The sequence below is a fragment of the Drosophila eugracilis genome, unplaced genomic scaffold (assembly GCF_018153835.1).
Source record: "Drosophila eugracilis isolate 14026-0451.02 unplaced genomic scaffold, ASM1815383v1 contig_423, whole genome shotgun sequence".
Taxonomy (NCBI): domain Eukaryota; kingdom Metazoa; phylum Arthropoda; class Insecta; order Diptera; family Drosophilidae; genus Drosophila; species Drosophila eugracilis.
This window is the reverse complement of record NW_024573287.1, coordinates 418404-538397: the sequence shown is the minus strand read 5'-3', so window position 1 is coordinate 538397 and position 119994 is coordinate 418404. Positions and strand designations below refer to the sequence as shown.

Sequence of the window (119994 nt, the reverse complement as noted above, 5' to 3'; positions counted from 1 at the left end):
TTTTGGTCGTTAGGAGAACAAAATAGTCATTCTTTTGGCTGTGCGTCTTGTTTTGACCAAACTAGAGCTTAAAAACCGCAAATAATATTCCAATTTTCTGTGAAAAATAGTTATTCTGATTTTACAGACATAAATCAGAGCTCGCACCAAAAAAACAGGGCAACGAATTTAAAGCCGAAAAGTATGCTTTTCATTTTTTTCTTAATTTGTCTCGTTTCGTTTGAATTCGCCATGTCACTTTGTATGTAAACTTGGTGTAATATACAGCAAAGTTAAGTATTATGTAGTTATTTATAATTCCGATAGATGGATAACATTTGACGCGGTATTTTATTTCTGGCGCAACCTACCGGTCAATAGCTGTACTTAAGTCACTCTACTTTTACACTAACAAATAAACCCGCAGTGGGCGCTAGTGTATCGTTTACCAGCTCAGCCAAATATATATAGATAACCACAAGCGAAACAACGATACCAAATCAAAATGCATGGGGAGCATCATTAATGACGTCCTGCACTTCCGGTGCGCAATTACGCATGGCAAACACAAATCAAATGCCGAAATTGGGATATGGAAGTCTGCTCTCGCTTGGCACGTGATCCTTCCCCAAGGATAAGCCCAAATTATAAATTACGTAATCAAATAAATTTGACAAAACTATTTAACTTATTTATAAGGCCAATACACACACACACACACACAAAAAACTTTTTAGCCAAACAAAGCGGGCCTGCAACTGAGTAGAATATTTGCTCTTTATGTACTGTCAACAAAATTCAAATCAAATAAACTATAAATGTCCGTGGGACTGGGACTTGAATTTCGGCTTGAGCTGGATGCCGTTGTGTTTGAGTTCGTGCTGAAATCGTTATCCTGTTACTTGTCATTAATTCGGCCCTTCGTGCATATTGTTATTCCTGTCATTATTGCCCAGTATTGTTGTTATTCCAGCTCTGTGCGTCGAGCCGTTAAATTAGCCGCTTATCAATTATGTATTTGAATTTAATTGGCCAACTAGAAGGCTCCCGGGACTCGTTGGCATGCCAGAACTATACCTGTATTGAGCTTCACACTGATTTGCCAATGAAAAAATAAATATAGGAGTATATATATACTTGTAAATTAGCAAAGTTTGATTGCATGCATATATGCACAATGATATGTAAATAAATGAATCATGTGTTATGATTGAAGGTTTAATTTTTGGTTAGGAATTTTTGGCTTATAACTAGTACTAGTAAATCAGCAGAAATATACATAGTTTTGGTCTTCTATTTTTATTATTTAAAAATATATTTCGTTTTATTATAAATGCCATAATACAAGTCAGAAAGGAATGCTAAAAATGCAATACATATAGGAATATAATATGATATATATATTAACCATCATATTAAAAGATAAGACAGTTTTTAAGTTCCCGACTTGACATGTAAAATTAAATAAATCAAAATTCCAGCTAAAAAGTCAGCAGCTCGAATTTGATTGGAAAACGATTTGAAGAACGACTAAAAATGATTGTTGGCTTTTTTGTGTGTGCGGCAGCAATTGAATTTTGTGTGATTTTGGTTATTTGTCGTGGTTATTTGCTGGACACAGGGCCAGGCAGTCTGATTTATTCATTAAATAATGTGTATGGGAATGTATGCCCCTTTTTCCCCTGTTGTTCATCCTTTTGGGTGCTTCGAACATGCGTCATGATTTTCTACAAATAAATTGATTTCAGTTTTCAACATTAATTTAATAGTTGTTGTTATGGGTTTGCCCAGTGGTTTGGCCACTGTTTTCATTGTTATTGCAATTGGCCTGGTTGGGCCTGGGATCTGTTGCTGCTGATGGTTACATTTTGTAATTTCATTTCGCATGGCTCCGCGGATTCCGGCAATTGAGCATTATGCAATGCATTTACATATATGCATGAAATCGTTTAATTGCAATTCAGGAGATTTTATTTTTTCGATTTTGGTTTTAACTGTTTGCATTGTTTGCGACCAATTTGCAACAGCATTCCGCCATTCTGCCATTTTGCATTCGGGATTCCTTACCGCTGGCCAACCAAAGTTGGTTGATATTTCTGACGACCCTTCACATAATCGTAAACCAAGTTGGAATTTCCATTTGCAATTTTTACGATGCTCGTCGTTAATAAAGCATAATATGTTGACCTGAGAGCTCTCAGTGCTACAATGCTACAGTGCCAGCCATAATTCTGCCCTCAGTTTTGCTGTGGCTTCTGCGGAGTGCGGTCGCTTTTGTTGCTCCGACCGCTAATTTGCATTTCCACTTGTTTATGGTTGAGTCCCTGCTCCTGGCGTTAATTTGACGTATTTGGCATAGCAAATGGAGCTAATACGATTACTTAGCCGTATCTGCTAAAGACATACGGAAAATAATTTTTGTACTATTATTGCCGTTTATTTATAGAAATACTTTTAAGATTTTTCTTAAATTCTTTTTAAATATATTTAAACTGTATAAAGCCTAAAACGTTGTTAGAAATTCCCAGTTTACCGATAAGTAAAGTTAGTGCGGCTCTTCATCAAAAGCCAGTTAAGTTCTTTGTGGTTTCAGAAATCCTGAGATGGCTCTCGGGTAATTTCAATCAAGGATCAAACTTATTACTTAACTCCTTTAGCCGCCAACCTTTGAGCTTTCTGAACTTTTTGCCCTGCCATCTTGGCATGTATATACCTTCAGGGGCCTGGAAACAATTTAATCAATCACCCCGCAACTATATAATAAGGCACAAATCTGGCGGAAGAATAACCTGTTTGACTTCCGAAAGTTCCATTGCGTAAATTGATAAATCCTTTAATGTTTCGCCCACACACAAGAAGGACCTAGAAAATGGAGAATGGTAAAGGGTATAACCGTATGTACAGCTGTACAGTGGGGCGTGACACAATGACACAAACACGGCCATTGGGATATGGGTGAAATCAACTTTCGATTTCGTCGAAATAAATCCACTTTACAGATTGAGACGACTGTGGGACGTGAGGACATGGGGGAATTTCAATTCCTTCTAAGCACGACGACGGGGACAAACTCATTGAATGAGGGCGAAGACAAAATACGTGCACTGCGACACAGCTGCGTTCAAAAGAATAGCCTACAAATATCTAAACACGGATAATAAAAGATTAGTTTTATAAAAAAAAATGTAAATATTATAAAATGAATAAAAAATGTGTAAGAGTTGTTTATTTCATAAAACAGGTAGGGTAATATTACATTCAAAAATCTATTTTACCAACTAAAAGTATATGTAGACTTTGGTTAATAAAAAAACAATCGAAAACAATAGGAAATAGCTAATTAAATGACAAAAGCTGTATTCAAATAGAGGGGGCAGGATGTTGTGCACAAATAATTGAATTCATCAAAGTTAACTCGCACAATTGCGAAAATACTTGAGCCACAGCTACCGCCACCGCCAATGCCTGAAGCTCTTAAGGCTTGCTGCCAACATTTGTTCGGGCTTAGTTCTGAAAACTTTGCTTTGCTCTGTGTGTGTGATTGTGTGTGTTCGTTTCCTTTGATGACGGAGACAGCGGCTAAATTCGGCTAAAAGAATGGCGTACAAAAAGATTTGCGAATTGACAAAGTGCAAGTAGGTCCTGGGGCACGAACATGCCAAATGAACGGGTAGGCAGAGGACAGCACCTCATAAGCGAGCACGTGTGTGTGCGAGTGCCTTTAAGGACATCCCCAGGCGGGCAACGAAAGGCGCACAGGCGCTCGCACACAGCTACAAACAACTCGAAAATCCATGTCAGTGTCACGTAGCAGAGTGTGCCCAAAACAGGAACAATAACAACATCACCACCACCGGCAGCCAAAAGCAGCAACAAAGCCATATAAAACAACAAGAGGGTGCTCGAGACGATAAAGAAACGGATACTGTCAATATGACTAAACCTAGATACACTAATAGATTTTCTTTTTGGAATAAGGACAAAGCCTAGATTTACTAATAGATTTTGTGGGAGTTCGGAATAAGCCCAGATAAAGAAATCAAGGTCTGGTGTGAAGGAATCCTGGAAGGTAAATATAGAAGGTTAATATTTATAGGAAAAGTGTTTTAAGTTGTTGAGTGATACCTAAAAAATGTTAAATAAATACCTTACGGAACACCTTCTAAGAAATTGACTAATATCCCTAATCTAACGCATACCCTACTTATAATCCATGTACCTGAAACCGTACCCATCTGCTCCATCTATTAAGTCCCTCACTTCATCTGCGGCCCCTTCCATTATCAATTTCATTCCCTTCATTGTTTTTCCTGCTGATTGGTGTCTTTGTGTTCTTCTTTTGCCTGTTCTGAATCTGTATTCGTTTCTATATCTGACTTTCTTGTTCATCACAGCATCTCAAGCTTCATCGGTATGCCTGCAGTCTCAAGGATATTTTCCGCTCGCATTGCGTATACGCCACGTTGCTCGCTCCGTTGATTAAGTCGCTCGTTCTTCGTGTTTAATCAATTATGCGACGTTTGCAAATTCACGTAGCTGCTCGAGTTATTTTTGCTAATCACTGGAATACAATAAACATAAGCCTTAGAGCCCCACGAGAGATGCCGCACTTCATTGAACGAGTCCCGAATGGCTTAAGGCTGCTTCAAGTGGTTTTATGGATGCTGGACAATTTCCCCAATCCCCTACCTCTCTTTTTGTCCGGGTCATTTTTCATTCTGATGAAAATATTGATTTCGATTCTCTTGCTCCCGCCTTCATCCGCGGTCGACGTGATGTTGATGTCTGTTTGTCAGTCTAACGATTGCTCCTTCAGTGGTTGCCTAGCCCTCAATGAAATCGGGAAACTTTCCCCCCATTACATTCGTTTGCCCATCGACCCATCAGTCCTCGTCCTCGAGCCGGTGCCCCCTTCAAAGATTTATGAGTTGTCCGCCTCGGAGTTGGGGAGGCAAATGAAATATCGCCAGTGGGCAAATATTTGCGATGCGGAAGGCGCGTGATTCGATTCAGAAGCCAAACGCAACGAGGTGAGCTCAGCTCCATGTTCCATGCTCCATGCTTCCACTCAAAGAAAGCCAAATCAATGGCCAAGCAACGATGCACCTGTGAAGCACAGTTGGCTGAAAGAGATTGGTAAGTGACATAAACAGAACGTGTTCTTTATCCATTAATTGATTTTAAAATTTAAACAGTCTGGGGAAATATCAATTACTAAACAGAATATAAATAATATTGGGCAATTCATCTTTTATTTATTATTAATAGTAAAACTTCTACTGGAGTATGTATAATATACAATATTATTTGAAAAATATGTAAAAAAATATTACACATTTTATGCTATTTAATTATGATATAATAAAATACCACAGTGCATCGTTTAAATATTTAACATTGCTTAGCTTCTGGAATTGCGACTCCTGGCTGACAGGTAATAAGGTCATCAAAACGCCAGCGCTCGATGCGGTTTTGTGGACTGATTTATGAAGTTGTGTGGTCAGCATGCACCAAGCCAAACAAGGAGCAAGACGCCGAAGGGGGTGGTGGCTCACAAGGGCGGCCGGAGAGTGCAGCCAGCCAGCCGTGACAACTCAATCGAGGACAGCGCGCATACGCCACGTTGTTCGCAGTCACCTAAGGGGCATGGGGATTCCAGGGATGGCAAGGATGTGTCGCTTGGTCAGTCACCGATTTCGCCTTGTGCTCTCCTTCTTCCGGTTACGTTTTTTGTGTGTTTTTATTTTTTCGGAAAGCGATTTATAAACGTTGCAAGCATAAATAAACAAACAGATGCTGGAAATAACAAAAAGAGAAGGACACCGCATAAAGAACTGACTGGCAACATGTGCCTGGCCTTCGTTTTTCGCGCTGTATTTATTTACTTTTGCTCTTTTATAAAATATTTTTTAATGCAGCCACAGGGCTGCCAATTTGTGCAGATTTATAGAGGCTGCCAACGTCATGCCCCCGAGAATAAAACCGACAACAAAAAAAATGAACAAAAAAAATGCATAACCAACGTTCTCTGTTGACAATCGCCACAGGAAGTGGGCAAGCAAGTTGCCAAGGATGCCAGAAATGTGCATGGTTGTTGCTCCTGCAACTGCTGCTGCTGTTACAAAAGGGTCATAACTGATTGCTGCAAACACTTACGAGGGGGAGTGGGGGGTTTCAGGACACTCGCCGGTTGACTGGACAGCAGGCGGTGGCCAGCAGACAACATCGCCCGACCAGGATAAAGAACGAGGGAGGAGGCCAATGCAGCGCATTGAATGACCATTTGATGGCTGTTTTTGCAACGACTCTTGGGCATTCGGGTTACTCGTGACACATGAGGCGGGAAAGTTGTGGATCTCAGACAACAATTGAACGATTTCTAGAGGTTCTTAACAAATATGTATTAGGTTCTTGAACTTTATAAGTAGATTTAATGTTTATTTATTTTCTTCTCTTCATGTTAACTAATATACAAAATTTTATTATCTTTTTAATTAGAATGAAAAATATCTTTAAATCCATTAAATTAAATAAAATGTTAAGCTATTGTTTCTATATATTTTATAGCATATTTTATTGTGTATTTTAAACCTTCCCTAAATTCCTTTAGAGCCCCCAGGGTATTTTTGTTAGTAAACATTGAAAGGGAAACAAAAGTGCATGCGTTTGGTAAGTTCGTATAACGAATCGAGGGTTGCCCCCTCTTTGAGGGGATAATAGATTTAGTATGTTATGCCTGACAGTTACAAGGCTGTCAGCCACTGGCTGTTGTTTCCCTTGGTTTATTGTTGTTTGTATTTTTGCACCGTGGAGACTGCAATTGAATTGCTCATGGCTCGTCGTCTGGTCATCGCATCGTCATGGTCATCATTAACATTGACCAACGTCATCCACATCGTCGCAGGATGTGGTGCAATTTGTTGCTGCTGCTTCTGCTGTCGCTGTGTAAGTGGGCGTGACTGTCTGCCAAATATGAGCACCGGAAATTAGCACACAACTGCCACGCCTCCCGCCTCGAAATGAGGGCGAAAATTGAATGGACATCGGCCAACCCTCTGGCCGTATAATTACTTTTGTCCCTGAACAGGGAACAAGGGCTTTTAGTGGGCAATTGGCAGCTATATCCATCTCCAATGACCCGGCGGGATCACCGGATCTTAATTAACAAAGGGCCTCAAATTAAAGGCTAATCAGCCACTTGACCACTTTGTCCACTTGACCCGGCCCAAAGAGCTTTACTGCGGCTGCAGGGCTTGCGGTCACAAAATGGATTTATGATGCATGGCAAACAAACCAGGAACTACTTCAGAAACTTCTCACACATTTCAGCAAAAGCAGCAGCTTTCCACTTTTCCATTTCCACCAAACCAAACCTCTTTGCCAACTCTACTGTAAATCAGGCGTGTTCGACTTCAACTCTGCCTCAAACTTAGGCAATGATTATAATTTTAAATGTATGGCCAGGAAAATGGCATGGATATTTTACAATATATTTTAGGAAATGATTTTAGTATTTTTGAGTGAAAGTTGTTATATTCGTTTATAACTCAAAATCTTTTTGACACAATGATTTAAATAAATAATAAGTACTTTTATTGTGTTCTTATAAAATTTTCAGGAAATAATCGAAAAGTCTTTAACTTTATTGAAAATAGAATTTGGAATTGGAGTCTTTTCGATACCAACTTGACTTTCATTTGGCAATCTACATTCGTGTTCCTTTTCGTTCGGAAAAAAGAAAGACAAAAAAATCGTAGAGCTTGGAAAACTTTCTCCACATATCCACAAGCCCAAGGAAAGTAAAGGAAAAATGCTAAACCGAGCACAGAAGCAACTTTGCGGGCCTTTGTGCAGCGTGCTTTTGTGAGCGGCAACTTCGTTTACGTCCATTTTGAAAATCAGAAATATGCGAGAGCATGTGGGTGAGCATGTGTGCGTGTGGCATACATTAGCATCTCTTGTGTGTGCTGCATACATTTAGGCGCAGTGCAAGGCAATGCAATGCACAATTGCTTATGAAATTGAGCAAACAAAATTGTGGAATGCTGTAAAATGGCAGCTAATGAGCCGGGTTGCACTCAGAGGTTAATGCGGAAAAAAGCTAAACTTCCTTGCGATTCATTTTACACTTAAAAAAAAGAGCTATTTATATATTGGTAGCTGCATATTCATCTATTATTTGTAAAATACGATAATTATTTTAAATTTCTTCGTGTGTATCAGTAACCCTTGCTGCGTGAAGTTTTTATGATTTGCTGGAAAAATATTGATGAAGCCATGAATAATAAAAGACAGCCCCCACACTGTTCAGCATTCTGGAAGGAAACAAACTCATTAAAAGGTTGCTGGCCAGTCAACCAGTCAACAACTTTGGGGCCACAAAACAAGCCATTAAAAAATGTTTAGTACATCGACTATGGCAGAGACAGCCGCAGAAAAAGCAACAGAAACGACAGCCAACTGCCAAACAAGTTCATGGGAGAGAAAAAAAATAGAAGCACAAAATTGAAGGCAAATGTTTAGTGGAAGTTTAGCAGAGTGGTGAAAAAGTTGTAGCAAAAGCGAAAAAACACGAGTGTCCCCAGGGGCGCATTTGAGGGGTGTTTCACCCCACCTTCCATTCACCACCCACCTGTCACCTGTATAAAATGCCGCCAACGGCCGAAAGTCCTTCATCCCTGCTTCCTCTGCGAGTATGTCCTTTTGTGCCCTGTTCATGTAAATTGAAAACAGTCGCCAAACGGCATTAAGAAAGCGAATGAGGCAATGAACTGGGCTTTGTGCCCTTGTGTGTAAATTAAAAATTAACTGTCGCCAGGGATAAATTTTCAAATTGTATGAACGGTAATGGAAAAAGTGGCAGCAATTGTTGGTTAAATGATTTCATTTTGAGTTGAGCAAATAAAAAACGTTATCCAGATTAAAGTGATCTTTGGAATACTTTATGAAAATTAAAGTATTTAATTAAGAACTTAAAATATGTAACAAAATCTAATCCCAATGGAATAAGGTTTATACTTAGCACCCCGTACCGAGAATAATCCTAATTTGCTAATAGTAACTGTTTTCTAGATGTGGTATCCGCCCACTTTTAGAAGTACAGTTCCATTCATATACATTCACAGATCCACAGAGGGCAGTCGTGCAAATCTAGAAATAAACTTCAAAGCATTTAACATCTGCCCATTGACCAGGAACGCCCCCGACTCGCCGGCGATGTAATCTACACAATGGCATGGCAGAGTTTTAATTGCTATGACACGACCAAGACACGGCTGACTGGATAAGGGATACCGAGCAGTGGCGAAGGCATCGGGATCGGGATTGGGAATGGGACTGGGACTGGGATTGGGATCCGGATCGGCTGGGCCCGCTTGCTGTTGTCGTTTTCTAATTTGATAAAGATAAAAATCATTTTGTATACGCCCACGACGATGTCGCCATCAAGTGTGCATGCCCCTGACAGACGGATAGACGGGCAGGGGGACGGACACCCAAAACAGGACACTCCCATTCCAGGACACGCTCTCGCAGCTCGTTGGCTGCCGCTTAATTGAATGCTCATTTCAACAAGCGGGAACCAGCTTCAGCTCTTCAGCTCTGCAGTGTCGCCGGCTTTAATTGCATTTTTATTTCATTTCCCAGCAATTATCGCAAGTTCGTGTGCAAATTCTATAAACCAAAGGAGAAATGAGAGAAACACAGGGAGAAATTTATTTTATCTCGCTGTTTAACACAAACAAATTTGCTAGGTATGAGACAATCTAAATATTTTGTAAAAACCTGTTCTTAAAAATAAAAGAGAACACAATTTCTAACAATCCTTAATGACATCATGTTCATTAACCTGGTATTGTTATGGGGTGAAATTAATATCCTTTGAAAATTGTTGTTATTTTCCCCAGTGCTAAGGACATTGGCTGGCAGCGTTGAGGATGTGGCACCTGCAACATCCCGAAGGCAAGAGGTCAATCGTGTCATGAGTGTATCTGTGCCATGTGCAACTAGTTAGCAGCTTGTGTGAGTGTGCGAAAGTGTGGTCTGATGTCCTGCGAAACCGTAATTAAAGGTAGCCCGGTCTTTTAGCCAGCACCTTGCCAGTTCCTGCCGAAATTTATTGTCCTAGCTGCGCTTTCTGCCCTCTTATTGTCAGTGCAACTCCAAGTTGCTGCCGTTGCCGTTCCTGTTCCTGCGAGTTGTTAGCAAAGCAATTAGCATGAGTTTGTTATTGCAACACACGACCAGTAGTCGGCAGAGGGCTGGTAGAAAGTCACAGGCGACACGGCGACCATGTCCGGCACCTCCTGAAAGTTTTACACCGAAACCCAGAGGCTACAGACGCCCCTTCGAATGCCAGCAAATAAGAATTTAATTTATTTACTCTGCAGCGGGCAAAGTGCTGGCAATTGGCCATGTAGCGTTTAACACTCCACAAACAAATCACTGGTAACTGAAACTTATGAAATAGAGATGTATAGATTAGGGATTTATTAAATACATTCAAAAAATAAAAATACCTTTTTATAATCCTAAATATAAGTTTCACTAGGAAGTTATCAAAGCTTTGATGTGAACAACTGAATAAATAAAAGATAACCCACTTACAGGCGCCACACCCTTCTATATAAGTCTACTTATTCGATCAAACAAAGAGGGCCATTGTCGATTTGGGATTATAAAAGGACAACATTTCATATCGCTTTTTTTTCGCATAATATAAACAAGAATGTTCCAAAGGCCTGTCTACTGAAAATATTGGAAATGGAATTCAGTTCGTTTCGATCATTCGCTTCAAAATGTTGATGTTCGGAAAGTACTTTTTGATCACATTTTTCGTGGGCCTTTTGCATGGCAATACCAAATCGCAGGATAATAGTTTTCTGTGTGTATTACAAGATGCCCCCAATCAGTGTGGTGCATTTTGTCTTTCGGCAATGTTTCCACTATTTGATCATAATAAGCAGCACCGACAAAAGTTGGACACTCTCGCTGGTACTCTAAACAGAATAGAAGGTCAAATAAAGGTCCTTCAGGATACGATCACAGCTCTAAACGTATCTATTGAGGAATCCTTGATCAAGAAGGTGTCGGAGAGGAATGAAGGTCAGTTGGGAGCGATGCTGACCGAAATGGAAAACCAACTAAAAACACAAAAGAAAACCCCTTCTGGAATAAATAATAATTTCATTCTACCTGGTTTCAAAAAGATCGGTACAAGATTTTTCTATATCGAAACAAAAAATTTGAAAGATTGGGTTTCTGCTGAAACCTATTGCCAGAAAAAGGGAGGCCACCTTGCGTCTATAAAAGATCAAGAAGAGTATAACGCTATCATAGGAAAAATCGATGAAAGCTTCTGGTTGGGCATCAACGACCGGGTAAAAGAGGGGAAGTTGGTGTCGATTGCATCCGGAAAGCCAGCACAGTTTTTAAAATGGTTTTGGAATCAAAATAAAGCTGAAAACCGTCACTGCGTTACGTTATCAAGATTTGGAATGTTCAGTGTAGATTGTAATAAAAAACTGCCTTTCATTTGCCAGGGAGACTCTGAAATATAACGGAAATTGCCTTGAAATTATAAAATTTAATAACAATTAAGTCTGTTATTTTAGTATACGACAAAAATAAAATAAGTATTGAATGCACCCCCATGAAGTGAAAATGAATGAAATGCTTTGCAGTATGTCCCATCGGGGCGTACAGGTTCACTGTCAAAGGACAATCCACCCTTTTGAGCCATTCTCAACCATTTTCCAATCAGTTTTCCTTACACCAATTCCTTTTCAAATCGAACGCCACAGTTTTTCAATCCATGTCTTAGATTTAGTACAACTTTTGCCACCCCCACCCCGATATCTTAGTCATCTCATCACTTACTTCTTTCTTAGAGGTAACCTTCAGCACCTTTTAAGCCGCTTGGCGTGTCCTTCAATGCCTCAAAAATCCCATTCTGCTTTCTCCTCCCAGTGGAATCTGTTGCTTTGTTATCCTGACGCTCTTCTATTGCATTTTATACGCTCGATGGGGAGTTCCTACACCGGTTGGTTGCATCTCCTTTGGGGAGGCAGAGGGTTTGATTTCGGTTTGCTGCCTTTGCCGCCATCTTCATCGTGGATTATGCAAAAAGTTTTTCATTAATGTTGGATTTAGATATTTTTTCACGCTTTGCAACTGTGTTTCCTCTGCCCTCCTGGTGAGAACATTTTTTCGCCAAGCTTCCTCGACTCGTTTTCACCATTTCCCCACAGTTCTTTTTCCCAGATCCGATTTTTTTGCTGCATTTTGGTTGTTGACAACGCAACTTTGGTCCCAGGATACGTTAACTTTTGTGCGCCGCAGCGCCAAGCTCAGTGCAATGAAAGTTGGCACCACAAAACACAGATACGTTTGGATAGATAGATAGACAGCTAGACAAACACTTAACAACAGAACCCATAAGAATCCACACAGCAAATTTGCTTTACAAGAGAGCTGGTAAATTAAGGATGAATTAACGGACCTTGAGTGGTGCTTAAACTCAAGTAAATGCAGTGAAATGATTAAAAAACAAATTTTTTAAATATAAAAATAGATCAAAGGTTTTAAAGACAAATATTAATAAACTGAAATAAAAGGCAATGCATTTTATGAAATGCATATTAGTTGTGTTTAAGGGTTTGTAATATTTGAAATAAACTTCTTTTAAAATAAATCTTAACAATTCTTGGAATATAATAATAATGTGATTCTAAAATGTAAGTAAAATTACTTTCTTTATCTTTAAGTAAATTTATTTAATACCCAAACTTGAACCCTTTTGCTCAGTGCATGGCCACATACAGCTTTTGATAAAAAAATGTGCTTTCTTTTTTTGCGTTGCAACATAACTTGGACCTGCTTTCTTTCCCTATATATATATTTATTCTTTTTCCGTATCTGGTCGGGTTTTGGTGGTTGTTTCTTTGGAGACACTTTTGCCGCTTTGCAGTGCAAATTGTTGGGTTTGCCGTGCTTTTTTTTTAGTTTTTTTTCTTATGGCATTTTTTGTGCGGTTTTTATTTTCCTTTGTGGTGTTTTCGATTTGTCTGCCGTAGAGGATTGGGGAGAGAGGGCCTAAAAGGACCACCCATCTTCTTCCGCGTTTCAGCATTTATTTGAGTGTGTAAACTTTTGCTACTTGAATTTTTCGGGGATTTTCCTGTGGCAATTTCACAGTTGGCCCTGCTCCGGCGCCTGCTTCTGCTTCATCCCTATATCGCCCTATACCATGCCAACTTTGATAGTTTTGTCAAAAGTTTTTATTGCGATTTGTTGCAGCTGCAAGTCCAAGTCTTGTAAAAGTAATGCTCATCCAAATAAAAGGAAGCAAAAATGTTGGAATTCCCCAATTGATATTTTTGTGTGCACGATGAGAAACATTGAAGTTTTCAAGGATACTTTGAACACCATGTTGTGGGCTCACTAAAAGACCTTCGGAGGCTAAGTAGAAAACATGGTCTACTGGAAGTGGTAAATGGTAGGTTGTTATACTTAAAAACTATTTTTAAAGGAAAGTATTGAAGTAAGTGAATTTAAGTTTTTCGGTCATAAAATAATTGATTATAGTTGGCTAGAATGGATAGCCCGGCTTTTAATTGATTAATATATATTGTGATTATCTTAACAAAGATTTTATATAATAAATGAGTTAATGACGAGAAAAGTGATATCTAAGAATATTTATTATCTAAAACGAATCAAATTCCTTCACTTGTTATCACAATTCTCGATGACCACCACATCACCATAGTTGGGAGGCGGTGTTTCCGGTCGTGCCGCACCACTTTCGACTACATCCGTATAAAATCTGGCTGTAGGAGTTGGCGGCGTGGTGGGAGAACTCGGCTCCCGATCTCGACTGGTAAAGAGGTTACTGCGACTAAGGCGACGGATGAGGGTGGCTGTGTTCTGATTGATGGTCCGGTAGTACTGACTGCGGGCCGGACGACCAAAAAGTCGGGACACGAAATTGTCTTGCGGTCCGTAAGGCTGGCGGACCACGGCACGCGAAGTAGTGCTGCGTGGACGCTGAGGATTGGAGCGTCTGGGATTGCGAGTACGCTGTGGTGCCCAGGTGTGGATAGTGGGCAGGCTTTCCTGGGATGGATCCAAAGGAGCTGGTGGAGAAGAACAAAAAAGAAACTCTTTAAAATACTGGATTGTACTCGAAATGAGCTGACCTACCTGAATCACTATCGACTACCTCGGGGTTGGTTTTCTTTTTGCGCATCTCACAACAACTCTTGAGGCACAAGGCAAAGGTGATGATGAAGATGACCATGCAGACGCCTGTGGCTCCGCCCACGACAAAGGCCAGCTTGAGGTCATCCTCGTCGTAGGAGTGAGTCCGTATGATTTCATCGTCCAGCTGCGAGTTTCCTCCAGCTAGGAGCTCATGACTTATGCGCTCTAAGCAAGTGCGGTATCGCAGGCAAAGTTTTTCCCGACTTCCTTCGCACACATCGCTGAGGGATGACATCTGGTCGTCCTCGCCGCCCTGCTCTTCGCTAGAGTCCAACTCTCGCCAGACAGACAGTACTGATTGGGGTCCCTGGGTGCTGGGTTCCACGCTCTCCATTCGTTCAATGGGGTCGTTTATGGATCCAAAGATTCCATTACCAATTGCTTCCACTATCTCCTCTGGATCCTGAGCCTCCTCCTCCACACAGTCACTCATGAAAATGGCCACTCCACGCTGTCGTAATCCAGTGGTCACTTTTGTCAAGGCTCGATCGCAATTGAAAGGATTTTCCTCCACATTCAGGGACGCCAAATATCGCGGAGCGTGGAAATCACCCGGACTTAGGGTCACCAGTAAATTCTGTGCCAAATCCAACTGGCGCAGTTGGGGCAGAGCACTAAGTAGTTGGTTTCCCAGCTGATTTACCTGTGAATTGCGCAGATTAAGAGAGCGAAGCGATGGACTTCTTAAAATGGGTCCTTTTCCAAGAGTGGATAGTTTATTGCCCTCCAGATTGAGGTGTATCAGTTCATTATTAGACTCTAGAATATGTTCGTCGATCTGCTCAAGGCGATTGTACGAAAGATCCAGGTATCGAAGTCTGGCCAATTCCGAAAAGGCATCCCCATAAAGGGTGTGGATGGCATTGTGAGCCAACGTGAGGTTTAGCAGGTGGATGGTACCCTGAGAATTAATAAATTATTATAAAAAAATTATTAAAAAAAAGTTACGCTAATAACTTACCTTGAAGGAGTCATCGTCAATGGTGGTTATATCATTGTAGCTCAGGTCTAATAACTCAACAGTTTTTGGCATTTCTATATTGGCGCTTATCAATCGCTTGGCGCTACACAAATAGAATATATATATAATAAAATATGAAAGGAAAGCCAATGCAATAGTTACTCACCTGCATATCGCTCGATTTCGCTGGGCATGCAGATCACAGTGGCAAACGGAGGGGCAAAACATCTGTACCTGGGTCTTACTCCTGCAAACCTGAAGAACGACACAGAGCAGTAGGCCCACGTAGAGCAAAATCTGCTTAAGACCCAACCACATTTTGGGCTTTATGACACATTGCAGAGCCATAAGCTGAATACAAATATTGTTTTCATCGACTGGAAGAAAGTTCCTCAATTAATGATTCGTCATTTTCGAGCTGCTTGGTTTGGGAGTGCTTGGTTGTTCTCGACTGACTAAACGTTGAAAACTTGTCTCTCCATTCACTTTATGACTAACTAATGACCTGCATTCCAGTAGATGTATACCTCAGTTTACTTGGGATTATTATGCATTAATAAAGAACGAAACTCATTTATTTGGTAATATGCCTGGAAAGTGCTCTACACTTCCACTGAAGATAAGATAAGCGTCTTTGTTATTATCTAATCAGCTGATGCGGCTACGTTTGTGTTGCGATGAAAGAGCGCGAGTTTTTGTGGTTTCGATTGTTTGGAAAATGCAGAGCCATAAAAAGGCAGGAGAAATTTATTTCTGATTAGTTAGTTCGATAATTTGCTTATCTATAAGGACTTGAACACACTTTTACTCGTAGTAAAATAATAAAAATAATCTTCTTGTAACCCAAGTGATGTAAGAGATGCCATGTTTCAGTCAAGGCAGTTCAGTATTAAATAATCTTTAAACATCGATTAGATGTTTCTTTAAAGTACTTTTAATTTCTAATAATAGGGGTAGAGATAAACAAAGATTAGGGCAAAGGTCAATGACTTTGAATTTTATTGTTTAAATTTGGACAATTCTATGAGTTCTTTTACAGAAAACCAAATCTCTTTCTTTGAGGTATCAAAAAGTTTTACAATTGAATTGGACACTTGTACATTGTATTGAATCGTTTGATATCGGTATCGCTCATCTTCAAACGCTGACCCATTAAATCCTGGCCCTCTGGTTTCAGAGCGACAATTGTGGCCTCGCCGTTGATGGAAAATGCCAAGGAACTGTAGTGCAAAATGCTTCCATAGTCATAGGGCTGATCGAAATCCCCAACTACGTCTTCTTCGTACTTGACAAAGTTTTTTTCGTGACCCTCGGAGATGTTTTCATCCACAATCTTTACGAACTCATCTCTATCCGGAGAGCATTGCTGGTGGTGAAAGCCCAAGGTATGAAGCAGCTCATGCTGGATCGTTCCCAGTTTGAAGCATCCAGAATCCAGAGGTCCAGGTTTTAGTTTGACGGTTCTTTGACCTGGTTGGTAGCCCACGTTGGAGCTACATCCCGATGTGGATGGAAGCACAAAGACATAGTTTTCCTCGTCTTCAGTTGCTGGCACAAAGCGAATACAAGAGTAATACTCGATGAATTGCATGCCAATCTTAATGTATTCCACGTAAGGAGCATCTAAAAAAAGCAATAAAAAAGTTATTTTGTTAGTTTAATTGAAGTAGTTTTATTTTTTTCTTAACTTACCGAACTCCTCAGAGATCCTGTACGGAACTGTGGCGTTTGGCCAGCGACGAGTCTCAGAAAGGTGTCCATTCCGGGTGAAGTCCACATCCATATCACCTTGGAAGTACCCTGCAGTCAGCTCTGGATCCGTTTCCTCATAATGAGTACTAAAGGGAGCTGGGAAAACCCCACAGAAGAAACTGCTTAGCAGGAACAACTGAATCCAAGCGTAAATCATTTTCGACTGATTTAAAGAGAATTAACAGCTAATATATTGGTAATTATCGCAAAATGTGGGGCCTCAAAAACTACTTATGATTGATTAGCGATAATAGACCGTAAAATAAGAATAAATGGGCAGAATTCCCACAAGTTAAAGGGTGCTAAAGCACTTCCATCCGTTGTTGCTGAGTTTTTACCTCAGAAAATGTATGTCCGGACGTAGCTACGAAAAGAAAATATATATGTATATTTTTCGGGAATCGTCATGCATTTTTTTATAAAGACAAAATTCTTTTCTTACTGGACAAGTTGATCGTTAGCCGGAGAAGCTCGGGGCTTCTTAGCAGCCCAGCTTGCGCTTCCGTTTGGTCACAGTTCCAGGCTCAGTCCCATTCCCATGGCCAAGATGTAATGGCTGAAAATCCACTTGTCCGCTTTCCCATAGCTTTCACATCTCCACACTTTGCTTCCGGACTCGGTTTGTTGGCTTTAATTTATGGCCATGGCCAGACGACTGAGATTTCTACTGAGACTTCTACTGCGACTGCAACGGCGCCTTCTGTCAGTGACTGTGGGCGTGGCCGGTGGTAGTCGTCACATCCGCTGTTTGCCAGGATTTGGATATGTCCACCCTTTTTGGCCCACTAGACTCTAACCACCCATCGAATGATCACTGCAATGGCCAGCAAAAATGGAAACTTTTATCCACACATTCTCAGCTTTTGCCGCTCGGGGTTTTTCAGTTTTGTAGATATAGCTCGGACTGGACCGTCGGAAATAGTTAACTTTTATGCGCATTTCAAATCGGAAAGTTTTGCATTCAAACTTTATTAAAATTACGCTCGATGCTCGTCCAATTGTGCCTGCCAGCCAACTCCTGGACGAATCCACTCCGAACCGCTGGTCGTTCGTTGGGCATCTTCATGGCCATTGTCGCGGAGGTTTGCAGAGGTTCCGTTTCTTTGTTTCAATGCCGTTTGGAGTTCCGTTGGGATTAGGGCATCGAGCCGAAGTAGGACACATTGGATAAGTTTAAGCCATTTAAATTATGATTCTGTATAATAGGATACTCTTATCTATCTACTATAAATTAAACTAATTAAGGGGATTCAAATAAATATTTAAAAAATATGATAAACGATTTAAGTTTTACACTATATTTTGAGATATAATATATATTAAACCAAGCATAGAATTATTAATCAGTATATAAATAATACTACTATAGAACTGATCGTGTAAATTTTCCTGCGAAATAGTTAGCGCTACTATTTTAGTTCCTCTGAAATTTAGTAATTATCTCGCTGCTAAATTTTTCCACCGAATTTGGAAGCGCATTCCATCTTCTTCCATGTGGAAGAGAAACTCGAGAGTTTTTCCCCGCTGCACATTTGCATTGTTGTTTTGACTGCTGACGCCTTTTTGTGGCCATTCCCTTGCCCCGTGTCCCTCCTCAATCCTGCCCCTGGCCAACAGTTCCCGCACTAATGACCGACATTGCTTCCTAATTACAAAAGTTTTGCATGCACTCGCTGCAAAAGGGTGGTGGGCCGAATTGCTAGCCGAAAATGGCTAAAAAAAACTTTGCAGTTTATTTTATTTCCTTTATTTAATGTTGGAGCTCTTAAAGTTGAGCTTTTCATTTGGTTTTTAGCGGCCTTAACAAACGACTCCATTAACCCAAGGCGTCCGCAATACACATGTTTGGCCATTAAAAAAGAGGGTAAGCCAAAACAAAAAAAGAAATTGTTGTATCCAGGCCGTGGACGAGGAGCACTAGTACTCAGTACATTCCAGTTGCACATATGTCATGTGACACATGCTGACCCAGGAACTGGTCCAATCCCGATCCTTGGGCCCACTCTTTCTGGCCATGGGCCGCACTTAATGATAAACAATGCTTGCGGTCAGTTTAACATGCCGCGCTATTACCATGCCACTCAGTCGTCCTTCGTCCTCCGTTCTTCACCCCTTTCCACCGTTCCTTGTGGCAGAACCGCCACTACCACCAACCACCCTTCCCATCCGTTTCCCGCATAACGAGTGGACAATTTACACGCTGAAACTGAACGACAGCGGACACTGGGCGTCAGTGGGTGGACTAATTGATACCTCTGCTGTTTGGGGAAATAACCTATTGACCTGGAATTGATTGAAGCTGAAGTTCAACTTTAGTTAGGGAACTGTTTACAAATTAATTTCATTTTGGGTCACTTTTTAAGTACAGATAATAACCTTGACTAACCTAGTTGACTAAACAATCAATTAAATAGTCATGATTGGTATACAGTACAGAATATATAGATCTTATACTTATAGGTGCTATAGAGTGATAGTATAAATAATCTGCACAACGTACAACCAAGTCCAAGTCTAAGATTCCCCACTGATTTTGCACCAAGTATAACTAGCTAGCCGAGGATAAGAAGAAGCGACAAAAACAGCATGCTTAAAAGAGCAGTAAATGAGAATTTATCCACTTGCTGACCAACGAGTAGCCCCAAACTCTTACGCGCCCCTTCTGACCACGCCCCTCTCCATTCGCAGGCAGAGACACAAAAACCGGGGGCGGAGATATACGAGGGGGTGTACGGGTAAAACTGGCGGACACACGCACATCGTAAAGTTTTAATCGGATGTTGTCCAGCTTTACATGACGCCATCTACTGGCTTAGAGTGCAATATCCTGTGGCACGCGATAACATCGAGCAAAAGAGTTGGGTGGCCAAGGGAAAAACGGCGGACAAAGGACGAGGTATAGGATATGGCTATGGGGGCGTGTCCGGGGTGCGAGAGGCACCACCCATGTTTATGTGAAACACCCGGCCGAAACGCTTCTGGCCCTTTGCTTTTTGACGGCATTTGGCATTGCCACTGCCACGGCACAACAACTACAAGGATTCGCCAGGATGCCCAGCAATTCCATCTATGGGCTACAAAGCCGGCACAGTTTCAGGCACGGCTACAGATACAGATACAGATGCCAAGGCTAAAGCCAAAGCAACAGCAACAGCCGCTACAAAGGCTTAAAAAGCGCTCAGCACGAAAAAAATGAGCGGAACATAGGGAGGGAGAAAGACAAAAGGAAGGACTTTAGAAAGCCGAATTTATGTGGCTCTACAAATCGTTCTATCAAAACCAAAATATTTATGTAAGCTTAAAAATATAAGTATTAATAGAATTACATTTTCCATTAAATTTTTTCTTTAATTTAAGTTTTATATATAAAACATTTCATGTCTTTGACAGTCTTGACCTTCTACCAGGAGAACTTTCAGACAATGGCAGCTACTAATTTAAATTTATAAGATAAATTCCCATGATGCCTTTTATGATGCATGACTCTCAGCTAAGGTGATACGAAAACTTTGACTTCAAGTCAGCAGGCCGGCCAAACCTCATAAACAATACATTGTATCCTTGCAGGCAAAGTGCATACAAAATGGCAGTGAAATGTGTGGCTCTTGTTGTTTTCTGGGCTTCGGTCAGCCGCTTGGCTAGACGCACACTTGGCTGGATGGCCAGGATTTTCCCGGACGGAGTGGACTAGCTCAACCACTGCCCACGAAAGCAGCCCACTGAACTACCAAGCCAACGAACCTCGTTGTCATTGTCGTGACAGGAAATTAAGATGAATGTGGCGAGCAAACTGCAGTTTCTACGCCGGGCTTACGGATCCTCGACGCTCGGTGTCCTTTATGTTTCGTCCTCGCCCCGGTATTGTGGCCCTGCTGCCTTATTGTCGTTTTTCTATTCGGTTAGACAAGGGAGAGACAGACAGGCTGCCTCTTAAAATATTCATAACACAAACTGTTGCCACTATCTCCAGTGCAGACCGCAGCGGATGCAGGCGGACCGGGACAAATGGCATCGCTGGGAGTAATCTGGAAAAGCTGGGAAAGCGTGCGAAAGTTGCGCGTTTGAATTAATTGATTTTTATGAATTTGTTAAGTGGGTTTTTTCATGCCCCAGATACCAGATGGGAGTTCATGACTGCGAAAATGTTGGCTTTACAGAAAGTGCAAAAATATGTCACACATTAACAATGTTTTCAATGACAGATATTTACGCAATGTCAGTAATTTATACGGTTATGTATTCTGATAGTTTTTTATTTCAATTTAAATCATAAAGTCAACAGTGCCTATTCAAATAATAAAAGCTATCACTTTTAATCAATGTTTTATGCTAATTAAAGAACGGTTAATAAATAAAATTTGATTCGTAATAATAAAATGTGTTCACAAAGGAAAATAAAGACTAGTTTTTTGTTGTTCTTGAATATGTAAAAAAGAATTGGGTAAATAAAATAATTTGTTACCATGTTACAACTCAAAACTTTGTTCATTATTGTTAGATTTTTGCCTTTACATTTTTTACGGTAAAAGTGTTTAAATTACCTTAGACCTTTGAAATTAAACTTTCATAAAAATGGCAACCCCCGTATTCGTGTTTACCAATTTTAGGAAGTACATATATTATAAATGCTTTCATATATTTAAATGCATTGTTTGCCCTTGTTTACATCATTACCTGCGTTTAATAACCCCTAGTAAAGGCCGATTCCCCTGTCGTAGTCCTGAAAAAGTTGTCTCAATTATTTGAGGACAAGCCCATTACATCGTAAATGAGGCAATATTAATGTGAAACTTTCAAATGCTTTCGTTTGGCTTGGAACTGGAGGATAATAACTTAATTGAGCCATTGCACGCATGGGAGAGCTCATTTAAAAGTTGAGAAACTGTCATCGTCTGTGCTCCCGGCTAATCCCTGGTGCATATATAAGTCGGATGAGAGTAGACATTATTCAACAGTCTTTGCTTTAATATGGTTCGTTACGTGCCCCGTTTTGCTGACGGTCAGAAGGTGAAGTTGGCCTGGCCCTTGGCTGTTTTTCGATTAAATCATATATTCTGGCCTCTGGATCCTAGTACTGGAAAGTGGGCCAGATATCTGGACAAAGTTATGGCGGTTATGGGATGTTTGATTTTTATGCAGCACAATGATGCGGAATCAAGATATTTGCGCTATGAGGCTGCTAATCGAAATCTGGATGCCTTTCTTACTGGCATGCCAACCTATTTGATCCTTGTGGAAGCTCAATTCCGGAGTCTTCACATTCTACTGCACATCGAGAAACTTCAGAAGTTTCTTCAGAAATTTTACGCCAACATATACATAGATCCGCGAAAAGAACCGGAAATGTTTAAAAAAGTTGATGGTCAAATGCTACTAAATAGATGTGTTTCCGCAATGTATGGAGCAGTTATCTCCGGCTATCTAATCGCCCCCGTATTTTCGATTATTAACCAAAGTAAGGACTTTTTATACTCTATGGTCTTTCCATTTGACTCGGACCCCTTGTATTTATTTGTACCTCTGCTCTTGAGTAACGTATGGGTTGGCATAATCATTGATTCCATGATGTTTGGGGAGACTAGTTTGTTGTGTGAATTAATTGTCCATTTAAATGGTAACTATCTGTTGCTTAAACGGGACTTGGAGTTGGCAATTGAAAAAATTGTGGCTGCTAGGGATCGTCCCTATATGGCTAGCCAATTAAAGCAACTAATTATTAAAACTCTTCGAAAAAATGTGGCTCTTAATCAGTTTGGTCAGAAAATGGAGGCTCAGTATACTGTACGTGTTTTCATTATGTTCGCCTTTGCTGCCGGTCTTTTATGCGCTCTTTCATTTAAGGCTTATACGGTGAGCATTCAATAAAAACTAAAAGTCCTTTTCTAAGTGCTATATCGGTTTTAAAAAAAAATTTAAATACTTATCCAACAGAATCCCATGGCAAATTATATTTATGCTATTTGGTTCGGAGCCAAAACCGTGGAGATACTTTCCCTCGGACAGCTTGGTTCTAATTTGGCATTTACAGTAAGTAAAGCTATATATTATTTAAGCTTACATTATTTTTTATTACCACACAGACGGATTCTCTTAGCTCGATGTACTACCTAACCCACTGGGAGCAAATTCTACAGTACTCAACGGATCCCCAGGAAAACCTGCGATTACTGAAGCTCGTTAATTTGGCCATTGAAATGAACAGCAAACCCTTTTATGTGACTGGGCTGAACTATTTTCGCGTTAGTCTGCAGGCTGGTTTAAAAGTAAGTAAAAAGCGAGTTCGAAATCAATCCATTATCAGCTCTTTCACAGATTCTGCAGGCGTCCTTCTCATATTTCACATTTCTCACCTCGATGCAGCGTCGACAAATGAGCAATTAAATAATTCACATTTTTTTAATGCCACACTGATGCCTCCTTCTGCGACTCTAGTCCGCTGATACAAATGATTGCATATTAAAAGTCAATTATTGGTGAATTAATTTTAATTAAATTAAATTGATAAAAGGCGCTGGCTCACACGCATCATTGACTTTCGCTTCTTTTGCTCTTTTTCATGTCTGTGTGTGTTTGTGTGTGAGAAAGTGCGTGCATGTGGCAGAATGTGTGTGTGAGTGTGAGCCTGAAAATATGCAATAAAATATTCATGATTTCTGTGCAGCAAAAACTTGCAAAAAGTTAATAAAACTTTTGCCACTGCTGGTGGGTAATGAAATTAGAATATCGCAAGCATACCGAACGCAAAGAGTCTGAAAAAAATATATAAATTTTCAGCTTTTCATGTTTTGCCATCTCTGGAAATGATCAGCGGCCATTAAGCCTGGGTTTGGATGGCGTCTCTGGCGTAAGCCATAAATCTTGAACTTCGAGTAGTAGACTCTGGCACCCGCTGCCCTGCTCTTCCACCCACTATGTTTCAATTTCCTCTGGCACGAACATTTTGGTAAATTAATCCATTAAAGTTTCGCCATGAAAATGCACGAAAGTTTTCACATAAAAAGCCCATGCATCTCGGTCGCTCTGCTCTTACCGAGATTAGGCTGTCTCTATCTTCCGCCCATAACTCCCTCATAAGAGGAAGTCGAACTTCGACAGGCGTCGCGCTCATTGATAATTAGACCCTGTCGACGTCTCCATGGCCCTCGATTTCTGTCTTCGACCCGCCCCATTAGCCAATTTGTACTTCATTAGCGCCATGTTGTTCGACTTGGCTTGTGTGCCGGCCCTTTAACTGAACTGTTTGCAATGCCTCGGTTGACGACTAATGAGTTTTATTTACCCTGACCATTGGGTGAGAAAAGGGGTTTTAATGGCCTCTGTACAATATAATGGCCTTAAGTAACAAAGGGAGGCCTCCTAAAAATTATTGAAATAATTCAACATTTGTGTTAATTTTTATTCTGTTATTTTAATTATAGAAAATATCTCAGTTTTTTTTTGTAAGTAAGTTTAGATTCTAAATGGAAATATTTCTTGTTGGAAATAATAAAATTTAGAGAATGAAATTTTTCGCATAGATTCTACCCGGTTCTTAGTTGCAAAATACAGGACGTCAGATATCTTAATATGCACTGACTGAAACTTGCAATAATAGCGCTTAATTAGAACCGACAGTCTGGGAGAAACGAGTATTTGGGGGGTTAGAATATCCCAGTTATGCACTCACAATCCCTTATCGTTCCCACTGGCTTTGGTGAACTTTTGTGCTAACCACTGAAAATTTTATATTTATGCTTGTGTTGCCAAGTGAAGCCAAAGGCAAATGCACAAATGTACAGAGGGGCCAAAGTAAATGCAGGAAAAGTTTTTAGCTTGTAATTATCATTAGCGATATTGTGTCTAAACTTTTCAAGCCCCGCGCATGAAGCAACAGCATGCGAATAAAGTAAGAAAGGGATTTTACTACTTTTGCAGGGGTTCAACTTTGATTCGAAGACCTTAAATCAATTACAGCGAAAAAGGAAGGAACTTGTTAATTGCAAGATAAAGCAGCAAGGATTCTCTTTTATTTCAGTACCTGTCATGCAATACTTTCTCAACTGGCAACACGTCGTATGCTTAATTAATTTTAAATGCACTTTAAAAGTTTGCCCTGTTGAGAAATGTCGTCCTGAGAAAATAGGTGGCAGCATGGTATTTTCACCTTTAAGTCAACTTTCCCCTGGTCACGTTAAAACTAAAAATAACCTAGAAAAGGTCCTGAAGAAAGCCCATTCATGTGTGACTGCATTTGTCAGTCTCCGGCCCAGAGCCAGAATCAGGTTCCGAGTCCTGGCATTCGCATTCCTTTGCCCAGGTCCTGTGAGTTGTGTGTGTAATTATGTCTGAGATTATGCCCACAGCCACGACGGTGCTCCTACTACAGCTGTCTGTCTTTAATATGCCACCGCAGCCCTCCGTTCCTCATCACCCTCCTTTTTATTCCGCCTTATTTCTCAGCAGTGTTGCCAGCCAATGAAAAAGATCTTTCTAAAAATGTTAAGTTATAATATTATGCTTGTTAATATGTTTTTATTTTTAATAATTTACGATTTAAAAACAAGCAATACTTATTTTGTAATAGGACATATTTTTAAAGTTATTTTAAAGTTCATACTTTATATTTCCATACTTTATTTTAAGTATTCAGATTTAGCTTGGAATTCCAGCTAGCTTAGCAGGAGTATCTCTTAGGTTTTTTGCCTGTCGACAGCGTCAAAAGTTTCTGCGGTCTGCCAGCTCATCTCCCCTTGGCACCGCTGATGTGTTGGCATTTGCTTTTGCTTTTACTCGCTGGCTGCTTTAAGTGGAGGTCTTGAGATATTTTCAGGGCTTGCCTTCGCCACGCTGTTCATATGCAGTTCCTCTGACACACTGCAAGAAAATCGTGATATGCCTTGCTATATTTCTAATTTAGAAACTAGCTTAATATACGTGTTAATATAATATTAGGTATTAGGTATTATATTTTAATAGGTAACTTTATAATATTAATTATATTAATGTTTAATAAAATTACATTTACCTAGAAGGAAATATCTCAGAGGGACAAAAGATTCTTTAGCTGAATGTTGGTCAAATGGCTCTCATTAAAAGCCGGTAATCTTAATTGCAGTGTACTCTGCTTAAGTATTCTCATTTCCCTTTAGTTGCCGCTGCTGCTGGTGGGTTTTTGGCTTTTGCCTTGGCTCGTAAAGTCGCAGGAAGTTATTATCCTAAAAACTTTACCCCTGAGGGCAATACAAACAAAGGCGTAGCAGGGCAACAAAGCGCAGCATTCATGTCTGACTATGAAATGGCTATGGCTGCACTCGTCCGCCCACTGTACCACCCACATTCACCCACACATGCGTCTCTTTTGCTATGCATGAAAATAGAATGTCATAAAATTAGAACGATCATAAGAAGAAGAGCGAGGGGCCAAACACAACACAAAGAGCCCGGGAAGAGAAAGCGAAAGAAAGCGCTGCTCCTCCAGCCAGCTGACTTTTTTACTGCTCTTGGCGAAAAGTTGATGGCCAGGCGTCCTAGTGGCCGCCTTAACCCATTAAATTCTCTTTATTATGCCAGCAATATTTTCTCAAAATAAAAAGCAGGAAATTCTCAAGACATTATGACTTGAGAGCGTGATAATCGCATTGGGAAGCTGTACCAAGATGAAATTTTATAAAAAACTGATTTAATTGAGTTGTGGCTTAGAGGGCAGTGGAAAGTTTTGATTTAACAAGATTATAGGCACGGAACTTTAGGTAGTATAATATATATTTAAGATTAAGCACTTTCCATTCTTGGAGCTCAATCATTAAACTTCTAATTATTTAACGTGGTTGCTAAGTCCACAGTCTTCTTAAATTTAAACACACACATAAAATTATCTCCTGAGGTAAGTATACATATTAAAAGCCTTGTCACTAAAGCAACCCACTTAGAAAGCTGATAAAACCGGGAGGAACACAAGAGCTGAACCAGCTATTTCGTACTGGATGACGTTAGCCCATCTTTAGTTGCAACTAAAAAAGCGAATGCACTGCTTGCATAAATTAAATGTTTACGACTTCCGTTTTGTGGGCAGGTAGCTCTGGAGAAGCTTTGGCTTTAGTACAATTTGTGCCATTAAAAAACCAAATATATGTATATTCGAGCCCTTGTGTGAGAGAGATAGAGAGCCGAGGACGTTCTACGCAGATAGTTGGTCCTGGGATTATACGGAAGGACTCAACCGGTTGGCTCTCGGTGCGGGCTGCTCGGTGGCATGGTTAGTTGCCTGGCGCGCTAATTTTTAATTACGACCACTAAATATTCAATTTTTAGTTGCCGGCAAAGGCAAACACTTCCTCTACGCTGGCCGGGGCTTTTTGTTTTGCAGATTAACCGGTCTGTTGAGGAGGTTTTTCGGTGAGGGAGACTCTAGTTTCCTGTCAAGTGCAACAACTCGTTAGAATTGCAAATGCTGCGATTACTTTGAGAGGGGATGTAGTCTGGCTGTGTATATAAAATTAACACAATTTGAAAGGCTTTTTTACCTTCACGCTAAAGTTCATATGGCTAAAAAGCAAGCCCGTTTTGGTAAAGGGACATGTTTTTTGAAGGTAAGAAAATAGAAACAAAACTTCCAATATGTTGACATTGTAACTAGTTTTTTTTTTACTAAACCCAACCTTTATTATGCCTATTAAGATTTTAGAATTAGCAGTACATCCGCTTAAGAGTTTCCACGTCTTTTGGGCTCATTTGTGTTGCTTGGCCAATTTTCACATCTTTCCTTAAAGGAACAATGGTAGGCTTTCCGTTCTTTGAGAAAGCAAATGACTCATAGTGCATGATGCTGTCGTAGTCGTAGCCAAGTCCAAAATCTGTGATTCCATGGACCCAGAGTTTCTTGAAGTTGTGCTCATGACCGGACTTGATGTTTTCTGTAAGGATCTTTACATAGCTATCCCGTTGCGGATCATTTTGTGCGTGATAGAAGCCAAGTGAGTGAAGGAGTTCATGCTGTATGGTTCCACTAGACATACAACCTCTGGCCAGATTAAGAGCCTGATCAGATCTACCCAAGTAGCCAACATTGGACCAGCAACCCAAGCCCTTTCTTTGAATCAGCACTTGTGGTTCTCGTTGGTTTTCTGTCCGTCGAAATCTTACACACGTCTGTGATGATATTTCTAACATAGCACTTTCAATTCGAGCTTTGTCCCAGGAAGCTATGGTGAAGGTAAAATAAAATTAATTCTAACCTTAATACTATTATAGTTAAATCTTTTCTGCTTACATAATTCCTCGCGAAAGCTGTAAACTAAGGTACTCTTCTTCCAATAATACTCTGACCACGACTTTACCACTCGTGTTGCTGCGATTCCTTCAAAAAATTCCATCTGCTCTGGGATTAGTATTATGTCGTCCTCCTGGACTGGAGTAGAAGGACGAGCATTTGCCGAAAAACGTATAATGAAAAGCACAGCGAGTGCGAGGAATTGCATTTTGAAACTGATATAAAATGATCAAGAGTGAAAGGTTTTTATACATTTTCAGCACATATAAACGAAGAGAATTTCTCTAGATTACATCAGGAAAAATTTTCTACATTGCCAAATTTATTGATATATTTATTTCTACTTGGTAAAAACTTCACTTGCAGCTGGATTGTAAAGCATTATTTACACTAAGGGCCTACAAACATCTTAACATTCTGAAATTTCCTTGCAAATTAGTCGTAGATAAGGGCCCTTAGCTAGCTACCGACCATTCTGTCTAACCCAACGATTAGATATCACCTAGCATCGGCACCTCTAATTTAGAAATCGTAAATTTTAAAGATTAACCATTATAATAGACCAGGCTATTGCTCGTGTATTAAATTGGCTAGACAGTATTGAATGGGGTGTTAAACAGCCAACATGTATTATTACACGGTCTTATCTTTGATTTTGGTTGTGATTAGCGGCGCCTTGGCGGCTCCATCTGAACGGATTGAAACGGATCCAGAGCTGACAGCTGGATATATCGAGGGGGATATGGTTCCCAGTGGATCGACCAGGAATATTTGGCGCAACGAGACCTACCGTTGGCCCAATCGCATTGTCTACTATCACATTAACAGCTATATAGGTGAGAGTTGAGAAGTAATTGTTATAGAATATAAACTTATTTTTGATTTTGGATTCCAATAGATGAAGAGCATCGAAACCATATTATTAACGGTATTCGCAAAATCGAATCCATTTCGTGCTTGACCTTCAAAGAGGCCACCACGGATCAGAAATATTATGTGAATGTAACGTCCGAAGAGGGCGGTTGCTTCTCCTACATAGGTTACCTAAACCGAGTTCAGCAACTGAATCTTCAGAATAATGAGATAGGAGTTGGATGCTTTCGTCTCTATACGATTGTTCATGAGTTCCTACATGCTCTGGGATTTTTCCACCAGCAGAGTGCAGCTAATCGGGATGAATATGTGCAAATTGTGGAGGAGAACATTACCGAAGGCATGGAGTTCAATTTCGATAAATATACCGAGGAAACAGTCAATGACTTCGGCGAGACATATGACTATGGCAGCGTTATGCATTATGGTCCGTATGCCTTTTCCAAGAACGGTGAGAGAACAATAGTGGCTTTGGAGGAGGGCAAGGAAGATGTCATTGGCCAACGACTGGAGCTGAGTGAAACTGATATCAAGAAGTTAAACGCCATGTACAAATGCCCAACTGTTTAACAACCTTTATACTGCGTTTACCAGCGTCTTTTGCAACGTAATGATGATAAATTTCATTTATCATCACATTTTCGCCAAAAATATAATCTGTTTATTGTGTTGACAAATGCAATTAGGCGAATGTTCATCGCTGTCACTCGCTTTTAGATTAATTTTGACTTGGATTTTCTTTATTTTTGGGAGTGGGAGGGCATTGTAACTCTGATTGAGATTGAGGCGGTAGCCAGCGTCGCAATGGTAGAGGTCATGGTCGGTAGACCTTTGTTATGTTAAGATAAAAAGGAAAGGTAAGCGATGGCTGAAAAAATTTAATGAAGATAAATATGGCATGAATCCGGAAGTATGTTGAAAATTCTATATTGGTAAATATTTCTGCAATGCACCATCTAAAAATGGATGAAGATCTTATCTCGCTGGAAGTGGGAATTTCTAAAAGGCAGAAACTACCCTGAATTAAGATTACGTATACGAGCGCACATTTCGCAAGCAACATCCAACGATTAGATAACATCTTAGCGGTGACCATTGGTCAATTTAGCTGGCCATAAAAGCTTAACTGTGGCAAATACCATAAATTATCCATTGGCAAACTATACCGCTTTGTCACCTTTAAATTGCCGCTCTAAACAGTAATTTGACGACCGCGGACCCATCAACATGAAGACCTGTGCCTTGACTTTAGTGGTTTTATTCCTGGCCAGCTGCTGCTGGGCTGCTCCTGCTACTCAGCAGAGGATTGAAACCGATCCAGAGCTGACCGCTGGTTATATTGAGGGTGATATGGTTCCTAGTCTTGAGGGAAGGAATGGGCTACGAAATGAAACCTATAGATGGCCCAATCGAGTTGTTTTCTACTACATCAATCCGAATATTGGTAAGGTCATTGCTTTTAAAAGGTGTCTTATTATTACAAATCTCTATTTAATAAAATATTATTATTATTCATCAATCTAGATACCGAGCATCGCAACCACATTCTCCGGGGTATCCGCATCATTGAGCAAAGTTCTTGCTTAGTTTTCAAGGAGGCAACCACTGATCAGGAATATTACGTGAATGTGACATCGGAGGCAGGTGGATGCTTCTCATATGTGGGCTATCGCAACAGGGTACAACAACTGAATCTGCAGAACTATGCCCTGGATACGGGATGCTTCCGGTTGGGGACAATTGTCCATGAGTTCCTGCACGCCCTGGGCTTCTATCACCAGCAAAGCACATGGAATCGCGATGACTACGTCCGAATTGCTGAGGAGAATATAACGGAGGGAACCGAGGGCAATTTCAACAAATACGATAATGAAACCGTCGAGGATTATGGCGAACCCTATGACTACTCCAGCGTGCTGCACTACACGGCGTATGCGTTCTCTAAGAACGGCGAGATGACTATTGTGCCGCTGCAAGAAGGTGCCGAGGAGCTGATGGGTCAGCGTTTGCAAATGACCCAGTCTGATATTAACAAACTAAATGTCATGTACAAGTGTCCCAGACAGGTGTAATAAGTACAAAGAGTTATTAAATCAATCACAGATGATTTATACCAATTGTTTTAAATCTTTCGTTTAGATTTTACACTGAGGCAAGTGCTCTCTGATTAAACCTAAAAGAAATGAGTGAGGGTCAAGTCATGAAAAACCTAAGCCTAAGCAACCATTAAATTGAAGAACCATTTGGAAAGTCCTAAATATGTTTTATTCTCAACAACTAAAAGTATGCAACCATTATTGTTACGTTTCACTTTACGTTGAACTTTTAGGTATTAAGTAAAATGGGAAACTAACTTTCCAAAACGGTTTAGCTGGCAACTAAGACCTTTTTAAACCATTTGCTATGCATGGATGGTAAAAGCTCTCTATAAATTTTCATTTTAATTTTATGTTGGCTAGTGTTATTGCTCCGAGAATTATAGGCATGTCGTTTTAAATTTAAAAAACAGAGTATATTGCTTTAGTAATAGAATACAAAAGGCATGGATTAATAGCCGTTCAGTTTAGTTCTGTTATTGGCTTCAGAATGTATTCACTGACATGTACTCTTCTTCTCCTGTTCGCTCGACAAGTTTTCAATAAGCCCTTGGAGGATCCGGAACTTCGTCAAGATTATTATCAAGGGGACATCCTATATCAGCCGGTTCGAACGCGGAATGGGATTGTCAATAAGATTCTTCACTGGCCAAATGGAACCGTTCCATATATAATTGAAAAAAATGCCTTTGGTATGTATGTAATACAAATTAGAAGCACACTCACCTGACCAGAATATCGAAGACGACAGTCATCATCGGGAAATTCTTAGAGCCATATCCATCATAGAAGAAAACTCTTGCGTTGTTTTCGCGCCAGTCACAGAAGAAGAACATTCCAATGCCGTCGTCATAAGGTCAAACGGCTTCGGCTGTAATTCCGCTTATTTGGGCTACAGACAAATACAGCAAATCGTGAACCTTCAGATTTTCCCCATTGGCATGGGTTGCTTTCGTATCGGTTCCATAATCCACGAGCTTCTCCATATCCTTGGCTTTGAGCATCAGCATGTGGCAAATAATCGGGACGAATACATCAGCATCCAATGGGATAATATTCAACCGAAGTTCAACATAAACTTTGTAAACACAGACAATTCTACTCTGTGGCACGACTTTGGCGAGGGCTACGACTATGAAAGCGTTATGCATTATGTTCCCAAAGCGTTTTCCAAGAACGGCCAACCCACGATTATACCCTTAAGGGATGGGGCCGAGAATATGGGGCAGCGACTTTACATGAGCGAAAAGGATATTCGCAAGCTTAACAAAATGTACAACTGCCCTGGATATGTCTGAGAAAAAATATAATTTATTAAACGGCACAAATTTTATTCAATAAACGGTTGGAATTATAAAATTATTTTAGTCATAGATACATTGGATATTTTTCACCTCAGTGTAGAAACTACAAATCTAAGAGCCAGTTAGCAAAGAATTCTCTTTATTCGACTCTCTCTTAAATTATTTTGTTTACTACTCAATTAAGAGCTCATTGAGTGCTATTAATATTACTTTGGACTTATCACGTAGTCCCCGGTTGAGGAAATCGGAGATAACTCCTTCAGACGATAACGCCCAGAATTTGAACACCTTATAGAACACCGAACGATGGCCTGTATTTAGCACAACGATTACCAGTGTCGTGGTTGTTGGACAGATATCCGTTATCAACTGACAATTTTGGAGGAATTACTCATACATATTTAAGGAGCAGAGGTTTTAATTATATATTTGTTTTTGCTATTTTGCTGGGCACTTGAGAATCCAATCACTACTCCACTTCAATTTTGGGATTCTACATATGAAAGGCTATCAGTCACAGTTAATTGCGGCAATCCACATGACGTATGTTATAGATATTTATCGTTACCTTACATGACTAATGGAAGTTTTTCACCTGGGCGCCTCTTTCACAGGTGACATGACTATAAACCTTGATCTAATTGGACGTTCCGATTGTCATTATCAATTTGCGAAATAAGTTTTTGCCCGTTTATATCTAATCGTGTTTGTATGGCCAGCCATCAAGCGTATTTTATATTTAGTTGGTAGATTTTACGGGCTATTTTGTTAGTCTAGTTCGAGGAACCCAACTGGAAAGATGTCGAGGCTTGGAATAATATACCTGCTCCTGCTAAATGTGGTGCTTAACTCTGGCAAACCCATTCCAGGGGGTGTCTATGATCCCGAGGAGGGTGCAGGTTATGTGGAGGGAGATATGATCCTGACGGAGGAGCAGCAAAGGAATTTGGAACAAGGTGGTCCCAAGGCCCGCAATGGCCTTATCAACACGGAAAAGCGATGGCCCGGCAATGTGGTGATCTACAAGATATCAGATGACTTTGACACGGTGCACAAGAATGCCATCCATACTGGAATCGAAACCTTGGAACAGAATACTTGTTTACGGTTTAGGGAAGCCACTGATGATGATGCGGCCTACTTGACAGTTACAGCCAAAACTGGAGGTTGCTATACATCAGTGGGATATCAAGGAGCTCCTCAGGAAATGAACCTGGAAATTTACCCCTTAGGCGAAGGCTGTTTCCGGCCAGGAACAATCCTGCATGAGTTCATGCACGCCCTGGGATTCTATCACCAACAAAGCTCGGCCATTCGAGATGGTTACATAAACGTGGTCTATGATAACATAGTGCCTGGTAAGGAGTTCAATTTTGAGAAGTATGCCGACACAGTTGTGACTGATTTTGAAATGGGCTATGACTACGACAGCTGTCTGCATTATCGGCCTGGAGCCTTCTCTATAAATGGAGAAGATACCATAGTACCCTTGGATCCAACTGCAGAAATTGGACAACGAGTTGGCCTTAGTTCCAAGGATATAGATAAGATCAACATAATGTACAAGTGCCCCATTCAGGTGTGATTCAGAATCGGGAAGACTGTGTACCTAGTCAAATGTGATATATATACATATATATTTATACTTTTCAGCCACCGACTGAAGCGATTAGATCGGTTTTATTGATCTAAGCTATCATTGTCATTGCGGTCTGTACTAATATTAAACCATCGTAAATTAAAGCAATACCCCTTTATGACATCTCCTCTGATAACTTCTTATCGGTCGGGTGCAAAATGAAGGAGGGGGCAAAACCTATCAGTGTTTCGGGTTTCAACGCTCCGGAAATTCTGGCCCAAACCGCATTTCGTGTGCTCATGTGTCGAGGTCTAGTAATTGCGTGCTGCTAATGCGATTTATATGCGAGATGCAAATGTCTGGGGGAGCATCTGGGCACCATGGGAATGGAGACCAGCACCTAGGAGTGCCAGGACCTCGGCGCAGGCACTCAATTCTCGCATTTTGACAGCGCTTGTTAGACCATAAATTCGATTCTCGTTCGTTTCGTCGACACGCTTTGCTCTCTGCCCCTGCCCTTCGTGCATCCTTCCACCCCGAGTATCCTGCGATGTCTTCCTTTGCGCATTGTTTCATCCGAAATTAAGAACGGACCTCAGGAGTGGTGTGCGAGCATGTTTGGGGAAAATTACCATACACCAAGGAGCAGCGACAAATTTTCCAAAAGCATTTTACATGGCAAAATAAGATTGCACAAGATGGGTGATCGATGCAGTTTTAGGCCAGATGGTTCCCAAAATAAAATTACTATAATTTTTCTAGTTGGGTTTCCCGAAAAGGCCATTCTTGGAATTGCTTTGAAAGCTTATTGTGGTAAAGGAAATTTTAAGAAAATATTATAGGTATAATAAAAAAGAGTATATGGTGTAATTCATTGATGGTTTTAAAGAAACCAACCTTTTCAACCCACAACTAAAAATAGAGAAAGACTTCAAGATAAGCTTTTTTAATTAGTTCTTAACTGATGGTATCAAAATTAATAATGAGCTAATACTCATTATCAAGTATTGCCCATAAACGCCGCTGGCTTTAATTTCAATTGGCGATTAAAAGCCATTGAGATTGTATTAAGAAGGGCGATTTGCGAATTTTGAATGGCTGTTTACCCAAAAAATAGATTGCATTATATAATAAATATATAAGCAGTTCGACACTTTTTAAAACCATTCAGGCATGAGGTAATAAATCAAGTTGTTTTTGCTATCACTATCTAAAGTACTAGTCAAACAATATATACAGGTTTTAATTACTTTGAGAGATAAATAAAGGAAGTCTATTATGAATGAGGTAGTATGTTGACATAAGTTATTCATAGTTCTAAGACCGTTTTAATATATGTAACAAGATTTTGGTTAAAGAACATTTTGCATTATATATCTGTTGTTTAGACTAGCAAATCCGAAAGCTGAGTAATTCTAGACTTTGTCCATCTATAAAATAATCTTTATTAATTTTATTGGAGTGGAGATCGTAAATCACTTGAAGAGGGGGAATACCTTTTTCAAAGCTGACTATGAGTGCCTTACCGAATTTCGCAAGTTATCTAAATTGACTTCATCTGACTCTCCTGCAGAAGTATGCTTCATTTGTATGGCCTAATTGCCCTCAGCCTCAAAAAGGAGCCATAAATAAGGCTGCGTTTTCTATTGCATTCAATATGCAAATCAGCTGCAGGCAATACCAATTCCGCTGGCTCTTCGGGGGATCCGCGTTGGCCAATAATAACTCATGGAGAACAGTGCGCGTCCACAAACAGAAGCCAAACGGAAGTCAAACCCCCAAAAACCGAAGCCACATGAAATATGAAACGAATTGTAGCAATTTCCCCAAAGGCGCCAAAGCGCATATGTGACCGTACCGGAAAGCACAAGAGATCCTGGCTTCAAGATGGGCCACTGAACTACAGGAGCCGTGTCCTTTGGCCCCTGCGATTTATTGCTGACGAATGCGTATTCAATTTTAAAGCATCGTCGTCGTAATGATTTATACATTTAATTTTATTTTTCTCACCCAGCCGCTTAGCGGAAATGCGAAATCACTTGCAAGGACCTGCATCCTTCCCTCCACTCACCCTCGCCATTTTACGATTCATGTTTGGGCACAATTTCTCATCGTTCATATTTATGACTATGACGTCGTAAAAAATTATGCTTTAATTTGATTATGGTGCTGCGAAAGTGTGAGTGGTTGACGTAGCGTGATACGCAATGTGCCCGGCTATAAATTCGCAAAAGATTATTGGGTCAACGCGTGAGGGATTCTTATTTTGCAATAAGCCACAAGCATTGAGATTAAACTACTATTTTACTTTGTCAGTATACTGAAAATGATATTTTTAGTTTCAATTTCTAACAGTAGATTTAGCTTAAGTTAACACTACTTTATGAAATCTTTAACGAAACTTTAAGGACCTTATAGGCTATTTAGATACCTGATTTAATTATCCAACAACGAACTGGGTTTTATACCCAATTAAACAGAGTCAAAGGTTATCCTTATCCCGAATAAATTCAAATTTAAGCCTGTGGCTTTTCCATTTCGATGGTACGACAGCTTGAAATCAATTTTCTCTGCCCATGTTATGTATGTATGTCCCATAATAGGGATTGAGCTGGGAATTATCTAACCATTGCTATTATTGTGTGTCTATGCCATTAACAGAGCCATTATCCATTCCAAAAACCTTATCAGGGACAAACGATTTCGGTAAGCTACTTAACTGTAACTCAATCAAACGGCGAACTAATTAATTTGCATTTGCATTTCTTTGGCATCCTTTAAAGCGAACTCACTCCCTCTATACAGATACTCACACACACTCACTCATTTGCCAGGACCCTCCCACAGATGTATACATTTAAAATGGTTATTTTGGTATGGCCGCCTTTTGTGTGAACATTAAAATCTTAATTTGAATATGTAACCGCTTGTCTATTCCACTTTTAATCCCCCTTTAGCCCACTGCCCACCTGTGTGTCCCTGTTCGTCCTGTGGGGCTATCCATTTGTGTGTGTGAGTGTGTATTAGTGTTCGTGTGGGTGTTAGATTGTTTTCCACACACCTAAAACTAGACTGCTTTGGATGGGAGGCAGACTGCCGGCATTCATTTAAAAAGGTAATTTCGGCGTTGAGCTTATTATGCTCATTAAGTCATCAGGCGGCGGACGAAACGAAATGGGCCAGTACCGCGTCCTGGTCCTGCTTCTGCTCCTGGTCTGCGATAGGATCCTCGACCAGGACAACATTATAAAGTGCACGGCGACCGCAAAACGTGTGCACTCGTTTGCTGCTGTTGTTTAGCTCATTTCCTCTTTCATCCACTGCAAAGTTACCAGACTGTCTAGTAAATGAAAAGTATTATTTTTATTATTATTTAAATAAAAAGATGTTATAAAAATGTACATAACATAAGACATTTTTTATATAAACAAAATATTATATGAACTCAAATTTTGATAAACCATTATATTTATTTCCGTGTACTTACTGTCGGACTCCACTTCACTTTGCTCCTCTTGCTCTCCCTTTATTTTTTAGCAGGCACAGGACATCGAGCGTGAATTAATTTTTAATGATGTTGTGTGCGGTGCTGTGAAAACAGGTCCCATTTTGTTGCTATCTGTGTGCGTGTGGTGTGTCCTGCCCAGGATGTAGGTCATTTCAAAAAATTGTTTGCATTAAATTGCATTTGCGTTGGCCGTGCGATGACATGATGCACTATCCGCTATCCAGCAGCCGCCCATCAGCCACAAGTGTTTTTATATGCATCAACTGAAGGGGGCGGGTGGTACAGGTTTTGGTCCTGTGGGGTCAAAGGAAGGCGACAGGAGCAGGTGGCACCTCAACCGCCAAAGAGTGTGCGCCACGCAACCACGCACAACCATGTCACTGGTTTAGAGGTCCTGGGATGGGTACCAGATGGCGCTTGTTTAGCCATTAGCGAAGAGAACTGGTTGGAAACAGTGTTGCAGACACTTTATAAATAAGTTATTTAAAAATATATATAAAAAAAAATAAATTACAAAAACATGTCATTAAAAAATTCACAAACAATGCTTTTATGTGGGGTTAATATATTATTAAATAAAAAGGTATTAAAATAATATGTAGAACAAAATATATATTAGAAATTAAATTTTGATATACTTAGTTGCTTTTTATTGTTACCAAAATCTGAAGAAAAAAATCTGAAAAAAGGAGTTATTTTTAAATATTCTGAATTGCCAGCACTGACAGTGGTAGTGGGTCAACTGCCTAATTAAAAATATTATGTTGTGAAATACGTTATGACACCTCATGCACGGCAGAGGATTAAGTTACTCCACCTGCCGTGGTTTTCACTTTTAAAAATGTACCTTCTTTATGAATATCTTGATCTGGGAGCAAGCACTTAATTTACGTGATCAACTGCCGTGTTTAAAATTCCTTTAGTCCCGCTGGCAAAGCAATTAAGCGATTAATTCGCATTCATGCCACTCGATCTTCGGCCATATGACAGTCAGCGAATAAATCAAAAAGGGATTTTTATTGTGGCAGCCGCTGGCTATTGCCAACAGTTTGGTGGCCATTTTATTGCCAGGATACCGGCTTTGTTGCTGCTGTCGGCTGGTCCTCGTCGTTCTTTATTTTCTCAACTTTTTGTTCTTTGGCTACTTTGCTGCTTGGTGTTGATTCAATTGCAGGCAAACGCACGCACACGTTTACAGGGTTTATGCAAATGCAATAAATTACATTTTATTATGAAAATTTAAATGCCAAACCCCCCAAAGGGAGAGGTGACAATAACGAAAGGGTAGTAAAAATCCAATTAATTGTTATTTTATTTGTTTATTGTTTTCTGATTACGGTTCAGGCGAGACTGCATGTGAATATTTTTCGGCTCCGCTCCACATTTGATTTATTGTGCTGCATTTATTCTTATAATTTAATTAAAACATTTATGGTCATGGTATTAAAATGTATAATGTTGTTATAAATTTTCATAACAATTTCATCCGAATGCTTAAATATATCTACTCTCATAATTCTTGAGGGAAAGTAAAAACTACCCTAGAAAATAATAATATTATAGTCATGGCATATACTTTATAGCCATTGGTATTGGTAAACAAAACCTTTTAAAGTAATCCCTTTCTTTTGTTTAACGAGACAGCTTTTCAGCTAATGGCGAAATGCATTTAAAACAAATGATGTGGTTTCTGTTCTCACTCCCTAACAACTCACTTAAAAATTCCAGTAGCACCTTTTTTTATACCTTCATTTGAGTTGTCAGTTTCAACTCATTTATCACCGCCAAATGTCTCGCGTTGGTATTTATTTATACCTTTCCGTGGGGACGGCTTAGGTGGGTATACCGTGTGTGATCCTCCCACGTTCAACATTGCTCAGGTTGACAAGTCGCTCGGAGCAAGATAAATTATTATTTTAATTGCATTTAAATTACACGTTGCGTTGCACGGGGCGTATACGAAATAACCTACAAAAAGTCAAGGCTGCTACGCTTCAAGTGACATTACAAGGGGAGGGTACTGACCCCCCGTAGCTAGATTAACAGCAACCCATGGCAAGGGGACTTGACCAGCACCGTTTAGGGGATTTATTGAGACTTTTTATGCTCAGGCTTCATATTCTACTCTTTTCAAAGAGCTACATGAAATGAATGTATAACTTAAGGATTAGTTATTAATAAAAATGTTTAAGAATATATATGAAAAATCAATTATTGTTATTAAATTTTATCTTTCAATTTAATTTTACTATATAAAGACTTACTTATTCTCTCCACAAATACTTTCAGGGCATCTGAACTCCAACGAAGCGAATTTCCATCCAGTTTATTTGATATATGAGAGCCCCTGGGATCTCACCGCAGCCTTGAGCTACATTAATAAATGCTGGCATTGCTGGGGTCCTTAAATCCCGATTCACCTGCTCCGTCTGCTTTCTTTTTTATGCAGATATATATTTAATATACATTTTTCTGTGTGTTATAATTGCCAACCACCCGCGGCGACTTCAACTTTTGTGAACAATCTCGGGGAACAGTTGGCGGCTCCTTTCGGCCAGAAAGTGAGGCGGCAATTTATATTCATGAGTTGTTGTAATGCATGTACAAGTTGTTGGTGCTGCTTTCCCCAAGAGCATGCTTATTGTTATCCGTGAATTAACTTCTCTTATCGCGACGCCTGGGCCCCTTGTTCGCCGCTTTGATTTGCGTGCCCTGACTTGTGGTTTATATCGCATATTAAGCTTATTATGGGCCAAACACAAAATGTACCACTCGTTTCCCTTCACTTTTGTGTTCCTAAAACTCTGTCCTCACGCAGGAAATAATTGCCAAAATATAAACTAGTTATAAATTATTAGCCCAGCTCTGGCAAACGCATCTAAAGCTCCGAGTGACAACGGCAGCAGCAACGACAACTCCATATCCTGGCCAACAGGCAAAATGGCAAAGACAAGCTCAAGATGTAAGGGATAAGCACGGACACACATAGAGCTGTTGACTGCCATATTTTATAAGCCTGTGCTGTGTGTGGTTGAAATTTTAAACAAAAACCCAACTTACAAAATCACAGAGGGAGGGGATATTCTACTTAAGTTATTTCTGAAAAGGGAAGTCGGCAGGAAGCCAAGGAACGAAGCATCAATACGCTTCCTTATGGTTCAAATTGAAGTATTAGGGAAGTTCTTGGATGTTGTAACGTTAATCAAGTCAATGAGTTTATAGCCTTGGGGTTGGATAAAATAATAATTATAGTAGTGAATATCAGTTTTGATATAAGTATTTAAACGGTAAGTTGAAGAAGTAAAACGATTTTTTATATATTCTATATTTTCCAAGGACGTAGGACATTTAATTCACATACATTAAGCATATGCTGTAAAATCTAGTGTGGTGAAAGATTGATCCGTTAGAGCCCGGCAAGCTCCTTGTCAAAGTTCTAATGCCCTGGAAAATGTGTTTAGGAATCAAACAAAACAGGGAAGCGCATCCGCACAGAATTGCCCCGCTCCTCCGCTGACTACCAAGCCATGTCGTCAGCAACACATTAAAGCATCTTCATTGTCCTTGGATGCTGCTGTGCGAATATGAGTGCCAGGACGGGGATATGGGTATATCAGTGAATGTTGGCGCTTGTGTGTTGGAGGCCTTGTAAGCAGATAAAGTCATTTGCTTTGATATCTTTTACTAATTATTGCCAAAGCGTAGTCTAAGCCGGGCTCATGCGGCAACAACAAGAATAATAAATGACAACAATTCCAGCTAACTGCTGCTGCTCGAATCCTTTTTTCACTTCCAGCCCAGCAGACCACAACATCCTGGCCGGAGCGGGGGAGAGAATAACATTAACAGCATATTATCCTGCCAAGGATCCACATACAAAACAAAAGCCAACGAAGCGTAGACCCAAACAAGGATACGACTTCCTAGGGCTGGCGATTGAGTTTTCCTGCCGACGCTTTTGTTGTTTTTAAGAAAGTGAAAAATATGATGGAATTAATTTTTGTGTGTTTGGATTTAAGCACTCGCTGCTGAAAGGTTGAAAACTGAAATGCCGTCGTCAGATTAAATTAAAGCCTGCTGAAATGTTGTCATTTATAATTTTGGCACAATTGCCGCTAATCAAATTGCTGCCAGAAAGGAGAAAAGGGTAAACCAAGTTCCCAGAACCGGGACTCGAGAGCTTTTTGCACGCTTTTGCTTTTTAATATCCCATAAAATTCAATGGGGAGACTCACTGATGCCGCAGCTTCTTCGTTTTCCAGACAATCCCGAAAACAGCATGCTACCATCCTGCCCAAACCCCTTGGCCAAGCATTTATTGTAACGAATCTATTAAGTGGAAATTTATTTAAGCCAACGAAAAAAGTTGAAGCCATAAAGTGTAGCTTGTTTGTGTTGTTGCTGCGGCTGCTCGAGTACATAAAAATATTAAAAAATAGCAAAAAGGCCGAAGTGGCAGCCAATAATAGGAAGGCGTTGCCATTTTCTGGCATATCTTCGCTTTTCCGCTGCTGTTGATATTTTTATTGCAATGCCGGCTTAGGTTCGGCAATTTTCCTCAACCATTTTCAGTCGACCGAGTCGCATGGAAATTTGCACAGGGTTTTGCCTACAGCTTGGTTAAGCTTATGGATTTTCGAGCGAAAGAGAGAGTGCTGCCTTACCATGAATAGCCCATGAATCCTGGGCGTATGCGTAATATTTTAGTACCTCTCACAGCTAAATGATGCTCGGAGAAGTTAAGCTGGAAATATGGTTGAAACGAAAAACTAGTCTTGATATACAAAATCAAATTACTTTTGAGAATTTGTGTTTTCAGCATTTCTTCACCATTTTTTTAGTGCTTATTTATAAAAAAATATTATTAAAGAAGATGAATGCTGTATTAACCAAAGAGGATACTGCACGTTAATCCGTTTTGTTGTCTTACCAATTCATGATTATCCCATTATGGCGACCATTTTCTTGCATTATGTAGACCCATTTTAATATTAAGCCTGCTTAAAAAGTTCCTCCCTTGCGGGGGAAATACGCATTGTACATTTTACTTTCCATGGCCTTAAAGCAGGTTCGAGAAAAAAGGGATTTTCCATACCGCACGATTTTCCCTTTTTTTCCCCAGCCATTGGGGTAATTTGCCTGGGACACAAAAGGGAAAAACAAAAGGGACTCCCGTCTGAAGCCTGTAAGTGAGAAAGAGACAATTAAAAATCCATTAATTTGAGTAGCGGCAACCCATGTAAAGCTACTTATATCGCCTACCGCCCAACCACGCCCTCTCCCTGGCGAACCGAATGGAAATTTACATTACATTATACTCGCATTTAAATAATTTTTGCAAAATTAAAACGTAATGCATGGGACCGTTTCTCGTCGGTGTCCAAGGCGAAACTTTATGCCACTGAAGTTTGTGTGTGTTTTTTTGTAGAGAGATGGGTGAGTGTGTATAAGTGTTCGCGTGAGTGTGAGTGCATCCTTGATGCATTGACCGTGTGCTCAGGCCCGGCAGCCCATGGCAGTGAAATTATTTATGTGTCGCACATTTAACTTGCACATGGCAAAATATATATTTTGCATTTACCGAGTGCACTTCCATCATTATCCACCCGGACCACCAGCTCAGCCACCGAGGATCACCACCGAACTGAAGCCTGACCGGATGCAGACGCTGGACTCCGGCGCAACTCTTTGGGCCGCACTTGCATTGTTTTTGGCCAGGCCAAAAGAGCCCGGACTGCCCGCCTGCGGATTAAAATGCATGGGTTCATGAAGTGGTCATCTGTCATCTTTGCGGTAGGAAGAACTTCGCATGTTGACATTGTCGCAACAGTTTATATATGTACAAACATAAGAGAGAGTATAAAAGGGAGATACTATGTACTGGGAGAGGCACTCGAGGCAGATCCAGCTATTCAAGTCCAACTGGAATGACCGCTGACCCAGCTTGTTATTGTTTTTATTTTGGGAATGGCAATAGTTAGAATGGCAACTATTCTAAATAAGATTTGGGTAAATTGAAACAAATTGAGTAAAACAAGGAATTTGAGTAGCTCCTTATATTCAATTAAGGCTCTTATAGAATGAGATTCAAATTGCACGTATAGCTTCTGTTTCTATTTTTATAAAATAACTTGACAATCTCAACTGTTTTTATATATTTGGTAGCTGAGTATCTTCCAGTCTCTTCATTGCTAGCCTTGGCACTCACTCTTAGTTATTTATACTTTTGCTGTTTTGTTGCCTGTGGAGAATCGTTGGGCCAGGGTAACTGGTGCGCATTTCCCTTACAAGTCGGATTAAATATGGCTTAAAAGTCAGTTGACACGAGTTGGCCATTTCTCGCCGACTGCTGTTCACTCATCCTACGGCGGCCCTGGCTCCTCGTCCTTGTCTCCGGGCGAAATGCTGTTGCTTGGCGGTGTGAGATGATAAAACATTTATGCAGATAGCCCAGGCCCAGAGTGCACCAGCAATCATTGACATTAAGTGGAAAAGCAATGGGGTGGGGCTCAGGGATTGGGCAGAAATGTCTTTTAGATGTCGTTTAAATTAATTGCAATGGAGAGATTATTTAAAAGTGGAAAATGATTTAATGCACATGGCTTAAGTGTATGATCAGAAAATAGAAGCTTAAGGCTCAGATTGCATTATTAAAAGTCTAATCTCTCACCGTTTTCTACCGACAATTTCATCCCATCTTACTTTTCAATTACCAGCAGCTCTATGCCAATTAAATCACCTGCAAAATACCCAAAAGGGAAAGCTGAAACCATTTCGGACAACCCTTATCTGGCCAATTATGAGTGGCCATTTTACAGGAAATATGTTGTGATATATTTTCCTTTTGCCCTGTTGCCTCGTTTAATTGCTTGGGTAGACATTGATTTTTCCTCAAAAACGAAAACTCAATTCAAAATTGAAATTGGAAAAATATATCTCGGCTAGTCCTCGAAGGAAATTGCCAAATTTTCACAAACGATTCCCTTCTGTAAAAATTTTTGCTTTATGACACGTTTCTGAAAGGCTTTCGAAGACCGAGCTCTGATGTGTAAACGGAAATTAGCTTGATTAGATTGTCTGGTGAGTTCAGACTGTTGAAGTGTGAGAGAAAGTGATTCCCATTGCTTAATTCTCAATAAAATGAGTTATTTCTGACTTACCTTTAAAAGATTGCACATTTTAATCAAAGCCTGAAATCAAGGCAAGATTTTAATTAAAAAACATCCTCTTATATTTTTATAAAATAGGGTTCTTAAATATTTCTTACCTATACAGCGAAATCAAAGCTTTTGCAGATTTCCCTTGATTTACAGCCTAATTTGGCTTATGTTTCTCTGCTACTCAAAGTCCACTCTGTGACCAGCTGCCTGTTTCTAGTTCTGGTACTGGTGCTTGGTCCTGCTCCTTGTGCCTTGTTCATCCTGCATGTCGCACAAATGTTGTATTACGTCCTGACATGCAACATGAATATTCACTTTGCACTTTGCGGGCGCATTGGCCGGGGCCCGGATTGGGGATACAGGTGTTTTCCGAGACTGTCCTCGGGGCGAAGCGGGGATTGTAGGACGAGGTGGATGTTGATGTTGATGTTGTCCTGCTACCGGAATTTGCATCTTAATCTCTGCCGTCAGCGCCGCTGTTGACAAGCAGCAGCGGTAGCAGAAGCAGAAGCCGGACCAAATCGCTTGCTTACGCACTCGAGAGTCCTGCATGGTCTCCCTGTTGATTGCTGTTTAGTTTTGCAATTTAAATCAGAATTTCAGGTGCAATGCTCGGACATTCCCGACTTAAATTGGCAGGACATCTTCGTCCTGGCATACTTATCATCCGTCCATCCATCCAACCATCCCCCCAAGGACCAGTCTCTGTATCGAAAAACCCTTTTGGACCCTCATAACGCCTACGGGTGCGGCTGGCTAGTTGGCTTTTATTTTTCGGCTGTGCTTTTTGCTGCGAAATGAAATCAAATGAAATGAAATGTAGATGCATATCCTTTTTTTCGGCTGCTATCCTTGTATCGCCGCTGTGTGTGCACATGTAAATTGTATAAATGTGCGCATAAATTTTCGTAGGCAAAATTTGAAATTCCGATTTTCGACCAGATTGGTAAACAATTTATGTAAGCAACCGAACTGAGCCGAACACATTGAAAATCTGGTCAGAAGTGTCCTCTGGCTTTGTTATGTTAGCTCTTCAGCCACCCTCCCTCTTCTCGTGTTCCGGATGGTGCTGGAAATCATGTAATTGCGTAACCCTTTCGATAATAGGGCCCTTGAGTACTCGTATGTGTGTTGGGTCCTTGCTTATGGTTATGACCACACAGAGAGACAAACAGACTCGCCCCATCACTTTTGCTTATCTTAAGTATTTTACTTATGTCCTGTCGGAATGCCCCTGCCCTCAACAGTCTGTCCCCAAAATGTTCCATGTTTGTATTTGTACATTTCCCATTTTCCAGGCCATTTTGGTCCGAGATTCACAGGCCGATTCTGTAAAGTTTTTCTACGGAATTCCATGCACAGGAAAAAGGAAAGTCGGTTTCAGTTTAAACTTTACCAAATAATAATGCATAAAATAATATATAAACTTGACCTTACCATCAGCTTCGACTTGCTCTTAAAAATATATTTTTCATACAACATTTTATATAAAATGTGTAATTAATTCACATATTATTTTTTTGTGTAGAAATCTTGAGTTCGGAATTTTTGAAAAAGGTTTCTGAAATTAGCCAGCAACTGATTTATGGCCGTTTTGAGGTGACTTAACCTTTTATGCTGGGATCTTGACTGGCATTTCCTGCTTTCTACTTTCTCCATGGAAACTGACTTATGCAAACGATAGTTAACAAATGTTTTTGTAAAAACTCTTTTTCAAGCGTTTACTTTTTGTTTTATACATGACAATTTTTGGAAATATTCGACGTTGAGCTCTCAATTCTGTTACCGAACTTGGATGGCTGAGCAGCTTTACGTTCTCGACAATTTGCCATTAATTGAAAACAGATTTGCCGCCGAGATTGCATTGTCGACAGGCATCTGATTTCCGCACAAATTAATTATAACTGCCATTGACATGGCCCAGACCTCGACTGGCGATTGCCAATGGCCGATGGACGATGGCCCAGCATGGGAGCCAAAAACTGCTGGGACCTCGGCGATAAGGCGACTGCCGAGTTTAATTCAATTTTATTGAGATTTATTCTGCCAGAAGCGGAGACTAGCGAAATGGCAGTGAAAGTGCTTTGCCCGTCCATTAAGCTGAATATTAAATTGCGTGTGCGAAATAACTTAGCCTGCAACTAAATAAAAACTGTTATTATTGCAGCGACGAAGCGTTGGACGGAAACGGAAATGCCAACGTGCCAGCGGAAATGCAATGGCGACGGGGTAGTGAAATAGAGATTTGCAGGGAAAGGAAAGGGAAAGTGTCATGTCAATGGAGTGTATTTATTTTCCAGTCTCTGTTTTGTAAGATGAATGTTCCGCATATGTTTAATATAATGGCGCAATATTTTTACAGCTAATTAATTTTAATAATTGGGGCATTTTATAGCCTTTGGCCTTACAACTTTATTAATTGCAATACACAGGAAAAGCGAGAAAAGGTAAATATTAATATACCCTTGTTTTATATGGTTTAAACCATATCTTATTGTTTCTTAATTTTTATATTATTTCTTGATAATAAATCACTTGAAAGAAATAAGCTTATTTAATTAATACAACTATTATCCATCACAATCTGTTAGCGCTTTTGATCTATCGCCAGATTCATGGGTAATGAATACTTATTTAAATCTGCTTGGGATCAAAGGTGAAACGACGAACGGTTTTTGGAAGGTGCAATTATGAATGCAGTTTACATTAAGATAATGCACTTTAATTGAGATTAATTACCAGTTGACCTGTCAGCTGTCCAATTTGGTTAGCAGTGCACTGTGACCCGAGCCGTCTGGCAATTGAAAACCAAATCCGTAAATTTATACAGATGTTTGGGCGGGTGCTTTGTGTTTGCCATTCGAGGCATTTAAATCGAGACAAACAAATTAGTTTTATGTTTAGTGTTATGCAAATAAAATTATCGTTTAGTCCGACACTTTGGGCCCGTTGAATGAGATGGCCAAAATGCTTGAATAGACAGTTGGAGAGATTGATGGCTCTACATATTGATTTGTTTGCCAGCCATATATATTCCCCTCGGTGCAGCCAGCCGTTTCAATTATTTTGTTTTGGCAAGGCAGCTGCATATACTCGTACTGGTGTGTGTGTGTGGATATCTGTGTGCACTTGTGCCGGGGAGTATCTATGTCGGATTTTAATTAAAAATTGATTTAGCGAAATTTGCATAAATTATGCATAACTCGACGGTAAGCCAGCAAAACATACAAATCCAGGCTGTGTCAATAAATTAGAAAAGATTAATTGCAAATTATACAACTATTTCCAGTGAGAGCTGTCCAAAAGCCCGAATTGGCCACATTACGATTTGTCTTATTAAAGATTTATAATAAACTACCCCATATTAAAGCAACTGGCTGAGGTCCAATTATGCTAAATGCATATTATACGTTATTGCCAAGGTATAATTAAAAATCATTTAAACGAAGTGACTCCACCGAGAGCTTCTTTGAGTCTTAAAAGTCAACCAAAAAATATGCAAAGTTCGTGAAATGGAGTTTCCGCAGTGGGGCAGCGGGTGCAACAATTTATTGTGGCAGCGTGAAATATGGCAAAAGTTTTGAAATGAACTTGGACGAGAGGAACCTCAGAGATATTAACAAATAAATGGGTAACTGAATGAATGAAGGACAGAGTGATGAAGTTCAGTTCTTATTTCCGACGGATTATTCCGATTGGTTATGATATAATTTGGTAATTAGTTTACTTAACCATAATAGCCATTTATAAATTCAGTTTTAATATTACAAAAAGATATCCCTATTAATTATCCTGCATTTTATTATATGTATTAATTTGCTTTCCCTTTAATTTTCACCGACCTGAATCGACACTTTTATGGTTGATGGAATTCAATTTACATGAAAATTGTATTACAGAGAAGGCAAATAAAAATCCATTCGTTTAATTTAATTCATTTAATGTTGTTTGGTTTAATTTTCCCTCAATTTCATTTACCCCGAGCAAATATTTATCGACACTCCTACCCGAAATGTTATTTATATGCAGTGCTGGTGGCTTGTTGTGATTATTTTTCTGGTTTTTCGTACTGAAGAAAACATAACCTGTGGCTCTTTATGACCAAACACTCGAACACTTTGGTTCACGCCTGAAAGTGGCTTGCTGGCAGCATGGAAATGGACTTTGTTAGTTTCTCGAACTTTATTTTTTTTATTTTCCACCCGGCACAAACAAACTCCCACGTTCATCGACGGCAAATCCAATTTAAAATCAAATTTTCCCCATCGGCCAGGCGGAGGAAAGCTCTCGACATGGCTTCGAGTGCAAATTAAATAAAATCGTAAAGTGGCAAGAAAAATGCAATCCCCTCTCTAGTTGCCCGGCGATGATTGTCTGTGATTGATTTTAATCGCCTCAAGTGATTTCACTAAACGATTCAACTCCGAAATTGGTTACTTTGCATTGTGTCTGTATGGCCCTGCATATATATGTAAACTTCTATATATGTTTTTTGACATGAGGGGTGGTGGTGCCTTACATTTGGCGCAGAGTGTTGCGCTTCCGGCAATTCTGGCTGCTACAGCAAACTACTAGTATATTTGCGAACTGTCCGCAACACATTTGGTTACCTCAAAAGCGGGCAGCTCTCAGCTTTCACTTGGTTTTCAACTCATATATTAGTCTTGCATACATGAAGGCAGCAAAGATGAGAAGTTGGAAATCAAGGCAGATTTCATGATTGACTACTTTATAATACTTATCGAGGATTAAGGCGATTTGCTTGTTGATAATTTGGGAATTTAATTACCTTATATAAAGCAATATATTTAAGACAATTAATGTTAAATCTTTACATAAGAAATTTAGCAATATGGAATATATTTTTATTTATAAATAAAAAAAACAACCTTTAAGAAGGATATTTCAAAGTCTATACTTTCACTGCGCTTTCTGGCGTGGCCGGCGTTTTTTCGCCCTTCGCTTTGGCAACAATTTCATAAAATTCAATTTAAATGCACACACTACCGCGCAGAATATTCAAATGAATTTCAAGCGCAACAATTGCATTCCACTCCCGCACCATTTTGTTATTAGGTGGATGGAGTGGATATATTTTTTCCGCTGGCCAAAAGTGCTGTGAAGAGTGCAATCTTGATACCGCGCACTGATTGACACTTTTTGGGTAGAGCTCGCATTTAACTCGGCTCGCTTAATTAAAGTGGTGCCCGGGTAAAAATGAAGCCACTGAAAAGCTGGCCAACAAAGCCAGGCGATGCAGCTGAGCCGCAAACAAAAGCGGCGAATAACTGCGGCGGACAAAAACCTGGGACAAAGTTTTTGGGGCCACAATTTGAGCTTTTTTGTTTTCGACGGAACTCAAACAAACGGAGGCGACGAAACCAATACAAACACACAACATTGCCAGATAGAGCCGCAAAAAAAAAGAGAGCCAGAGAAAAGGATGCCCGTCAGATTATCCTGTTGCTGGCAAACAACAAATTTCAAGTGCACTGCAAGGCCATAATCCGCTCGAACCTCTAGCAAACCGTAACCGCTATAGAAGCTGTGGAGTGGACCCTGCCATAACATGGCTGATTACCCACTGCAAGTTGGCCAAAAACCGCTAAGCGCCCGGCAAAAGTTTGCATTAAAGTGGCTCCCAGCTTTCGGCCTTTGTAATTGCTCGGCATTGAGGAATTGGCAGGGCTGAGAGCTTAGCCCGTTTTCGGCTTTTGGCCCTCAGTGACAGTCGCCAGGTGTGGTCTAGATTGGCCTAGATTGGCCAGAGGCAAAAAATTCTTGGGGAAAAGTGTTGATGGTATATCTTGGCGAAGCTTCGGAGGTTCCTGGACCTTCCAATACTCTTTTAATATCTTTTGGAACTTTTTCAAGAGTATGTGCCAACCACAAAAATTTTTCATATCGTGCTCTTTAAATATGAGTTTAGTTTACATTCGCTATTAGTTTTAAATTGAATTTTTTCATAAAACACAGAAAGACAAAATTAAAGACAAATCAAACTTAATTGACATTTTAAAGCAATTAAACAATCTTTGACATTTCTAAATGAGTTCAGGCAAGACAAAACTTTCGACAAACAGAAAATTAAGGCTTAAATCGTCCTACCATTTCATTTCCGGCAGCAGAGCGCTGGCACATTATCCTTGACATTTTTCCACCAGCCTTTAGCTCTCGGATTTTTGCTTTTTTTGGGGCCGTCGTCTTCTCTTTTATTTTTTGCTCGCTTTGTTTAATGAATTATCAGTGCGCTCATTACCAGCACTTAAGGGGGTGGTACGTGGGGGAATAGGGGGCGTGGTCGTGACACTGCAGCTTGAGTTTGTTTTATGTCACCGGTGTCCTTGCGCTCCCTCTTAACCGCAGGCGCACTGAATGCCCGATATACCCCGTGCCTTGCCCCCAAGTTTCTTTTTCGAGCGAAGGATTATTTGACATTGATGCGTTGACTTGTTGAACTTGCGGTCGAGAGGACAATATCTGTTGGCTTAGCCAAACAGGAAAATTAAATCCAAGTGGCATTTAAGGGCAAACTTGATATATACCGCTCCTGGCTGGCTAATCAATAAATGCAATTGCCATTAACTTTTCGGGTGCAACTTTTACCAAGCTCGCTTGTGTTTCGTTTGCGAGCGGGGGTCGAAACTATTTTTCAATTTTCGCCGTTGGAAAAGTTTTTTGTTCGTACAGCTGCCTCGGAAAGTAATGCAACATCCATTAAAAAGTACGACAGCAACGGAGTCCAAGGGAAGGAGTGGAATCTGAACAGGCAGCAGCACATTAAGCAGGAGGCATCCTATTTGGTCTCTTTCCTGCTTCTACCATATTGATTGCCAATGTGACCAATTGTAAATAAAATGACAGACAGGAAAAATAATAAATTAAAATTCATTCGAAAGCGCAATGTTTAATATTTATCAATGGTTGTTATGTAAACCAATAACATTTTTTCTACACTCTTTCTTTATTGAAACGAATAATATTTTCTTACAATATTCAATACTAACCACTTATCATATTTTTCTGTGTAATAAGAAATATTCATCACAGTCTCAAGGCCATCAATTGGCATTTTGTGGTTGAATATGGTAGCTCGAATGGTTCAGTTCTTCCTCCAAAAGCAATCGATGCCCGTACGATCATGTAGGAATTGTTACTTTCCCATCTAAAAAATTGGGTACAATGTGAATTGATGCTGGGTAAAAATAAAGAAAACGGCAGCAAAAAAATACGGGAGAGCTGAAAAAGTGAAACAGGTAGCAGCTGCCTGGCGCTAAAGTGCCAACTTATGCCACGAAAATGCTTGAATATAATGGCCGTTGTGGGAGGCTTGAAGAATGGCATTGGAGATGGCTGGAAGGTGGGGTGACTAAGTGGTTGGACGCCAGGCGGTGGAAAGTGGGTGGTATGCAGTTGTGTGATGCTACCACAAAGGCCGCCAAGATGACGACGACGACATGCAAAAGTGGAACGAGTGCTGCCTCTGCTGGTGCGTTGGCATTAAGTGGCATGTGGAAGCGGCTACAAGGACACTGATAATGATGGAAAAATTCCCTCGGCACATACACATAACACACATTGCTCCGTTAGCTTCGCTCATCGCTCTATCATCTACAGGGAGTCAACTAGTTGGTACTCAGCTAAAAATTCCTTCATCAATTTGTTCAAAAAGTCATGGGTTAGTAATATTTACCCATATTTACTTTTATGGACATTTAAAGCTTTACTTAAATATAGTTTTTACTTATTTTTAGGGCCTTAAGAAAACTAAAATACTGTACTGTATACTATATTCAAAATACATCACGTCTCGTATATCCCTAATACCCTGTGCTGGCCACATATAAAAATTGCACTGGCAGCCGCAAGACAGTGACAAAAGGGCACTTGCCGACCTTCCTCCCACTCCCACTGCCACCCTCCTCCCGCTTCTTTTTGCCACTGACAGGTGCAGGGAAGGATTACGGCAAGAGTAGGGATGGGGAAACGAAATCGACCTTGACTGACAGCTTGACATGAACTCGACTGCTCTCGACGTTGTTGCTCTTTACTCTGCTTCACGCTGAGTTCCAACATCAGGCTCATTATTTTCGCTTTAGCCGAGCAGTAGGCGGTCAGGTGGGTGGTCAAAAAAAAGGGGGATGTAAATGGCTTCGCTCTTTAAAGCCGACAAACCGCAAAGAGCTGGTCATGGATCTGGGCCCGGTTCTCAGTAAGTAACTGTCCAACTAACCAACTCGCCCTCCGGCAGATGGAGTCCGCTTAAATGGCCAACCATTTTTGGTTACTTTTGCCTTCTGACACGTCTGCGTGCTCGAAATTCATAATCCAGCCGAGAGTTTTATCAGCCAGTCATAGCTTAATTACATGTTATTCACGTATAAATCAAGGCGAACGGAACGAAATTGAGATCACAGAAAGAAATTAACTGATAAAATGGTCGCAAAAGCAGGGCATATAATAAGGGCATTAAAGTAGTAAAATTAAAATATTTAAAAACTGCTTTAATTTCTTTAATAAACTTTAATTTTCAAAATATTATACATAACAAAAAGTTAAAGATTGCCAAATTTTCTGACATTGTAAATTGTATTTTTATTTTACATTTCGTCAGGTTTGCGACCTTAAAATATTTACAACTTACGCATGTTTAAGACGAGCCTTAAATATTTATGAGCTTATGAGCACAAGGCCCAAATGAGCTATTGATGACCGAGGCCACAGGAGGATAGTCCCAGATTCAGGATTGCCGAGGCGATTTTCATTTTATACAATGTTACCCGGAAAAGTAGGCAACGTTTTTCATACAAATGCCGGCGGCCCAAAGACAAAGTCATACTCTCTCCCCTGTGTGACATTGTATATACGTTCGTGTGTCGGTGTGCGTTTGAGTGCGAAGAATATGGTGTGGGGAATGGTATAAAACGGCTATCATGTCGTCGTTGTCGTCGTGCCAAAGGTTCATAAATTCGTTTTAATCCTGCTTTATGGCGACATCACATCGAACATGAACTTTAACGCGCATGTGACTACGGCGACGGCTTCATTTGCATTTTACAACTTCATTTGGCAGCCGGAATGCGAGGCGAAAATAAAAGAAATGTGCTCCGAACCAATTGGCGTAGTTTCGCTATATATGGGGGGAAGTCTCTACCACGCCCACTTCCGCACATTTTTCGGTACGAAATTATTGTTTAATCTTGACCAACGCCCCCGCGAAAAGTGAATGTGGCACGACAAGCGACAATTACTTGCCTTCAACCCCGGAAGTGGACATTTGCACGCCCCTGAAGAAACCCATTCGATCCAGTAAAACTCGCTATGCTCTTCTTTGTTTTTTCTTTCAATTCTCAACTAATTTTATTTTTGCTTTCTCTTTGTTTGCTTGGGTGAAATGCTTTCAAGTTTTAGTTTTAGTGACACCCTATTTTACGTTTTCGGTTTTTAGTTTTTGTTTTGTAAATTACAATTTAGAGTTTGGATCTAATTGGCTTACAATTTGTGACCTGAACTGCGGAACTGAAAAACAAACATCTAACAATCAAACAATACGTCAATCTATCGATCTGCAGTCTGTGCCAACTCATACTTATGATATTTAAGGTCATCTATATTATCCTTGTTTATATTGAGATCGCTTAAAGTACAAAAACACTTGTAGTTAGACTAACACGAGAGCTTTTTTGGGGGTTTTAGGATTGGGTTCCGATAGGTTGTGTTCGAGATAGTGTCTTTTTTTGCTAAGGGTTTTGCTGCCTATACACTTACAATGTCTTATGTTGTTATGTCCTCCGCTTTTCGGGATAGTGTTTAATATTGCATAGTAGCGAGTATAAAGAGTGGAAAAGTGTTTCTATAATACAACAGAGGGGCTGGGTATCGAACCAGTTGAATGTCCTCCAGCTACCTAGTCCTAACTAACTATCCAGACAAATGCATTTAGATCGACGGGCAGGAGCTTGCAATAACTAAGTTTTATTTTAATATATTTCCCCAATTTTCATATTTTTATCATGAATAATCCATTCTTTAAGTTCTTGCAAACTTATGCCATCTTCGGCGTGCCGAAGACACTCGATTTTCCTTCTGCTCCCATCACTCAATCCTCCGGCTGTACACGATTGCGATTAGCTCTTGAAAATATCCTGTCCGGGCTGTGGGGAGGCTGGGGATCCACCTGACCCATTCGCCCCGCCACTGCCATCTCCGTTCAACCGCTTCAACATGGCGTTGCGGTGCAACCAGTAGGGTGGTGGATCTGGTGGTTGTCCCGGGAGCAGGGTCTTGGCCTTTAGATTGCTCGCCGCCGGCGGTTTTCGGAACTATGCGAGGCTGCACTGTACATCACGGGATCCGCTAGCTGGGCAGCCGACTGGCCAATGGCCACTCGCAGTGGAGTCTCCTTTTTACGGATCGTATCGCAGGTTTCCTTCATCTTGCACAGCTGATCCTGCAGGTTGCGGTACTCCTCCAGAAACCGCTCCAACTGAGCAGCATGGTAATCATAGGCAGCCACCGAGGAATTGGCTGCGCCGGCGGCCCGTGAAGCTAGGGCAGAGAAGTCCAGAAGGGGAGTGGCTGCACTTGATAGGGACCGCTGATGCTGCACAGGACTAGAGGGCAGGCTGGGTTTTTGGCCCAGATGACCCGGCATCAGATTGCCCTTGTGGGCACCACTTTGCACCAGATTTAGGAAACTATTAGCCCGCTGGCCACCGCCCGTATAAGTGGCCGTGCTCGAATAGTTCGCATAACTTGACTCAGCCGAATATCTCCGACCCAGACCCATGGCTTCGTTTAGAAAACTTCCGTCGCCCAGGGTGCTACTCCCGTATTTGCTGGAGTTATCCGCCAGCAGGGGCGATTGACTGTCCGACGAGTTGCGGAAGTACTTCCCACTGGTCTTCAGTTTTCGGGGCAGGGTGCACAGACCGCCGTTCGGAGTGGGGGTGACCTGGCCGTAGCCCTGCCCCCGACCTTCCTGTTGCGCCTGAGCCACCGCGTACTTAGCTATGTCCAGCAGATCCGGATAGTTGCTATCGAAGAGATCGCTCTCCTGCCCTTCGCTGCAGAACACTGATTTAGCCATCTCGTCCGGCGGATGATTGCCATAGTGGGCGTAGGCCGTCGACGTGCCAGGAGGATTCAGTGACGACGATGCCGCAGAGGTGGCCGGTTTGCTGTGCGGCGAATTAATCTTGGTGGTGGCAATGGGTGTGGTCTTCCAGGTGTGTCCGGCATAGCCCGCTAAGCGTGCAGCGGCATCCACCTGGCTGGAGATAGAACTCGAGGCAGAATCCGTACTAAGGAAAAAAATAAAATGTTTATTATTATACAATCGTCTGATAAAAATTTGTTATGTAAAAATAATACAAGGAAAAGTAACTTTTCGTTAGTTAAGGAGTAATATTCCCTATAATTCATTACAAAGAAAATAAAAGAATTTTTTCTCTTGTGTCTGTGAGAAAAGGCCCTATCTTTGTCCCTATCCCATATTCGTTGAGTGCTTGACTTTTCAGATTCTCGTTATTCGGCAGTGTCCTCGTCCATGAAGATAACCGGCCGCACATCCATTAACCCGTACTCGTACTCGTATCCGCGGTAGGATTTCTTTCACATGACAAGCGCCAATCAAGCAAAGTGAATTCTCAGTGTGCCCGAAATAAAGCACTTCTCGGGCTCATGGATGTGGATGTGGTCTTGCAGGTTGAATGTGGGAGGTAGGATGTTGAATGTGGATGTGCTCGCATATTTCGCGCGTCATTAGCACGCGCGTTCTCTCAGTTGCCGGAGATGGAGGTAAATGGGCAATGGGTGGGGCCTTTGGATAAGGGGCTTGAGCTCAGAGTGGAAGTGTCAAGTGTTGCCCATAATACGGACGCAATACGGAGATCCGGGCGCGTTCCGCACTCGAGCATGACAGCTCTTTGACAGGGACACGGACGCCCGGTCGGGGGACAATTGCCACTCGAAGTAACGAGAACCGCAGAAACAAAGGGCACCCGAGCCATACACTGATACAAAAAAACAGGGAACAGTAAAATAAGATCTCTAAATATTGTACTTAAAATACAGATCCTAATAGGCTATAAAATTAAAAAAACATAAATTAAATAATTAATTAAGTTAAAAAAACAAACTCTATCAGAAAGTTCCATAATTTTCTTGCAGTGTAGGTCAACTTACCCGCCGATGTCGATGAGGCGCGGTATGTGCAGATCCGTTTCCTCCATCGGTGCTGAATTATTCGCCCCGGATGCGGAGGCAACATGGCCCTGGGAACCCTTCCTCTGCTGCTGCTGATTGGGATGTGGGTGGTGCTGATTCCCTGACTGGTGCTGTGGATGGTGATGCAGCTGCTGCTGCTCCTCCTCGTCGTCGTCGCAGTGGGTAGACACGTGCAGGTAGTCACCGTTTCTCCGCTGGGCACTTCCTGCACTCGGATTCACAATGGCCGCCACCTGTCCCGCATCATTGTCATTAAGAGGGGTGTGAGCTGCCCGCAAGTAGCCTTGTTCCTCGGCATCGTGAAAAAGTCCGGCGCCCGTTGCACTGCCCCCGCCACAACTGGCTCCACCGCCCAGATCCGGTCTCGTCCTGGCCGTCATCTCGATCTTTTCGTAACTCTCACTTCTCCTCACAGGCGGTACAGAGTTCCAGAGTCGCAGCTTTCGTCGCCTTTGCAGGGAACACAAACAAATGGCCGCAAAGGACGATCCTCCGACCAAGAGTAATGCGGCTATAACGCCAAGGAGGATTATCCTGACGCCCCACGGAGCTTCCGGTGGTCGCCGTGATACAGCCAAAGTTACACTGGCCTCTACTTTTCCAGCCTTATTTTCCGCCGCGCATGTATAGATCCCTGCATCTTGCATGTCGGCCGTGAGAATGGTCAAGTTCGAGGCATTCCTCAGCATATTGACCACATAGGTCTTCCTTCCCTGAGTAGCTGCTGCAGTCCTAGGTTCCGAGTCGGAGTCCCCATCTCCGCCAGCACTTAGATTGGCTATCAATCGGTTTTTCAGCAGCCACTTGACAGCAGGTTGTGGCACTCCTTCCACATAACAGCTCATAGTTATGTTCCTTCCCTCCACTCCATGGGCCGTTGTGTCTGTGGCCACGATCTGTGGAACGCAGGCAAAGTCATCCACATCGAGTTTATCCCACGCTCTGCCAGACAATCTTGGAGGGGACTCACAGGTTGGCGGTATGCCGCTTGGTATATTCTGCTGTAGCATCCAGGCTCTTAAAGGTCTTAAGGAACAGCTGCAGTTCCAGGCATTGCGGGCCAGTTCCAGGCCATGAAGTGAGGCCAGCGAGGTAATGGTGCCACTCCTAACCTCGCTTAACCGATTCCCGTCCAGTTTCAACCATTCTAGACTGCTTTCCAGTCCGGCAAAGGCCCGCACCGCAATATGCGATAGCCGGCAGTCGCTCAATTCAAGCTTCACCAGTTGTGGGACATGACCGAAAGCATCATCCGGTACTCTCAGTATGGGATTGCCACTGAGCCGCAATTCCCTTAGCTCCGAGACATGGTAGAGGGCCAGCGAAGGTATTGCCGAGAGAAGATTCTGGCTCAAATCCAACTCCACCAGGTTTATCAGCTTGCGAAAGGCATGACGCTCGATCAGTCGGAGGTGACACCTGGCCAAGTAAACCTTTTGCAGGTTGAGCAACTGGGCCGCTGCAAAGCTGTCGTCCGGTATCGATTGGATCTCATTACCGCTTAGATCCAGCAGCTGGGTGCCCGCGTCTAGCGGTTGTGGGATGTGAGTTAGGTTGGCGTTAAGGCACAAGACGGACTCCTTGCCGCTCTTCCACTTGCACTCGCACACCGCCGGGCACTCGGCCCTCAGCTGGCCCAGTTGGCAGCAGCAGCACAGCAGCCACAGTAGCAGGTGCCCATGGAGCGGCAGGCGGGGACGCAAAGGCGGATGCAGGCGCCGCTGTGGGCGTGGCCCTTTTCGCCGCACCTTCGTTGCCAGCGTTCGCCGCTGGGCGCTGTTGTCGCTGGCTATGTCTTGACCGCTGGGCGGACCCGGAGCCTCCAGCGTCGCGGCTGCTCTTCCCGCTGCCATTGCATACTCGGACTAGAATGATTCCGGATGAGTATGCCGATCCCGTCAATGTGCCGCCTTAAGCCTGCAACGAACCGGAAATTGGGAAAAAGTTAGTGCGGCTATCGTAAACTCGGAACTGCGGACAGTTTAATGAGCTACAGAAAGGGTCTTTACATATTCTATTTAATGCACCGAAAGAAATTTGATAGTTCTTTTCGAATATAACAATTTTTTCACAATTAATTAAATTTTATATTCTGTAATGATTATTTTAAGTATTATATATAAAAATAAAATATAAAAATATATAAAAATATGGTTAAAAAAACCATTTTTAATTTTTCTTTGAGTGATCCACAACCGCCACTCGCACTTGCCAACATTAAGTCATAACACCATTCTGTCAGGAGTTCCACATCCAAGTTCCCTTTCTCCTTTCGCCTTTTTTCACTTTAGTACGGCTAGAAATTTGGCATTCCTTCGTTTTCTGTTTTTTCGAGATTTTTTTGTTGCCTTGTTTTTGGTTGTGCCTCGCGGTTTGTTTGACTTGGCTAAGGTCCCAAGTCGCCCACTGCGCTGCGCGTGTGAGTTTGTGCGGCATGTTGCAATTATGGCCGTCGACCATGCAAGCCAAACACAACAAGTTCCCGCTTTTAGCCCCCCTCTGCGCGATACCCCCTTTTTCATGCCTTAATATATGGAATTTGCATGCAAGCAACGGGGCGTATGCACAACATTTTGGCATTTCCGCGTTAATTTTTCAAGCCCAAACCACATGGCTGCAGAGTTTCTATCTTGGTCGCTCTTTCGTGTGGTACCTGCTACAACGTCAAATTTTGAGTTACTTAAGATCGAAATTAAAATTTAAATTTGTGGAAATATTTAAGTAGGAGAAAAAAATATTAATTAAAACGAAGTTGAATATAATAATATAATACCCTTTCGTGGAAACTCCACTTACGATTTTTTTAAAGTGTTAATTTTCAAATTGAATTTGGTCAAAAATTAAAGGGTGACCACGCGAAATACTTAAACAACGCCAAAACTGAATTTAACAAAAATGGGAAAAATACAAACAATTTATTTTATGACAGGCGATTTTTCTCAGTTTTCGCAGTCGAAATCAACTCGTTGACTAGCCGCTGGCACTTCATGGGAATTCACGATTCGATTTCAAGTGGCACTGTTGCAAATACCTGGCGGGCAAGTCCATCCGTCGATGGCTTAATTATCAAGTAATGGCGCATTCATATTTAAATTAAACCGGCCGGTTGGACAAATACTCAATGGGGCCCAGAGCAGTTAGCATTTTCGGTTCGATTGTGGAATTTTTAAAGCCGGATTCGGAAGAGAAGCAGAAAGAGTACGAGCAACAGAAACCGGAAGCCGCAAAGCAAACAAAATGCTTGCAAAAACCGCGATGGTGTTGAAATGGATGGGGGTGTGAGCAAAATGGAATGGCTTTGTCACTAATGTTTTGTTTGTATGTGTGAGTGAGTGTGTGTGTGTGGGGAGGGCGTTTAGGGGTCAATATACTGGACGACAGCCGCAGAAATGAAATGAAGTTTTTGCATGTAACTGAAAATACTCAGCTGCATTTTTGCCCGGCCAAAACAAAGACAAAACGAGTACGAGTACGAAGTAAATACTGAAAAAGGGAAATACCCGCAGACATATATACAGATAAAGATACGAGTGTGTTTGTGTGCTTGTGGTTGTGGCATTGTCGTTGCCGTTTATCATATGTGAGCACTACGCCGTGAAGTATGCAACATGCAAATGCAAATGCTGCTGGCTGCCTTTGTTGTGGCCTTTCTCCGGCGTCTCCTTCGCCGTCCAAGTCGTGTTTGTTCTCCTCGTGCTGTTGCTGCAGACACTAATCCTATTTATGTTGCATTGCAGCGGGGTTAATAATTTTATTTCCAACTGCACAACTGCAGTGTCCGCTGCAGTTTGCAGTTGAAGCTCCCGAATACCGAAAGCCGCTTTCCCTGCTTATGACACACGATACGTGCCAGGGGTTCGAAAAACTTTCCACGGAGTTTGTCAGTTCCTTCTAACACAGACACTCTAACACAGACAAAACCCTGGGAGCAATGGCCGATGTTGATGGAAGGGGGTTGTGGTGGTAGAAAGCGGTTGGCTCAGCCTAATGAAACTCACATTAACGTGGTGTATGAAAACACACAAATGTGAGATCTCACATGTCACAGATGATTCCCACAAATAGTTTATCCAACCTCTGCTGAGATAATGTGTTCTTTGGGGATACACTAAAAGAAGTCCGTATATATTTGGATGACGATGTACAGAATCCAAAATTGGGCCTTAAAATAAATCAATTTTATTTTTAATGAGCAAAAAGTGAATTTAATTTATTTACTACTGAAGAACCGCAATTATTTGTTCAATCCGATAAGTAAAATTGTTTAATCCGACAAAAGCTTTATTTTGCACAAAAAAAACGACGCGCAAAATCCTAAGAGCAGATTTAGTCGACCCAACTTAGAGTAATCTGTTCCTATTAGAAGTCCATAAGTCTCTGGCATTATTTATGCCTGCGCGTTGTGAGATGTATTATGTGACAGCTGCCAAATGGAAGCCGACTTTGTTTTTGGCACGGATTTTTGGCCAACTTTGTGTAGTCACACTCGCACACACAGTTAGCCCTTGCTTTAATGTAAAAATAATGTCCTTTCACGGCCGCATTGATTGCAAATAAATTACGCACACATCGAGGCGTTAGAAGAGCAGAAAAGCAGAAAAAGCTGAGTTCGACTGAGAGAACAGATTAAGTGGCCAAAATTGCTGCCATCGTTGACTTCATAAAGCCAACGCCAAACACTTACACACACACACACACTCACAAGCAAATAGGGCAAAATGGGAAAACCCGGTCTGGCCAAAATGGCAAGCGCCATTAATTTCACTTTGGCGCCGCGTTTCGTTTGCTGAAACTTTAATTAGAAAATCCCAGCAAAGATTTTTGTGTAATTTTCCCTGCTTGAATGGCTCGAACAAGCCTGAATTTCCACTTCTTCTTGCAGGACGAGCTGCTTGGCGCAGATAATGAAGTTCTTTCCTCCACTTTCCTTGTATTCTTTGCATTCACACTTCCGGCTTCATTATGCGCAAATTATTTTAGCTGCACTTCCCCACCCGATTTCCTGCCCCTTGAGGTTGGGCCAAATATTATTTCACTGCTGCTGTTCGGAGACTTTGATAGTAAAATCCCCTTTAATACCCTTACTCGGGGGATCGGTGATTATGTCTCAGACATTTCTTAAGTCTGCCAAAAAAAACCATGTTTTTTCCGAAGAAATTATTTAATAACTCAAAGATTTTAAGAAATTATTCATACAAAGTTAATATGGAATTCAATCTTTTAGATATTTCTTATTTCAGATTCATTCTTTTCGTTATTATGATGAACTTGAAGTTGAAATATACTTTATTACCCATCTCCGAAAGAGCATTCAGGTTCCACCATTCCATTACTAAAAGGCCCAGGGAGTTAAAAGTAATCTCTAGACCATTCCCTCTACTTCGCTGTCATTATTCATTTTAGTGTGTATTTCTTTTTGTGCTGTGTAACCTTTTTTGCCGCATTGTTTTGCAGCTGTAAAGCAATTTTCGCAAGCATAATAGACTTTACCAGCTAAAAACGAAAAAAAGAGGGAAAACAGCTGGGGACTGAAGTGGGGGAACTCCGAGCAAAATGCCAGAAAAATATAAAGCAAGAGCAGAAGCTAAGCGTTATTTCTCAAGAGGCTTGGCCCGAGGAGAAGGCTCGCAGGAAAACCTGGGGAATACGTTTCTCCCGGCTTTTCCCTCTTAGCCGCGACCTGTGGTCAGATGCACGGAGTCCCAAACTAGGCCTAGTCCGTGCTCCCACGCTATTTGCTCGGCTGCATCCTTTCAACTGCGCCGACCCCAGTTCGCTCTCATTTTCGTCAAGGGCCACTTCACCGGCTGTTGTTTGTTATTTGTTGCTTTCCTTTGTCAACATTTGTCCTGCCATTTGTTGTTGACTTTAAGTGAGGCTTTCCTGCTGGGGGAACTTAAAATATGCCAAAAGAACGTCACGGCATTTTATTAACTGTTCGGTCAGTAGCAATGCTAACGACCCCTCAATCGTTTTGGCTTATCGAAAAAATGAATTATTAATTTATAATGAAAAAATTAATATTAGAATATTTCAGAAACCTTATTTACCTGAAATTCTAATTAAACATTAAATTAAAATCAAACACCAATCTTAAATAACGAACAGATAAAAACAAAAAAAAAAATACCATTGCTTTTCATTGAGGCCATTAAAAGGTAAGTAAATCAATATGAATTAAAATATGCAACTTAAAAATGGTGAAATTTAACTTAAATGTTCTCTCCTATATAGGGCAAGTACATAAAATAACTTTGCATCTGGCCCCAGGACATTCTCTTCTTAAGTAATACATTTTCCGCAATCACCTTAACTTCAGGGCTCATGAAAAATTGCAGAAGGGAGGGAATTTATATTTATGCATTACAAGTGGCAGGGCTCAAACATAAGTTTTCATTGACTTGGACACTTATTGGACATGATAAATCACTTGTGCGGGTCTGGCAGATTCAATGAGCTAATTATTACCATAGGCAAATATAAATTTATTGCCATTGATAAACGGGGGATGGTGTTTTGTCATCGCCGTGAAAGTTTCGTGTGCGGCAATTAAATAAACGTTTATCTTGACCGGGCCGTAAAAAAGTTGTTGGCTTAAGTGCCCGATAAGCATCCATGGCTTTGGAAGACAAGCCTCGTGAACGTGTGTCTTATTAAGCCATAAATAGAGAAATAAAAGTTAAATTATAACAGGCAGCTAGACAGGCACGCGTACCTTTTGCCAAACTGTATACTACCTCGAATCCCCATCCTTCTCCCTGCCAATAACCAATAATACCGAAAGCCAATAAAAGTAAACAACCCAAACCAACAACAAAACAGAGCCGCAGGGCCACCCGCATATTACGTATACGCAATACGTATACGCGCACACACACACCAATACACTTTTACAATATCCTTAACATAAATATCCAAAAATACTGGGGGTGCTTCAATTTTACGACGATACGGAGTCAAGTCCCTCTGACAACGTGTTCAATTGCCGCAATAAAACTTCTTGATAATATGTGAAAATCATACAAAGCACAATATTAAATTAGCCCACAACCGAAATGTGAATGGCATTGACGACGACAACAACAGCAACAACAACACCAGGAGTGGGCCAACAAAGCACAACGAACATTAAATTGTGGCCATGGACCATAAAATGTGCAAATGTCAGCCCAAAAAAGCGAAGCAAAAGTTGATCAGCATATTCTAAGCCTGAGAAGGGGGCGTGGCCGAGCCGAAATCAACTGCCGCAAGGTAAGCAAGGCCATAGAATCGAATGGTTCCATTTAAATGTGGGAAATGTGGGATCTGACGCATCAATTTCAACGAACTGACATGGGGATCTATTTCGGAAATTAAATTAATGTTTGGAAATGTTTTAGAGCGTCGGTCGATTGTGGGTATAATTTTATAACACAATTCAGAGAACACCTAATCTCTCTCTTTTTTCCCATTGGCCATTGAACCGAATTATGGTCTCTTGCTCAAAGCCACAATATTATACTCTCTTTCAGCTAATCTAATTGGAATTGCGATAGAATAGTTAGGTATTTTAATAAAATTCGTGATTTTTATAATAAAATCTAATTGATATTTTATATTTTTATCATTTCACCACCAATTAGTTTAGCCTGACCAAATCAAATTGATTTGGCCGACCAAAACTTTCTCCCAGGACCTTCACATTTACCTTCCTCCGAGTGTAATTCAATATTCCATTTTTCATTGAGCAATCGAACAATCCACCTTCATTTGTTTGAACAAGATGCAAACCTCAATCAAAACAAATGAAAACAGCGCGTCACTTTATTTGTTGGCTCTGTTTTGGACACACCGAACTTTTGTCAGCCGAAAAGTTTCAGGTGCTAGGAGCCCGAATTGGGTTTGTGTGACAGTTATTGATTATTTAGTCGGGTTATTCGTTGATGGTTCGAGAATGGAGTGGAGTGGCAGGTTCCCAGGCTGCTGGGAAATCACCGAAATTGGAACAGATTCCAGGATCGAAGGCTGCAACAGCAGCTCAACTAATTGTCCCGGTTCGACTGAACTGCCATGGCAACGTCGCCGAGGAGGACGAGCAGATGCAACTTTAATGACGGAAAAAGGATTTTGGCCAGGGGAAAGGATTTTCGCCCGGAAATTTGATTTGCTCTTCCAGCTGAGCGTGACAACTTTTCCACAGAAATTCGCACAAGGGCAGCCCCTGGCTAAATGCAGCTTGCCATATGCCAAAGGACTTTCAGTCCACAAAAGCTCAATAATAACATAATATATATATTTTTTAGAATTTTTTTTTCGGTTTTCCCTATTTTTTTGGTTTGGCTACGATTTTCTGGCGCGTTTTCACGCCAGGCTGATTCGATTTGCACTTGAATCGGTGGTTGTGGCGGTTGTCGGCAGGAGGATTCAAACATATTTTCGACTGAATAGGGATGCCAACGATTGGGCCAAATTCCATTGCCATTTACTTTCATTCGGTGCACAAATATTTGCAAAGCTGAAAGCAAAAATTACACATGCATTCTGTCGCCAAACAATTTTTAGGCACAGCTATTAGGCGCAAATCAAACACAGTGATTTCTGATTGTACGCCTGCCAAGTTCAAATTTACTTAAATAAGCAATTAGCTTTTTCTATGTTATTCTGGGATAAATAGTTGAATATAAATAGGAAATTCAGTACAAAAATTTAACTTGTAAATATGTATCTATAAACTCTATGAATATGATCTTTCACATTTGCTGAGCTCTCCATGTGTTTTTCTAGATTAATTATTCAGCTGAAGAGATCTCAGCCATTTCGATATCAAAGTTACCCCAGAGAAGCTTGTAAAAATCTTCTGAGAAATCCTCTTATGACAACAAGGAAAACTCAGACAGTAACCGACTTGATTGCATTTCCGTTTGCCTTCCACCTGCCTGCCGTCTGCAATTCTGTTTTCAATTTCCCTTATTTCAGCCCGTCTTCCAGCCGAAGAGACAATATTGCCTCTGGCATTGCAAGCAGCCGTTGACTTTTCCAATTGCAGCATCAACATCAGCAGTTGGAAAACCCCTTCGACCCGCCCCTCAGCTGATTGCATCGGGAAAACTTTGAAACAACATGTAGTGGCAGCTAAACTAACAGATAACAGATAACGGATAGCGGAGCAGTCTGCTCCTGGTGACGGAGTGGTTCGTCAAGGACTCCTTTTCCATTTCCACTTTGTCGCTGGCAGTCGCGTTTTCAGTTCAATGGCAATAATCAGCCAACTGAAAGCCTTTGTTTATTAGCGCTGCCACTGACAAAATGATGTCCTTGCCGAGGATTGATATCAGAGGAGGATTCTTTTATAAATTGTAGAACTTTTTTCCTGGCAAACAAACTTTCTTTTTTAACTCTTAACTTTTCCTTCCCTTAACCAGAGAAAATATTCTTTGTTATCTGCCTGAAGCTTAAAAGAAAAATTTAAGAATATTATGTTTTCACTGTTAACTTAAATTCTTTATAAAATCACGCGATATGTCGACAAATCATCAATGGAAACTACAGAATTAGAGTTTGAGATTTAATATCAATATGTAAGCATGCATTGTTTTACAGCTTATCCTGACGGGAGGGACAGTAAAAAAAAGGGAATTTATGATTGTCATCATCATCGAGTTCACTCATCGAAATGAAATGCAAACACATCTCGGCCCATTTCTCATAATTGAAATTGTAACGGATCAGGGAATGCAAATAAATACAGTACCCGATCCTCGGGCCATTAAAAGCCTTTCAATGGATTTCCCACCCGTCTATTGTGCACTGTCATGAATTATTGGCCACCCAGCCCCATAATCTGCCATCCCTGCCGCCTCTCGATTTTTTATGTAGTGCTTTTTGTCCTTGTTAAGGACTCTCGGGTGACCCACATGGCATTTTTGTGTTGTTAGTTGCAGTCAATTAAATGCAACGGATTATATCAAAATCTTTGCTATTTTTAATAAATATGCATATTTGCATAGAACATGGTCATAAAAAAGGATGGCTAGTACCGAAAAAAAAGAATAACTTTTTTATTGTTTGCCTGGTCACGGATAGCAATTTATAATAACCGGTCTATTTTATAGCTTTAACGGCGACAATCGACAGGATAAAGCCAAAAACATTTTGCAGGACAAGGACTAAGCCAGCTCAAAGCCCGCTGCTCGCTGATGGAACTGAAGGCAAAACCATTTTCCAGGGAATGGCATTAGTTTGGCATAAATTTAAGGGCTTACCCACCTCTATATTTTTGGTTATTTATGCTGAATAACAAAGCGTCCTCTCAGAAAGTATTTAAATATGCATATGAAATGGGCTCTACGGGGGGATTAGTACAGTGGATTAGGCCTACAAGGGAATTCGTTAGTGCATTGTTTTCCTTAATATGAATGCTTAACATAATTTTCAGTTTTAAAGCATGCAATAAATATTTGTATTTAATTTTGCTTTTAATTAAAATTTTGCTTTAATAAATTCGAGATTTTCCTTGCTCTTTCATAAGCAAACACTGAAAATGTGATTGATTCGGATTTTCGGCTGTATACAGTGGGTTTCTTTGTCGAAGGCAGTGGTTGAAATAATATTTGAGTTTCCAATGACAGGAACTTGACACCTTTTAAGGCAAACGTCAAAAATTGATTTTTATTTAATTAATCTTCATCTTTAAATTATCAGTTCTGAGGAAATGGTTGAATAAAATATTTTTATTTTCATGTTTTAACGTATTATGTATTAGACTTCTTTAAGATCATTTTATGTTCCATTTTTAATTTAATATTTGTATTCAGGCCACACCCACTGTACATCCTGAGGTATTGCCAATATAGCATTTTTAATACCTTTTTGCTGTATGCACCGGCACAAAAGAGTGCCACACCTGACCACACACACAGGCACAGTCCTTGCAATACCGAGCCCTCCCATTTCCCCAGCCTTTCCATTTCCCCAGCTCTCACATTTCCCCAGTCGTCCCATATTTCCCAACCCCACCCTCCAATTTCCATATATACATAGTTTATTTGCCTTTGTTGTTGGCTTTTGTGCGATGTGCCTGTCGGTTGGTGTTGTTGTATTGTTATTGAAAAGCATTTGGTCATCAAATATGTATATGCACACTGCCATATATTCTACCTATTCATATATCAATATACATGCAGGAATATGTATGTTCTGGCATTCGGGTCAGTGGATCAAAAATGCCAAAGACGACTTACAAAAGTTAAAAACAGGCTGGCCATCAGCATCGATATGTGGGTATCTGTGTAGTATATATATAGCTTTATATGGATGTGGACTCGCCTCCCTCATCTGTGCTCCACTTTCTCTTTTGTGTTTGTGCATTTGCCATAATGGTCCAACTTTCGGTCAAGTGGGAGGCCTTTCCCGAAAAGGACCTGATAGGCGAAGGTCAACAGCTGTTCGATGGGGAGGGAAAAGTTTCTTCTCAAGCTGTAATTCATTTTCCCTTGGAACTGCTAAAGTTATCGGAACTTGTTTTGCTTTTCATTTCAATAAATATATCCTAATTGAATGAGAACTTTTGCTAAACGAAATAAACTTTTCACTGGCATAAATCTCATTAGTGGGCAATATTCAGGTTATTACAAGTTAGGACTAATAAAATGAATAATATTTATTTATATGTTAATTATATAGCAATGAAGTTCTAAGCTTTAATAAGCAATTTAAGGGAATCTCATTCACCAATATGTATTAAATCTAGATTCCTATCAAAACGAAATATCTGTAATAAACTTCCTCAGAGAGTAAAACTTCCTTTTAGTTTAGACTAAAACCCTCCAGATTTTCACCTCCCTCGTTCCCTGAAAAGCCAATAAAAGTCACAGGCAAGTCCCAATGCCAAGCACCATTTTCGAACACCCCCTCTCTGACCCATCTTCCTGCATTACCATAAAAAGCGAATGCAGTTCGGGGAGTACAAACGAAACGCATTTGTATGGACTTTTGCTTTTCCTAGCCAAACATCAGCCGGCGAATGCAACATTAAGGCGAAAGTGTTGTTCCTCCTCCATATTCCTGCATCTGTATATGTGTGAGTGAGGCAGGATATAGGGGCGGAGGCGGGTGCGGGAGGCGTGGCACGCTTATGCGCCATTATGCAGAGAAGAGAGGCAAGAGAGAAGGAGCGGTGCTAAGTGCTTTTTCTTTGCTCATGAGCGGCCAGCAAGCTTTGGCGATGGGTGAAGGCGGGTGAAGGCATTGTTTGCCCATTAGAGGGAGGGTGGGTGTTAATAGCGGGCGACTGTTGGGATGGGTGGTGCAGGTTTAATGTGCGTATAGGCCACTTTTCCATTCACAGCAGAAACTAGATTTAAGATCGAAAAGTGAAGGCAACGAAATTTTTCACCCACAGGATATTTTATTTAAGAATTAAAGAAATGTGTTTATTTCTTTATTAAACTGCCATAACTTAAACATACATCAAATGTTTGTTTAATTTAAGATTTATGTCTATTTAACAATCAGTTATATTTGTCTAAGAAAACCACATTTCTGTTGACTATAAGGGTATTGAGTGAAAGCAAATACTGCAATGCATATTAACGTAATTGATTTAAATGGCACATGACCGGATTTTGATCGATAATGAAAGTCGGATTGAGTTGATTATTCGGAATTATATTTCAAAATATTTTCCATTAGAAAACATTACCCATAAAGGAAATAGTTGTATTATTTTAGGGAAATGTGGCTCTTAATCCACAAAATTCATAAATTCGTAAAAAATAATTATTAAATATATTGAAGAAGCTTAAGGAATTGCATTGCCCACTTAATCCCTTACATTTTAACAACAACAATTAGCTTAAACTTTATTGCTTTCTATTATTTTAAAGGACTTAAACAAAGTCTACAGACAACAACTGAATACCTAAATATTTAGTGCAAGCATATGCCCTTTGAAATAGTATGTAAACATTTTCGATTTACTTAAACTTTAGTTTTGACCAAGAGTCAAAGTTATGGTATTCAATAACAAAAGTACGAAACAAAAAGTGTTAAAAAGAAAGATTCAAAAACAAATCGAATATATATATCATCTCCTAAAGCTGTTAAGTTTCTGAAAAATCGAAGTAATCCTTTGGCAAGCCTGCAGAGCATTTGGCAATCGTTGTCCTGGCCCGTTGTGTCCTGGGACAATAGAAGCCACTAAAAAGAGTAAACAATTTGCGCGCATAAAAGCCGAAGAGCAAATAAACTCCCTCCACAAAGTCCTGGCAGCCCAGAACAATGCAAATAAAACAAAAGCGAAACGAAACGAAACGGAGCAGTTGAGCTTGCCTACTAATGCAAACAGGACCAAAGCCACACACACGCACACACTGGCAAACACGCACAGACACACACACATGCACATTTAGGCTGCCGCAAGGTGCTTTGTGATGTTGCTGTTGTTTCTGTGGCTGTTGCGGGTTGGGATGTTTAATTTGAACTGCGGATAGGCATCCAGCAATTTTTAATCATGTTTATGGCCAAGCAAATACACACACTCAGGGATCAGATTTAATTGCACACAAAAAAATTATAAATGCAGAGACAGGAAACACAATTTCTGGCATTTATTTCAATAAATAGAAAACAAAGATTAGCCCAAATGCCAGCCGAAGTGTAAGCCACAGTAATTGAATCTAACAATTAATAATCTGGCTGCAAATTCAAAATTCATTTAAGGCATTTAAAACTTCACAAATACAATTTGTGTGGCGTTTTTGCATTATTAATTGCTTAAACTAAGTGATCAATCAAAGCGAATTTAAAATGCAGCTATAAAGTTATGCGAAGATATTGTAAAACATATCAATGCTTAATGTGCCATTCGATATGGATGAGTGTGTGATATAATATTTAAAAAATTGACTTTTAGGAGATACACTTATCATTTAGAAGAACACATTAAGGTAAAATAATAAAGTATTTTCAATTTATTCATTTTTCATTACCAGTATGTATACCATTTATATTATTGTTAATTATTGCAATGAGACACTTGGGTAGCAAAACTGTTCTTAATATTTCTAACAACGTTTTATATAGAAACATTCTTTGTTTATTTTCTTTCTATATTTCTGGGTATGCTCACGAATTAATTAACTAGGCGAAGGGGGTTGCCGATTCCCATCTCCAATTTAAATACACTTTGCTGAGCCTGCTATTTTTAATTGTCTGAATCAATCCGCGCTCAAAATTTTAATTAAATATTTAAATTAAATGTGCAAACAAATACCGGTAAGCAAATATGCCAACAGGGGAATAAATGCACAAACCCCTGCCCTTGGCTTTTCCCTTTAACCCACTTATGCTTCTGTGATGAAATTTATTTTTTTTGCGCATAATAAATACTTTTTAGTGGTTCGTCGTTGTTGCTGCCGCCGTAGTCCGCCATTCATTTGCATTCATTAGGAATTTTATTCGTGTGTGCTGGAGTGTGTTAGCAATTAAACAGAACTCCCCCAAGGAACGTAGAAGGGGCAAAGTCAAGGACAATTTTCGCTTTACACGTGCCACGCGCACATAGTCGTGCTGGATTGGCAGGAGCCTACAGCCTGGAGCTTTTTCCAGGACAATCAAACAGTTTTACAAATGCCTCCGTGTGTGTGTGGGCTGCCTTTTAAATATGCATGGCAATGCACAAAAGAGCGAAATGCATTTCCAACAGAAAGCGGATGAAATACTCTCACCTTGGATGGGGACTAATAAAACAATGGAAGGGAATTTATGGTAAATGCATGTGTTCATCTTTTCAGTAGCGCTTTTCCATTATCTGAGCTTATAATATTGGTCTTTAAAATTCATAAAGAGTAGCTTGTAATTAAAAACGTTTTATTGAAAATAAGCCCTAAGAATAAAAGCATTGTGGAAATTCCATTGAATTATTTTTAGAAATGAGAAAATATGTATTTCCTTTAAGGCTTAAAATGTTGAATCCGATAATCTCAGCAAACTTTTTTTTTTTCTTACTAAATTTTCAATAAATTCGCATTTTTCTTTTATTATTAAATATTTAAATATACGAACAGAAATTTTCAATAAATTCTCTGAACTTTTGCTGCAAGTTGCCGTTGCAGTGATGGCCTGTGAAATCCAGAGATGCCCGCATGGAATGGACCAGAAAAAGTTGCCGAGGACAAAGGTCAAGTCCCAGATTGCCACGTAAGCAAAGCGAATGCCACCTGCTCACCTGCCGCACCTGTCGGCCTAGTTTCACTTCCCAGCAGCCTCCGTCCCAACCAAACTCATCCCATTTTAGTTTGCTCCACATTACAATCTGACCTTTGGCCATTGTATCTAAAAGCCTGAAAATGCTGCCCCGTCATGCGGTGGGGACTTTAATATAGAAAAGGCCGAGGCCGTCCAAACAGCTGGCCAAACTGACCACTGGACTTCCCTTTCCGCTTTTTCGCTCCCCCACTTTTTTGCCATTTCCCGATTTTCCTGGCCATTTTCTCAGGCAACCTTCAGACCCGGCCGCAAACTTTTGATTAATGTTTGTTAGTTTGTCTCGGCGTAAAATGTATTTGTTTTAAAACAAAATGCAGTGCAGAAAGTGTGAACGGGAGGTGTGAGCGAGATGCAGATAGAACTGCTCCTGGCCATATCCTTTACCAACCACCGCTATCCCCTCCTGGCCAAAACCCCACCCATCGTTTTCAGCCCAACGACTTTTGCTTTTAATTCTTACTGTGTTTTTTTTATCGGTTTGCTCGTTCATTCCCTTTTACATATATCCTTTTTTCTCTCTTTTTTGCTTACTTTTTCCCTCTTTATTCCAGTTTATTTTGGATGTTCATTCATCTTCACAGTCCGCCAGCGTGGGCAAAAAAATATTTTTTTGATATATTGACTAGCAAAATATTTGGCTTTTACACGTGTCTATGCACACAAACATAGGCAAACACTATTCAAGAATTTTTGGGCATGAAAAGATTTATACAGTCGGAATATAGTATATAAAAGACTGGTTATTAAATTCATATTATTAAATTGTTATTTTAGGCATTCAAAACAAAGTAGGTAAAGAAAAAGAACTATTTCAGTTGAAATGATTTATCAATTTTTTTGGAAAATCAATCAACTGGTTTCACTTAGTCAATGGAAACTGTTTGGGTAACTTTTTTTTGTCATATTTTGTAAATATATATTAATATATATGTATATTTTTATAGGATCGCATAGGCCCTCTGTGCGGCTGTGCGATGTAGTCAAGCGTAAAGTAAAAGATTAGAATTTCAAACATTTTTTTGCACTCAATTCTTTTTAACCGATACCCAATTTGTTGGTGGCGCCTGTTCCTGGCCCCATTTACTTGTCCAATTTGTAGGGCAGCTGCCAAAAAGCCTAGAAGGGCATGACTGAGTCGAGCAAGACAAACGAGGTATTAATGTGATGCCCCAAAAAGTAGGCAGCGTAACATTTTTAAAGCACCAAAAAATGGAGGCGTTTAATATACTTTTCACGCTTGATTTGTTGCCCACAAAAATATGCTTTAACAGCCTGAAAGCTGTTGTTTTTGCTGGCTAAAACGTGCTGATTTCCGGCTCGGGATAAAGGATGCCCGCAGGAGGGTTTAATGAGTGCCCCCTAGCATACCCTTAGGCTTTGTGCGAGACAAGGCACGCATCAGGAAATTAGAAGGGATGGACAGATAAGAATTAGTGGACGGTGGGGGTTGGGCTTTATTATTCTTCTCCGGCTTTATGGGGTTTGCAACTTTTCTAACGCTTTTTTTTTTGTAATTTCTAGCACAATATAAGGAACTTATGTATACATTTTCCACCTATATCAACCGAATTTCAATCTCAAAATATTCTAGCAATGGAATTACCAGGCCAACTGAATGAAATTGAAACAAAATGCAGCTGCCAACTGGAGAATGTCAAGTTCAGAGTTGCGTGTTAAGCGGAATAATGGAATGATGCAATGCCAGTTGATTGTAAAAGCGATTGAGAGGGAAAGGGCTTAGAGGACGTGTTGAGTGAGACATATAGGTGCAATGCTGACTGACTGACTAATCAGAGGGAAGTTGGGTGGTTGTCAGCATTACAACCTCTTTCCATTTCCATTTCCATTCCCGATGACTGCCATCGCAGCGATTCAACCATCATCGTCATCGTTGGCAGCGCATGTAAAGCGATATTTCAGCTGTCACTTCATGCTTCAACTATTCCAAATCAAATCAATGCGAAAGGATTTTACCCCCACCAAGTCCCTGCTCGTTGGCAATGATTTATGTTAAAAGGACTGAACACACGCAGATTGCGGGGCAGGGCTGGGAATGAAAGTGTTACACCTTTTACCAACGCAATGAAATCGATTGCGGACCATCTATGGAAAAAATCAATTCGGAAAGTTTAATTTAACAAGGACTTCTGGGGATTTTCGTGAGAGAAGGTGCGAACTGGCGTTTTTCAGCAAAGAGAAAACCTCATAGGTTTCAATTTCTATGTTAGCTGTGTCATTTTTTTTCGTCTTAGTATTTTTTTTTTTACAATCTTGACTTATTCACTATTATAACTTTAAGAATTTCTTTAAAAAAGTTGATACGGATAAATGTTAACCAATCAACTCTTATTCATTAGTATTCCGCTTTTTTGGGAGTGTACTTGGAAGGCGAGTTTCACAGCTTCTTTCCCTTCCAGTTTTCATTGTCGTGTGAGTTTTTCCACCATAAATTCACAAAAGTGAATCTACATTGCAAATGCAAGCGAATATATATGTATGTGTGTGTGTACGGGTGTGTTTGCCTGAGCGTGTATCGGTGTGTCAAAAAAAGAGAAACAAAGCATAAATGTGGCACACAAAAGGAGAAAAAGAGAGGAGACTATGAAACAGAAGCTAACGAAGCGTAAAGTTTGCCAACCGACTGCCGTCCCCTTTTTTTACGTCCGCCCCTTGCCGTTAGTGTTTGGCTTGTGGTATTTTTTATTAAATATTTCTAATAAATTATGCAAAATTCTTGTATTGCCAGTCCAGAGCGAGAGGAAAAATTGGCAAAAAGGAATGAGAGAGCAACCGAAAAATTTGAATTCTGGTCAAATCAGAAAGAGGGCGGCCATCTGTGCGTGTGGGCGTGTCATAACTATCAATAACTTGGCCCAAAAGCCAGTCTCATATCCTTCGATCATATATATAGTATGTGAAGGCAAAGGGAACAATGGGTGGAAAATATGTGCAAAATGGGTTTAAGGACGAGACGTTCTGGACGTCCATCGGGTAGCATTATAATACAATAAAAGTAAAGGATATCGCTGTATCCGCTCGTGTTCTGTGATAATAAAATAAAATTGAAATATGGTTTGCAATTGAGTGAGCGCAATGAGTGGAAAGCCTGAAATCGCTTTTCCTGTGTGTGAAAAAGCCACAAAAGAGGATTGGCGACCCTGTCAGCGACAGTATCTTTGTATCTGAGTAGCTTATCCGTGACGGATGTTGTAAAATGTCGTTTGACAGATGTCCTTCAATAACTGGACAATCGATGTTTAGTTGTTGATGGATCGACTCCCTGACTGTAAAGTTTAATATCTATAATTCTACCCTTAACTACTTACTAAGACACCAAGTTAATATACTCTGTACTTAAACGCTTTTGCCAATCGAAAACCCCTTTCTCTTTAATAATGTCGCTAATCAGATTTGTGGAAAATTCAATAAGTTTACAAACGAATAAATCTCAATGGAAAACCGCTGACGAAGTCAAAGACGTTTATATTTATTCTCATTTCTCGCTGATTTTTAAAAAGGGTATTCCCATTCCAATCGACAAGTGAACTCAGCTGTAATCAATTCACAATCGCATCATCATCAGAATTTTCCCCCTCTTGAGTTTTCCTCACAATTGCCTGAGCATTTCGTCAACGTGAAAACTTGTGATGTATGAAAATTCTTAAACAAAGAAATAAGCTTATGAATTAATAAGCTCACACAAGCAAAAATATTCCCCCACATCCATAAAAATAAGAGAACACACTCTGGGGGGTGAAAGGCATTCACCAAACTTGAGATTTTTTTGGGGGCTGGCATAAAAAATCTGCAGCACTAACAGCACAGAAAACAACAATAACAATAAATACAACAAATGTCTTATTTATTTTGGATTTCTTGCCAGCAGCAAAAATGAGGAGAAATTAAGTTGCCGCCTGCAGCTTTGTAACACCAGCAAGAGATTGCCACACCCCTAGGCCCCAAAAACGACCCCCGAAAACACATACCCGCATAAAAAACAGCACAATACCAAGAAAAACATCAACAACGACACGAAGGAAAAGCAAAGAGTGTTTATCTGATTTAAACGTTGCCAACAGTCGGCAACATTTCCCCGGCTTTTCCCGCCCAGTGTTGTTTTCCCTCTGCCCATATTGGGGCAACCTTTTGCGTGTCTTTGACTGCCGTCTGCTTTTCCACCCCGTTCTCCGCAAAAACTTATGTTTTCCGACTTTCCCTGGCCAGACATAATTCTCACTTCTGGTGGAAACTTTAATATTAATCATGAGACCCGTATGCCGACCCTTATACACTGAGACTCAAATTAATCAAAAAGGAGTTCGAATATTTAGTTAATTTAAGGAACCTATGGTATGTAAATGTTAAGAAAAATTAAAAAAATTAAAAAAATGAATCAAATCATGAGACAAATAGAAACGAATTGCAATATAAGTTATATTTTCAAACATTGTTCCTGGCAATTAGCCCAGAAGAAGTCATAATAAATCGCTTTTTATTCTCTCGCGAAAGTGTATATCTATAAAACTTTTTAGAAAACATGACACATCCTTCCAGAAGATTACCCATGACCAACACATGAAGCGCTTAGTGTAAATTCTCCCACGCAGCTCTGTTGGTCTGTTGGTTTTTGTCTAAGCCCGTTCTATTGACTCTCCCCCAGAGTGAAAATGTTTTCTGCGGTTGCAGTCGCCAAACGTCAAAAGTTCTTAGTTAAATTCGTTTTCGTTTTTCGCAAACTTTCCTCAAGTGGCTCATTGTGGTTGCTGGCGCTGTGAAATGTTGACCCACCAAACGGAAAACTCGGAAAACCGGGGCAACGGAGTTGGGAGTTGGGAGAGATGGAAGATGGGAGATAACCACCGCGACACTTGCTTACTCTTGACAAGGACACGCAGCACGCACACAAATAACTGAAACTAAAACTAAGACTTTGACTAGAACAACATTCGCGTCCTCCTCCCAGCTCCTGCGGTCTCCGGCTGTCGAGGAATCCTGCCAGAAACAACTAAACCTTGGACTAAAACCAAGACATGCAAAAACTTTTCGGATGTGGCAGGGAAAACGCAAATGATTAAGTGCGTAGCGTGCTATAATTCAACGAGACAACATTGCAGCGATAGACGCCAAGGGAAAACCCCAAACAGGACAGGACGAGAAGGACTCTTTCCGCAATGATGCAATTGCAAATGACATGGCCAATGAAGCGAGTTGCCCCAAGTGCCAAGGCGCTTGCAAATGCTTTGTGGCAGCCACGAAAGGGATAAGTTTTGATTGAGGCGAATTGAATTTGATGCGACAAAGAGCTTGGCTTGAATAAAGCCAAATGAGAAGCGTGGAATCACAGCGGGGATTAGGGGATAAATCAGGCAACCAGGGTCAACTTTGGGGCTGCGTAAATTAGCGCACAAAAGTTTGACCTCAGAAACCTTTCATTAATATAATCTTTAGAGTTGACATAACAGATTTCTTTGGCTTATTTGATATATATATTTACGTCTAAGTAATAAGGGAACATTAATTGAAAATCTCCTTGTGTTATTATTTAATTTAGTAAAATTAGTTTAATATTCCTATTTATATTTTCCAAAATATATATAATTTAAAATTATAAGCATTTTTAATGTAGTAGCGTCTCAACTCAACAGCACTGAAAGTCGAGTCCTATGACAGCCATCTGGTCTTGTCTGCAGCTTTCAGCTTCTGCTGGGGTTTCCACCGCCTTTCATGCCCTGCTTGCTTACAGATTTCCCAGCGACAGCAACAAACACGAGTTTTGCTGTTTAGCATTTCAACACAAAAACAGACAGAGTTCTTGCTGCTCCTGTGGCAGAAGAGCAATTAATATGTATCTCTTACTCGGCACGCTTTATCACTTCATGCCACTCCACTCCTTGGCTGGGAAATGGAATTTCACTCCATGATGGCGAGTTTCTTATATTTTTGTTACTATTTGTTTATTTTCCCTCTCGTTTTGTTCTGCTGGTTGGTTGTTATTTCCTTTTTTTTTTTTTTACTTTTCTCTTTGCTTGTTACATCTGCTGCTGTTAGACAAAAACTTTGCACGTAGCCATTTTATTTAGTGCTGGGCATTTGGCACAGTTACAGTTAGTGTTACATTAGGCCACGCCCAGCGCCCATCTAGCAGACGCACATTTTTGGTAGCATTTCTCGCAAGTGATTTATGACAGGCTACATGGCATATACTTGATATTCCCTTTGCCATTGCATGCAAAACGCATTTTCGCAAATTTTTAAATGGCTCGAGAAGAAGGGAGGAAGAAGAAGGGATTGGTTGCGAAAGAGCAGCAAAAATGAGTGGCAAGAAATGGCACGCGCTCAAGCTAAAAATTTAATTAAAATGCACATTTGTTTGTCCTTGACAGCGTTTTATATTTTTTACTTAATTGGTAGAGCCGAGGCAGCCTCTAAGCCAAGCCCAGAGTGGAGCAGCGAAATGAGAGCGATGAGCAAAATGCCAGGATGTAGGATGTACGAAGTAGGATACCCCCATAAAAAGCCCACATATACGCTCTACTCATGCCTTCTATGATGCGGTTAGATAGGGGAAATTACGACGAAACGTTGACACAGAAACTAAAACACGCACGACCAACCTGAATTAGTCGGGCAAGAAGTGTGTGAATGTGACTCCAAAATGTAGTTAGTCAGGACGACATCCTTGCTCCATCCTTCGCCCATCTGGATGTCATTTTGCAAGTGCTCGAAATGAAAACGGGCCTGGCAGAAGTTAACTTGATTATGCGGCCGGGACATGTCGTTGATCAACTTGCGTGAGATTTAATAAAATTGACGAGGTGGGAAAACTTCAAAATTAAAGGGCACTTGACGCAAATACGAGCTGTCATAAATAGCGAATGAAGTGAGTGGCTGTTATGGCAATGATATATAATTGTGAATTATGCACGTTTAGCAGCCTTGGGGTATTTGTTAATGAATCATATTGATTTATCGAATTAAATGGCTGATAGGATCAAGGTTTTTTAAATATACGAATTTATTCCGGACTATAATGACCTAAATTATTTGATAATATTGTAAGTATTAGGGATTATAGATTGATTTTTTATACATGATTCTGACTAACAACATAAATGTCTAATACCAATCCAATTATTGCCGGAATTACTAATTAAACTGTGACGCCTGACATCGAAATCCCGCCGAGCATCCATTTGGGGTCCGATTCCCACAGCATTGCAAAATCATTTCCGTATGCTAAGTGCCATTCATATTGCATGGCCCGGACTATGCATATCCAGGCGAACTTCTGCTGGTGTTATATTTCTGGCGGAAATTGGGAGCAGCACTCGGAGCCGGTACGTGCCGTAAAAGCTGCCAACTTGCAGCAATTTCTCACATTTCCCCTACCCAATCCCACAACCGAATCCGGACCCGAGTTTATGGGGTCGTAGCCATAGCACGCAATTACGGGGGATTGGCATTACCAGGGCTTTCCCGGGATCAGCCAAACTAATATCCATTTCGGCTTGTCCCCTGTCCAAAACAAAACGCATTAAGGCGGAAGTGCATTTTGGGTTTATTTTGCATTTCGCAGAGACATGCACGTATTCATATTTACCTAAATAACTACTCAGAATTGAATGGGGAGTATGGGGGTAAGAGGAGGACATTCTCCTGTTGTCCTTTTTATGATGGGCATACAAATGCTGAGCCAAAAGGATTTTACTTACAAACGAGCGAGCAGAGGAAAAAGTGCAGAAGAATCGCATTGTCCCCTTTGCCAGGAAGAGAACGAAGGACGAATGGGTCTGAGGGGTCATAAGCCAGGGCATAGACAAGCGCACAAGGATATGTAGTGGCATAAGGATTTGTTTTGCCCGGCTGCAGATGATGAGGATGATGATGAGCCTCCTGCTCCTTTGCCTCTCAACTTATGTGCAGTCACGGTCTGTCTGCTTTGTTGTTTTGAGCAGAGAATACCTTCTCTTTCTCTCCGACAGTTGCTGTCTCTTTCAGTGTCGCATCTTGTCTGGGACATAGGACGTGGGACATGCATAAGTGGCTGCCTCACAAAACTTGTTATTTGTATTTACTTTTGATTGTTGCAGCTGCATTCTGTCCTCCCTTGTTCCACTGCAGACAAGTGTCAACACAAAAATTGCACTTAACTTTAACTTTTATTCGGCATCGCAACTCTCAAAACAATTAAATGCCTCATCTCATCCACATTTTTCTCTTAACTTTTTCGGGCCTGCTGCATTTTTCATGGGTCAACTGTCAGGCTTCTTTGCCCTTTAAAATTTGCATCTGTGCATTACTTTATTCCTGCTATTTCTTTTCCGTTGATGTCACTCACTGCAAAATGAACTGTCAAATGGGAAAATCGAAGGAACGAAACGAGGCTGTCACTGACTGAATGATGCTTTAATGGGCTCTTTCCCTCTCATGTCGCCAGTACACTCGCATATGTGAGAAATGGGATAACGAGAAAAAATATTTGTCGAAGAGCTGCCAAAAGAACGTTGATTAAATGTATCCAATACAGATCGAGAAAGTGGGATAAAAACCATTTACCAAAAACAATTTCATATATTCTTAGCAGAAAGTTCACCTGTTCATAGTTGAATTTTCAACTTAAAGAGAGCCGAACTTTGAAGTCCCCCAATTTTTGTAGCCTCATCTGGACATAAACGTCTTTATTGACTGGTGAGTACGTTCCATGGATTCCACTCCACTTAACCGTACCTACTCAACCCAAGTGCATTCACTGGCACAGAGACCACATGACGTCAGAAACAGGTCGGAAATTCTTTTGCCCATTTTCCACACTTTCCCCGCTGCTCCACCAGCTGAAATAAAAGCCCCCTGCTGCTTGTTGGCCAGTCACCCACAAATAGCATTTTGTGTCTATTTTAGTGTAATTTTCCACTTAAACGGTTTTTTCTCTAGCAAGCTGCTGGAAGGCTTTCGGAAAAGCCCTCCCTACCAAAGCCGGCAAGAAGTCATCTGCTTGTGCTGCGTCTGGCAACCGCCAAAAAATGCCAAGTTGGAATGAAAATTATTGGTTCCCCCTTCTGTCGAAAAATGGGTAACCAAAAAAGGACGAAGGAAAATATATCGATGGCTCCAAATTGAGTTTGAGCGGTTTTTCCAACACGCCCCGTAGTTTTTCACTCTTCTGCTATCGATTTCAATTGTGCTAAGGCAACTGTATCTCCCCCGATTTTCCTATCACCCCTTCGTGCCGCAATCCCTCCCCTTTTGGCCAACTTCAAAGAGAGCAGCGTGCAATGAAATTGACACCCGCAGCGTCGACTCCATTGGAATGAAACTATGGATGGGAGAAAAATAAATGTGTAACGAAATGGAAGCATCTCGCCTCCCCACCCACAACCATTTCACCCCGTTCTCCGCTGCCATTTGGCTTGGCAATAAAACCATTTTAATGAGATTCAAGCTTTAAATTTCGCGCTTTATTTACGTGAGTGTTGTGCATGGGCGTCGGAATGAAGGGTTCCAAGGGGTAAAAAGCGTAAAGCGGCTGGCCACAAAGGGCATGGCATAAAAGTGGGCAAAAGTGTGTTAACTTTGATGGCTTAAAGAATAAGTAACCGACCCTCTACTACCCAGCAACCATTAAAATAAAAGAAAATTTAATTTGCAACCAGCAATATTATTTATATGTATACCGATACTTGAAATACCATTTATAAACTTAAAAAATGTTATTAAAATTTCTGAAAAACTGAAAAAAGTATCAAATATCTTATTTTATTTTTTTATTATTTTCATGGAGTAAATAAATTATTTAATTTTTGGTATTTTTCATACACACATGCAAAAAGTCGAACATACCCAAAGAAAATACCAGAAAATGGGCTTACTCAATTACGTAACTCAACGAGAATTTTAATTAAAAGCATGCAGATGATTTAATTGATTCCTGTGTATAACGCATACGCCTGGTGGGCCCTTGCTGACCGACCAACACAGGCTAAGCAGCCCACTTAGAGAGAGTTGGGCAAATATTTTAACAACTTTGTTACGGCGTTTTTATGAAAATTGGACACCAGCGAAAAACAGAAGGCGTCTGCAAAGATGTAGCCCCCACACAGAGACGGAGGTTTACACAGTTAATAATAAAAACCATTTACTATGCAAATATTTGATCGGCTGGCAGGTCAGCGGAGTAGGAGATGGATGCTCTTGCCCATCTTGAGCCATTTTTCACGCTTAGCGTATGGGAATTTTGAATTTTGGACACGAGATGAAAGATGAGCAAAGTCAAAATCCAAGCTGAGTGCCGGGAAATGTGTTTGCGATGGGTTAAGTATGACTTACAGTATGCATATGCATTCCATAGCCACCCTACGACTTTTAGTTCAGTCTCGTGTTTGCTTTGACTTTGAGCGAGGCAGCCATGAAAAATTAAAAAGGGATTTCCATGCGGCAGCTGAAAAGCATTTCCAGTGGTAACTTGAACAACTTTTTCCACTCGCTCGCCTGTCAGCATTTTCTTTTCGATTTTTCGCCGCCTGCGAGATGATGTATGTCGGACAAGTGCTTCAGTTCGAGTGGAATGTGGTGGTGATGGTTATATTGGCGGTGGTGCTGGCTCTGTTGCTGCAGCAGGATGTGGGTTAGTCAGCCAAGCATGTGGCTTGCATTTAATTACGGGGATTTCCCCGGATCCCAGCCACAGACTGCCGGATGAGGGAGCTAATTGAGCTGCGAGGGAGTGAATTGCCTGGCCAATATTCTGCGGTGAAAGCACTTTCTTTGGCCGCAACTTTAGGGCATATAATAAGGAGGTCGACAAGTCAGGGGTAGCCAGGGGATTATGGTTTTGGGGCCCAAACCTTAATTATTATTTATCACTTTTCCCTACGAAACCCCTCGTAAGTAAAACATTAGGGCACCCCCATTCCTGATTTTAAAGGCGAAACAAAAACAGCATTATTAAGCCAATTCGACAGCTTTAATTGCTTTTAAGCTGTGCAATTCCATTTGCTATGAATATTTAATAGTAGTCTTATTTCTAATGCATAAAATGTTTTATTCAGTTCAATTGCTCAACGGTGAAAACCGACAAAATTTCATGTATTGGATTTACAGCTCTGTTAAAAATAATAGTAGCTCGAAAATATAAAATGACTTTAGGTAATACTATACAAAATAGCAAACCTTTAAAGGAAATTGTACATAAATTTTAATTTAAAAAGTTAACTGAAAAAACGTTAAAAACAAATTATATAAAATTTAACTATTCACATAAATTTCTTATTTTAATAAAGGATTGTGAGATAGAAAAAACTATTTGATGAGTAAAGCCAAAAACTTGACTGCTCATTGAAAATTTACAAGTTAAGTCATCTCACTTTATTGTCATTCGTTTCGAAGGTAATCCCACCTGTCCCATTTCCTCACTTAAATTGTTTGCAAAAACGAACAACTTTCTTTGAACTCTCAACTCATCTGAAATTGCGATAGGTCAGGTTCTGTCAACCCCTGAAAAATGGAAGAGCTTCCATTAAATTTTGCTGCTCGATTTGCCAGGCAAAGGTGACCAAGGACATCAATTTGCCGCCCCCTACAGTAAACCCTAAATAAAATGTATAAAAAAGAGCGTCGAAGCTTACCTTTTGCAATAATAAAAATTCGTTGTACAAGGTAGTTGGCAACTCGTAAAAGTGTAGCCAATGTTGATGTGGCTGCTGCTGCTGCTGATGTTTGTGATGTTTTTGTTGTTTTCCTTGTTGTTTTAGCATCAAATGCTTTGGCGAACTTTTGGCTTAGTTGTTGTTGGGCGATTTGTTGTTTGTAGCTTTTGTATTAGCCATAGAACATAGTTGTTGCCATCGTTGTTGCTCCCGTTGATGACCGAGTGACTGGACCTGCTCCTCCTGACGATGTTGATATTGCAGCCGTGCTGTTGCTGTTGCTGTTGCTGCTGCACTTGATGTTGCTGGCGTTGATATTGCTGCTGTTGCCGTTCATTGTTTGTATTTCGAGAGAGAGTTTTAAAACGTTTTGTGCTTATTGTTTTAGCCACTTGTCATGGAATGAATATGCAAACTATTTTATTTCGTTGTCTCGTGCCCTTTTAGGCAATTGTAAACAATATCTGTTGTTTGTTTTCGTTTGTTTGCTCGCTTTCTGATGAATTGTTTATGGGCATTTGGCTAACGATAAGGGAGAACAATAAAAATTTAATTTTTAAAAATATTTTTCGTGTGCGCTTTATTCGGATTTCACATTTCTTTTCCGTTTCTGCTGATGATGATGATGGGAAATGGCAGCCCATATGCCAAAAGATTTATGACCATACAAAATGGCAAGCGGCTGGGGCTGTCTTACCCCAACACCAACACCCCCGATCCCCTGTGGCCCATGAATTATGCAATGAAATTTATTTCATTTTTCCCATTTCAGGGCGAGAGCACATGAGCATTTTTTAGGAGTGTCGAGGTCGTCGACAGACTTCTGTTATTGTTATAAATGAGGGAGAAATGATTCTTTAATTTATGAAAAAAGTATCATATTTTTTGTCAGATGCATCAAGCATTCTGAGAAAAGTTTTAAATATGAATAGAAACAAAAAAAAAATGTTGCTCGAGGGTACATTGACACCTAGACATGCTCTGAGTTTCTGCGTCCTGACCTGGCCCATTGTCCCCGGCCACTTTTGTCGCCTGGCTTTCCTTCTACTTATTAGTCTGCGTTTTGCAAATATTTGCATACGAGGCACGTTTCAGACATTTTTCTTCTGCTCATTCCTTTTATTTTGTTCTTATTATTATTATTACTCTGCTGGCACTCCCCTTTCCCCGATTTTCCATTTTCCTGTTTTTGGCGTCCTTCGTTAGCGTGTAAATGCGAGATTTCTTTGCACCCCATTAAGCAGAATACGGAAATGGGTAAAAATAAGCAAAAGTATTTAAATCAGTTATGAAGTTTTTAACGACGGCCAGTTGGTGCCAACATCATAAAGTTAACCCAGAATATAAAGGAGTTACAAAAGTTAAATAATATGTAAGATAAGGAAAAAATGTATGAGAAGAAATAATGAGTTCACGACTTTTAATGAAAGATGTTGTATAGTTGCTAAAAACAAAAGAAGTTATGTTAATAATATCGAACAATGTAGTAAACTGATCGACAAAAGCACTTAAAGCACGTTAAGCTCACCATGTAAAACGTGAACTTTCTATTGAATCCACTTGTTAAGGATCAAAACGCCCATGAAACTCGGGGCTCGCCCAATTTAAAAGCTGCCTTGACAAGGACTCCCCGCCGATTGATAGCCTGAACATCTTCAAGGAACTAATCCTTAAGGCGACCCCCATAATCCACTTAATCTGCCGAGCCGAACACGTTGCTGCCTATCAGACAAACGTTTTCAGAAACAGTATAAAGGAAGCGCTGTAAGGACATTTGGCCGGATTCCCCCTTTGTCCTCAATCCCCTTTGACGACCCCTGATTGCTGCTGTATTTCGGGCCCTTCCACAGGCGCCACATCAATTTGTAATTTGTAAATGAAATTGCCTTTGCTCGGGCCTCCCTTTTTTTCAGCTTTTTTTTTGCCCACCAGAAAAATGCAAATTTGTCAAATTGATTTAAAGCCCCGGTGTCGGCCAATTTAAATCCCAAAAATTAATTACACTGCATGCGCACACACGTCCACGGGATTTTTGCCTTGTTTTTATTTATATTTTTTGTATATTTTCTGTTTTAACCGCCTTCACTTGACACTTTTGTATGTTTTTTTTTGTGGGAACTTTTGATCTTTGGTAGGACCGCCGCTTGCCTGATGGTTATCAACGCCCGATTGTCGAGGTTCGCACTCGACCTCGTCGTTACTGGCACCTCACACATTCAGTTGGCAGCTCTGGCCCAAGTCAAGTATCCGCACCGTTGACCCGCCGCTAAACGAACTCCGCCGCGCTCCCGAGTGAACTGACTTAGGTCGTCGAGTTCCGCCAGCAGGTGACCCGAACTGGGCCTCGGCCATTAGCCGAAGCAGGGTCTTATCAGAGCCGAAGGATAACCCGAGAGAGGCCAACGCAGTCGCACAAGAGAGAACCGGCTTTCGTTGGTGTATGGTGTGTGGTAGCTTCCTCCACCACTCGTTGGTGAAAGAACCCATGTGCCGTGGTGAATGTGGGCTCTTATCAGTAGTGCATGGTGTGGGACAGCTCTTATCGGCCTCCAGACTGCTGTACCCGCACTACATCCTTACCAGCTGACTCCGTCCTTCGGGCTGACGAATGTGGGCAGGCGTCTGGCAGGAATGTGCCAAAATGTCGAGCAAACAACGTAGCCGAGCTTGTTTTTGTTTGCCCCAAAAACCGATGATAAGACCAAGTCACTTACCAGTGCGGGGACCTGATTTCTTTTATCAGAGCGGGATGATTTTCAGAAAGTCACTCTACTGTCAAATAAGCTATGAGTCAGACAAGTTACAGCTTAAGTTGAATCCTTTAAGCACTTATATTAACAATTACAACCAAAAGAAAATAATTCTGCTTTGAAATAACTTTACTTTTGAGACCACAAATCAGAGCTTAACTGCAGCAAATAATCACTATTTCCCCTTCAACCGCTGAATTTCACGAGGATCCTGATGAAGCGCTGCAGCGGAAGGACAACGTGTTCGAGCCATGTTTTGTGCAGTCACAATGACCAAGCCACAGTCACTGCTGCTCCGTCCGCCGATGGCTGTCACCTCGGAACATTCATTCCGACTTTCATGCTCCTGTCAGACGGAGAGTGTTATGTTTCGGCCACTCCATCGCGATTCTCGTGTCGGTAGATGGCAGAAGGAAATCCATTGCTGCGGCGGGCTTTCCTCGGGGCAAAATCAATGCAGCGGCATGTCAGCCTGGTTTATTGGCTTCCATTCGGACGCTAAGGAGGCCAAACTAATTACCGTGCATAATAAATCAGATCCCTGTCATAGTCTGCCATTAGTTTGACACCACCCCGGTGCCCGCCTGCCCATTGGCCAGTGCCCACTAGCCACCAGGAGAGAGGTCTTCTAGCATTTATGCAAATTGCCAGCAATACCAGTGCCCCGAGCCAATTTCGCACTGGCGGAGTATCGGACTCGGTTCGCTGCCTTCTGCATTATTAATTGCAATTTGTTTGCTATTTTTTCCAAGAAAAGTTACCAGCTTTAACCTAATAATAGTCAAGCACATGGTTCTCCCCTGACCACGCTGACAATCGAGTTTATTTATGCAAAATTAATTGATTTCTATAGAAAACCCAGAGGGGGCAATGGAAAATGCAATTGACACATTTTTCTCGGGACATAATGAGGGGTAATTTATAATCATGGGCGCAATTGAAAGCTTTTATAAAAGGAGTCACGTTGCGTGACTTAGGCGATGAAGGGGTCAACAAGTAACAAATTGTTTATTCCCATAGACAGGCCCATTAACAGTTTTTATTTTGGCATTGTAACTCGAAATATTGCATGTTAATACAGAAGGAATGATTGATTCCTGGTTAGTAAACGAAGTTTTAGTAAGAGACTAGTATTGATAAGATCTCTTACCTTAACTGCCTGAAGAAATTGACTTTCTTGCGGGTTTCGGACAGATTGTGCATGTGATCATCGAGGAACTTAAAGTCCAGGCCTGTAGTAAACTCAAAATCATTTTTGGGTCTGCGATTAAATACTGGATCTGGTGATTCGGTTTTCGGAACGAGAGGCTTGCAACGATTTGGATACGGCTGAGAATATTGTCGTGTGTAGCTGGACAACATGGGAGGTTCCATATAGTCATCGATATCGGAGACTCCATAACGAGGACTGCAAAAAATTGTGGTAAAATTTACAATAACAAAGTTAATAAGGTATATACTAAATGTTAGGAAACATATTTTATATTAACATTCCTTTTACATTTGATACGCTGCTAAACAAATAGTAGATTTTAAGCTCCACTTCTTACTGCTTACATACTTCCTAAGTACCCCCTTTATTTCCCTAAACTGGATAATTTTCCACTCACTCATCCATATTGAACGACTGAAAGTTGACCAGCTTTTTCTCCTGCGTGGATATAGTCCTTAGCCCCTTGGCACCCTCCTCAAGCATCGCCTGTGTGGTGCTCTTCATTTCATCCTTAGCCATTGATTCCCACAGCTTGGTCTTCTTTTTGCAGGCCATTTCAACTGGGACTTTGTGTTCGGAACGGTGAGTTAACGATGTGAACGAAGTTTACTGGGCGATCTGAAATGTTTCTCAGAGTGAATTCCTTTCAACCTTTGAGCTCGCCATAATCCCCCAGCGCACAAAAACAGAAATCACATCATTAAACAGCCAGAGAGAGAGAGAGAGTTGCTGGCAGTCGTTGCACAATATTATAAACGCCACAATTGAATTCACAAGCGGATTTATTGTGGGCGGAGGCAAATGGTTTCTGAATCAGTAGTCGATGAAAATGAAAATCGAATAGTGGGTCATCGTTGGCAATGCACAGGAGTCGAAAAGGGGGGAAAGCCTCGGTGTGTTTAGTGGCCAAACCGACTACAATGGCCAATAACAATGCCGGATTGGCTCTTTGGCGTCTCTCATAATGAGCTGCCACCTCTGTTTGCTCTGTTTGCAACGACATTAATACGGGCTAATTAAACAAATATTGTGTGCATCCGACTACGAGTATCGAATGGATGTCTGTGTGTGTGTGTTTGGCTTGGTTTTACTGCGGTGTAATTCGCTTAGATCATGAGTGAATGTGGCTACGCGAGTCGCTTAGTATAAAAAATCATTGCAGTTATAGCTTCAATTTGTAAAGTAGTTATTATAGTCTTTTCCAAAAAGAATGTTTAAATTTTGTTACTTTGCTAGACTCTGCGGTTGAAGCTATACAAAATGCCTCTAAGATTCACTGACGACCCCAACGCATTCTAATGGCTTGCCCGGGAGTGTATCTATTGCCGTGATTACGCATATCAGGCGACTTGTATCAACAGTCGACATCGGGTCGTCGATGACACCAAACCGAATGTTCAACAACATAATGCGATGGCCGGCGAGGGGGACTGGCGGATACGGAAGTGAAGCAGAAAATGAACGCATGGCAATCGGGGTGGCGGCGGTCTCCATGAGGCTCATAAATAATGGGGTAGCATTTTGCAGCCGCTGCATTTTGCGGCGAATAATTTGCATTTTTAAGCATTTTCACAGTGCATTGGGCATAATTAAAAGCAACGACGCTGGGGCTTCTGACCGCAAGTCTAGCTCCAATTTCGATTCTGTTGCCTGTTGCGAAAGAACCCGGGTAACCTTGAAATGGGAGAGGAAAAACACTGAGAAAAATAATAAAGGGAGTTTCAGAATACCAATAAAAATGTCCAGAATTTATAGCAACATATACCAAGTGTAATAGGTACCTTTAATCTTAATAATTTAAATTCCAGTAATAAAACATTACTTCCACAGCGATGGTCATCTAGTAAAGTTTCAAAAAACCATATCTCAGTGCAAAAATGTTGGCGACAGTCAAGTTTCTCACCTCAAAGTTTTCCTCGCCCCCAGTTGACTTTTACAAGGTTTTCTTGTTTTCTTGGGGGCGTAGCCGCATCAGCTTTGGGCGCAGGCAGCCATGGCGCACTTAACAAATTAATGTCAAGCCACAATAAAAGTCAACAGCTGGTTGCAACAGCAGGGGCGGCGAAAGGCAAAGCAGAATTTCAGAGACTTAGGTGAAATGGGGTGGGCAGTGAAAGTGATGGCGAAAAGGAGGGGAGTGACACGTGCAATGGAACGGAATCCGCCACACATAAGTTAAACAAATATACTGCGCACCCGCACACCCATAAAAATGCAGATGCAGTTGCACAGATGGTCGGTCGTCCTAAAGTCTCTGAAAAAGGGGAAGTGCACCTGCTGCCAAAGAAGCCAAGAAACCCGGTATTCGAGATTCGGTAGCCAAGAAGTTGAATCAAATTCACATATTAAATAATCGAATTCCTCGCATGCACATCATTTCAAATTCACGTTCGCACTTTCATCCAGATCCACATATACATCCACTGCACATTCATTCCACATTCACATCCTCACTTTAGCTCACGCGGATGGCATCAGACTGCCCTTCTCGCCGAAATATTCCCCCAGTTTTTGTATCTGGCATCTTTAAGCAATTTTTCTCGCCAACCCGCTTTGCCCGAGATTTTTCGCTTGACATATAATTTTTATGAGACTAAGCAGGGCCGTGCATAAAAGGGGTTTCAAGAATGATATGAAATAATAAAAATAAGAATAGTATTAACCGAGTAGTAGTGAAAATCACATAAGTGCTTTAAAGATGCTCAAAGCCCCCGTTTAATAACGAAAACTCCACACCCATGCTTCAGCTTTTTCTGTATCCTTTATTTGCGTATGGCAGAAACTTCTGGCACGCACGTCCGCCCCAACTTTTGATGGTTGAGGTGTGAAATTTTGCGAGCTGCACGAGGCAAATAGGCATAAAATTATTTAAAACTCGACGCGAGACTGCACAAAAGGATGCGGCATAAATGCGTGGCAGCTTCGCGTCTTCCACTCCTTCAACTCATGCGATTAAAGTGTGCACTTTCTTCCTTAAATCGAGAGGGAGGCATTCCCCTTCTGCTGATTCAGTTTCTGCCAGGCCTGGACATATTCCTGGTAGAAATCGAAAAGCAGGTGAGGAACACGCTCCAAGGCTAGCTCTATATGAACTAATTCTGGTTCAAGTAAATCCTTGAATTTGATCAGGAGAAACTGTTTCTTGTCAGTGTTTTGTACTATATCCAATATCGATTCTACTTCATATCCTCGCTGAAAAGCATCGATTGCGGGAACCGGCGGAAGATTCGAAAGATCTGAAGAGAATTTCTTGAAAGGTTTTTTAACAGTTTTAACTAGTGTTACGGGAGGAGGCACGGTACAGAACATCTTGGTCGGCGGGTCCTATATAGGTTATGATTAATTTTTGAAAAATGAAAATGTATAGATAAATCTACTCACATTACGTCGGGAAAAAGAAGCTTTACGTTTTTCGACGGCTGGTTTCATTTGGACTTTTAAAATAAATGTATATTTCGTTGGTTTGTTTTGTAGTGGCATAAACTGAAGTTGAAATCCTTTTACTTCTTCCGAGTGGCACTTCATAGCCTGCTCTTCTCTGGAAATTCATATGACTTTCGCTTCTGTTGCCTGTTCTGCAAATGAACTTCCTGCGGCCAAAACAACTTCACGGCACTCTGAGCCGGCCCATGGCAACCATGGAGCTGGTGAGCGGTGGAAATGCAGTTAAATGAGCGGAAATGCAAAATTAACTCGCCACGAAAGCACAGAGCAAACAAAGAAATTGTTGTACAACTAAAAAAAAACCCACACACACATTCGCAGAGCGAAGAAAAATGAAGAGGAAATAGAGAATGAGAAAATCAAGTGCCGTGGCACAAAAAAAAGTGGTAGAAAAAAACGCAATTGAAAGCAAGTAAAGCGGCAGAACAGAAAAAATGTATAATAGCAGAATAAACGTTGCCACTTGGCCAAATTTAATGCAAATATTTGGCCAGCCGCGAAAGAAAATGTTGTCTTTCCCGCTCCCCACGAAAGGCTTTCATTGCTTTTAACTAATGTGATGGTTGGGTCCTGCAAAGGAAATTAAGTGATTAAAGTAAGAAATATTTTTGAAATAATCTTTCCTAAAACTATTAAAGTATGCTAAGATCAGTAAAAATAATTCAGTTTCAAAGAATAACTTAGTTTCTTCATTCGAAAATGATTTTCCCCTTCAGGCATTTAATTCTCAGTGGAGGCAATCTCTTCCTGGTCATAAACCGAATATCCACGCGCTTTTGCAAAATATATATTTCCGGTCTCTGCCGCCGCCTCCTCCAAATTATCCTCCACAAAGAATTCCGCTGAGCTTGATAAATAGAAGCGGAGCGTTCGAGTACTGTGCATGATTTATATCTCCTTGTGCTCGTTTTGTGCCGGTCTCTTGTTTATTTTCTTGCTGTGACAACGACGCACTTTTCGGGATTTTCGAAATTGTATTTAATTGTTGGGGTAGCCCAACAGGACAGGGAAGTCTTTTTCGGTCGGCATTTAAAATGAAACAAACATTCTGCCTCGCCATGGAAATGACAATAAAAATAGCATCAAATTTATGGCATACCGAAATAGAGAGGTGGAGGATACGAAAATGGAAATGGAAAGGGGGTAGGAGGAGGTCCTCGTTGAGGGCATTTCATTCTCTTGCATTGTCCTTTTATTCCAACTCTCGTTCACTGGAAAAAATATTTCAGAAATTTATGGTAAAATGTTACAGACATTAGACATTCTCAACAATAATTTAATTTGTTACATTTTAAAATAGGAAACAAATTATTTAAATAATTAAATAAAAAAAATAATAAACGGTTCAAACATTTTTGTTGTGTGTATTTGGCAACTGGCGTCTGTTAACTTGGCACTGACTTTGCCATTTTCAGTCGCACTGACTTTGCACAATTAATGGCCACCTTCTGCTGTACCCAGCTGCGCCCACCCAACCCCTTCCAACTCACCCACCCACCAGACATTCCCTATTCCGCACAATTATTGCGGCCATTGTGTGAGAACCTTTTGCCAAGTGTCTTGTGTGTCATCGTCACCGCTAAATTTAACATAATCCTCGGATGCTCCAGACCGAATGCTGCCCACTCGGGCTCCAGCTCCAGCTTCAGCGCCAGCGCCAGTTCCATCTCCAGCTCCTGTTGGGCGCCAGGAAAATTGTTGGCAGCTGACGCGACTTGGCCAGGATGTTACTCGAGGTCCTTTGTTAGCCCTTTTCCGCTGCTGCTGCGCCGCTGCTCACTCGCCTGCCGCTTTTCTTCTTGCGCATAATTAATTTCACGTTCTTGCCAAAAATTATGCGACAGGATTTGTTTGCCCACGGTCCTTCTTCCTCGCCGAAAGTCCTTCACTTTGATTTCACTCTGCTTTAGTTTGTTGTATTTGCTTTGCATTTTGGCAACATCTCGTCAGCCGCCTGGCGAGCTTAAGTCCTCAGAAGGACCGTCAAGTTGGCCAATTGTGTTGCAAAGTCAGCTTAAAATAAAAACTTCCTCGATATAATCAGTGTAAACGGCTAAGCCATTTTAAATGCAGAAAATTCCATTGTCAAGTAGCAAAAGTTGAGTGCAGCAAAGTGCATTTTCTTAAAACTATTTCAAAGGAATTTTTATAGTTCATGTCAAGAGACATTTTTCGTATTTTCAAGACTTTATTTATTATTATTTGTACAATACAATTTGTACAATATATCCAGAAGAATAGGTAGATATTCAAGTTAAATTTGATTTCCAATGCAAACAAAAGTCAAGCCAGACAAACACTATCAAAAATTTATATTTATCGAAGAAACAATATTCAATCTTTGCACATTTCTCTGCATAAGTTTAACCCCCGGAATTTACACTTGGCCATTTATAATTGTTTCGCAGCTGCAATCGATAACAATTTAAATCCATTGCTGCCAATAAACAATTATTGCAGCAACCGGCACAACAGAGCTCCTCCCCAATTTACACCGATTCACCGAACCAACTGGGCTCAAATGGGTTCTAGGCCATCAGCCCCATTAGCCACACAGTGTGGTAGTCACATATAAGCCGGCGGACATTTGGCCAGACTCTCGTTGAGCTTTTTATCTTCATAAAAACGCCGCCAGACAAAACATACATACCGAAGAGATGGCAGACGGACTAACCGAAAACGAAATTCATTGCAGAAATGTTCAAAAATTGGTGAACGAAAAATTGAGTGAAAAATCAGAGGGGAACGTGGAACGTGGTTCGTGGGAAATCCCACCCAGGAGCACTAAATAAAGTTTGCACTAAAAAACTATTAGGGAGTCGGGACAAAAAAATTCACTTAGAATGTCACAGACAAAAAATAACAACAGGCCAGCAAGGAAAAAATGGAAGTTTATCCACCCATGGAAACTCGTATTTGCAAATTCCAAAAGAGGCAATGAAATGGCAACCAAACCGGGCTCTTTTTTCCAGGGGGAGAACAAAACGAAACAGGAAATTAAAATCGAATCGTGTATGCTTTGAATTGTGCATCTTCCATCTGAGCACGTGTATCCTGGTATCTGTGCATCTGCGGGCTCTCCCTCCGATAAGTAGAGGCCCCAACACCAGAAAGTGTTTAATTTGATAGGGCCCCAGGGACTCCAACATGGCGGGCGGATTTTTGGTCAAAAAGTTTCGCCGTTACCTTGACTTCCAGAATTTATGTGCAAAGTTTTTCCGCGTCCGCGTCTGCTTCTCTATGTGTGTGGGTGTCTCTGTGTGCGTGGCAAATTATGCAATTTTAACGCATAAATTTCATGACTCGCAACCAGCGGCCATTGCAGGGAGGAAGCTCCAGATTCGGTATCCAGCTCCAGTTTCAGTTTCAGCTTCGGCTTCCTTTTCCACATTTCCTCCGGCTACTTTGGCCCGAAGTTCACAGAACTGCGACTGTCTAATTAAAGCGTCTAGCTGCCGGGACATCTTTCCTGGCCCAGTCTCAGTCTAGGACCCATTCTCATCGCCAGTGCACTTTAAATGCAGCAGCAAAAATGGTAAAACCGTTTTTATGGTCTCACAGAAGGGTGCAATAACCACATGTGTTATGATATTTATTGTCTTGTCTTTAGATCTAACGATCAGATAACGCTATCGTAAGGATCTATGAAATAGGTTAATTAAATTTTAAAAAATTAAAAACTTTTTCTAAGTTTTTATTATTTAATTTCCCAAAACTTTTTTACCACACTTTCCGAAAAACCCATCCCTAATGCCAGCCAATCTGCTCAGATATTCATATATCCCGGCAGTGCATTAATCAACTTCCAGTGTATTCCATCTTCGTCTCGTCGGGAGTCTTTTGATGGTAGAGTTTGGTCTTGGTCCCGGTCGTAAATAAAAAAGTTGGCATCGCTCCCCGGAGACAAATCAGTTTGATTTTGATTGCATCTTTTACGGCCTTTGGCACCTTATAACTTTTTCCAGCTCACCTGAGCGACCCCGTGAATTCTGAAGTGGCGAACAAACCGGCGACACAGGTCCAAGCCGAAGCCCGAAGCAGATGTCGGGTTGAGTTCTATCATGGCAGACGCTTGTCTTAATCCCAACCAGTCACACTGGGAAGAATAATTATGATATTAAAATATGTATATCAAAATAACCTAATACAAATAATTCATGTACTTAATATCTACTGATAAAGAGATTATTTCCAAAGTAGACTGTCATATTTCTAGGGATACGTTTGAAGAGATCCAAGATAAATACTTTTTCTCCCAGTGCTTGTTTCCTTTCGCTTCCGCTCAACTGCAGTTTGCCATCATTGGGCCATGTCCTGTATGTGTTTCGTCATGTTTTGTAGCCAGTCCTTCGCCGTTCGTCTGCTTTTACTTGGCAGGATAAGCTCGTAAAACTTTTCGTAAGCCAGGACCCAAAAAGAGAGTGGGAAAAAAACTTGACTTTGTTTATTTGTTGTTTCACTTTTTCTGGCTTTGTTTGCCGGAAGTTTTATGCGTGAGCCGACAGGTGACCAAACGGCATGGAGAACAAGGAAAATTAAGGACTTTAATGAATCGTCGGGGAGAGGTGAAAAGACCTTTGAGGGAAACATACAAAAAAAGAAAAAAATATTTAAAGAAGATAGGACGAACTCCACCATGGCAGGTCTAAAAAAATGTCACACACAAAATGCTTTTACAATTGAAATGCCAATAATGTTTTATGACATTGCAGCGAAGGGCCAAAAGAAAACAGACCAAGGAAAACCATGCCACTCACCCCGCAAAATATTTTCATTTGCCTGACAAATCTTGACATGCAACAGCAATCAAAAGCGACGGCTCCGGGCCTGGCCAGGGGACAGTCGGGGCTAAGGGTGTGGGCGCCACCAAAACAGGACAACATTTTGTGGCCTGTCTTGCGGTGTTTGCCTGAAATTGGCCAGAAACGAGCGCAAAAAATACAAACGATAAAAGGGACAGGACAGAGGAAATCCAATTCAAAATGCCATCAGACATTCTAATTTCATTCATTTTTCAATACAATTCCAAGGTCCGGCCACTCACTTCCTTGTGGCCGCATAAATTGTGATTCCGATAAAGGCAAAACAGGCCAAAAACACGGAATCAAAATGCTACGTGAACGGGATTGGGAACAGTGACTGCTCCTCTGGCGTAACTGGAAATTCTGGATTACACTTGATTTGGCCAAATTGAATTTCTGCACTCGCCTTTCTGATTTCTGTAGGTAATCGAAATCCATCAACTAAAGGGTTTATTAAGGAATTTTATTTTTAGTGTAATTCGTTTTTGGAAGAAGCTTGAAAAAAATAATCGAAAATATCTTTTAAATTTAACTTACTTTTATTTTGATATTAGGAAATGTATGTATAAAGTTTTTGTTTGCTCTTTAAAGATTTTTAAACACATCCCGTTCTGAGACATTATAAATCTGGAACTGTATTTCGCATAACGCATTCCATCTGCACTTGCAAAGCGGCAATGTAAGTGACACTAACCCATTTTGAATTCCTGACGCAGTTCCACCTGCATAGAAATATAAGAAGTATATAAAAACCAAATGCCAGAAAGGAACCTTTCTAGCATGGAATCCAAGGAATTTCAAAGTTTTCTTTGCCAGATAGGAATTTGTTTTTGAATGGAAAGTTCAACCGACTTAAGGTCGTAAATTGGACCTTGATCTAAGTCTTGGGGCGAATTGAAATTAGCCATTGCATATTATTTGATCGGGGGAACGAAATTGAATTCGGGACGCGCCAAAATGATAATTAGCATCATAAAGCACGGCCCCAGTGTTTCTTGTAAACTAATTAAACCTACAGAGCAGCAATAGTAACAATCGCCAACGCTTCCGCCCGAAATGCAATCACAAATTAATTGTGGCAATAATTGCTTTATAAATAACTATAACTATAACCACTAGCAACTTGCCATATATGTCGGTATGTAAGTTTGTGGCATGCTCTCGTATAAGTGTGTATTTGAGCAGGTGAACGAGTGTGGGCGCTGTGCTTATGTGTGCGTTTCCTCGCAAAACCATTGAAACGTTTTGCGGCAGATTAGTTAATAAGCAAGCCAAGTTGATTTAAAGCCGCAACGCGAGATGACGTAAAGTACACTGAGTCAATATAAAAACTTTAAGAAAAATATTGAAAAGCTAAATTAATATTTTTTCAAGTTTCTACTTTTTAAACATTGTATATATATCATTTAAATTTCAACCTGTACTACTTTATGTAAAATATAAATATATATATTGTTTTTCTAAGTGCACTCTTGGGCCCAAATGTAGAGGGAGAGAAAGTGGCTGGACTAAATGCCTTGCCTAATGAGGCCAATGGCGCGTATGATTGATTTAGGTAACTGTGAGCGTGGGGCTGAATGAAATCCGCTTGGGGCTGGGATTTCTATTTGCATAATTCATAATTCAATTGATTCATAGCCCTTCGAAAACTGATGGATAATATAGCCTGAAAATGGAAGATTACAAAGAGGTTCCCTCGATTTTAAATAAACTTACAAACTAGTTGAATGCCAGTCATATTCCGATTGGAAATCGGTAATAGTTGGAATTTTAAGTCAACATTTGACTAAAAAAGGGGTAAGACTAAAATATCATATAATAGATATTTCTCACCCATGGCTTCATTTTAATTTGGGTATTCACATCAATTATCTCCTTATTCCATAACAAACCTCTGTAGCGTAATTTAGTGACCTATCCTTCAAAAGCCACTGGCACAATTACGTAAGATTTAAGTGGCTCACGTCATGATATTCCTTGGCCCCGGACTTATCCTGATCCACTTGAGCTGTCCTAAGGGAGGCCACTCATTATGTAAATTGCGTATCTCCCTGTGTATTTGCCACATCGATAACATTATTAGCAACAAATGTCCCCATCCTTGACCAATTTTGGCAGCTTTGCCAATTTGGGGCTACCCTCGTCTTCGTTTTTTCTGCCGATTTTCCGTTTTTTTTCTTTTGCGAGCTGAATGGGCTGCCTGGATTTGGAGTGCGTCCGCTGTCAACAGCATTTGTTGAACGTTTCTCGGGAGCTTCTTTTTTCCCCAATTCCCCGATTCCCTGGGACTTTTCCCATTCAGACTTATGAAGCATCGTGCATTGTTGTGCCGAGACAACCGTTGACAGCCAGCGCGGAGACAAGTTTTTCTTTCTTTTCGGCTTGGACAAAACGGTGCGTAGTTGAGCGCAGCTGCTTCAAAATATAATAAATAAATAAACATAATTTATAAGTAGCAGATTTTGTACGTCTGTGTTGGCACAAATACTTAAGCACTCCCGCTTCCATACGCCGACAACGATCTCCTCGGCACTCGAATTTATTTCATTTTTATCTCAGCGGATGAATGCGGTACCATGTTGCGGGTATTTTTGCCGAGGCTAGGAGTCCTGAGACAAAACACGATGAGATTAAGCATCTTTTTTCCACGGGATCTCTTATTTTGTTGGTCGTGGGTTATGGGCGTGCGTGTGAGGGTGGGCATGCCACGTCAAGTGCATTGCGTGTCCTTACGTAAGCGAGATGTTGATGATTCAATTCATGATTTTTGCTGATATTAAGCTTTTTCTTTTCCTTCCTCCTCAAAGCAATCTATTTATAGTTTAGTTGATAATATAACTTTAAGATATTAGGATTATAAACTTGGATAATAGAATGCCCTTTAACATTTTGCTTTCCAAGTTCAGAACTATTCCCTTTGAAATAAAAAGTAAGCTTAGTTTCACTTTTAGCTATCTGCCATTAACACTCACCCACTTAGCGTAACGTAACACTTTGCGTTACGTTGACCCTTCGTTGTTGTGGTTCGCGTACCCTTCACCACTCAACCCACTTGACCCACACTGCCTTCATATTGCACTTTAGATTGTCAAAACCACAACGATCCCGCTCCGTTTTTTTTCCTAGCTGCTGTTAAAAATGCCAAGCCGAAATGAAGAACAAAGAATTTGTAGAAGGCCTGGCTAACCGGAAGTCGAAAACACAAACGTACTAAAAGCCGCACTCAGCAACAGCTTGGAATATATAATAACATATATATATAAATATATAGTATATATGGGGGTGTGACACACAAGTCCGGGAGGCCACACCCACATACTCGACTCAAGCCGAAGGGGGCACATTCAAATGGTTCCATATTTCTTGACAATTTAGGACACCATTAGCGAAAAATTATTACTGTGCAGCCAGTAAGTGGAGTGCGAGGAGTCCGAGTGGGAGTCGCGATGGGCGATGGGAATTTTTCCGTTCAACGGCTGGAGCTCAAATGGGTGAAAAAAAAATAGGCGACAATGGGCGAGGGCCGCGTCGTCCGATTTTTGGCAGTGACAAGCCCCGCAGCAGCCATGAAAATGCTTAGGGAAAAAATCGAAGTCAGCTTGGACAGTGGTTGAGGGTATAACAAAATGTTGGTTTTGTTCCTTTAGCATGTTTTTTCAATTTTCAAATATTTATTTTTATTTTTTTTTTTATTATTCAATTTAAAGAAATCCAAAAACGAAATATAATAAATTATTTACCAAACTGCAGTTGTTGTTTTTTGAAAAATAAACAGATTTAAAGAACTCAGAAAGGGCTAAATATGAATCTTTACTCTTTAAAAGAGATTTGTAACTTTTCCATCCAAAAGCACTGTGCATTGGTTCTGTTATGCCTTTTTGTTGTATTTTGGGAAAAACGTGGAAAACTTATGTGGGTGCTTAAGTGAACCATTAGCGCCGCGCGTCATTAAGTTGTTTCCGCTTCGCACACTTCTCGCTCTGTTTTCCATTTCGGCTGTGGAAAAAGGAAAAGGGATCCGGATCCGGATCCAAGACTAGGCCCAGACATGCCGCTCGAGCGGAGTATATAGCACGTACACTGGGGACGAATCGGGGTGGTACACAGGCCACATCATTAATGGTTATGGACCCAGACCCGGACCAGACACCCAAGACGGTGCTTTTTGCGAGCCCTTTGCGGTTCATTGACCAGACGGAGGGCGTGTTGATTTATGCTGTTCCAGTGGTATCTGGGCGACTGACTGCCTCGTTATTTTCCCAGTGGCAGTAGGCTCAACATGTTTTCCGCCTGCTTTCCGTTTTCAGCGCAATTAGATTGGGAGGAATGGGGGCTGGCCAAGTCAAGTCCACACACCTACCACTGTCAAGTGCAAAATTCAATTAAACGCAAATCGGTGCAAAAATCACACGAAACGTCAGGTATCCATGTTGTTGGTCTTGTTGGTCTTGCTGGACTTGTTGGCCTGGCCAACAGGCGCTGCCAGCACTTGACAGCCACAGGCAAACAGACACTAGCACCACAAGTCCATCGAGAAACTCAACTGGCTATCAATGCCCTGCCGCCCCATAACCACCACCATATTGCACTCCAGTTCGGCTCGGTTTAGCTCGGGTCAGTTCAGATAGGAGCAGTTGGTAGCAGTTTCGAGCGGCGATACCCGGCAGTTTGCGCACCACTTAAACAGTAAGCCCAGTGAACAAGGACACTTGCGATAAAATATAGAACAACAAATTAACATTTTCTTAATTTTCCGAGTTATTTTATCCAAAATTATACATTATTCTATCTTTATGTTATGAAATTATATTTTTAGGTTGTATAAACTGATTTTTTCTCAGTGCACACACCTGAAACGCAGCTGCACGTCGATGGTGTGCGTGCAGCAGGTTAATGGCAAACAAAACCTCCGGCAGAACGGCACTCGGTGCAGCGCGGGATCAGCAGCCTGAAAATGCCTGACGACCCGACAGCCATTACGGGCTAAATGGATTTGATGAGCGTTTATGTGCAGTGGTGGCGATTGCATGTTCTAATTATGACAAAGGGCCGTACTTGCCACCCACTGACCCTAGTCCCTACCGCTTGTCCCTTGCCCTTTGCACATTTAACCTTGTCTTGCGCTGTGTGTGTTTCAGCCATTCAGGTGTGCGAGTGCCAGTTACACCTTGCCTTCCACAACCAGCGTGTTATGTAAATGTTTGCCTTTATCGCCGTTCAACGAGCTAAGCTCAAATTAAATTTGATATTAATAGTGGGGAAAAGGTGGCACCCACAAGCCATAGGAATGCATTTATTAGCCAGAGAGTGCATAAGAGAAAAACAGCAGACCACTTATTAACAATTCGCTTTTAATTATGGCTCCGCTAATTAGTGTACAAATTTTATAAATACTCGTACTACATTAGAAATTTAACATCCAGAGAATGCTTTGCTTGGAATTATAAAAAGGTATAAGAGAAGCATTTTTATACATATATATCGTAATTTAAAAAATCTCTTTAAGCTTTGATAAATCTTTAAACAGAAATAGCTTCACTTCAAGCCACACAATTGCCAGAGGTTAATCTGAAAACGAATACCAAAATCTGCTTGTAAACCTCCGGAATGCTTCTGAAAATTGCCATAGAAATACGCACATATAAAGTTATTATTATTTGTACCTACCTTAACCGTATTTCTTTAGCACCACATTCAAAACGCCCAGCCAATTGGCTTATCAGGCATCCGCCTTTGGGTCACGCCCCGTGCAAACCGAATTTGCATGTTTATTGTGCGGTGGCTTTATGGCTGTAATAGCAATAATTAAGGCTTATTTACAAGCTCACAATGCCCGGCTTGGGCGATGGCGACAACAATTAGAGCGCCCTCGCCACGAGGATAACGACCCAGGACAACAACTGCAGGATCCACTACAGGTAACAGCAGCTGGCTAACAGGCTATTGCTACTACCATCCGGCCAACCTGCCATCCTGCCTCCTTCTGTGTGTCCTGTGCAAGTGTGTGGTCATTTGACGGCTCATATTGGTAATTATTTGCACATTGGGACAAGGATAACACTCTCATGGAGCTAGAAAGAGGCGGTGTAGAGGAAGGACGAAGTGTTCAGGGACAGTAGAACGCTTTGATTAGCCACACCACCCACTCGACCATCCACTCAACCACCCATTCAACCACCCCAAAAGCAACACAATCAACGGAGGCAAAGGCAGTTGCATGCCAATGCAGTTTATCGAAGTCCTTACACAGGAAAATATTCTTATACTTTGATTTTCCAATACAATTTTAGTAAAAAATAATATCATAATAAAAAAGAATTAAGAAAACTTTAGTTTTTTACAATTTTACAATTAGGAAAGATAGTTCTTCTATTGTCCACCTTAACAACATTGCAAATTCTCTTAAGTTTGTAAATTTTTTTTATGTAATCTAATTTCACGCTAGCTAACATCTCACTGATTTTTTAAGGTGCAGCTTTTAGCTTTCAGCTTGCAGCTCTCAGCTTTTGAGCGCTTTTAGCTGGCAAATGAAATGAAATGCTTCCCGAATTGCCGATTGAGCTGAAGCAATTTGGCTTATATCTTTTATGCGCGCCAAACACAAACATTTTGCACGTAAAGGCAATAAACCCTGCACATGCCCTTTGTGTGTGTGAAACGCAGGTGAAGAGCTGGCATTGAAAATAAGAAGTATCTTGCTGGAGAAGAAGGACTGTCGGAGAAGCCAGAAGGATGCTCCATGCTCATGACGATATCATTTCAAATTGTTTTCAATCAAATGTGACTTGCATCTGTAATTTGTATGCAAACGAGTAACGAGTTGCCATCCCGATTTACCCCGCACTAGCCTATCAAACTGATTTGTGATTGACAAGCCGGGAGTGCTGCGGAAATGGCTGGAAAAAGAAACGCTGACGCAGTGGCTGCCAACGGAAAATAAACTGCCTCTGAACGAAACTCTTCGAAACCGGCCCAGTTGATTAGGTTTTGATCGTGCCTTGGCGATGCAATAGCCCTAAAATTGATTCTGTATCTGGGAAATTCCCCAAAGGGAAACCGACAATATAAGCCATAGAAACAAATATTATTATTTCAAATAACGGATGGTATCATGACTTTCCTAACTGTATCCTTTAAATATCAATGCAACATCATCGTTATATTATTGAAATAAAACAACAAATATTTCCTAAGCAGTGAAATCCATTTAATTATGTTCCCTATGTGGTAACAACTAGACCCTTGGTCTTGTTCTGACCTTAATATAACTTGCATTATTTATGGTCATTAAAGACACAAAATATGTGACTGTGTCACATTGTAAGGCGACTTCAGCAGCTGCTATGATTTCAGCTGTTCTAGTTGGACTGCGAGACTTAGGACAGGGCGGGCAGTATTTGCAGTACGGCCAGATGCATTTCTTATGACATCTATCTGGACCTCTTAGGCACTTGTGGAAATTAGAATTTTCTGTCTTTTGGTATACTTTACCAGGAGCCCTTCTTGTATTCACATCGCATGTACAGAGTATTCCAAGCAGAACTACAACGCAATTTAGCTTCATTTTAATATACTCGTAAGGTATATTAGAATATTTTCAGGCCGGCTCTCCAATCCCAACTGGCCCATTTCATTCATATCGAGATAGACTGACATTGATATGGTATTGTCATTAATATGACGTAAAATTTCTATTTACCTCGAAATGTTACATATGTTCTTTACTGGTTGTAAGGAAAATTAAATTTTGAATGCCATGTTTCTACCATATTTCGCCTTTGTTAAGTAGTTGTTAAACGCAAATTACAACTTTTCGTTTAATGATTAATTTTATTCATTTATCAGTGATCTGTTGTTTCAATATCAACAAATTCGTCATTACCAAAGCGTTTTATAGTTACTTTGTATGTAGTTTTGTCACATTCTAATGTGACAGGATCTTTTGTGAATATGTTAACATTTTGATTCGTAGGCGGACGTTGAGGTTTAGGCTTAGATGTGGGCTTGGGCGTAGGTTCAGGTTCAGGCTCCGACTCAGAGTCCGATTCTGAGTCCGGTTCAGGGTCCGGTTCAGGGTCCGGTTCAGGGTCCGGTTCAGGGTGCGGACAAGGCGGACAGAGGTGGCAAAATGGCCAGATGCAAAACATTTGACATAAATTTGTTACCGCCACTGCAATCAAAAAATGTTCTTTGCTTCAAATGATGCGCAGATTTTTTTTTAGCATCGCAGGTAATGATAAATAAAATCAGGAATATTACCGCCTTCCACTTCATTTTATTATAATAATTTTAAGAATGTTTCCAGGCCGGCACTCCAATCCCTACTGGGTCATCTCATGCATATCCAGATGGTATGATATTGGTGATATTAATGAATCGTAAAAATTCAGATTTACATGGATATATTACACATATTCTGTATTGGATTGAAGGAACGAAAAAGCTTGAATCATATTTACTTCTACCATTTCTATTTCCATTCAGGTTCAGGTTCAGGTTCAGGCTGAGGCTGAGGTGGAGGTTTAGGTTTTAAAATAGGCTCTCGGCCCGGACACGGCGGGCAGTATTTGACGAATGGCCAGAAGCATAAAACACATGCATTTCCACCTACAAAGCACTCCATAAGTCTTGGCTTCCAGTGGTGTAGGTTCTTCTTTTAGCGCCACAAATAATGATAAATAAAAGTAGAAATATCACAGTCTTCCACTACATCTTTTCAGGAATAATTCCAAGCAGGTACTCCAATCCAACTGCATATAGAGAGAGTCAGAGTCAGAGTACATAATCGAATAAGATACGCTTTATAATTTTTGTAGCTGTTAAGAAAACGAGAAGGTAAACTGTAAAAAATTCAAATTTTAAATATATATATAATTACATCTTCGCCATGCTTCATTTCAGAGACTTTAAAAACCACCCTCGCTTTATAATATCCTTGAACATTTTTACTTGCGTGCCTTTCCTTTTATTTGTGCCCCTGCAGTCCGCAATGTTAATTAAATTATAATGCGCGTGTTAATTACTTAATGAAGCGAATTGTTGCATCCATTGTCCATTATGCACTGTGCATGTCAGTGGCAGCTTCACTCGATTGTGCAATGACCGATGACAGCCACAAAGGACTTCTTCATCAGCAACATCGTCATTTACTTCCACTGAGCTTTGACCCGACCACATTGCTCACTTTTTGCGTGTGCCCTTCATCAGCGTCTTTGCCGTCGGCTTAGACCGCCTTTTGTCCGTCTGGGGGCCATTAGGATAGATATTCTGGCTCTGGCTGGCCGCTCATTAAAAGCCCAGGAGAAAAGACAGCAGACTGAAAAAGGTACAAGTCGTTGAGGCGCATGATGAGAAGGCAAAGATGTTAAAAATAATATGCTTTCCTAGAAAAAAACAAGAGGAAACGCTATAGTCGAGTGCCGCGACTACAAGATACCCGTTACTGTTTTACACAATTTTCAAAAATTTATTTTGCTAGTGGAAATTCATTGTCAGAGAAAGCATATTGAGTAACTCATGGTGGCGTCACTGCCCATGGGAGGCCTTATAACCTTATTTTCTTAATAAATAGCGAAATAATGTTCCGATTTGAAAAATCTTTGGCAAATCGATCGATATTAACAGAAATAAGTTATAAAAGGTCAAACGAAGGCATTCATAATAATTTTATAGACGACGCAGTTTTTAGCGGTTTGTGGGCGTTAAAGTGGGCGTGGCTAGATCAAAACTTATAACAAGTTGCAGTGGCATCCCTTAAATACGTAGCTACTTCGTAGCTCTTATAGTTTCCGAAATATTTGCATTTTCGATTTTCCGGGTTTTGTGGGCGTTAGGGTAGGCGTGACTAGATGGGAAAAAATTAATTTGCATTTGGAGCATCATAAAAACTTACATGCTTAATCCGAGCTACGAGCTGCGTAGGGACCTTAAGAATCTTCAAGGTTAATCTCAACTTTTTATCTCTTCCTGAGATCTCAGCGTTCATACGGACAGACCGACAGACATACAGACGGACAGACAGACGGACATGGCTCAATCATCTTCGCTATTCATCCTGATCAAGAATATATATACTTTATAGGGTCGGAAACGCTTCCTTCTACCTGTTACATACTTTTCAACGAATCTAGTATACGCTTTTACTCTACGAGTAACGGGTATAAGAACCCGCATTTTGTTAGATCTTTGTTTAGCTGTTAATGAGAGAAGGGTCTCTATTCTATCCTACAATTATTTATATTAGATTCGGATAAATTAATTTACAATAAATTAAAAATACCAAATTAATGTATACGAACATATACAAGACAACGTGTAAACTTAAAAGAGAAAAATTATGAAATTCCCTTTAAAGTCTTAAAAGGAAACTATTTTATCAAGTTAAGTTTTTTAGTCGTAATAAAGCCGTTTATAAACTTCTTTTTAATTTTATAATATTCTGTCTCCTTTCCCAAGTATAGGTGCCCTGTATACCACGATAAAAAGCCAACGCGTGCGTAAAATTGCATTAATGTTATTACCGAAAAAAGGACACTTTGCGGAGATGGTTTAATCTCTGGCTCCGCTGTTGGTCCTCGCCTTGTTGATGCGGTTGGCAAGCAATTGGGATAAAGTGAAATGTACTTAAGAAAGACGGCAACCATTTTCCTCTTGTCATTGAGTGAAGGAGTCCCGAAATGGAAACGCTATCCTTTGTTCACCGAAAGTTTTTCTTTTTTTTCTTTTTAAATGAACCATTATAAAAGGTAAAAGGGTTAATTTTCTTCATGTGAACATTGAAAAGTTTTCCATCTTTAAGTCTTTAAAAAGGGGGCCTTGGCCTGGATTTTGGTTTTCCTTTTTTCTGAAATATGGAACTCATAATTTAGACAAACACACAGTGGCAAACACGGATTGAGCCGTTTATCAGTGTAGGTTGGAGGTTTTTCGGGTTTTCCACCTAAGAGCTTACACATGTGAGTTGCAGAGCTAAAGAGCCTGCGGAAATCTACTCGCTTTGTTGATTTAGTTTGCACTTGTTGCGTGGCTAACAAATTGTTATCCTTTATTTATGGAGGATTTCGTCGCCATTTCAGCTCCTGGGGCTCCAGCTCCGGTTGTGCCCCCAAAAAAGCGGCAACAAGGCGCTAAGCGCATTAGCAGACTCCCTGGGAGCACTCCTGTGTGTCCTTGTGTGCCGGGGTTATTTATTGGAAGTGTGCCGAGTGCGGTGACAATGCGCTAATGTGCGGCACACTCTGGGCATAAATTCCATTCTTATTTTTACTGCATTGCCGGGAAAAGTTTCGTCCTTTTGACTTTAAAGAGGGCATCAGCTTTCAAGCTTTCCATTTTCCCAAAAAAAAAAGTTAGACTTTGATAGAACTAAAGAAATAAAGAAACTTTGAGCACTTTTAAAATTCAATGAATATTTTAAATCTACAAATAAAATTAAGTCATCTTTGTGCAAGGAGTCTTTTTTCTGCCAAAATGGCGATAATGGATTTTCCCGCAGTGCAAGGGGTGCTCAACATGTGGCAGCTGCGGCACGCACATCCAGTTGAATGGGGAATCGCATATAGCAGACATAAACTCCTTCACTTTTATGGCAATTGCGTTAAAAACACGCACGACAGGGCAGCGAGGGTTAAGCGGACAACGTGTCGTATGCGCGTTCAAATCAAATGAAGCACAGTTGACGGCGACATTGCGCTGCAAGTGTCTCCTGTTTTTCTGTGTGGGTGACATTGCAACGTGACGAGAGTGAGAACAAATCAGAGAGGGCTGAAAGGAGAAAGTATGCTAAGGTGCAGCAGACAGATGCCAGGATACAGCTTGCCAAATGTGCCTTAATTTGCCATTTAAATGGATCTAAATGGATCGATATCTTCTTAAAGTCTAGACACAAAAATGAATGAGAAAATCTTTATTAAAATTTAGAAATTAAAGACGAAGTCATAATTTATCAAGAAATTCACAAATTAAAATAATAGCCGGCACTTGCCGATGATTTAAGAGAGCATTGAAAAGAAAAAACGTTGACAGCCAGCAATTAATAAACATGTATAGCATTTCATGTGGAAAGCAAAACTAATTAATTGCTGTGGCCAGGCCTTTATGATTTTAATTCACACACTTCTGTTGTACAAATAGCCAGGCCAAACAGTTTTATTGCCATCTCAAAGCCGGTTCCATAAATAAATATGCTCATAAAGGGAGGCAAACAGTTTGCCGTCATTCGGTGAGCAGTCACATCCATCAACTGTCAAGCGACAAAACCGATTCGCGTGTGTTAGTTTCGGATTACTCAAAAAAATCAGAGAAAAACACTAGAATGCCAGGACAGCAATAATGCCACTATATTGACAACGACAGCAATTTCTGCTAGTCAAATAAATGAATTGAATTGTTGTTTACTGTTCGTGTTATTTGGAAATGGCATGGAATTGCATTTTCGAAAACGCTTTTCCAAACTGACAGCTAAAGTTATATCGCGAACTTAATTGCTATGCACATAATGCGATTTCCTAGCGGAAGTTGAATGCCTCATAAATATAAATAACTGGTGGTAGACGTAGCATTTATATCAAATGGCCCAATATTTTTAATGGTCTGGCCATTTCTGTGGTTTTTAATTTTGTTTAAATTAAGTTTTTGGATTAATGAACTGGCTATTTCGCTGGCTTAGAGAAAGATACAATTAAAATTTCTTAAATAGCTAGAAATACCATACATGCAGTTCCTTTGTATGGCTATATTTTCCGTAACTTAATCAATCTCCATTTAATATGCCACGTCACACATTCGCTTTTGTCTTCTGTGCCCCATAAAAACCCGATATAAATTCAATCGAACATTTGGTATTTGGTTGGGGCATGCAAATTGACTCAATGGAAAATATTTCGCAATTAAATATTTAAAATGCAAGCGCGCTGTCATATTTTGTGCCCATTTCAATTTGACTTGCTTGTTGTGCGCTCCCACATATTTTTTTGCGCTGCTCCCATTTCAGCGCTTGCGAATCAAATTGAGGCTACCAACTGGCGGTAATTTGCATATTTGAGCTGGAAATTGTCAGCCAACGAAGTGGGCTTAAGGCCCACACTCGCAGGAGCAACTCTGCGGCTGATTGAAGGAGTCTAAACTGGGCTCTCAAATGGATATATGAGCATGGGGGACGAAACCACACCGTTTCAATATGGCAATGGGTGTGGCTGGTAAATTCATAGGACTCAAAATTGATTTATTATGCGGTAATTGTTTTGGCCCACTTCGGAGTCTGCATACACAATGGGGCTCTGGGACTAATAATACATTTAACTGCTCGAGCATTAAAATAAGTGACTAGGAAAGCAATTGTCGATTGGAAAATGGGAGCAATCGGCTAAAGACTTTGGCACAGATACCAAAATGGCCTAATCATAGGTATTTTTATTATCATTATTTTTAAAATTCCTAATTTAAGTTTAGTTTACTAGCTTACACAGCTGCCTTGTTATTCATAGCTGTCTATTAGACTTACAAGCTTAAAGATTTTCCATTCCTTGTTTATCGACCTTCGGAGTAATCCCCTGAAGTCAATCCATTGTTTAAATAATTAAAATGAGATCAAGCCTCGGCTGGTAAGTGCACGGGACACCTCTTCGATTGTATTCTTGGGAAATCCCACAAGCTGCTTACTTCAGAATCCTTGCGGCCATCCCTCATTAAATGCTAAACAAAGTGTGGCCCTGATCCGGTCTTATCCTTGGCGAATCCTGGCTGCTAAATGGCCAACAATTATGCGCAGACAACGTAAATTTCAATGATTTCATTGTGTGGCTTTTCATTTGGAATTTATTGCTCCAGCAGGGTGAGATGGGGTTGTGCGGATGGGATTTGGTTTAGCGGAGTGCAAAAAGTTGCAGACCCTGCTGGCGGAAAATCAACATGAAAATAAAGTTTTATATTTATTATTTAAAATGGTTGTGTGTAATTCTGCGAGTGTCGACGGCGCTGGCAAATTAAATCGTTTCCATAAGCCCGCTTCGAGGCGAAACTCAACTCAGCGTCAGCCGCATTAAAGTTTTATTAATGAAGTGCTCGCTTTAAGCAAACACTTTGGCGACAAGCCCTTCGGGGAGAAGAGGAAATAAAAAAGCATTTTCTCATTCAATTTGCATTTTTCATTTCCATTTTATGGCAGCTCAGAGAAAAAGCCTTGGCAAAAAAAAACAAAAAAACGACGGCCACCAAAACAAATGTAGCCCATCACGCCGCTGTCATTCAATCCAAGATCAATTGCTGTAAAAATGACAAAATTATGCCAGCATCGCTATTCCGGGAAGGGAGCTGGGAAATTTGTAGTAGATTTGGTCGCTTTCAATTCGGTTTAATCTGTTCAAATGACCGTCGTGGAAAAAAACAACAATAACAGCGAAAAACTAGTCAGAGCTGCCATTTGACAGATTCAATTTGCTGAGCGCGAGTTTTGTAAACTCAACTGGGAATGATTCGTGCGGAAAGCGAATGGTTAAATTGGGTGTGTTCCTTCTTCGTGTTTGTGTTTGGCCATTATTAGGAAAAGACCTCGTCGCGAGGGGTTTTAGCTTTAAAGATGAGATGAAAATGGGGAGAAAAATAAATATCTTTGGATTATTTAAACACAGCCAATCCAAATTTCGATTCAGCATTTTGGAAAATGAAATTTAGGGTTAGAAATAGAGATGTCATTAAATTTTGTCTAACTTTTCCCTTGACTTCTGCCGGCTTTAACGCTTTAACCACCGGCTAAGCTGTTCTTCCTGAACTCATATCTCAGGCAGCATCTCAGGGCAATTTCCACGTCTTACTTCTTCCTGCACAGTGCACATTATGTTCTCCTCTAAGTGCCGAAAAAGATGCAGCAGCTGGAAAGTTTAGTATGCCCTCCTCGAGTCCGGTCTCGACCCCTCTAACTCCATCATCGTCAGCGGCGTCATACAGAGAAACTAAAATTAGAGAGCTCTTAAAGAAAGAAAAACTTTTGGCCCAGTAATGGCTTCATAACACGCAACATTACAGCGCAATATAAGTGCGGGGGCGTGGTTCTGGGCAGCTGTAGCCCCCTGCTAATATGCAACTATATATTATGGGACACTATGTGGGGGGTTACCCCCTTATCAGGCAACTCTGTTGACTTTGGCGGCACCTGCAGCAGTAGCTAGTCCTGAGTCCTGAGTCCTGAAGGATCCGGTCCTGGAGTTGCGCAACAGCTGTCGACGTGCAGCAGCTAGCTGCCGTTAATAACTGTTATAGTTGTAATTATAATAAAACTTGACTCTTAGCAAGGATGACGGAAAAGGGGGGCTGAAGCCACGCCCACGCTCATCTGCCGGTGAATAATCTCCAGGCTGTTTGGCTGACTTGATAAAGGATTTTCAGTCAGCCCGAACCGCAGTTCTTACCAGGAACTCTTTGGCAGGGTTCAAATAAATATATCTGAGAAACTTTTAAAGCTAAAAGTGTAATCACTGACTTCTTCTAAATTTTAAAATATTATGTTACCTTGAATATGATTATTCTCTTGGAATATACACCTATAATGTGAAATAGTTACGTTGCTTTCATAGGATACTCACAGACCATTCACTCCATCTCCACCATACGGAACATCTCCAGCTTATTATAACTAGATGTGCTGCGGGCGTTTACTCTGCTGTCTTCCGGTTCTCAGTTCCCGGTCCGCCATCTTGGCCATTCTGGCGTCTTGACTTGGAAAATCCTGAATCCTGTTAGTGGCGGGCGGTGGCAATCGCTCGGCAATGCTTGAGCACACGGCAGACGCACTTCAGCTCGCTGCCACAAGTACAACTCTCTATCGCTGGGAGTGTAACTGTCTGGGATTTTAATTAAAATTTTTACCAAAATAGCTCGCAAACCAAAGACAGAGGCAGGCGGGGCGGGGACCGAGTGCTGAATAGTTGGCTATCCGGGAAATTTATGGCCAGGGGAAAATCTGAAATCTGTGCTGCAAAAACTATAAGCTGACATGAGCGGAAAGTTTTATCTGCGGTACACATACCATCGCCATACGAGTATATATCCCTATGCCGCGCTCCGATCGATGGCACTTCGGGCTAATGAATATTTTCGAATAAAAAGACGAGCGGAGAAGGAGGAGGACGAGGAGAAGGAGGATCCGGGTGAAATGCAACTGTGATGCGGTTTCTTTGTTTCCTTTCGTCTTTTGTTTTGGCCGCGATGCTCCATCTCCTGCCACCATTCCGCCTCCCGTCCTACACATCCCTTATCCACCTCCCCCTGCGGCCATTAATGCCAAATGCCAAACGCGATTGCAAAGGCGTCGAAGCATGAGCTGAAACGCTCTGTGGGTTGACAATTTTTTCGACAACACAGCCATGGGATGGTTCGAAGGGATAGTGGGTACAAATTGTCTTGATAGAAATTGAGTCTAGAGCATATTTTTTTGCAATCTGTAAGCTAATTAGAAACGAAAATATATAAAACAAAGTGAGGAAAGACTTAAAAATCTTTGGGAAACAAAAATAATTAGATGTATTGACTAATTTTTCCAATGTTACGTTATTAGCAAAAATGTATGACTGCAAAAGTCAAAAAGTAGGAAAATATTAACTTAAAATAAGAAGAATTGAATGAAGATATGTGCTTCCAAGATAAAATCCTTTTGTAAGCTTTTCCTAAAGCTAACCCAATGCATCCCATCGTCCCAAATGGGAGGAGTAGTGGTCCGCTTCGTCGCGCAATTGATGGCATCGATAGCAGCGGCGACTGCGATTTGAATCGCAATGGAAGTCTGAGCGAAAAACCAAATTGAAGTTTGCCGCGACTTTCCTCCCTCTTTTCCGCCTCTTTCCGCTTAACCCCTTGCGGCTTTGCTATTTCCAGGCGTTTTTTAACGCTCGTTGGCTTCGGTTTTGCCTTTCCTCTGCCTGTTGCGGCTACTTGTTCTTCGCTTCTGCCAGCGCATTTTTCTGGCCTTTGGCTTTTGACCATTTATGGTCCGTCCATGCCCCAACCATACCCTCCGCCCACCGCCTTTGTTTCGCGGACACATGCCGGCCTTTGGCGATGGATCCGCTTTTTTATGCCATTTTTCCAGCCACTTTCGCCGCGGCTTCTGGTCTGGCATGTGCTGTTGGCCTTGCGTTTGCAACCAGACCCAAAGTTTAATTTAGGAGGTAGGCAACACATATGTACGCCCGCGACTTCAGGCGTTTCTTCAAGTCTGAAAAGCCAACGAATACTATTATTAGAATACGAATTCTAAAATACATAGATACTATCACTTAGAATTTTAGTTAAGTTCAGAAATAGATTCGTTTCAGAGTAAACGGATTAAGAAATACGAGAAAGCCGTATGCCTGGGTATTCATTTATGAGTTCAATTAAAAATCTTATCAATTATTTACCGAAAAAAGCCACAGAAATCTCAGAGAACCCAAATAATGTCCACATAGCTTCATTTGAAACTTGGGAGTTCCTAATTTCATCCAACCATTTACGGCTTTATTGGGCCACCTTCCATCTTGGCAGTTTACCGCTGAAGCTGTTGCATCTTCTGCTTTTGGTTGACCGCCGGTAAAGTTTTTCGACTTTTTTGGTTTCTTTCGGGCCGCTGTTGCGCCATTAAAACGGTCGTAAAAAGGCCGCCATCCAGAAATGCTCAAGGAGTGGTGCCCGGGGGGCGCTCATAAAGTTTTTGGGTGCGGCGGTGGCGGCGGCTTCGTCTAAACTTTTTCAATTCGCCGCGGCAACACCTACAAACGCCAACACTCACGTACATGCATATATACACTGAACGAAGCTCGCATAAGAACTTTGGCTAGTCAGTCAATGGCTTGACTCTTGCCCCCCGCCCCCTTCAGACTCTTTTTTATGGCCACAGGACTCACAAGCCTCGTAAATTTTTAAGTGCAGCTCAATTCTTTTTTTTTTTTTTGGTTCGTCTATTTAATTTTTGGCTGCCTTTTCGTGCCACTTCTTGGTCGACTTTTGTTTGGCGAAATTAAATTGTTTCGGCGAAAAACTTGTCGAAGCGGGGAAAATTTAATTTGTTTCTATATAAATATTGCGAAAGTGAATTTTAATCACCATGTACTGAGCACCTTTCGCCGGCGTACTTTCGTCCTTTGAACATTTCTCGAAATTGAAACAATTTCCTTGGCAGCTGCTTGAGTAGCTCCGGTTATTCCCCCGATCCCCGGAGAACGAAAGCGGAACGGGTTATTAGTTTTCGATGTTGTTTCTTTTTTCAGCAGCCACCGCCGGAATGGAGCGGAAATTGGTTTTTAAAAATCCATTATGGCCCCGAGACGTAGATCGCTCCGGGACATCCTGTTGATGATTTCGGTACCCAAAGTTGATTGCGTTTACAGGTCGTCTTAGTTGATGCCAAGACGACTGCCTTGAACCTGGTCCGTAATTAACCAACGATTCCGGCCAACTAATTGCCCAAGCCCTTTTCGACGTTGAAATCAACATAATTGCTGGCACAGAATTCCACTTGCAAGGATCGCGATTGGGGAAATTTTTCGTTGTACGGAATTTCTATCATTGTCGGTTGCCGTTGGCGTTTCCTTGGCAATTGCATTTTTTCGTTGGCATTCCGCCTCATTGCGTTTCGGCCCCGACTTCTTCGAATTTTCGCCATCGTAAATAACTTGAGTATGAGTTGAAGCTGCACAGAAAGAAAACTGTTATTTTTAATTTCTACATAATATTTTCCTACCAGATATCAGCACAGAAACCATTAACTGGAAATTAACTGGAAGTTCATCATTGATGACTAAATGACTTAGTTAAAGAGATTAAAGTTGTTTGGTACTTAAAATTAAATTTCCTTCTAGTTTAACCTTATTTTTCCTCAGTGTACTGTTCTTATTCCTGCGTTTTCCTGTGGCATCCGCTTCCTCTTGGCAAACTCGCACACACACACACTCTCTTGCACGCCGGCAAACTGCAATCGATATCGAGATACACTTACAAAATTAACTATCGTCAACATACGTGCCTGGTAAATGCAATTACTTGGCGATTGACGGTTCTGCCTTCGTAGGGCGGAATGTGTGCAGGAGTATGTGGCAGAAGCATCCTGCTGCCGAAAAGGATACGCCGCATGTCTGTGGCACAAGGTCGCATCGAGAGCTCGTCGTTAGTTCTAGTTGGGTTGCATAAAAGTGCATGGCAATTGCATTAAGCGACTAATGAATGCAACAAGCAATCAGGCAACAAACTGTTGCATTCAAAGCACTACTAATGAGTGGATGAATTCAATTTAGAACGAGAACTGCCACTCAAGACACACTGAATAGAGTGGTGATCCATGAACCTGAATCTTGGCAATACAGCTTATAAACATTGTACTTTTGCCAACGACCCCTTAAAAAAACTCAGCAACAAAACTCATATAAATGTTTGAACAAGCCAACGCAATCAACCAAAACCCACAGAAAGTGTGTGCCTGTAAATAAATTGGGTATACGCCACGTGTTTGCCTGAGGTCAACAAAAAAAAAACAATAAACAAATGAGTCTGAAAAAACATCTATTAAAATTATGGCTGCGTTTTATTTGCCATTTAGAAAGGCCAGGCGAAATTAACAAATTGTAATTAGGCTTAGGCGGGGATTAGACTCAACTTGTTGAATGAGGATTTTAATTGGGGCCAGTTGCCACATTGTCCTCTGCCAAATTAAATAATGGCAGGGATTTCATGAATATGCATGGCCAGGCATTGTCTGAAATCCAATAAATTAATTTACACAAAAATATTTTAAAATGTAAATTGCCAGCAAGCGAATGCCAGAAATAAAATCATCAAAATGTTCAAGCTAACAGTTTGTAAGGAAATTGCAATTTGATTTCGAAATGTATGTCGTTGGTCTCTCTATCTCGATTCTAATGAAAAGCTCCAGCTTTTCCGTAGAAATTTAATTTTATTGCTGCCAGCTCTTCTGCCGTCTTGCTCTCGAAGCTATCTATTGGCCAAGACAAATCTCGTTTGCCAAGATTCCACGGTAAACATTTGAAAAGCGCTTCCAAGCCAGCAATCGGCAAATCTCCCCCTCCTTCTGCGCAAATAGAATTGAGATAAACGCATCCTTTTGTATCGACTCGCGAGGATTTTGGATTTCGTTTGGCCCCACCGACTATGACTATCCATCCATGCCCCCGTCCATCTTCTGCAATCCCCTCCTGAAATCGGTGGGCTTTTGCTAGGAGTTAACTGCGCCTCGTTGGGCCCACAAACAAATTTAATTAAATTGACTATAGCAATTTGCTTTGTGTGCGTTCTCGGAGGCGGAATGCGATGCGGATGTGTTGGCTGCTGGGTAACCGTTAAGTGGAGCGGCTTTCTGCGCGAATCGGGATTTTTACCAGACCAGATAGCGGAGCTTGGTCTGCTGTAAAGGATTACCGTTGACTTGTGGGGGTATATCCACTAGCTAAACATATCAATATTCTTCCAACTAGCAAATAAAGTAGGAAAAGTCAAGAAAAAATGTATAATATTCTCAAAATGTATTAATTTACCTAATAGTTCAAGACCAGCTTAAATCCTTTATCTAGGATATCTTTAAGTCGAACTTTCCATTGCTATATACATTTTTTGCTCTGCCGTCTTTGGCAACTTTTATATTTTTTCGCGCTCCATAAACCAGCCAAAGCTCATGGCAAGTATGTGTATTTGTGTGTGTGTGTGTGTCTGTGGGGTGTGGAGTATGGGGCTGTGGGCGTGGCACTTTTCATAATTAATTAGAAGATGACGAGTCCGGGCAAGTTTTTAGCTTCTAGCAAGCAGCAACCGCTTAGCCAGCTTGTCTAGTCTGAACCACTCACCTTTAGCTATTAATATAAGAAGTTTAGAGACAAAATAGAAGAAAATGGAGAGAGCTGTATAAGCGGGTGTTATTATTAAGGGGACTTATAAGGCGGAATCCATAGAGAAAGTTGCTGCGTCAGCTGCTGCTCTCGACTTCTTCCATTTGGGCACTTGCTTTTGGAAACTTAATTTGTTTATGCACAAACATGGGTCTTAAGCTACTCCCACTTCAGGACCTCTCCGAATCCTCGATGCATTATGCCCCAGGCTTTAACCTAGTTTATTTACAAACAATTTGCAGGTCTGTCCACATTTGATGCATGAGCATACGGCAAGGTTGAAGATTTGAATTCAAATTTTATGAAAAGGAAGCACTAACTAAGCCGAGAGCTTTGAGAATCCGTCTGCACAATGGACACGAAAATCCAGGTGACAAATTAGCAGGTTATTCATCAAGAGAGTTGCCCTGATTACGAGCTTCGTGACCAACCGATACATTTTTAACTTCAACTTCTGTACCTTATTCATCCTTTGGCTTTTACAGATTTTTGTCATCCTCGGTGAGGTTACAAAAAAATTAAGAACAAAAATCAAAACATGTTTTCCTGCTAAGAATAATAATAATAATAATTACAAAGTAAATATATATCATCCATAGAAACCAATTTGATTTGAAGCATTGTGAATAATTTGGTGTACATAAATAATCTCTTGGAGAAGTTGGTCATTTGTTTCTCTTGGCGACCTTTAACCCATTTGCAGTTTTACTGACTCGGCTGAAACTTTCATTGATCATTAAGTGAAACTTTGCCCATAAGTTGAGTAACTTTCACCTTCTGCTGGAGTCCCTAGGTGACGAAAGACCCATTCCCTCCTGCTCTGGCAATGTCCTTCTGAATCTCGCCATGTTGGCCAGCCGCAAATGGCAATGTTTATTAGCCATAATGATGCTGACAGTGCAGCGAGGACGGCGGGACCGGTGTTGCCATGGAGAATATGTCCTGGCTGCTAGGACAGCGTGTCCTGTAACTTTGAATAAACTGGAAGTTTTGTGTGCGGCGAAAGAAGCAAACAACAAGAGCAAAAATCGTGTCCTGCTGCCGCCACTTTTCACTACACAAAGAAAAATAAAAAATGTTTTTAAATACATTTAACTATAAAATATTGACTAATTCTGAAGTAGTTTACAAATTTCCTCAGGTTTGATTTCTTTTCTTAACAAATCTTTTAGATTTCTACTGCATTTTTAAATATTTTTTTTTGTGTAGATTCCGTCTGTCACCTTCTGCCCCTTGACAATTTTACTTGGCTATTTATAACTGTCGTTGCCTGCTTGGCTGGCTGGTTGGCTGTCTTTGTTGTTGCCGTGGAGCATCTTTATTCCGTTTTGTAGGTGAGAGCGGTGCAGTATCCTTGTCCGCTGGAAAGGCTCACCAATCACTCGGCGCCCGGCGCAAATTGCGGTCATTTCTTGTTGTCGCCTCCGACGGCGGGAATTACAAGCCCCAAAGTGGCTAATTTGTCACTCAAGAGGGCAGCCAAAGTGGCAGCCGGACAGCTGGCCATGCAAAGTCCTTTCTGCTCCTTGGTCCTTATTCCTTGGTCCATGGTCCTCTGTGCGGATCCTGGTCTTGGCCCTAATTCGATCATCCGTTCGAGTGCATGCGAATCAATTGCTCATGCCGTATGAACGAGAATACCCGTATCCTGGCACATCCTCTGAGCAAATGTTTTGCCTGGCAGAATAACAAAGGATATCGGAGTCCGATGCGATTCGCATGTCCAGTTTATCCCCTCCATCGCCTTTATTGCGATTTTATTGAGCAAAAATGCAACTTTTGAGTATGCAAAATGCTTCGCATGAATTGCCAATGTGCCGGGGGCGTATCAAAAGAGGGCGGGCGGGAGTGGGAAATGTCTGAACAGGAAAGGCAAAACAGATCAGGAAGTGGAGTTGGCTTAAAGGCTAAATGCTCTACTCTCTATGCTACTGTGAACTTAAATTCTTCGTATCAAAGTCAAATTATTTTCTTAGAAAGACCAACTTGCTACATTTAATAAGTGTTTATAAAGGTTTTTAATTATTAATCACATATTAAACGGAATGAGAACCTTCTTATGTACGTCTTCTTATTCGTAGATCTGTCGACACATACTTTTCGATAATCTGAAGACCCTCAAACTATTTGTTAAGAAACCCCATCCAGTCTGAAAAGTTGCTCATCTCTGTTGGCTGGCACAATGCAAATGCATTGCATCTGATTTTCGTTTTGGCAATTGGATTTGCGTACTCGAGGATAAACATTTCAATTGCCGTCCGGGCCAATGCTTCATTACCTTCCTCACTGACCCCTTGGTCTACGTTGCTATTCCGTGCTCTTTGGCATTGTCTGGTTAGCAAAAGTTTTTCAATCTGGCCAAAACTGGGAAATGCGAAGCAAGGCGAAACTATTGCAAATTAATTTGGCTGAAAACGAGCAGGGGAGGTCATCAGCGATGAACCCTCGCCGTTTCACCTGACGTTTCTGGTCGGCCACACAAGTTACTAAATTATGCAAATTAAAATATTGTACACATAATTACAAATGTAAATCGCATTAATATTTCAATGCAAATGAGTGCGAATAGTCCTGGCAAAGTCGATATAAATTTGCGGTCAACATATCACTGGAGCCACTCACCTTCCTGGGAAAACTGTTTACACGTGTGGATAAATATCGTGCTCACACGTTTATTTATAATGCGTTCGATCCGTCTCGTTATAAGTATTTTTTTATACTCACTTTTTTCCGAGTATTGGCTCTGTTTTGCCAACGCCAAATGACCGCAAATGATTTTTATAGCTGAGTTAATTGAGGTTCGGCGCGCGGTTTTCATTTGATTAAGTTTAATAATTGCCACGAGAAAAGCACAAATATTTGCATCCGACCGAATGAATTGCGAGTTTGGTGTTGACTTCAATCAATGTTGAAATACAGACATATTTAAAGTTAAATCAATATTGGACTGGGAAAGCAACCGCAAAAGGTTCAATCCCATAATTATTATACTCTACGCAGACCACTGGCTGTAAAATATATAATTAATTAAATAACCATTTTTTTTGTTATTTTTTTAAAGTGGAACATTGGTTAAAAAATTGGTA

The 119994-nt window shown here is 40.8% G+C and overlaps 12 protein-coding genes across 13 annotated transcripts; 6 read left to right on the top strand and 6 right to left on the bottom strand.

The window, feature by feature from the left end:
* Positions 1-10770: 10770 nt before the first annotated feature.
* Positions 10771-11624, top strand: LOC108105143 (accessory gland protein Acp29AB-like). The gene has a single exon (XM_017211577.2). It carries the CDS (start codon positions 10776-10778, stop codon positions 11535-11537), a length of 762 nt encoding a protein of 253 aa, XP_017067066.2. The 5' UTR covers positions 10771-10775; the 3' UTR covers positions 11538-11624.
* A 1904-nt stretch (positions 11625-13528) lies between these two features.
* Positions 13529-15629, bottom strand: LOC108105120 (leucine-rich repeat-containing protein 24). The gene is made up of 4 exons (XM_017211554.2): positions 15369-15629; positions 15203-15305; positions 14182-15142; positions 13529-14114 (listed from the first exon to the last, which is right to left on the bottom strand). Exons 1-4 carry the CDS (start codon positions 15548-15550, stop codon positions 13705-13707), a joined length of 1656 nt encoding a protein of 551 aa, XP_017067043.2. The 5' UTR covers positions 15551-15629; the 3' UTR covers positions 13529-13704.
* Positions 15630-16172: 543 nt separating this feature from the next.
* Positions 16173-17111, bottom strand: LOC108105148 (seminal metalloprotease 1). Its single transcript, XM_017211583.2, has 2 exons — positions 16895-17111; positions 16173-16825 (listed from the first exon to the last, which is right to left on the bottom strand). The coding sequence occupies exons 1-2, from the start codon at positions 17109-17111 to the stop codon at positions 16278-16280; spliced, it is 765 nt and encodes a 254-aa protein (XP_017067072.2). The 3' UTR covers positions 16173-16277.
* A 4811-nt stretch (positions 17112-21922) lies between these two features.
* On the top strand, positions 21923-23335 carry LOC108105154 (odorant receptor 35a). The gene is made up of 4 exons (XM_017211590.2): positions 21923-22804; positions 22886-22981; positions 23035-23217; positions 23267-23335. Exons 1-4 carry the CDS (start codon positions 21923-21925, stop codon positions 23333-23335), a joined length of 1230 nt encoding a protein of 409 aa, XP_017067079.2.
* Positions 23336-27619: 4284 nt separating this feature from the next.
* Positions 27620-28410, bottom strand: LOC108105157 (zinc metalloproteinase nas-13). The gene is made up of 2 exons (XM_017211592.2): positions 28203-28410; positions 27620-28134 (listed from the first exon to the last, which is right to left on the bottom strand). The coding sequence occupies exons 1-2, from the start codon at positions 28408-28410 to the stop codon at positions 27620-27622; spliced, it is 723 nt and encodes a 240-aa protein (XP_017067081.2).
* A 405-nt stretch (positions 28411-28815) lies between these two features.
* Positions 28816-29797, top strand: LOC108105140 (seminal metalloprotease 1). The gene is made up of 2 exons (XM_017211573.2): positions 28816-29038; positions 29101-29797. Exons 1-2 carry the CDS (start codon positions 28828-28830, stop codon positions 29643-29645), a joined length of 756 nt encoding a protein of 251 aa, XP_017067062.1. The 5' UTR covers positions 28816-28827; the 3' UTR covers positions 29646-29797.
* Positions 29798-30268: 471 nt separating this feature from the next.
* On the top strand, positions 30269-31182 carry LOC108105132 (seminal metalloprotease 1). Its single transcript, XM_017211565.2, has 2 exons — positions 30269-30519; positions 30600-31182. The coding sequence occupies exons 1-2, from the start codon at positions 30303-30305 to the stop codon at positions 31145-31147; spliced, it is 765 nt and encodes a 254-aa protein (XP_017067054.2). The 5' UTR covers positions 30269-30302; the 3' UTR covers positions 31148-31182.
* A 479-nt stretch (positions 31183-31661) lies between these two features.
* On the top strand, positions 31662-32469 carry LOC108105155 (seminal metalloprotease 1). Its single transcript, XM_017211591.2, has 2 exons — positions 31662-31863; positions 31916-32469. Exons 1-2 carry the CDS (start codon positions 31662-31664, stop codon positions 32467-32469), a joined length of 756 nt encoding a protein of 251 aa, XP_017067080.2.
* Positions 32470-33261: 792 nt separating this feature from the next.
* LOC108105141 (seminal metalloprotease 1) lies at positions 33262-34235 on the top strand. 2 transcript variants are annotated; one of them, XM_041818970.1, is made up of 2 exons: positions 33262-34054; positions 34129-34235. In XM_041818970.1, exons 1-2 carry the CDS (start codon positions 33275-33277, stop codon positions 34165-34167), a joined length of 819 nt encoding a protein of 272 aa, XP_041674904.1. In that variant the 5' UTR covers positions 33262-33274; the 3' UTR covers positions 34168-34235. The 2 variants fall into 2 exon arrangements, with proteins under 2 accessions (XP_041674904.1, XP_017067063.2); XM_017211574.2 differs by having other exon boundaries at positions 33262-34235.
* Positions 34236-54178: 19943 nt separating this feature from the next.
* Positions 54179-84800, bottom strand: LOC108105197. Its single transcript, XM_017211649.2, is given in 4 exon segments — positions 54179-55038; positions 55041-56025; positions 56909-58867; positions 83818-84800. Coding segments are annotated over 3 exon segments (3069 nt in total). The 5' UTR covers positions 58804-58867; positions 83818-84800; the 3' UTR covers positions 54179-54849.
* A 2812-nt stretch (positions 84801-87612) lies between these two features.
* Positions 87613-88416, bottom strand: LOC108105149. The gene is made up of 3 exons (XM_017211584.2): positions 88199-88416; positions 87739-87996; positions 87613-87685 (listed from the first exon to the last, which is right to left on the bottom strand). The coding sequence occupies exons 1-3, from the start codon at positions 88354-88356 to the stop codon at positions 87661-87663; spliced, it is 441 nt and encodes a 146-aa protein (XP_017067073.1). The 5' UTR covers positions 88357-88416; the 3' UTR covers positions 87613-87660.
* Positions 88417-90547: 2131 nt separating this feature from the next.
* LOC108105152 (heterochromatin protein 1) lies at positions 90548-91119 on the bottom strand. The gene has a single exon (XM_017211588.2). The coding sequence runs from the start codon at positions 91108-91110 to the stop codon at positions 90775-90777; it is 336 nt and encodes a 111-aa protein (XP_017067077.2). The 5' UTR covers positions 91111-91119; the 3' UTR covers positions 90548-90774.
* Positions 91120-119994: the final 28875 nt, after the last annotated feature.

What these genes read in the sequence shown, in the direction of transcription:
- LOC108105152 (XM_017211588.2), bottom strand. Translation starts at nt 91,110, where the DNA reads ATGTTCTGTACCGTGCCTCCTCCCGTAACACTAGTTAAAACTGTTAAA.
- LOC108105132 (XM_017211565.2), top strand. Translation starts at nt 30,303, where the DNA reads ATGAAGACCTGTGCCTTGACTTTAGTGGTTTTATTCCTGGCCAGCTGC. An exon ending in CTACATCAATCCGAATATTG is followed by an intron (nt 30,520 to 30,599) that starts GTAAGGTCATTG and finishes TCATCAATCTAG; the next exon opens with ATACCGAGCATCGCAACCAC.
- LOC108105148 (XM_017211583.2), bottom strand. Translation starts at nt 17,111, where the DNA reads ATGATTTACGCTTGGATTCAGTTGTTCCTGCTAAGCAGTTTCTTCTGT. An exon ending in CAGGATCTCTGAGGAGTTCG is followed by an intron (nt 16,826 to 16,894) that starts GTAAGTTAAGAA and finishes TGCTTTTTTTAG; the next exon opens with ATGCTCCTTACGTGGAATAC.
- LOC108105154 (XM_017211590.2), top strand. Translation starts at nt 21,923, where the DNA reads ATGGTTCGTTACGTGCCCCGTTTTGCTGACGGTCAGAAGGTGAAGTTG. An exon ending in TTTCATTTAAGGCTTATACG is followed by an intron (nt 22,805 to 22,885) that starts GTGAGCATTCAA and finishes CTTATCCAACAG; the next exon opens with AATCCCATGGCAAATTATAT. An exon ending in GTCTGCAGGCTGGTTTAAAA is followed by an intron (nt 23,218 to 23,266) that starts GTAAGTAAAAAG and finishes GCTCTTTCACAG; the next exon opens with ATTCTGCAGGCGTCCTTCTC.
- LOC108105120 (XM_017211554.2), bottom strand. Translation starts at nt 15,550, where the DNA reads ATGGCTCTGCAATGTGTCATAAAGCCCAAAATGTGGTTGGGTCTTAAG. An exon ending in CGAAATCGAGCGATATGCAG is followed by an intron (nt 15,306 to 15,368) that starts GTGAGTAACTAT and finishes CTATTTGTGTAG; the next exon opens with CGCCAAGCGATTGATAAGCG. An exon ending in GGTAGTCGATAGTGATTCAG is followed by an intron (nt 14,115 to 14,181) that starts GTAGGTCAGCTC and finishes CTTCTCCACCAG; the next exon opens with CTCCTTTGGATCCATCCCAG.
- LOC108105141 (XM_041818970.1), top strand. Translation starts at nt 33,275, where the DNA reads ATGTCGAGGCTTGGAATAATATACCTGCTCCTGCTAAATGTGGTGCTT. An exon ending in TGTACAAGTGCCCCATTCAG is followed by an intron (nt 34,055 to 34,128) that starts GTGTGATTCAGA and finishes TATACTTTTCAG; the next exon opens with CCACCGACTGAAGCGATTAG.
- LOC108105155 (XM_017211591.2), top strand. Translation starts at nt 31,662, where the DNA reads ATGTATTCACTGACATGTACTCTTCTTCTCCTGTTCGCTCGACAAGTT. An exon ending in AATTGAAAAAAATGCCTTTG is followed by an intron (nt 31,864 to 31,915) that starts GTATGTATGTAA and finishes AGAATATCGAAG; the next exon opens with ACGACAGTCATCATCGGGAA.
- LOC108105149 (XM_017211584.2), bottom strand. Translation starts at nt 88,356, where the DNA reads ATGGCCTGCAAAAAGAAGACCAAGCTGTGGGAATCAATGGCTAAGGAT. An exon ending in CAGTCGTTCAATATGGATGA is followed by an intron (nt 87,997 to 88,198) that starts GTGAGTGGAAAA and finishes AATTTTTTGCAG; the next exon opens with TCCTCGTTATGGAGTCTCCG. An exon ending in AATTTCTTCAGGCAGTTAAG is followed by an intron (nt 87,686 to 87,738) that starts GTAAGAGATCTT and finishes TTTACTAACCAG; the next exon opens with GAATCAATCATTCCTTCTGT.
- LOC108105143 (XM_017211577.2), top strand. Translation starts at nt 10,776, where the DNA reads ATGTTGATGTTCGGAAAGTACTTTTTGATCACATTTTTCGTGGGCCTT.
- LOC108105140 (XM_017211573.2), top strand. Translation starts at nt 28,828, where the DNA reads ATGTATTATTACACGGTCTTATCTTTGATTTTGGTTGTGATTAGCGGC. An exon ending in TCACATTAACAGCTATATAG is followed by an intron (nt 29,039 to 29,100) that starts GTGAGAGTTGAG and finishes GGATTCCAATAG; the next exon opens with ATGAAGAGCATCGAAACCAT.
- LOC108105157 (XM_017211592.2), bottom strand. Translation starts at nt 28,410, where the DNA reads ATGCAATTCCTCGCACTCGCTGTGCTTTTCATTATACGTTTTTCGGCA. An exon ending in CAGCTTTCGCGAGGAATTAT is followed by an intron (nt 28,135 to 28,202) that starts GTAAGCAGAAAA and finishes CCTTCACCATAG; the next exon opens with CTTCCTGGGACAAAGCTCGA.